The sequence below is a fragment of the Thamnophis sirtalis genome, unplaced genomic scaffold (genome assembly GCF_051295495.1).
Source record: "Thamnophis sirtalis isolate CommonGarterSnake01/CBP01778 unplaced genomic scaffold, rThaSir2_p1.2 scaffold_3, whole genome shotgun sequence".
In the NCBI taxonomy this organism is placed as follows: Eukaryota; Metazoa; Chordata; class Lepidosauria; order Squamata; family Natricidae; genus Thamnophis; species Thamnophis sirtalis.
Genome location: NW_028261383.1, coordinates 53,815,302 through 53,959,480, shown reverse-complemented (window position 1 = coordinate 53,959,480; position 144,179 = coordinate 53,815,302). Strand labels below are relative to the sequence as shown.

At 37.8% G+C, this 144,179-nt stretch overlaps 1 protein-coding gene and 1 long non-coding RNA gene across 2 annotated transcripts; both read right to left on the bottom strand.

Annotated features, from left to right (window-relative positions):
- Nucleotides 1–23,724: 23,724 nt before the first annotated feature.
- Nucleotides 23,725–25,680, bottom strand: LOC148047973 (endogenous retrovirus group 3 member 1 Env polyprotein-like). The gene has a single exon (XM_087708211.1). It carries the CDS (start codon nt 25,678–25,680, stop codon nt 23,725–23,727), a length of 1,956 nt encoding a protein of 651 aa, XP_087564337.1.
- A 36,251-nt stretch (nt 25,681–61,931) lies between these two features.
- On the bottom strand, nt 61,932–106,296 carry LOC148047972 (uncharacterized). Its single transcript, XR_015695771.1, has 3 exons — nt 106,191–106,296; nt 104,925–105,002; nt 61,932–62,011 (listed from the first exon to the last, which is right to left on the bottom strand). It is a non-coding gene; the product is annotated as an uncharacterized LOC148047972 (long non-coding RNA).
- Nucleotides 106,297–144,179: the final 37,883 nt, after the last annotated feature.

The following is a 144,179-nucleotide window of genomic DNA, read 5'->3' as shown; positions in this document are numbered from 1 at the left end:
ATAAAATCCCATCGTTTTCTTTTTTACATTTGTGAGAGCTTTATACAGCCTAATGGCAATCAATGTAAAGTTGGAATTAAAACTGTCAGTAATATGAACAAGCTTGAAATTTCCCCCTTGGAACTGTGAACTTCAGGTAAAAAGGGTATTTTGTTATTCAATCCTGCTTCTTCTTTAAATAAAGCATAACCTAAAATCGGGTTAATGTTCCGCCACTTGGTTTAATTGACAAAAGCATGTGCTTTGTAATTAAATAAAATGTTCACATTTACAATGTATTTAAAAAGAACATTATGATGAATGGGGTAGGATAAGGTTAAATTTAAAATGACTATTGACTGAAATAACTTAAAAGAGAATAGTATATGTATTTGAAGAGAATTGCTGCTAATATGAAAAAGAAAGAGATCGCTGAAGATTTGAAGAACTTTACGTAACCTGAAGAGGATATAACGGTAATTATTTCTGGACTCCTCACAAGGGAGGAGCCAGCAGTTTAATACCTAGGAGAAGAGATGTAAGGTCAAAACCCAACCCAATCTAACCCACTTGGAAATGTGTATTGGGCATCTGTGACACTTAGAAGCTTGTTATCCTTGGAACACAAGCACAATGATGAACATCCAGAATGCTTGTTGAAAAAGTCACAATGACTGACTCCTTTTCTTTAAATAGCACTTGCACTACATATAATGATGGGTGGGGGCAGTTTAACTGTATGGCCACCATCTTTATTTCTTTGATACCCAGAAATACTGACCAATGACAATGGTAGCCCCATTTTTTGACCCACAGATGTACTAAAGACTTTGCAACCAAACTTCAATGACAATATTTAAATGTCAATCCTTTAAACCAATTGGGGGGAAAAAAGAAACTGACAAATGTCACTATGTGAATTTCCTTGGTGACAGCAAATTTCAGCTGTTGAAAATAAGAGAGCGGTATCAAAACACAACATTTGGTGGAACAAGAATTCCCCAACCTGCACCAGAGATGTCTTCTCAACAAGTCTCCACCTCTTTCATTCCTGGCTTATTCCCTTTCAAGTTTACGAGATGGACAGCTTTGTCCTGGTATTCTGTTTTTACCTCAGGAAAGGGAAGAAAGGAGGAGCTGATCCTCCCATTCCTTTCTTCTGAAATGGATAAAAATGTCATTAAAAGAAAATTGGGGATTGTGGAGAATGACTCTCCAGGAAAAGATTCAACCTTTCTGCAGGGAAGATATTGCATTTTGGGAGCTCTATCTGGATTAGGGGTGTCAAATTGGTGGCCCATGGGCCAGGTGCATCACATGCAGGCCACACGCACCCCAGCTCCCCGAATTGCAAAACATCAGATGATGTCAATGTGACGCCACAAGTTTGACAGTATAACTTAGATAGTTATAATAGGACTTAGGTCTACTATTTCACCTTAAATGCTAATGTCTTTAGTAGGCCTGTCCTTTTATTTTTAATTTCAGATCTTAACACTCTGATTTGTTTTTTGTTTTTTAATATTAACATTTTCAAGTTGCCTTTTCACCTTTCATAATGCACAGGATGGCTTTAGACTGTAATTTTCACATTCACTAAAGATTTTGTAAGAGCTTTGAACTGATTCGTAGCACACATTTTAATCTATTGTATGTTGTAGTTTTAAAACTCCTATAATGATACTGTCCAGAATTTCTATTCTTTTTCAACCTCCCACTTCCAACTTCACATCAGTATACATTTGAGATATGAAATCTGCCTTTTTCTACCGTGATAAAAACCTCACCAACAGATCTTTGACTTTTTCAGACATTTTGGAGTGATTGATTAATACCAATCTATAAACTATTTAATTACTAAGCTCCAGCACACTTAAACCTTTCTGGCATATGCATCTGTTTAGAAAGATAATAAATGACTTGGGAGCAAAGATTTCGCCCTCATAGATCAAAATGTAGCAGTAGAGTTGTTCTGTACAGATCAATACACTGCTGCTTAGAAGTTAAAAAAAAGTACTGTGTGTTTGATAAAACTGAGCTGCCAGACCATGAAAAATATGCAGTGGTATTTACGAATATTTTTCTTCAGGAGAACTGCTATCACAAATGAGTCACAGTACTTATAATTACAAAGTTGTTATTTCCACACTTTTTGCCAAAAGGCCTATGTAATTTTACCAACATCTCCCAAGGCTTATTGAGGATGTCCTCTAAAGTGGATTTCATTCTAAATACATGGCAGTGTTGAAGGATTATAAGTTTTCATCCAATCGTCTGTAGTATCTATGCTCTAGGTAATTTATTCTGCAGTGAATTTGTTAATTATTGTGAACATCTTTTTATTTCAGTTGCAAACTATACACATTCACCTGAGAGTAAGTTTCACTGAACTGAGATCAGTGGTGGGTTTCAAAAATTTTTGGAACCTACTCTGTGGGTGTGGCCTCCTTTGTGGAAGTGGCTTGCCGGCCATGTGACCTGGTGGGAGTGGCTTGCCGCCCATGTGCGCTCTCTCTCTCTCTCTCTCTCTCTCTCTCTCTTTCCTTCCTTTTGTCTCTCTGTCCCTTTTTTCTTTTTTTCTTTCATCTCTCACTCTTTTTCTTTCTTTTTTCTTTTTTCTTTATTTCTTCCTTTTTTTCTCTTTCTCTCTCTCTCTCTGTGTCAGTCAGTCTGTCTGTGTGTGTGTATGTGTGTGTGTGTGTCTGTGTCTGTGTCTGTGTGTGTCTGTGTGTGTGGCAGTGGTGGGTTTCAAAATTTTTTGGAACCTCTTCTGTAGGTGTGGCCTGCTTTCCGGGTCCACTGGTGGAACCTCTTCTAACCGGTTCGGTAGATTTGACGAACCGGTTCTACCGAATAGGTGCGAACTGGTAGGAACCCACCTCTGACTGAGATACTATAGAAGTCCCTACAAAGCATATATTAACTGAAGGAGTTGTAGGTTAAGAATTTTCTGAGTTCAGCCCTATTCAGGTAGCTGTGGGACAGGAAAGTTTACCTTTATTTGAAAACTTTGATGTGTTCTGACTTGAATGGTCATCACCCAGTTAGTCTTTTGCTACAAATGCCATGTCAAAAGAAATGAGGGATTTTTCACATCAGCTTGGTCAATTCTCCAAACATAAAACAAAAGGAAAAAAGGAAAATGGAAAATGTAGAGTCCTAAAAAAGCAAGAACTCCTTGTCAAGGCATGGAAGACAGAACACAGATTTGATCTAACCCATCCATCTCAGATGAAGAGAGAAATAGTTATAGAGCTGTAAAGCAGGGGTGGGTTTCAACTGGTACTGACCGGTATGGCTGTACCGGATGGTGAAATTTAGCATGCCTTCCCGTACCCGTTGGTCAGGAGGCCCTGTACCAGAAAGCTCCCTCCCCTCCTTCACTCTTTTACTCACCTGGCCTATCCGTACCATGCTGCCGAAAAGTTCTCAGAAGAAGAAAGAACTGGTGAGTAGGGGGAAAGATGTTGGGGAAGAAGGAAGAGGCAGAGGGGCTGCTAGAAGAGTGTGTGCGTGGACACAGGCTGTGGGTTTTAAAAAGTGTCTGAGTGAATCCAGGAAGAGGGAAGAAGCAGAGAGGCTGGAAGATACTATGGGAACACATGCTTCCAGCCCCTCTGCCTCTTCCCTCTTCCTGGATTCATTCAGACGTTTTGAAAACTCACAGCCTGTGCACAGCACACACTCTTCCAGCCCCTCTGCCTCTTCCCTCTTCCTGGATTCACTTGGGCCTTTTTAAAACTCACAGCCTGTGCACATGCACCCTCTTCCAATCCCTCTGCCTCTTCCCTATTCCCTCTTCACTCAGATGTTTTGAAAATTCACAGTCTGTGCACACACACACACAGACTTCCACTCTTTTAAAATCATCTGAGTGAATCCAGGAAGAGGGAAGAGGCAGAGGGCTGGAAGTGTGTGTGCTGTGTACAGGCTGTGGGTTTTAAAAATGTCTTGTGTGTGCACAGGCTGTGAGTTTTTAAAACTTCGAGGGAATCCAGAAAGAAGGAAAAGGCAGAGAGGCTGGTAGTGTGTGTGTAAGGTGGTCAGTAATGTTGAAGACTGGCAAGGACAGCCATATTTCCTCTGTTAGTAGCTGTTTTATTGTTTTGTGTACTTATTTTATCCTTATTTAAGTAGCAAGTGCACAAAATAATAAATTTCCTTTTTTATATCTTCTTTTTTGTAGGTCATTCTTTGGGGCAAAGAATTCAGTGACATCGACTTGGCTCCCACTCCCACCCAGTGACATGACTGCCACGCTACTCCCACCCGGTCACATAACTGCCAAACCACTCCCACTCAGTCACATGACTGCCAAGCTACTCCCCAGTCACATGACTGCCAAGCCACTCCCACCTGGTCACATGACCACCAAGCCACTCCCACAAAACAGGCCACACCTACAGAATAGGTTCTAAAGATTTTTGAAACCCACCACTGCTGTAAAGCCAAAGCTTTGGGAATGATGTGAAATGATGACTGAAAGACTGCTGTTGTCGAGAGCATGCTTTTTTGTTTCTGTTTTCTTTAAGCCTATTTAAAATGAGAATTGTTTCCTTCACATTGTTGAGATGCTCTGATTTGATTTGTTTTAATTTGAAAGAGGCTTTCCTCTACTTTTATTCCAGTTCTTCCTCAGTTTCTTGATGGCCATGGATAAAGAACTGCATTAAGGAGCTAAGCACGAACTTCAAAAGAGGAAAGGAATCTGACAATCAATTCTATTAACTATCTAAACTTTAATTCTAAGTAGAAATGGGAATTTGACGAAAGTCTTTCGAGTCACATTACCACTTAAGCAATAACATTTAGACTTGTATACAGCTTCACAGGGCTTTACAGCCCTCTCTAAGCAGTTTACAGAGTCAGCATATTACCCCAACAATCTAAAGGATGGCATTTTACCCACCTTGGAAGAATGGATGGCTGAGTCAACCTTGAGCCAGTCAGGATTGAACTCCTGGCAATCAACAGAGTTATCCTGAAATACTGCATTCTAACCACTATGCCACCATGGCTCTTAAACAACATAAAAAATAGCTGTTCTCCCAGAACCTTTTGAAATTTCATAGGTTACCCTCCCTGGCTAAATTTCAAAAGGGAACATAAGGGTGGTGAGTAGGTTGAATCTATGCTAAATTATTTGTACCTGTCCTTCCCTCCTACATCTCGGTTTCTTCCGCCAATCCCACCTCCATTGTCTTAGGACTAGAATCCATTTACCCCACTTCTACACTATACCACATTTACCTCAAAACAATCACACTTCTGTTATAAATCTCCTAGTTCCCCAATCCAGCCCAGAACGGATCAAGATTAGAGCCAGGTCAGATGGCTGGAAGTCCTAATCAGATGAAAGAAATCTAATGCAGAAATCACAAACCCAAGATTAGCCCAGATGCTGAAGAATTATGCAGCTGCACATTTTGAATTAATACAAAAAAGTCTGTTTCTGCATATTGCACTCCTGACCCTAATCATCTATTTGAAGATTTATTTGCTTAGAAAATTTGAAAATGATCCTTTCATTTTTATTTCTGTTTTTTAATTTAAAAATATTCAGTGTGCTTTATGCAATTTTTTTTAAACCTTGTGATTTTTTTAAAAAAATGAAAAAAATGGTATGTGGATTAATAAATAAGTAGCTTATACTTTACTGGCTTAGATGACATAAATAATAGTAAATATATGATAAACAGCTGGGTAGCTTTCAGAAATGACCTTGTCAGATTCATATCACAGACAAGAGTTCCAGCAAACAATTAAAATGTCATTCTCAAACACATTTCTTCTGTGAAGATTGAAGCTACTGATATATACTTTCAAAAATCAGATGCTGTTGCTTTAAATTTGGCATGACAGTAGATATGATGTTAATTTGACTTATAATTTCAGTTGTCAAATATGGTTACACGGAAGGAAAATAAAGTGTAGAAATCTCTCATAAAACTTGATTTGATTTCAAGGTCACATTGAATCTATTTCCCCCTTATATTCCTTCCTGTTCCAGCAATCTTTTTTACATAGAAAGGCAAAATAGAGAAACTTTCAGAGAAGAATCATCAACTGTAACCTAATATTCTATACTATATCATTTGGTGGCATTTTCCAGTATTTGTTAAAAAAAGAACTCTAAATAAATTATATGATGTTTCTGTTGACTTAAAGTCAGTCTTTGACACAATCCCCAGGGATTTTTTTTATAGATGTCTAGTTCTGCTGATTCAAAGGTTATATTAAAATACACATTTATAAATATAATACACAGAGAGATTTGAATAGGTCTAATCCAAGAGAAAAGGTGCTTACAGAGAATGCAATTTTCCCATTATTTAATCTATATATAAAATCAAAGGTTAAAAGCCTTATTGACTTTTGATACTTAGTAAAGTAATGAATATTTAAAACATGTTATTTTTCAGAGCACCATCATTTTTCTGATGACTGTACAGTATATATACTGAAAATCTAATTTTGGGTTGATGGGTATCCATTTCAGCTATAGGCAAGTTCACCATATAATCATGTACCTAAGCAAAATATTTCAAAATGTTCATGGCAAGCTACTACCATAAAGTAACAAACTGCCATTCATAGGGTAAATACATAAGAAAAGGAATAAGATGACAACAGATGAAAAGGCATCCCTACCCCTCTTTAAAGTTGGATTTTAATTGTTAGATCATTTAAATTGTAGTCAAATAATTAATAGAGTGGTTCAAAACTGTATCCATTATTTTAAGCAATAATTTCTTGTATGCATTTTAATAAGCTCTAAGATGTCTTAAAAAGATGAATCATGCACCTACCTCCTCCTCACTTACTACTTCATTTCCCGTTGGCCATTAATTCACATCATTCTTTTCCCCTGTCATCAAATCAACATGTTCTTTTATTTTTGCTTCTGATGTGTGTTAATGGCATTGAAAGTGGAATGAGGTTATAGCTGATAAAATGGCATTCAAGAACCTCAATTTTCAGAAAACAGCTTAGTGCATGAAACCCCATTGATGCTGTTCTTGTGCATAATTACAAAGATAGGCATTTGGTTTCCCACCACAATATGTTTTTGCTCGTACTACATTCTTCCCATCCCTTTGTATTTCAGGTTAGCCAACAGAGACATGGATATGCCAAGCCATCATTTTGTCAGTGCAGGTGTTGATTGCTGCTTTTGCAAAAGGCAGTTGTCAGCCACCCAGCAAGCCAGAGCATCTGCTTCTGGTTTAGCTCCCTGCAGGGCATGAAGTTAATGGTCTTCATAAAGAAGTACAAATGATTTCCCTCTTCCTTTACCCTGCCCTAATCTCAGGATGTCTGCGTGCACGTCGTAAATGGCTTCCCAGTCTTCAGAGTCATAAAACTAGATATCTTCCTAATTCTTAAGCATTTGTATTTCTTATGTTGCTCTCTTTTACTTCATTTAGGCATGCGATGCTAACAAATCGACAAATCTTTATGAAAACATTATGGTACTGCATAAGAAAGAAAAATGCTGGTTCTGGATACAAACATCTACTCTGGATTTTTCCCCCCACATTAATTATTTGAAAGGCAGATTTTCAGTGAATAATGCAACTTGTAGCAACTTCATAAGATTCATTGTCTCTTTTTGGTTCATATTGATATGTCATTGTTCATGTTCATCGGCATCCTTCAGTCTCAAAAGGCTACAGCCGGGATGGCAAACCTATGGCATGAGGCAGGCGCGCACTGGCAAGCTGAGTTCAGCCTTTTTTTTAAGCCATTTTTCGCTCTCCTCAGGCTCCAGAGGCTTTATAGGAGCCTGGGGAGGGCGAAAACAGCTTCCCCCAACTCCCCTCCCCCCGGAGGACCTCCGGAGGCTTCAAGAACTTCCCTGAAGCCTCCGGAGCGCAAAAAAACCCCATTCTGTTCCCTGCCCAGCCCCCAGATTTCGCTGGTTCCGGGACGGCCTCTTTGCCTCAGCCTTCCCAGCAAGTGTCTCTTCGAATTGGAGAAGGCCATCCTGTGTCTTTAGCCTCCACGCTGAACAAAAGCGAGCGATTGTGGATGCACCTCGGTACACCCACGTTACACCTATCCTCCGTGAGCTGCACTGGTTACCGATTGGTCTCCGGATACGCTTCAAGGTGCTAGTTGTCACTTCATGGTATTGGACCTGGGTACTTGAGAGACCGCCTGCTGCCAATTACCTCCCAAAGACCCATTAGATCACACAGAACAGGCCTCCTCTGGGTTCCGTCTACCAGCCAATGTCATCTGGCTACTACCTGGGGGAGGGCCTTCTCTGTGGCGGCTCCGGCCCTTTGGAACGAACTCCCCGCAGAGATTCAGACCCTCACCTCTCTCCAGGCCTTCTGAAAAGCCATTAAAACCTGGCTGTGTCGGCAGGCCTGGGGTCGATGAGTTCCCTTCCCCTCTCGAATCGTGTGGCTGTTGGTTGTTTTTAAATGCCCTGTATTTCTGTAGTTTTTGTGTTTTTCCCTTCCCCTCCTTGGGTTTGTGCGCCGCCCTGATTCCCGCAGGGAATAGGGTAGCATATAAATAAAATGAAACTCAAACTCAAACTCAATTAGAGGTCAAGGTTTCCCAGCTGTTAATGTCCATTCCCAAGGCCTTTAAATCCCTCTTGCAGATGTCCTTGTATCACAGCTTTGGTACATTATTAACATGTGTTCATGTAAATAATTAGAATAAAGCATAATTTGGCCTATTTTCCCCCAATATTTTTTTTTTGCAGCTGAGACTACGATTCTCAAAATTGTTTAGATACCAAATAAAACAAAGCTGATTCAAAAGGCATGTCTTACGATGACTCAGATTTAACTTTAAGTGCGCTGAGAAGTTAGGCTTTCTTGTTACGTTGCAATTTCTATTAAAATCCTAATTTTGAGATCCCAAATATCTTTTGCAGTTTTAGTGATATTCATGACCAGATCTGAAATATGACCTGGAAAATTGTTTCCATTTGGTGCATACCTGCTTTTCAAATGCACACTAAAAGGTGCATGTCTGTGTCTGTGCAAGAGTTCCTTATTCATGGCTGGCTTTAATCAAAGGAAACAGGTATATGCAGATATCTTTTGAAGCTTCTGATTCAAGTGGAATGCAGTGTCAGGCCCAAGCCCAAAGATGACACAGTAAAACCCAATGAAGCCCAATCCTTGCTTGCACCAATCGACAGAATCTTGCCAAACTAGATTTATCACTTTCTAACCTACTAGATGTAACTGAAAAATTCTAGGATGTGGCTACCCTGAATCTCTTGTCCTTTCCTCCATCCAGCTCAAGACTCCATCCAGCTCAGGACTCTTAATCTGGGCCTTTCTCTGAGAAACTCTCTTTCCTGCTTCAGCAGGGAGTTAGACTACAAGATCTCCAAGGTCTCTTCCAACTCTGTTATTCTGAAAGCTCTGTGATGCTAAAACTCCCTTCCACTACTTCTTCACATGCACATTTCAGCCAACGTGAATATATCTATTACACCTTGACATTCTTTTTCATGAAGACAAGGGATGTCTCAAAAAATCTGATGACATTTAAATGATGTCAGGCAGAGCTGTATTTATCTAAGGTAATAACATGAACTGAAGGAAGCTGATGAAAAGCCGAATGTAATAAATATACAAATACATTTTCTAACTTGAGTTCCCCATTTCATGATGAATACACAACTCAATATGCTTTGTCACACAAGGAACTGTTACAAATAAAATGCATGTATAATGACAACAACATTCTAGCCTAATTATTGCCTCTCCTTTGTGCTAGACAGATCAATTTGTTCAACAACATCAACTTCATTTAATATGACTTTGAAGGAACCAGTCTCTTTAAAATAATTAAACTACAATAGATTAACATTTGTTTGTTTGTTTGTTTATCCATCCTAAAGCTGCTTTTTTCAAGAAGCAATTGGACTTTCTGTAAAGTTGCCTCTTGAAAAAAGTACCTGGATGATTGAGAATCTCCATAGACATTATTTATTATTTATTTATTTATTTATTTATTTATTGCATTTAAAGAGGTTTTTTTTAAAAAAAAAACTACAATTCTATGTATTAGAGAAATACAAGCCTAGTATCCAAATATTTTTTGAGGGGAATATGAAAAATTCCAAAAATTTCTAAGGACCGGTTTACAATAAGAGCTATAGATTAGTTGTAATAGCTGGGGTTTATCAGCAATTGCATCTGAATGCTAGATTCTAGAGAAGGGTTCAAATATATGATTAGATACTACAAGAAATGAGACATTCGATAAATGAACTTTTGATATGTTTAATATAGCTTTTTAGAGACTTTTAATAAGAACAGTTTATAGTGGTTTTATCTCTTTCAGCTGAGAGGAAATAAGTAGAAAATGCATTTGCTTCACCTTCCGTGATGATCCAACCATAAAATTATAAGACAAGCAACTTGTACAGCAAGCCTTTTTAAATGATAGGTAGGTTAATAAATTGAAGCTGCATCAGTATATGTTTGCTTGCTCTGTCCCCCACATCCTTCCCTTGCACAAGTATTTATTAATATTTTAATAACTTAATATCATTATAAAGCAGAATAAAATACTTAATGAATCAAAGCACATGGCTTACACGATTAGAGGCTGCCACTTAATTAGGCTGTTAGGAGAGTAATTCAATTATAATCTAGTAGTTAAGATGTTTCCAAGATGTTACTCTACAAAAAGGACCTTCTGAAAAAAGTCCACCATCAAAGAAGTCAAATCACAAAACACTAGTATTGGGAAGACTATTGTCATGTTTTTCTCTATGCTCTGATGCTCCATCCTGAGCATTACATCAGTTCTCCTAATATAGGTGTCAGTAAGGAGTCACAGTGCAATTTAAGTCTGTAAAATTTTTAGAAAGTTGACATTCACAAGTACAGTATAGATAGTCTTTGACTTACAACACAATTGAGTCCAAAAATTCTATTGCTAAATGAGATGTTTGTTAAGTGAACTTTAAACTTCATTTAAGCATTGACCAGCAATCATTCTCCAAGTTTTAGGTGGGAATTTTTCCAAATTTCAAAATTTATCTATTGAGCATAGGAATTCTATTCATTTACTAAATGGACCAAAGAAACCAGAGAAATTATAATACAATAATAGACAATCAGAGATGCTGAACATTGAATGAAAAATGAAACTCCATATGTGAATAGAAACAAAAGTTGCAAAAAATACATTGTGTGACTGTTAGCCAATGAACAGTTTCAGATAGAGATTGCTGGTTGGTTGAAGTGGTAATCGGGTAGATATCATTTTACTACACAAGCCAGTAACATTCCATCTATTTGGCCAACATGGTTGACTAAGATCAGTTTATTTAATAACAAGTTACTAGATCCAGGCCAATTTTCAGACTATCCTTAGATGGCACCAAAATGTTATTGTTGTCTGTGTCTTTACTGCCATCCAGTGATTGTCTATATTTTTGCAACCTAGATCTGACTGCTCCTTACTAAAATCCTCTTTGTGTTCCAAGTTACATTTTACATTTTTCAACAGCTTACCAAATTGTTGTGGCATCAATATTTATTTAAAATTGTTTAAATCATTGGCTGAAGAGAAATAAATATTTATCTAAATTATAAAACAGAGTTGCCTTTATTGGATAGAGAAGATGGCAACCTGGTATTCCTCCTTGACTTGATTTCTGGAATTAGAAGATTGGTTTATGAAATTCGTATGAAATTTGTACATATTATTTTCTCCCCTTTTAGACCTACCATAGGCCAGAACATGATGAGAAATGTTGTGTTTTTCTATTCCAAAGAATTAATTTCCAAAATAAAAATAAACTCCCTGCATTCCCTATATTATTTAGAAGAAATATATACAATATAATCAGAGGTGGGTTGCTCCCGGTTCAGCCCAGATCGGACAAACCGGTAGTGGCGATGGGAGGAGGCTCCACCCACCTGCCTGGACACTTCTGTGCATGCACAGAAGCATCATGTGCACACACGGAGGAGCAAACCAGTAGTAAAAAATTGAAACCCACCACTGAATATAATGCAATATTTCATAAAAAGTAGTACTTTTTAACATCTTAAACCAGCAGGTGAATTAAGTGAAGTTTAATGCCTTATAGGATACTACATGTATATTATAACTTTATTAATGTAACTAAATTAATGGGGTGCCTTTTAAAATCAGCACAAACATGAAAATTTTATCATGTAGTACTTGAAGCTTTAGACAACCTCATCCCTTTTTAAAACGGTGCGTTTCTAAATGAAAGAAAATGTCCAACTCTGAAGGCAAGAAAAATAGCAGTGGCTTTGGTATAATTCTGGATTACATGACTTCACACAGCTTGGAAAGATTGCAATTCATTTCTTTTGGGGGAAATGGTGCTTAATATTTTTGTATTATAAAAAGAAAATCCAATGCTAGTTGACAAATGCAATTGAAGATTTTAGCGATAAGTAAGGATTTTTAGGAAAGACTAAAAATCCCTTTTCTTTCTCTCAAGCTTCGCAAATGCAATATCCAAGTTCTTCTGATATCTAGAGTTTGTTTGAAAAGTAAAATGGGGGAAAGTGTCTGTGGTTTCAGAACCAACCACAATCAATTCAAATTGATGGTCGCACAATTTATACATTTTTTTTTTCCGCTTGGCTCCCCTACTCCCACTCTCTGGCTTGAGATTTGCTTAAATTATGGTCCTCGGGCTGGTTTCTTAGGCTATTAATTTTCATGTATGAAACTCTTCACATCGATGGATTGTTTCAGTGAATTAACTGATGAAAAATGCATCTTGTGAGAGACTGAAGGCAACAGTCTTGCATGCGGTGTATTCTGCAATTGTGTTCAAATGCATCAAGTTATTCATTGAGGCACACAATAACCTGAAAGGAGGAAGATAACAGAGAATCTGGACTGGAAACTGCATCATATAATTTAAAATGAGCTATGAGCAGCCATGAGTTCTACCATTAATATCAAGAAAGTAAGGTGCCATATTTATAGTTTAAGTCACATGTGTCAAACTTAACTACAGTAGAACCTCTGGTCACAACCATAATTCGTTCCATAACTTTGGTCGCAAACCAATTTGGTCATGACCCGAACCTAATTTTGGAAATTTGGCACTTACAGACAAAATGGCATGGAAGGGGAAATCGGCAAAAAAAAAATGAATTTTTTGGTCGGAACCCAAACTAGAGGTGCAACTAGAGGTTCGTGACCAGAGGTTCTACTGTACATACACACAAGAATTGACTACTATTCATGATCCCTGTCTGATTTAAAAGACTACTTGCCTGCTGGAGAATGCACCTAGAGCAATACATCATTCTGTTAGTGTTATGCCTTTGTAGTAAATTCTTGGATTATTTTGCTTCATGTCACAGCTCATGGATATTGTTGTCAAACGTCTCCAAATTACTGCATTTGCAAGGAGGGATATACTTCTTACTAAGAAGCAGAGGTAGAAGACTGATTGTAAAGGAAACTTTATATTACTGCATAGCTATTCTGAGTACTTAATAAGGGATCCTAGACTATGCTGCTTCTGGATTAAGGCCATGTAAATTTTATGATTTCACCAAAATGTGGCAGCATATTGACCGAATCTTGGTAGCTCTATTTTTGATCATTTGAGGTGGAAAGGTGAGGGACAATTAAGAGAAGGAAAGAGTGTCAAGAGTGTTTTCCAGAGGCTTTTTCACCTAAGCCTGGAGTTTTTCTTCATAGCCGCAATCATATCCTTGTAGGTCCTATTGTGTGTTGTATTGTATCCTGTGGCTGTAGAATAAAGTTAGGGGTAGTGTGAGTTGGAATTCCTCAAGCCACTAAATGTCTCTTAGAGAAGATATCTGCTATTTATTATACAATCTGAGTTCCTGACTCAAGGGAGAAAGAAAAAAAGATAGGAAGGAGTGCCAGGACTTTTCCTTTAAGAGAAAAAGATATGTGCCTTTCAGTCAGTGATACATTCTGTACTCAAACCTAATGTGCTATTGAGCATGTCAGCAAATACATCTGTATTATACATTTCAATTAGATCAAAAACTGTGGATTAGGAATGCTCTGGATTAAGAATTGCAATCATAACGCATATGGTGGCTGTCTATATTTAGAAAGAAGTTCAGGATTTAGCCATCCAGCTGCTGATTTTTTTTTATCACAGGATTAAGGCAGATAAGATAGGATGCATGAGAAACAACATACTGCCCTTCTAATTCTATATGTAAATGTTGACAATTGAATTGTCAAAGCATTTCTCTGGTGAATTTCTCAAACTTTTACCTGAAATAGGGGAAAGGGACAAGGAAGGAGTCAAAACACTTAGCATCTGTAGAAGGGTAATTTTACAGTACAAAACTCAGCTACAAGCATTAAGCTTATTGGATTTTTTTTTTACCCTAACAAGAATCAGTGGTAAAAAGAAAATTACTTGATTAGGCAGCCACATCTGTTCATAGATGCTTGAAGCTGCAGTTTCAGCACATGCATTTGGAAAAAAGTGGGAGTGTATAAGATCTGCTCCATGCATGGAGCAAAGATACCATGACTTGGGGAGTCAACTCCAGAAAAAGTCACAGAATGACTGGACTGAAATTCAGCCGATCTGAATGGTTCCAGAGTTCAGCCAAGGTGAATCTGGAGGCATTTATGGGGAAAATAGGACAATGCTGATGATCTTCCCCCAACTTCCCCCTCATCCATGTAGCCTATGAGTCCATCTTTTTTCCAAAATTTCCACTCTCTCTTTCCCTTCCTTAACTGAGCACCACCATTGCCAAAAATGGCATATCCCACCATACATCTCTCTTCATATTTCAGGCTTTCTTTTCCTTTACTGCCCATTAGTAGCAGGTCGCTACCATCCCCATTACTGTCCAGATCCATTTTGTATATTCTTATCACCCCAGAATACTTTTGCCTGTGTGATGGAATATAGTAAGCTAGATTCTCATGAGGGAGGGGATGCATTTTAGAGCAGGGGTATCAAATTCAAGGCCTGTAGGCCGAACTGGTCCATAGGGTACTTAGATATGGCCTGTGGTGCTGCTCTGGAAACAGTGAAAACCGGCCCATTGGTGCCTCTGCCAGTGAAAACAGAAGTCGGGAGGGCCAAGCACAATCATTCCAGGCTCCTTTTTCACTGGCAGAGGGCTGCAGGAGGCCGAAAATAGAGCCTTGACAACTGACATCGAACTGGCCACACACCCCAGCCACACCCCATGCCTCCCATGGTCAAACACAACCCTGTTGTGGCCCTCCATGAAATCAAGTTTGACATCCCAGTTCTAGAGGAATAAGGGAAAACTCAGTCTAGATACTTTGTGCGGGAGAAAGATGATAAAAACAGCAACTCCTTGATAATGCTTAGATTATACAGTAGATACAAATAATTTAAGTGTTTAGTCTGGCAAAATTTTGTCTATAGGTATGAAAGCTTTAAAAAATAATGTGTCACTCCTGGTTTTGGGGCCTGATAGTCTGGGATATATGAAGCATCTCTTTTAGTTTAGGCACATATCCTTCAGAACTGCCCATTCTGTACATAAGAGTATATCACATTTCCTCATATCTGCCTCCTTTTAATTACCATTGATATTATGCCTTCTGACTATACAAATGGTTGGCCATACGACCTTTGATTAATGTATTAAAGTCTTGCTTTGGTCAAGACTGAGTAAACTTTGCCATTATTTCTTTTTTGTTAACATTTCATGAGAACACCAGCATTTTGCTTATGTTGTCACTCCTCAGTATGTTCCATGTACTGTTTACTTTGGATGTCAACTATGGTGAAGGTCATACAGTACAAGATATGATCAGAAAACTGATTCTCAAACTAAAGGAAATCCTCGAGTTAGGACAGTTCATTTAGCGACACTTTGAAGTTACAATGGCACTGAAAAAAGTGACTTATGACCGCTTTTCACATTTATGAACGTTGCAACATCTCCATAGTCGCGTGATCAAAATCCATCCATTTGGCAAATGACTCATGTTCATAACAGTTGTGGTTTCCTAGGTTCACAGGATTACCTTTTATGAACTTTTGACCAGCAAAGTCCATGGGGAAGTTGCAGATTCACAATAACCACGTTACTAACTTAACAACTGCAGTGATTCACTTAATAAATGTGGCAAGAAAGGTTGTATATTGGGGCAAAACTCGTTTTACAAACATCTCACTTAGCATCAGAAATGTTGGACTCAATTGTTGTCATAAGACAAGGATTACTTGAATAGTTAAGTAGTACTTCAGCTGTCTAAGGCGTTTTTAAAGAAAAAACAAGATTGTACAATATGACGTACAATGTATTTTACAAGAAGGTCTTTCTTTCTCTGTTATAGGTCAGCCTTTTTCAACATTCATCATCTAGGAGCAACATTGAAATAATTGTTAAGTCACAGGGAAGCCCAGCAAAAACAAAACAAAACAGAAAACTATGGAAACTTCACAATATTCTTTACCTCTAACTACCACAATCCATGTTTTATAACATTTCAAAGAACAGCAAAAGAGTTTTGAGTCAGTCAGTATCAAAACTTTAATAAAGTGATAGGCCAGTAGGTGAAATATAGATGTTCATAAAATTGTCCACAAGTGCAAGTGCTAGCATTAAATTAAAATAAAGTTTTGGTTTTTTAAATTTTATTTTATTTTATTTTCAACCACAATTTCTCAAATGGGGTAATGTAGGCAGTCCTTCAGAACCAGAGAATCTCCCCCTTCTACTTGCCTGATTAGATTTGAACTTGAGTGAGATCATTTTTTTCTGAATGAGAAAGGAGATGATACTAGAAGATTTCAATTGAACACCTTGGACATTGGCATATGGTGAAGTGACGGCTAATATTTTTGGTGCTGAGTGCCGAAAGCACATGCATGTGTGTGCGCACAACCATAATACAATGTGCGCAACCCCCTGCATGTGCTCCAACTCCCATCCATGCATGCATGCCCCCCAAGCATGCATGTGCAACCTCTGTGTGCGCCCTACCCCTTGCACATGCAGATGTGCTCCCTACATGTGCGTCCCATCCCACTCATGCATGGCACAGACCCAAAAATCAGTTTGCCAGCTTGGGTGACAGCTTGCGTGCCTGCAGAGAGGGCTCTGCGTGCTACCTGTGGCATGCATGACATATTTTCACCATCATGGTTATAGTATTTTTCAGTGGTCTGTTTTGACTTTGAGCCTATCAAGTATTTGCAGATTTAACTTTTCCATTGCTTATGTTAAGAAGACCAAATATAGTTCATGAATTGGATCCAGAATTCCAGAGTTTTCTACCACGTCCAAAATACCTCTCTGGACTTCAACTATGAAGCTTTCTTTACTTATGTAATAATGCTAGTATTATTTCTCTATTGATATTAGATACTTTGAGTACCATCCAATGGTGGAAAGAGAACACTGAAATACCATAATTACATAACCATATAAGTAGTAAATAAATGAAACAGCAAACAAATAAATAAAAATGTCCCCTGGTCATTTGAAACAAAACAAGCGGTGCCTATTATAGTTTTCGTTTTATGTTGCTTTCATTTTAATTTGCTTCCTTCAGTGAATGGGAGTGACTCAGTGGGAAGAACAGAATGCAGCATATTGGATAGGCTTGAGAAGTGACACAATTTAGCAAGAGATAATTGCTTCCAAATTCACAGAGACATGGCTTGGAAAACCCACTGAAGTGGTACCTTCTCAAAGAAAAGTTATTTTGCATATTCTCTCTTCCCCTCTGGAAGGTAAGTATTAAAATTACGGCCACTCTATTCTGTAAAACACAAGACTACATAGAAACAGTAAATAAGATCTCTTCGTTCATACTTGTATATACACTTCATGGCACATTTGCATTGCAAACTGTTACCAAGCTGTGAAATTGAAATGCAATCACTTCATTGTGGAGGAGGAACTCAAATTTGTTCTCCTTGCAACTTATTCTGTTTTAATTAAGGACAATTACATATACAGTTTGTAAAGATGGACTTGGCCTCCATCCTAAGCATACTTAATAGAGTGCATTCAAAACAATGGTATTAACTTGTGCATGGATTTAAACACAGTGTCTTTAACTTCATACAGTTAATTAAGATGTATATGCAAGAGGTGATAATTAAAAGGCTGCAACTCATTGGCAGAGTATATTTTGGCCTGAAGAAATTCACATATTTGTTCTAAGAATCCTCTGGTACAAATTCTGAAATTCTTGTCATGCTATTCTCCCTGGATTTAGGGAAAAATACTAAATTATCTAGTTCTGTAGAACCAATAGATTAGGAAAATTGGGTCATAGCTGAGAGATTTGGCACATGCTTGGCATGTAGATTGTCCCAATTTCAATTCTAAGTGAGACTGTGAAAGGCCACTATCTAAAAACCTGAAAAACTGCTGCTGACATGGCAAGATGAAATGAAGTCGTATATATTAAAAAGATGTATTAAAAAATCAAAGCATAAGGATATGGCTTGGGTTTTAACACATTTTTATAAAATTATTTTGTATTATTATATATAGGGAAACAAAAATACAGTATGACCCAAATGTATTAATTTGTACAGCTGTTCATCTCAGCAAGTCATTCTCGGGAGCAAATAGTATTAAAAGTAAAAATAAATAAAAAATATTTTTACTGACAAATATATTAGATTCATGTCCATCCTGGTTGGCTAAGGTCTTTTTGGGATATGAGATATACCGTATTTTGGCACCTTATCCCCCTCAAAAAGAAGGTGAAAATCTGGATGCATCTTATACACAGAATGCAGAATTTTTGACTTCCGAAACTCTTTTCCCCTTCCCAAAAATGAATGTTCATAGCCTTTAGGAAGTCTGCAAAGTGCTCCTGGGGACTGGGGCGGGCAAAAATGAGTGGAAAGTGGCCCATGTTTTGCTCGTTTTTGTCCCCCTAGCCCCCAGGAGCACTCTACAAGTCTCCTAAAGGCTTTACATGCCCTTTTTGAGCATAAAAAGGGCCCCATTTCCATGAAAAATGGGCCATTTTTTGCTCATTTTTGCTCTCCCAGCTCCCAGGAGCACTTTGCAGGCCTCTCAGACTCACTGCATTCTCCGTTTCCCCCCAAAATGAGGTGTGTAGAGGGTTTGGGGGGTCTGCAGAGTGCAAAAACTTTTTTTAATTTACCTCTTCAAAATCTTGGTGCGCCTTATACTCTGGAAAATACAGCAGTTTCAGGTGATGGTGAATTCTTCCTTGAATTAGAGGATTTTTTTCCCCTCCTCTTCTTAAAGGGGCAGCAGCTTGCCCTGTCTTCAAGAAGCCATTGCTAGACCCAACTATTTTGGACTCTTTTCCTTTAGTCTCCAATTTTCCTTTTTCACCACCACCTGTCCATTTTATCATGCTTTATAAGATCAAACTCTTCCCAGATAACCATGAAACTCTTCCCAGATAACCAGTCCTTAAGGTCACCATTGGCCCCACCTCAAGGCTAGAGTCCAACATAGAGTGAACCAAGAGACTTTATCTACCAGATGCCTAGCATACTTTTCACAGTAACCCTGTAAATGGACCCTAGTATTTCTCTGTCTAAGGAGACTGTGGGTCACCTAAAGTTATCTGTGGCTACAATTAGGGTATAAAAATAATTACATTTTGCTGCCTTTAGCACCCTAGGTAGGTTGTAACAGTGGCTCTAATCCATCTTTGGTTAGGTTCACTCCTTGTCATCCACCAGTGATGCTCTATGTCTCTTCACTCACTTCATTAGAGCCGAGGTGGTGCAGTGGTTAGGGTGCAGTACTGCAGGCCACTTTAGCTGACTGTTATCTGCAGTTCAGCGGTTCTAATCTCACCGGCTCAAGGTTGACTCAGCCTTCCATCCTTCTGAGGTGGGTGAAATGAGGACCCAGACTGTGGGGGCGATATGCTGACTCTGTAAACCGCTTAGAGAGGGCTGAAAGCCCTATGAAGTGGTATATACGTCTAACTGCTATTGCTATTGCTATTGCTATTGATCTCCCTAAAAATTAAAGAGTAAAGGGTCCCTGTGATTTTAACTCCACTAGTGGTACTCATTTCCATTTCAAGGCCATTGACCAATACTATACAAAGATGTTTCTCTGGTCATGTGCCCAACAGGACATCACAGAACACTGTTACCTTCCCATTGAAGTTGTACATATTTATCTATTGGCATTTGTATGCTTTTGACCTGTTGGGGCTAGGGCGAGTATGGGAGCTCACTCTGCTATATGATACTTGGGTCTCAAACATGAGCTATTGGCTTTCCAGCTGACAAGCCCAGGGTCTTAACTGCTGAGCCATTGCACTGCCCTCATATCCCTAAGCTTCTCTGTAAATGGTAAGACTGTGGTGTCTATAAGCATGGAGAGACCATACAGATTTGACCATCACACCACATCAGCCATTCCAGTCTCATTCCAGGCAGCCACTATAACTTTGATTGGACCATGCTCCAGAAGAACCTCAAGCTCCCTCTGGCTCCTATTGGATCCATTACGTTGCCTGGGATGGACTGATATAATCCATCCACTGCAGGGAGTGATCTGACAATGACAAGAGACTATATTTTCCATAAATCAACAATACATTGCACTAAAGACCACATCCATGGTTTCATGGTGATTTCAGATCCTCCCCTCAGAGAAGGCAAGTCTATAAGCCTTGGAAATTCTGCCATCATCTCAGCTACAGAGTTGAGGGGTTCAGGTGGTACCTCTTTTTTTTTCTTGCAACTTTGCAGGAAAGGATCAAACTGTTTCTCTGTTGACTTTGTTGTCATTATGCCAAACACTTAAGTCCAACAAAACCTTATTCAGGGCCAATTGTAATTTTACTCTGCTGCAGAATGAATAAAGCGACAGTATTAGAGAACCCAGTCAGGACCATGTCATTAGTTTTACAATCCTTGTAAAAGGTCTGGTTCTCCTGCTTGTATAAGCAGCCCTTATCGGCGACCTTATTTTTCTCATCAAAGCTGAACTGGAGTCTGCAGTCACAACCTGAAAAGCTTGTTGCATGACCTGGCATATACTTCAGCAAGAACAAGCTTGTAGCATCGATGGAAGGAAAAGTCAAAGGACTAGAGCAGCAAATACCTATTTTTCACTACTGAGAGAGGGCGAAGATTTAACGTGGTGCTACAGGAACAGTTCACAGAGGAAGCAATTTTCCAAGATGAAGACAGTGACAGGCAAAAAGTGCAGAGGACAAAAGTGGTATCGTAAGCAAGAGATATAGAGAAGATACGTTGTCCACTGGAGATATTTTACACACTGAAGCTCATAAAACATTTTGAAGCCCTCACAGATGGAATGATTGCTGAACCTTAAGGGAAAGAAAAAAACACATAATAGGGCTTAATTGTACCTGAGAGACCGCCTCCTGCCAATTACCTCCCATAGAGCGATCAGATTGCACAGACTAGGCCTCCTCTGGATTCCATCTGCCAGCCAATGTCAGCTGGTGACTTCCCGGGGGGAGAGCCTTCTCTGTTGCAGCTCCAGCCCTCTGGAATGAGCTCCCCATGGAGATCCGGACCCTTACTACTCTCCCAGCCTTCCGCAAAGCCACTAAGATCTGGCTGCTCCGGCAGGCTGGGGGGCTGTTGAAATAGCCAGCCCCACGGTAACTATGAATGTTGTGCATTTTAAATTGTTGTTTGTCTATTTGTCTATTTATCCCCTTCCCTTGTTTATTGTAAACCGCCCGGAGTCCTTCGGGAGTGGGCGGCATACAAGACCAATAAAATACAAATACAAATAATACAAATAATTTACTGTATTTTTCGAAGTATAAGATGCACCTTTTCCCCTCAAAAAAGAGGCTGAAACTCTGGGTGCATCTTATACACTGAATGCAGCATTTTTTTTGCCTCCTGAAACTCCTCCCCCTTCACCAAAATGGCCGTGCATAGCTTTTAGAAGGCTTTCAGAGAGCTCCTGGGGGCTGGGGAGGGCAGAAATGAGTGAAAATGGCCTTTTTTGCCCCAGCCCCCAGCAGCATGCCTTTTTTGCTATTGTTTTTACTCACTGTTTTCCTGTCCATCATGTAGTCATTAATTTGTTGCTTCTTTGTTGATTTAGGTAGAGTCTACAAACTTGAATTTGACCTGTTGTATTTCTTGTTCTTCCCCATTGCTTTGGTGTCCATGCATTGTAACTGAAGCCTTTAGAATGTTTTAGGGACTTGATGTTTAGATTTAGAATACCTCTCACAGAGAACGTTCTTATTAAATAAAATAAGATGTGTAGCTAGGCTATTTGTAAAAACAAGCAAAACAAATAAAAATATAAATTGCTCAGCAAGGCAAAGGCTACTCTACCAACTCAACTGGTCAGCCTGTCATCTTCTATGGCACCTAAGCAGCCTGCAGCTCTTTTATGAGTGGTATTAAGTACTATATATGAGAAAGGAACTATGTTACAGGTAGTCCTTGCTTAACAACTAGTCTCTTAGCAGCCATTCAAAGTTAAAGCAGACCCACCAAAAGCTATTTATGATCTGGTTCTGGAGTTCTAATGGCTGGTCACATGACTGTAAGTGGTCACCTGACTTTATTTTGGGCACTTGGCAACTAGCTAACGTCTATGGATGATTGTAGTGTTTTGGAATCACATGAGCAATAGCAATAGCAATAGCAGTAGACTTATATACCGCTTCATAGGGCTTTCAGCCCTCTCTAAGCGGTTTACAGAGAGTCAGCATATTGCCCCCAACAATCTGGGTCCTCATTTTATCCACCTCGGAAGGATGGAAGGCTGAGTCAACCCTGAGCCGGTGAGATTTGAACCGCTGAACTGCTGATCTAGCAGTAGCCTGCAGTGCTGCATTTAACCACTGCGCCACCTCGGCTCTCGGAGCAACATTTACCACATTTTTTTTGTCACTTTCTAACCTTTTCAGTTGGTTTCCAGCAAAAAAAATATCCACAGAAATACATTGATTTCCTTAACGCCTATCACAATTCCTTAATGACCACCACAAAAACAGTTGTAAAATTGAGTCTGGTCATATGGATGCTTAGATTTATAACCATCATGACTTATGATGGAAATTCTGGGTTCTATTGAAGTTGTGAGGAGATTACCCTGCTAAGGAAAGCAGGATCTCTTCATACGGCGGGCCAAATCACGATTCCAATCCTAGACAGTTTTTCCCAATGAGACACGGTAAGGCAACGTCTGGATGAAATGGCTACTCTGTCTTTCCAGAGTGCTATATTTATTAGAAAAGTCAGTTTACATTGCCATACATCAAGAAAATAACAAATGACACAAAGGAATTCACAATCCTCTACTTATCTTATCAAAGAAGTTTACAATATACCCTTAATCAACATCTTGTCAAAGGGAGGGTAGAAAAGAGTGATAGAAGGTTTACAATAGAAGATTTACAATTGAATAGTAAGTGGTATAGCTGGAGAATGTTTGAAAGGAAGATAGAGGCTATATATCACAGCAGGGAGTAACTGGGAGTTATAATTCAACATAGACAGTTTGGAAGTAACTGGTCCTTGTTACATGGCTGCATTTTTATGAGTTAGGTCACAAAGGTGTATGTTTGGAATAAGGTTTCTTCATCTCTGTGCTGATAATGGAAGGTAAACATTCGAGATGAATTACCAACACCTTTTTATCTGCATCTTTCCCAAGAAATACCTTTAGGCTCTGGCAAATGTCCACTAAAGATGTTTTGATGTCTTTTGATTCTTTAGCTAATCTACCAGCCTTATTATAAAGGTACAATCTGGGATTCCCACATCTCCCCTTTTTTTTATTTTTTTAAAAAGAGGGATCAATTTGCCATGGGGAGCTTTTTTCTTATGAATTCCCCATTCATCGGATATCCAGGAATTATTAATTCTGATGTGTTGGCAGCCACTAGTAGAGCATGCTTCTGGACCGTAGCCTCAACTATGCTTTGTATAGTGGAACGTAACAAGGGTATTATGCAAGGCAACATGATTAGTCCCAATAATATCATTCCAATGAAAAATATTCCTTGTTTCCAATTGTTAAATATACCTCCAAGCCATCCATCAGTGTCCAACATGCCTTTCCAAGTTTGTACTGGCACATGCGCAGTTTGTATCATTGTTCGAGTAATTTTTTCTATTACAATTCCAGAATCATCAATCTGTATACAACAATTGCTAAGATTAAATTTTCCACAAACTCCGCCTTCGGCTGCAAGCAAATAGTCTAAGGCTAAACGATTTTGCATAATATAAGTTCTTGACAATACACTTTCTTTTGCAAGTTTGGTTAACGCCAATGCAGTTTCATTTGTAATTATTTCTAATACAGCTTGTAATCTAATAATTCTATTAATCATATATATGGGGGTTCTATAACCCCATGAACCATCTTGTGCCCACGTGGCGGGATCATAATATGCAATAATTCTCTCGGGGGGCCATTCGTCATCCTTCCAATTTCCTATCTTTATCCCTTTAGAGAGATTTACTGAACGTTTACGTCTTCCAAGAGTATCATATACAGGGACCCCCAATTTTTGTTTTTTCTCTATAGGAATTAGGAAGAATGAGGGTTGAATCGCCCCCAAGATGCATGACCCATACCACCCCGCGGGTAACATATTATAGGCAAAGTTACCACATATCCAGTATAACCCATCAGGTGAATTCCACACAATAGTATCATTTTCAGGATCTGAAAGTCCTTGCAATTTAGTCACTTTCAGCAATGAGTTTTCAGGTTGGGTCATATTAATTTGTGAAACCCAAGTATTATTTTCCCATTCATTAGAACATTTTAGAAATCCCATAGGTTTGTTTCTTTTGATCCGATTGTTTTTATTTCTGGTATAACATATATGACCTATTATATGGGAAGTAACTTGCCAGGTTTCATTGAAGTTATTATTAAAGGTAAAATTCCCTTGCCATAGTGCTATCTCCGTATAATTTGCTTCCTGAACGTGCCACGGCCAACGGTCTCCCATAGTAGTACCTCCACATACAAAACAATTTTTTAACATAAGTTCTGTGGCAACTTCCTGGGCCAAATTAATAAACATATTTTTTGCTCGTGGAGGTGTAGGTAGATCATTAAGTTTAGCAATTTCCTGTTCATAACTCCAGAAAAACTTTACAGGTTGATTAGTTAATCTTGTTGCTTCAGTCTTTATAATAATATATCCATAAGGATCCTTTCCTGTTTTATCTATACCAATACCATAATGATAATATCGGGTACCCAAGGTACCTGCTATCTGTGCGGAAAGGCAGAGTGGGGTACAGTGATGGGATCGACAATTAGTAGTGGTTGGAGTAACAGAAAGATTGAAATTATTAGGTCCATAACCACTTGTATACCAATACACACTTGGTTGGGTATAGCCTCCATACGATGAAATCGTTGAGCGAGTAAATAAATATCTACGATTTTTGATATATGATTGTTCCCATGACTGTCCTCCACAGAGTACCCCTGCGGATCCCCCTCCTTGCCCTTTTTCAATTGCTAAACATGTATCAAAACAAACAGTAATAGGTGCTATCCCCCTTGAAACATTATGGGCTATGTACCCTAATAATCTTTGTGCTGTATGAAATTCATGTTTTAAACCAGATCCTCCTTTATAGCCATAAACATAGATACTACTTGTTACAGGTCCTACCGCCTTTGGTTCATAACATTGTATCCCATTTGGTGTATAGCACTGATTGTATTGTGTATTGTTATGTGTGCATGGTGGTATTATAGTTCCATTACATTCAGGCTTCATAGTATAATATATTAAGGTCATAGAAATTCTTGTACCTTGTTTGGTTTTTTGTAAACAGGCTGTGCAAATGTCCTCTTTTATCTCTCTTTTTTGTAAATGACTATGTAAACCTCTTCCCCTCTCTTGTTGATAACTCAATAATGCTAAAAACCATTCACTAACTGGGGGAAATTTTATACTTGCCCTTGAAGTTACTTCTGTTTTTATTATTTTATTAGGTAACCCTTTTTGATATTGTATACATTGATACCAACCTATAGAATTTTCTGTGATGATTATTCTAATTTGTGATAAACAACCATTCTCTTTCGGGTGGGAATTACCTCTCACATACCTGGAAGCCTTTTTGTATTTTGCAGGCAAAAATCGCCATGTAATCAAGCATGGTGCTTCTGGATTTTTCAAATGACAAGTTAAAGTAACTTGTGTATTGGCTTCTCCATATGTATTGTGAGGGTAAATACACATTCCTTGAGAATTGCAGTTTTCCCTAGCAGAATACGGAATCATTGCTCTTTTTGAGCGGTTGTGTAGGAAAGGAATCTCTTGGATATCCCCTATTATTCCCTTCTTAGTTTTACGTTCGTATTTACATGCTCCCCAAACTATTAAGAGTAAAATGCCCATCCCCAATACCATACCCAAAAGGTGCAATATAAAATGCTTAAAAGACATAGGAGTAACCCAGAAATCCCAAAAACCCATTTCTTGTCCAGGCAAAGGTTCTCTGATAAATGGGCATCGGGGTTGTCGCACCCTTGGGACATAGGGATGGCCAATGACTTGTTCCGGGCGGATCTTCATCTTAGGTATCAAAAGAGGGGTCAAGAGATCCTTGGTGATAATGGTTATAAGAAGGATTGTCAATAGCTTGTTGCACCGGTGGTGTGATACGAAGTTCAGTGTGAGATGGATTGGTGTAGGAAAAATATTCCTCAAGATATTGTTCAATTATCACAATGTCACACGGAATCTTGCAGTGGGTGCAAAGCACACAGTAAATGCAGTGAGCGCAACAGCAGGCCTCGCAGGGACAGAGGCAAAACCAGCACATAGAGTGCAATAGCAGGTTAGTCGTCTGTCGTTTGGAACAGAAGAGACAGGCTTGCTTCTGGATTCTTTGTGTTATCCGTTCCTACCGCTTTCTCATGGAACGGTCGCACGCATCTTCCAGGAACCCACAAAACCTTGTCTGGAAGTTGCACGGCAGCGTAACCTCGTCCCCAGGTCACGAGCTCCACTGGTCCTTTCCACTGAGGGTCTGGTAATTGCCTGTAATAAACAAGAGGGCGGGGAGAGACTACACTATTGCTATTCTGAAAATGCCTCTCTGCCGCTGTGGAGGCTATAGGCGAGCCTGTAAGATTTAAAAAATTCTGAGTGTACAAAGCTTTACTCAGACGGTTTTGAATTTCAGGCAGCCCTATCTTAAAGGTATCTTTTTGCTTCTCAAGCATCATTTTTAAGGTTAAATTTGCTCTTTCTACTATTCCTTGTCCTTGGGAATTGTATGGAATGCCAAACTTATGAATAATCTTCCACTGATCGCAAAAGGTAGCGAAAGCAGAACTGCTATACGCAGGTCCGTTGTCTGTCTTAATTTCCAAGGGATTTCCTAGGACTGAAAAGGAACGTATACAATGGTTAATCACCTGCTTCGCTGTCTCCCCTCTCTGTGGAGTTGCAAAAATAAAACCTGAAAAGGTATCCACTGTGACGTGAATATATTTCCAGGGTGCGAAGGGAGGGTATTGTGTAACGTCCATTTGCCATATCTCACATCGTTTAATTCCTCGGGGGTTTACCCCCATGGGAATCGCTGTTCCCTGCTTGCTGCAGGTTGAGCATTGCTGGATAATCGCCACAGCTTCTGTTTTTGAAATTCCAAACATCTTCATCAAGGCTTTTGCATTTTGATGAAAATATTCATGGCTTTCCCATGGGGTTGCAAATCCAACAAAACTTTCCCTAGCAGCTTTATCTGCATAATCATTCCCTTCTGTTAATATCCCAGGAAATGGTTGATGACTCCTGATATGAGCCACAAAATATTGAAATTTTCTGTCTACTATTAATTGCTGTAACTGTAAAAACATATCTAATAATTGCTTATCTAATGCTGGTGAAAGATAGGCATCAAACAAATTATTAATTACTTGATAAACATACAAAGAGTCCACAATTAAATTAATTTCTTGGTCTTTAAGCTTCTCAAAGGCCAAAATGGAAGCAGCTAATTCAGAACGTTGTGCTGAACTCTGGGGGGCAGTGTGATAAGTTATCCACTGTCCTGAGATCTGATACACACAAGCTCCCCTATTTTTTGTTCCATCAGCAAAAACTGTAACTGCTCCTTTAATAGGTAATTTACTTTGTAGCGAAGCCAATTGCAGGTGTTGTTGATTCAGCAACAAAAACCTGTAATCTGTGGGAAGGTGGTATTTAATTGTCCCTAAATAGTCACTTAAGGCCAATTGAAGTGCATCTGATATTTGAAAATACTTCTCCCACCATGGTAATGGGAATGGGACATAAATAATTTCTGGATCCATCCCCACCACAGCTCGAGCTCTCTCTCTTAACTTTATAATTATCTGGGATAACAATAAAGGTTTTGTTGAAACCGTCCTTCCTTGGGTGTTTGATAAATGTATCCATTCTATGATAAAAACCCTTTGTTGTTGTGTTTGCAATAAACATCCTGTGGGCAAGTTCTTAGTATTGAAAATAGCTGCTGAAAGAGGAGCGTGTGAAATCATCCTATCTACCCACTTCTTTGCTAAGGCCCTTTCAATGACCTGAATACACTGTTTTTCTCTCTCCCCTATTGTTAGTATTGAAGCAGGCTCTTTCCTCCCTGCCAGTAATGCAAATAAAGGTTGTAACTGACTTGTGGTTAAACCCATGTAAGAACGTGCCCAATTAATTGAACCCAAGTATTGTTGTAATTGCACCAAACTACATTTATCCATTTCAGGCAATTTTGGAATTACTGGTGAGGCATAAGTTGTCATTATCTTGTGTCCTAAGTACAAATACGGTGGCATTGTTTGAATTTTTTCTGAAGCAATTTTAAAACCTTTATAATTAAGTTCTTGCATAATTTCTGTTACCACTTCTGAGTGTGTATCTTGTGCATTCTTCTCTGTTGCCAATAAGATATCATCCATGTAGTGGTAGAATAAAGTACCCCTATATTTGGCTCTAAAATGTTTTAAAATTTTATTTATATAATATTGACAAAGAGTTGGGCTATTCAGCATTCCCTGAGGTAAAACTCTCCACTGATATCTTATTGTAGGTTCACTGTAATTTAAAACAGGAATAGTGAAAGCGAATAATATTCTGTCCTTTTTATGCAGAGGGATAGAGAAGAAAGCATCTTTTAAATCAATAACTGTTAATTCATAATTCTGAGGAATTATGTTAGGATTGGGTAAACCACATTGCAGAGGTCCCATGGGAGTTATCACTTCATTTATCTTTCTTAAATCCTGAAGCATCCTCCACCTTCCTGATTTCTTCTTTATTAAAAATACAGGAGTATTATAAGGGCTATTTGATAATTCTATCTTTTTATCTAATAACAACTGTTGAACAATTTCTTTTAAGGCTTCTAATTTAACAATAGGAAGTGGCCATTGATTAATCCAAATGGGTGTGCTATTCTTTAATGTAAGCTTCATTAAGGGATCCATTTACAAGCAATTAGAGGTCTTTGGATTTCTTTGTTAGTTTATCCCTTTCTGGGACACACACTCATCCAGAAAAAACACTCTGCTTTTCTAACACTTCTCAGGTCCCTCCCCTTCTCTACTCTGCACTCTCTCAATTAATCTGGAAACAATAGCACACACACGTACCTTTAAACAACCTTGCAATTTGCTGTTTCTTTAAAAAAGAAACCCAAGTACCTTCATACCAACTTCTACCACCAATACACATCTGCACTGCAACTGAAACGCCCGTGCAAATTGATTTCACATTCAAAAATCCCTTTTTTCTTCAAGCCCAGCAACTATCACCACCGTTTCAAAAATTCATTAGCATACACACTCCCCCCGCTACTCCTGTTCCCTTCCAAAGAACAGCTTAGGGGGAAGAGAAAAGGGGGGGAAAAACTCACACAGACGATCACTTACACAGGCACGTAGCACAAAACAGCACCTTTCAGACTTTGTCACTTTAAATCTTTAAATCTCTTTCCCTTGAAAAGCTGATGAGTCTTCCTCCAAGCAGCCGGGGAAACTCAAAAAGCAGTTTAAATCCTATCTGCTCTTTCACAGCTTCAAACCCAAATGAACTTATTTATTTAGTCAGCTGGCCAAACATATCACCATCAATCCAATTCAATTTTACACATTATTAAAAGCACCTGAAAGTTTTTTAACAGACATCACATCAAGGCAATCAAGTCCAATTACCTAGGTCTTCCCATTCAGTCAGGCTTTACCTCGTAAAAACCAACTATTAACAGCTTTTCAACACATCCCTTTTCCTTCCTACTAAGCAGCCATTACCATCATTTCCAACATTCATAAAAAAATAAAGAAAATCCCAACTCCTCTCCAGGTGTGAGAAAAAAATTATCCACATGCACCTCATGAAACGAAACTTTTAAGCCTGGGGAATGTATTGCCACTTTAAATCCTCATGGCTCTTTCCCTAAAGAATTTGAGGCTCGTGCTCCAAGCAGGGGGAGGGAAAAACAAACAAACTCAGAGAACAGTTTAAATCCTAACTGCGTTTCCTCCCCCCACAGAAAAGGCTTTGTTGGGGGTAGAAAGCTCCCAGAAAATCAGTTAAACACACGGCAGAAGCAAGGATAAAACTTTTAAAACATTTACTGGCTATTACCTTGAGGGTGTACAAAAACTTAGGCACACATTTACACAAAAATAAGGAAAAAATAAGAATAAGAAGTGAAAGAGGCAAAACTCTCAGGTTTCCACATCCTACATTCCCAGTACAATTTATTAAATTAGGGAAGGTACACATTCATGCATGCACAAAAACATTTTTCTCCATTCCAATTCAAATCCCATAAATCAATTACTCTATGAAACATCTGTGAAAAAAATTTAGGTACTCAGGATGAGAAAAAACTTAAGAAAGACATCGTAAGAGGGACATCGTGGGGGGTAATAGAAGAGAGGCAGACGAGATCATTGAATATAAAAAGGAAGATAAGAAGCAGCCTGTTGTGAGAAGCAGAATGCCCCCAGGCTATTCCTCCCCCCTTTCCTGACAGTGAGTCAGGTTAGGAAGCAGGCAGAAACTTTCTCTAAAGAGAAATGCTCTGATGCTGAGGAGTTTTACGGACTAGGACTACGGGGGACAAAGAAATGCATATAAGGAGAAAGGAAGCCTCGAATTCAAAGTGTGAATTTAATAAAGAGGTTTCCAAATATGGCAGGGGGGTGCACGCAAGCAATCAACAGTCTCTAGATCTCTTTAGTTACTACAATCACGCCTAATCCTTAAGGGAAAAAATCCTTAAGTTAACAATCAACTTAAACAAATTAGCTCAAGTTTTTAATGGGCAGGAAATTTTAGACAGAAAATTATCCTGCTTTTTCCATACATGGAGGCAATCTCATTCCAATGTTAAGGTTGCCCCAAATTGGGAAAGCAAATCCCTTCCCCAAAGATTAACATGCAATTTTAAAACAACCGGGCGGATACGTGCCTTATTTGCTGAACCTGGAATTGAGACCTCTAACCACTCTGCACTGGACTGGGCCAACTGGACCCCACCTACTCCTTTAACAGCAGCGGTTGATTGTAAGGGCCAAGAAGAGGGCCATTGAGCAGAGCTTATCACTGAAACGTCAGCGCCCGTGTCTAAGATACCAGAAAAGGGAATGCCATTAAGAATTATGGTCAAAAAAGGTTTTTGAGCTTTTACTCCTGTGGTAAAGTAATTTTCATGTGTAGTAATCAATTCTCCCAAAGGCACCTTTTCACAATGCCTCAGAGGATTATATCCATAGGGATTAACTTCTAAAGAGACAGGGATAACAATAGCAGCATTTTCCCCCCCCTTTACTGTGAGCGGGCTGTCACAGATGCAAGCCAAAGCTAGAGAAGAGATATCTGTACTTTCTAACAGGAAGGGTGAGGCTAGGATCTTACGGGATATAAGGTCCCTATGGGGGTACATAATTAAGGGGGTTGCTGGTGGAAAATGGGCTGCTGACATATTTAATGGCAGAAAATATACTAATCCAGGAGTAAACATTTCAACTGTTTCTGAAGCTTGAATTATTACTGATTGCACAATTGCATCTTTTTCTGCAAAATCCACTGGTTTTCTTGGGGAGGTAATGATAGCAATGGGTTCAGGTTTATCAGATGGTAGTGAAACTATGGATTTATGATTTTTTGAAATGAATTCTGGACAGTTTACGTTAAAAGTGGCTCCTTTGATTAGCGGGCTGGAGTCACGCCCGCTGTTTAGTTTCCCGAATACTGTTGTCTATTTTCACTTTCTTTCTGACTGTTTTTCCCCCTACACTCCCTTCCCCAATGGCCATTTTTCCCACATTTGGGACAAGGGGTCTTAGGTCTGGCCCCCTCATATTTAATGGGTGTTCCTGCCCCCCCCCCTGGGGCCCTGCACTGATTTTTAAAATGACCTGGCTTTCCACAATTAAAACAATTTCCCATCCTTGGTCCTCTAGATTTTTGATTATTTTGACTTATTACAAACGCATCGGCCATCAATTGTGCCTGATACGTAGCAGACCCTACCACTGAGGCTTTGCGTAAATAGTCTACCAGCCTCTTTGTTGAATCCCCTCTTAACGGCTCTAAAACCCTTTTACAGTCTTCATTAGCATTTTCAAATGCTAGCTTCATCATCAGTTCCTTTCTGGCTACAGCATTATCAATTTCTCTATTTATTACAGTCTGCAATCTCTCTACAAAGGTACTATATGGCTCTCCATTTTCCTGTCTGATAGAAATAAAATTAGAAGTGCTTGCAGATTTCATGTCATCTAGATGACCAAAGGCAAAAACTGCAGCTCTTCCGGTCACTTTTAAAGAATCCCTAGGGATGGCCATTTGTTGAGCCTGTGTTTTAAAATTGCCTGATCCCTGCAGTTGTGCGACAGGAAAATTGGCATTGGTGCCGTGTAACACCATGCATTGTTCTCGGAAAATGGATTTCCAAAGCATGGCTTGCGTCATGCTAAGGACTGCCTTTGCCATCGAATACCATTCTATAGGTAACATAACATAGTTATCAGCTACATTTGCAAATAAACCTTGAACATATGGAGACAATAAGCCGTAAGTTGTTATGGCTGATTTTAGATCTTTTAAAACACTAGGTGGCAAGGGAGTGTGCACAGGATTTCGTCCTGTAAAATCAACGGGGAAAGCAGCTAACAATTTTAAGTCCTCTAATGTCACATTGTCACCACTTCTTGCTTTCTCCATTCCTGTGGTGAGAGGTCCATATGGACACTGATCATTTAAAACTGAGTAAATTTGAGATTTCTCTTCCTGAGGAGCTTGCTGTATAATTTCCTCTTTTATTTTTTCTATAATCTCTGTTGTAATCTCCTGCTTTACCTTCTCTACAATCTCTGCTGTTCCTTTTTCATATTTTTGAGGGATATTAGACCCTTCTTCTGGAGGAGTGTGCTGCAAAATTTCCTTTTTGATTTCTCTTTCTACTCTCCCTCCAGCTTTTATTGTTACATCCTCATATTTGGGAGGGGCGGTTGGTGTTAAAGTTGTTGATTCACCCGCCTGCTTTTTTGAAAAAGTAACTGTGTCTCCGTGATGGAGACAGAGGGCAGTTAAAACTTTTTTCCAATTTATTAATATAATTGGGAGTGCCCTGGGCTCCTCGTGCAAATAGGAGCCTATTTCCGCCCATATGTCTATATTAAGAGACCCAAAAGTTGGATAGCACGGGCAGTTCTGCCAAATGTATCTCATTAATTCCTGAATTCCTGTTTTGGTAGGAAATTCACTTCTCTCTTTTAATATAATTTCATGAGCCATAACAATCTGTCTAAGCTCCTTAAGGTGAGCCTTCTGCTCTTTAGACCAACCTGTCCCCCTAAAGCGGGCCGTCTGCCCTGTAGACAAATTTCCTCCCATACTCACGGATTTGCGCTGAGTGAGCGTTGGAAGTTGTTAGGCACGCCAGAGACTGGAAGTCCCTTTTCTGCGTCACACCTCGACGGATGCTTCGTTGTGAAAGTAGATCACGTCGGAGGTCACCAAATGAGGAGATTACCCTGCTAAGGAAAGCAGGATCTCTTCATACGGCGGGCCAAATCACGATTCCAATCCTAGACAGTTTTTCCCAATGAGACACGGTAAGGCAACGTCTGGATGAAATGGCTACTCTGTCTTTCCAGAGTGCTATATTTATTAGAAAAGTCAGTTTACATTGCCATACATCAAGAAAATAACAAATGACACAAAGGAATTCACAATCCTCTACTTATCTTATCAAAGAAGTTTACAATATACCCTTAATCAACATCTTGTCAAAGGGAGGGTAGAAAAGAGTGATAGAAGGTTTACAATAGAAGATTTACAATTGAATAGTAAGTGGTATAGCTGGAGAATGTTTGAAAGGAAGATAGAGGCTATATATCACAGCAGGGAGTAACTGGGAGTTATAATTCAACATAGACAGTTTGGAAGTAACTGGTCCTTGTTACATGGCTGCATTTTTATGAGTTAGGTCACAAAGGTGTATGTTTGGAATAAGGTTTCTTCATCTCTGTGCTGATAATGGAAGGTAAACATTCGAGATGAATTACCAACACCTTTTTATCTGCATCTTTCCCAAGAAATACCTTTAGGCTCTGGCAAATGTCCACTAAAGATGTTTTGATGTCTTTTGATTCTTTAGCTAATCTACCAGCCTTATTATAAAGGTACAATCTGGGATTCCCACAAAGTTGTAGGATGAGGACTACCTCATCCTACAACCTACCTACCTACCTGGAAGGGGGGAAACAGCATTAATTATTTCTTTGTTTATTTCTAAAATTTTACACTGCCCATCTCACCTGGGTGACTCTGAGCATTACTTATATGTGTAGCTGTTGCAAAAAAAAAATCAGAAAGTAGTTCTTTAAGCATTTTTTCCTTTTTCTTTTCAAGATCTATACTGTCATCCATTTTTCCAGCTTTCCTATTTTTCTTTTTAGTTCTTTTCCTCTTTGTTGTCAATTTTAACTTTCTAAAAATAAAATTCTTTATTAAAATGATTTATGAAGTGGCAGTTTTAAGGTCTTTTTTATTAATTATAAGGATTCATCCCAATATTATTTAGGGAAAGAAAGTGCGTTTTTTCTTTTTGCATCAAAGCAAACTTCATGAAGGGACAGAGAAAGAGATTTACAGCTATGCTCGTTTCACAAATCTATTGCATCGGATGAATTCCAGACTGACCTAGGGAAGTGGGCTTGGGATAGCTTGCTTCGTGATGATTCACCAATGAACTGATGACATATCATTAGACTCTGAGTAATTAACTTTATTAATGGGTCACAACACTAAGTACCCTGTAATAAAACCATATAAGTGTCTTTGGAACTGTATGATAAGATCATCTGTCAATTGATTGACTAAATAATAACAGGGTGCAAGTCTTATGTGACATTCAGCACTTACAGATTTAGAGTATCTTGTGCTAACTGAGATCATGTTGCTTGGAAAGTTATCATTAGTCCAAGCCAATAAGTACATTGTGTTCATTTCCTGTTTTGGGGGATTTTTTTTATAACAGAGCCAGATTTTGTTTGGTGTAAATCATTGTCTCTTTCTTGCCAAGGTTGCAAGATAGTTGTCCGACACCAACTGAGAAGTTGGCTCTGTGCAATTTCAGTACTTTGAACAGCTTCCTTAAAATAAATAAAAAAGCAACTGCACAGCATGAGGATTCAAATCATGGAATCTAAAGGACATTATTAAAAGCATTTTGCACTTGAAGTTCCAGGTGTTTATAATTTGACTTCAGAAAGCTACCTTGAAAAAGATCTTCTGTTTTAGTAATTACTACCTTGCTGTTCAGACTGTAAAGGTTTAAGCTTTGCTTAACAGAATTAATTTTGCTATGTTGCTCAAGAAAAACAAAATTTACCATGAGACTTGGTGAAAGCTATTTTTCTCCCTCCTTCCCATTGTTTCTCTTCATTTGTTTGGAAGTGACTTTTTAAAATGTGTTTCAAAACACTGATGATGCAAATGAAGATAGATATAGAGATAGATAGATAGATAGATAGATAGATAGATAGATAGATAGATAGATAGATAGATAGAGATAGAGATAGAGATAGAGATAGAGATAGAGATAGAGATAGAGATAGAGATAGAGATAGAGATAGAGATAGAGATAGAGATAGAGATAGAGATAGATATAGATCTATCTACCTCTACCTCTACCTCTACCTCTACCTCTACCTCTACCTCTACCTCTACCTCTACCTCTACATCCATCCATCCATCCATCCATCCATCCATCTATCTATCTATCTATCTATCTATCTATCTATCTATCTATCTATTTACAAGTTGTAAATAGGTGGCGCAGTGGTTAAATGCAGCACTGCAGGCTACTGTTAGATCAGCAGGTCAGCGGTTCAAATCTCACCGGCTCAGGGTTGACTCAGCCTTCCATCCTTCCGAGGTGGGTAAAATGAGGACCCAGATTGTTGGGGGCAATATGCTGACTCTCTGTAAACCGCTTAGAGAGGCCTGAAAGGCCTATGAAGTGGTATATAAGTCTACTGCTATTGCTATTGCTATAAAAAGTTACTTACACAAAGTAGAATGAAATCTGTGGGACAGAAAGAGTTACTCAACAGCCTTAATACAAAAATAAAATTTCCAAAAAGTAAGTTTTTCAATCCAAGAGAACAAATAACTTTAAAAAGCTAAAGAAATAAATCAAGCACGAAATTATTTAATCTGCATTAGCTTAATTCAGGTAATGCCTAGGAAATATTTTAAAAATATAAATTTGATGATTTTTTTTTTAGAATGACTCCTTAATTGTTACTTTATTGGAATTTGAATTTGCAAATTGTATGGACACAGCCACCATGGTCTGTAAATGATAGTAATAGTTTAGTAAAACAATTGGATTAGTAGGAGTGATCACTGCTCTAACCTCTGAGATTCTCTTTATACTATGGTGGTTCTGTTTATTCTATGATCATTGCCCATTAAGTTGCTCACTGTCTTTCAAGCTTTCCTTAGTTTTTCTGCTTGTTGTTTTTTGTTGTTATTCTCAAAAATCCATTATTGTATCCATACTTGAGCCACTGTGGTGCATCGTATTTTCCCCATTAGTGATTTTCGTTACGTAATATTATGTCACCCAAATTATTTTTATATTTTCTACAGCAGTGTTGCGAACCTTTTCTAAAGCAAGTGCTAAAGGGGAGCATGCTTGCGTGTGCGGAAACTGGAAGGGCAGCCCATGTGCATGCTGGGAAGATGATCTTCCAGTTTCCGGCACACACATGCGCACTGGCCAGCTAGTCTTTGTGCATGCATGCATGCCAGAAACTGGAAGACCATGTGGCTGGTGCACATGTATGCGCTGGAAACAGGAAGATCATCTTCCTGGTGCGTGCATGCACCCAGGGGGGCTATTCTTCCAGTTTCCAGTGCTCCCACATGCATGAATACCAACTGGCCAGCGCTCCAGAACCCAGCAGAGCAACAGGAGACAGTTCACATGCCTGGAGCTGTGTGCCACTTCTGTTACGCGTGCCACAGGTTCACAACTCTAGAGCCTACACCAGCTCTAAAATGATGTAAATTTAAAAGTTCTTATATTTAAAAGAGGAATTGCAAGTGAATATGATCAGGCTTAAAAAGCTATCTGGGTCTTTCATCTTATTAATTTCTGCATTTCCGGCTGCTATTAAAGGTACAAGAACAAGACAAAGATTTTCTCCTTATTTGAGTGATCAATAAGCAGTGTGTACATCTTCTATCTCCTCTGGGAAACTCACATACCATGACTGAGTAAACAGAAATATGTTAATAGTTAGGACTAAACTTTTCCACAGAGGATAGTTTCCTAAAGCTTTTAAGAACAGTAACTTTGTCTGCATCATGATTACTGCCTGATTATCATGATTATTGCCTGGAGACAGAAACATATGAAGAATAGTTGCAGGAATTGGGTATGGTCAGTCTACAGAATAGGAGGACTAGGGGTGGCATGATAGCAATACTCCAGTATTTTTGGAGCTGCCACAAAGAAGATGGGGCCAACTTATTTTCCAAAACACCGGATGGCAGGACAAGAAACAATGGATAGAAATTAATCAATGAGAGAAGCAACTTGGAATTAAAGAGAAACTTCCCAACAGTGAGGACAATTAACCAGTGGAACAGTTTGCCTTTAGAAGTTGTAGGAGCTTCATCACTGGAGTTTTTAAGAAAAGACTGGACCTAACTGAAATGGCATGCTTGAGCAGGGGGTTGGACCAGAAGACCTCCAAGGTCTCTTTCAGATCTGTTCTGATAGATTGACTCCTGAGAAAAGAGCTTTTTCAGTCCAGGAAGTATAGTAGGGCATCAGAAATATGGGCTGTCTTTGATTTCTAATCTCATGCAAAGACAGAAACTATTCACCATGGTGAATATAGAGGTCTAGAAGGGATAATATAATCCTATTCTCTTAGATCTCTGTATTTTTGAAAGCAGGTTCTTTTTCTGAATTGTAACTGAGGCAGTAATAGAGGGGAATCCAACAGTTTCTATGTGTCCAGTCTGAAATGATGTTGCCTGAAGCAATTACTGAACAAATTCCTGTTCATCCCTGTGTGAATTGGTTATTCACACTTGCCTTGTCTTTATGCTTTTATCAAGCATAAGGCTTTACATGAAGGCTCAGAGAGGCCTCTGAAGGCTTGGACTAAAGTGTAGTCAATATGTCTATAAAACATACAAGTCTAACTCTTTTTTCCTCCAATCCTAAGAAGGCTATGGAAATAATTACAAATAATAATACAGATAGTCCTCAACTTACAGCAGTTCATTTAGTGACCGTTCAAAGCAGTGGTGGGATTCAGCCAGTTCGCACCACTTCAGGAGAACTGGTTGTTAACTTTTTGAGCAGTTAGGTGAACTGGTTTTTGGAAGAAATCATTAGGGCAGAGAACCGGTTGTTAAATTATTTGAATCCCACCACTGGTTCAAAGTGACAAAGGCACTGAAAAAGTGACTTATGACCATTTCCCACAGTTTGCAGTATCCACATGATCTCATGTGATCAAATTTCACATGGTTGCCAACTGTTTCATGCTTATGACTGTTGCAGCATCCCTGGGTCACGGATCACCTTTTGCAAAGCTTCTGACAAGCAAAGTCAATGGGGAAGCCAGATTCACTTAACAACTACATTACTAATGTATCGGTGGCAGTGATTCACTTCACAAACGTGGCAAGAAGTGTCATAAAATGGGGCAAAATTCACTTAACAAATGACTCACTTAACAACAGCAATTTTGGGATCAGTTATGGTCGTAAGTCGAGGTCTACCTGTATTTGTAGACAATTTTGGAATCATTAGGATAAGCAATCTGACACTTAGTGCAGATGAGAAAGTTACTGTGGATATGAAATGTATTGATCTCTGTGAAGGTGTAAAACCTCAGAGAATTTAGTATTTATTTCTTAATTGCATACTTTACCCAAAGAATGCTTTTCTGGGCTCAGTGCCCTGTATGGAAGGGTAAATGTCATTTATTAGCAAGATTGTTTAGTTTCAAAGGATTCCACATAGGCATCGTAGTATGGAGACAGTGAATTTTGCTAAAGCCATTCATTGTTTGAATGTAGGTTACTTTGATCTAATGAAAATTATTCAGAGGATTTAGAAACACAGAATACATCTATACTAGTTAACTTGATTTCCAATGTGTGCTTAAGGTTCAGTGTAGACTATAAGTCCTAAATGTCTTGGTATCAAAGAAATGGGCCTTGATATAATGCTAGTTCTTTTTAAATGAATGAGGGTGGCTCTTGTTTTACAAGTGGGAAATTCTTTTCTTCTGATTTAGTTGATTGTACTTTATATTTTATTATATTGTATTTTATGATATCTGGTGTTCCATATTTCCTTGCCATAAACCAGTGGCAGCCAGCAAATTGGAAAAGCATAGTAAAATGTGAAATTGTTTTATGTCTGGGCAAGGATAAGCTCTACAGTATATTACATTATAAGATAGTATAGTAGTTTATAAGATAATAAAGTATATTATATTATAAGTATATTATAAGAGCTGTGGTGGCCCATTGGTTAGAATGCAGTATTGCATGCTAATTCTGCCAACTGCCAGCAGTTCAATTCTCACTGGTTTAAGATTAATTTAGCTTTCCATCCTTCCAAGGTCAGTAAAATGAGGACCCAAATTTTTGAGGGCAATATGCTGACTCCATAAACCACTTAGAGAGGGCTGTAAACACTATAAGCGGTATATAAGTTTAAGTGCTATTACAGTAAAATAAGGAACTAGTCACATCATCATAATGCTGACTTTTTTCTTTTTTATTCTTTAAAGGATAAGTGATCTGTTACCTCTAATGACTGACTAAACAAAGCACCTAATTATTTTTTAAGAAACTCTTTTGCTTCTTTTAAGATTCAACTGTTCCCTTTCTAACATTTAAATGAGAAAACTTAATACTATTAATCCACAAATGCAATGATTAAATTAATGATTTGCTAAGTGATTTTTACATTAATATCGCTTATATTTCCTACAAGAGATCTATAACTTTTATATACTTATTTCATTTACTGACATTTGTTCTGAATAAGGCTACATTTTTAATTAAAATATTCCAGTTTTTTTGACCTATTTTTTTATTCAACAAACCTGAAATCATAGGAAAAAGCACTATTTCTATTTGTTTAATTACTGTGTGTGTAAGCTATAGAAATACTTTCTGTAAATGAATATATTAGAACATTCTTGTTTACGTTTCATCATCACAAACCATTATAGGCTTCAGAGCTTATTAGTCCTATAAATGTCATTTTGTTATTAACGATACAGGTAAAATAATTTTACACATGGTTCAGTTATTATTTTGGCAATGAAATATTGCATTATCTGTGTATTTTGAAATACTCATTTACAAATAGAACATTTTAATTATTGCACAGTCAGTCCCCGAATACTAAAACAAATAATACATTTTAGTTCTTCCCAACTGTGTTCTGTAATAAAACTGCTAGTGTTTCCCTTAGAAAGTCAGCTGAAGGCCAATTTTTTCATTTCTTGAAACATTGATTATATATTCAACATTTAAAAATTCATTTAAAAATAATTACTGTAGTTAAAATGTGAATATACTATATGGACAGATAAAAGCGCACAAGAAAACCTAAGAACATCTTGAAAATAGTCTGTACAAACACCCAGAAATAATTGATGAAGAAATTCACTGTTCTGAATCAGGGGAATTTTTATCGGAGTTTTTTTGGTACTGCTAAGTAATCACTGTTTGAAAGGATTTTGCATACTTAACTTTATAGAGCTTTAAAGCTAATTGCGTCTCAACTGATCGGGTTTTCCTATCCTTTTTTCACATTTATTAGGCAAATGTTTCCCAAAAAGATTTCAATAGATGGATTGGAACAAGGATCACAGCAAGGTTTTGTAGCCTACATGACATAAAGATGTTCAAGATTAAATTATTAAAATGCTACTTTCTCTGGGTGGCATTTCTCTTGAAGAAGGACAAAGCTTAAGCAGGCAGTGGGGATAAGCCCCACAAATATAAGCCTATTCACATACAGTAGGTAGCCAAGAAATGAATATAAATCTACAAGCTTGATTGATTTCTTATAATTGCAGAGTTTAGAAGTGAGAGGCTAACCTCATGCTCACTGCAGGATTTACTAGATCAGGAGTGTCAAACTCATGTCGTTACGGCGGCATCACATGACTTTTTCCCTTTGGTAAACCGGGTGTGGGCATGGCCAGTGTGTGACGCATCTTGCCCATGGGCATTGAATTCGACAGTCCTGTACTAGACCATCCTTGATGACCATCCAGGCTCTGCTTGAAAATCTCCAGCAAATCAGATCTCACCACTTTTGTGGCAGACAGTTCTACTGGCTGATAGCTTCCTCCTTATTCCTGGACCTATTTCCTGGTAGATTTAACCCACTGGTTCTGGCTCAGTCTTCTGGATTAGTCCCCTAATCATCTTTGTTGGACTTCTCTGTACTCTTTCTATTCTACAATTTTATTTTCTTTATTTTCATACAAGTAACCACATGTATGCCATTACATAACCAACACTATTTTGTATTATTCTATATTATGTCAATTCGTCTTACCATCAACCCCCGAAGACTATCATTTGCTCTTCTGCTCTCCATACACCATATTTATACCCTATCCATCGCGTTCTTGCCTCTTCTCCCTCTCTCCTCCTCCCTAACTCCTTTCTTCCCTTTGTCATTCTTCTCTTCTCTACTTCTCCTTCCTCTCTCCTCTTTCCACTCCTTCTTTCTCTCTTTCTCTTTCCCCCCTCTACCCTCTCTCCTAATCCCTCTCTTCCTCCTCTTGTGTCTCTTCTCTCTTCCACTGTCTTCATCTCATTTGCATGGTGTATTTCTGCCTCTGAGCAGACTCCATTTAATGTTCATGGTGTTAGTAATTTCATTTCAATAAACATCTTTCATAGTAATAATTTTAACATATATATATATTTTAAGTATACTTATATAGCAATTATATTTTTATCCCCTCACAAGCTTTTTTTTTTGGCCGAAGTGGGGCCTGGTTACAATTTCCAGCTATTCTCATCATAATATTGTATAGTTATGCATCATTACATGCCCCACGTTTTTAGTTCTCTCTTTATAATCTCAGCAATTTTCCATTACAAATATATTTCCCCCTCCATTTTCCCCATACCTTTATTTAGCTTACATTTAATTATTTTTTAGTTACAATCCTTGCTATTCAATGCTTATTACAGTTCCATTAATCTGCTATATAACATGGCAGACAATATGCACCTCACTTATATTCATCTTCTTAAAGATTCTATATGTATCCATATTCCAAATATTCTAACTTATATTTAATTATCTTTTCATTATCATCCTTGTTATTTGTCAAGTCCTCAGACTTATGACTGGAGTCAGGCAGAACAAGGTGGGACTTCCTTGATTGGTTCAAGTGTGCCTGTCGGCAGGCACGAAAATTGCAGCCCTCGGATTGGCTGCCCGCCTGACAGCTGTCATATAAATAGCTGTCAAGCAGCCCCTGTTGTTGCTTCTTGTTTCCAGTGTTGATTCATTAATAAAGAGTTTAACCGCAGCACAGCATTTGTCTTACCTCAGCTTTAGCTAGCAAAGCATTGGCGATGAGGATAGTGGGATTCTCGAACACATGTTTGTTCGCTGAATACAGCCCTGACCATGAGTCATGGGACGCTTTCCTAGAGCGTTTTGAATATTTTCTTCAGGCGCAGGATTTGGCAGCTCTCTCTCCTGACAGAAAAAGAGGATTTTTTTTTCTGCTCATGTGGACCTGAAATGTTCGTGACCGCCCGGGTGTTAGTCGCGCCCACCCCAGTTCATGCTGTCAATTGGAAAGTCCTTTTAAACAAATTGAAGGGGCACTATGCCCCCGTGCCATCCCAATTTGCCCGCCGTCACGCATTTCACCAGTGCGTGCAGCGCAAAGACCAATCCATAAATCACTACATTGCTTCCCTCCAGGCATCGGCGGAATTGTGAATTTCTCCATAATTTCTAACTTCCGAATTCTATTTAATTTTAATTTTAGTGACTCATGCATATTTTTATAATCTCACATATTTCTTCAAATTCCCAACTTTTCATACTGTCCAGTTTAAAATTTATAGTTTTTGCCCCCTTTTATAATAAATCTCAGTCATATAATTATAATTTAAGTTCCACAGTTTCTTCTTCTTTTCCAACTCTAATCCAAATCCAATAGTCCAGTTCAGCTAAAAAGAAAAAAAGAAGAAGACATTCTTCTTTTCTTCCACAATTGTCCAGGTGCAAAATCAAAACCTTCTTAAATGGTGAAGTTTCACTTTCTTTTTTCTTCAGCTACCATGTTTCCCTGAAAATAAGACAGAGTCTTATTTTCTTTTGTCCCACAAAATATGGCCTTGGGGAGGGCTTATTATTTTCTGGGGCAGGTGAGAAGCGAGGCGCCTTTTTTACCTTTCCAGCTCCATCGCATTCCTCGCCATTGTGTTCAGGGAAGCCACTGGTTAAAAAAATCCCGTCTCGTGAGTTCAATCAAAGTTCTTGAAGTCGCAAGAAGGGTTTTTTTACCAGGGAATTCCCTTGACACATTGGCAAGGAATGTGATGGACCTGAAAAGGTAAGATCCGCACCTCATGGCCCAACACGGTCCACCTCCCCCCAATGGTAAAGGCAACCTGCCTGGTTCCCTTCCCTGCCATCCCTTTAGTGAGGGGGTGGAGCAAGGCACACTTCTTACCTTTCCAGGTCTATTGCGTTCCTTGCCCTTTCGTCCAGTGAATCCCCTTGTAAAAAATACCTCATGAGTTCAACTTGTGAGGTTTTTTTTACAAGAGGCGTCAATGGGCAAAAGGGCGAAGAATGCAACGGAGCTGTCAGTCTTTAGTAGCGCTGGGACGTGCATCTCGCTTTCCCCCCCAACCTGCCACCCCTCACTAAAGGGACAGCGGTGACGGGAACCAGGCAGGCTGCCTTACCATTGGGGTGGGTGGTGTTTTTTTGTGCAAGAAGGAACAGGCGGGAAGGGGTGATCACATTGTTTTTGAGGCAGGCTCTTTTTGCCCAGGAGGGAAGGGTGGGTGCGGGGTGGAAGCACTTTGCTTCACCTGCCTCTGTTTTTGTGGCGAGCCCTCTTTTTGCCCCGCAAGCTGTACTGGTAGGTAGTACAGTGGTAATGGCAGGGACTGGTTGCGCATGTGCTTAAATAGTTGGGGGCGGGCTTATTTTTGGGGTCAGGCTTATTATGGTGCATGCTCTGAAAAGCCCAATTGGGCTTATTAGCAGCGCATGTCTTATTTTCGGGGAAACATGGTAGTGTTTTCTTCCCTCCGGCAAATAACTTCCTTCCTCTATTCTTTCAACTCGATGATTTTCAAAGGTACAGCTTGGTAGTTTTAAATCCAAAAAAGATAAGATTGCAGACAGGAGAGAGACAACACTTCTTCTTGATTTTTTCTCTTGTTATTTTCCACCTCTAGTTATTTAGGGTTGCTTAAGATGTGTAAATTAGAGCAAAGCAAGTCTCCTTAGTATCGGTATTTGAGCCTCCATTCCCCGCTCCTTCTTTTCCGTGAAGTTCCCAATTGTCAAGTATCTCTTTTTAAAAACAGTCTTTTCAAATTCAGATTCAAAGCTTTGTATTTCAATGCGTTAGCCAATTCTCATTTCTGTCTCCAAGTTATTTAAACTAAAGAGTTCTCTTTGGGCTTAACGATTTAAATCACAATTTTTTTTCCTTTTCTTTCTGCCAAATTCCCAATCTATCTGTTAGTATTATTTTCTACTCTCAAGGTTCTTTCCTGTTTCCAAATTCTGATTTGTATCAGTTGGTTATTTAAATCTTCTCACCAGATCTCAACACTCCTTCCAATTACTGCTCCTGCTCAATACTTAATCCAGATGCCTCTGCTTTGTTGCAGCCATTTTACAATGCCGCCTCCCCCACTACCGATTCAGAGAGCTAATCTCTGACCTGTAAAGAACCAGTTACGTTCCTCTCGGTCTATTGAGATGCAGCTCCTTCTTCACTTTCCCTCCAGGAAAGTTCTGATCCAAAGATCCCCAGCCATGGTTTGTCAGCCAGAATTTACATGAAGCTCTTTGGAGACCATGGATTTTCTGACTGTCTCGCTGAGGCACGTCTGGAACGATCTTCTCTGTACTCTTTCTAGAATCTCCACATCTTTTTTTACATTGTAGCAACTAAAACTGGATGCAGTATTACAAGTGTGGCCTTACTAAGACATTATAAAGGGGTATTAACACGTCACATGATCTTGATTCTACCCTTCAGTTTTTGCAGCCTAGAAAGTGTTTGCTTTTTTTGGCAGTGGCAGCACACTGATAACTCATATTTAAATTATTGCCCACTAGGACTCCAAGATCCCTCTCACAGTTACTACTATTGAGCGAGATACCACCTGTGTACCTGTGCATTTTGTTTTTGTGCCTAAATGTAGATCTTTACTTTTTCCCTCATTGAATTTCATTGTGTTAGATAGTGCCCTATGTTCAAGTCTGTCAAGATCCTTCTGTATCTTCTGGAATGTTGGCTATTCCTGGTAGCTTGGTGTTGTTTGCAAATTTGATGAGTTCTCCATCTATCCTCTCATCTAAATCATTGATGAAGAATACTGGATCTAAAACAAAGCCTTGGGGTACCCCACTGCATACTTCCCTCCATGTAGATGCAGTTCCATTGAGGACTACTCATTGAATGCAGTTGTTGAAGGCCAAGTGAGGTCAAGATACATTATATTCCTCAGAATTACTTGCTTTGTAGTACTTTCCACCCCTACCTAGTCACATTTCTCTTTCAGGATTTTATATCAAAGGACCAATCTACTTCCACTCAGAATACATCAAAATTAACTCTTTTGTCATCCAGCATGCAGTTCTTCTTGCTCTGAAGACCATGAATTCTACAATAATGCAATCACTTTCCCTCAAGGTGTTGGTGACACTTCCTTCTTCAATCAATTCCTCTCTGTTGGTGAGAATTAAATACATTCTTTTTGAAAAATTCTACCATCTGAGAAATAAAATTGTCAGCCTAAGAAGAGTTGATCAGATTTTTGACTCTGGACAGTTAGATTTCTAGCAGATGTCAAGATACTTTAAATAATATGTTTCCCTATTACTTGGCTTTTTGAACAATTGGTCATCTGTTATAAAGGGGCTTCATGTCTATCATCAGGCTGGCCAGGTGACCTATAATAAATGATTTCCTAATGATGGAAGAGCTGCATTATCATTACCATGTACTAAAGACAAAGGAGCAAATGCATAAAATTACAGGGAAAATAATGTATTAAATGACCCTCTGAAAGTACTTGGCAAAATTCTATTTGAGGGCTATGCAAGTGATGACATTGTGGCAAAATTTGGGAAATGCTTTATATAGCTTTATTGTAGGCAGAAGATTAAGATTTCTTCCCCCTTCAGCAGGTCATTCAGGAAGAAATACTATTTTTTGTTGAGTTAGACAATAAAAAGGAAAAAAATAGATTTGAACCATGGATTGCTTTGCATGAATATGAAATTGATGGTTAGTATCTGAATGGAGTAAGAGTGGTATGTGACGTAAGTGAGCCATATGTGGGAATATGGTAAATGGAATGCTTAGCAAATGATTCAACTACAGGGCCCTTGTTACTCTCTGAGATTGGTTGTTTTCTTTCAGATGTTCTATTATGAAATTATTAACATCATAAGTGCTAATGAAGAGTGGGGTTTGCTTTTATTTTATATAGTGGCTTGCCCTGTCAGTGTTGGTGGGAGTGCTCTTGGTAGTTCTTTGATTGGGTTGTTCTTTACCCTTAGCTTGTTTGTCTGAGTTAGTTGTTCCTTGTTTGGCGTTATTGTTTGATACTTGATTGTTGTCCCTTAATTGTTTAAGGGTGCCTAAATAAATGTGTAAAAAATATGAGTGATCCTAGAGGTGACTTAGTTGTGGAGGTGAATCCATGCCCACTTTTGTCTGTAAATGAGCAATGTTGCTGGCTAATTTCCAATGATATTTAGGATATATGATGTAATTATGCATGTATCAGAGAATTAATGGATTCATATAAATAGTGAAAAACTAGAGCAAAGAGAGAAATTTGGGTAATTTAAATGGGGAGGTATTCTGACCCCCCTCCGTATGGTGAGTTATGCTGAAACAAGATTACTGCTAGACAATTTATTCACAGTAAATTAACACACCAACAAGACTTTGGTAGCAACCCAGACTTCCCAGATAAGAAATACACACCAGAGCTTCTCCAGCTTTAGTATAATAGTTGAATCCTCTAAACAGCCTCCTCCCAAAGTCTCTTCTTATATACTCTCTTGGGAGGAGCCTAATCACAACCACCTAGGTCCAATTATCTCCTTTGTCTCTGTAATTGCTGCCAGTGCTTATCCGCCCATCTCTGCCAGGCATCCGGGACTAATACCCTCTGCACCTCATCACTTCTCAAGGGCCTGACGTCTTCACCACTGCTCCAGGGCCTGACATCAAGGACACACTCCCTTTGGCTTTCACTGCTGCTCCATGCCTCAGGCGCCTTCTAGTGGCTAACCAGCCTCTCTGGTCCCTGCTCAGAGTCTGAACTCTGTCCAGGGTCCTCCACATCTTCCAAAGCTGACTCATAGGGTCTCTCGCTATTGGAGTCTGTTTGCAGCTGCAACGGCTCCTGCTGGGCCACAACAGGAAGCTATTTGTAAAAAATGTTAGGATGTATACATTCTGGTAGAAAGATCAAGTAGTTCCCATCTTACTCTTTCTCTTCCTTCTTTAACACTTTATAATCCTTATATCCATAAATAATTTATTCAGTATTTTCTTATTTCAACAAGAAGTCTACATAAGGTTTCCAGTTTTTAAAAAAAGGCTTTATTGTTTTTTTCCTTAACTAAGCTTTTATTCATTAATCATTATTATTCAACATTAATCAACATTAATCAACATTAATCAACACACACACACACACACACCAACACACCAACACACACACACACACACGGTTTGGTCTCTGTCTTTAAAAATATTCCTTCTTATTGTTCATTAAACAAATGGTATTTAAACTAGAAGAATTAGAAAGTTGATAGTGCTAATCAAGTTACTAATTAGTGTTATTTTAGACATAGCATAAATAGCTGCTGATTCTTTTGGTATAAGAGAATTTTTTTGGCCATATTCTAACATTTTTTGGCCTTCTAGTTGCATTTAGTAATCTTGACTGTACAAGTGATAGGAAAAGATGGGACAGATTTGTCCACTATAGAGTTTATAGAGTTTATAGAGTTTATTGGGATTTATAGGCCGCCCTTTTCCCTGAGGGGACTCAGGGCGGCTTACAACCACAAAGGAGGGGGGTGCAGTGTCAAAACAAAACAGAATGTGAACAAAGAAAAAATAGTAAAAACACAACTTTCGTTCAGCAATCAAACACTCGGGCGGGTAAATTGGGAACCTATCCCCAGGCCTGCTGGGAGAGCCAGATCTTGAGGGCTGCGCGGAAGGTCTGGATAGTGGTGAGGGTACGGATCTCAACGGGGAGATCGTTCCACAGGGTCGGAGCTGCAACAGAAAAGGCTCTCCTCCGTGTGGTCGCCAGTCGGCATTGACTGGCAGATGGGATTCGGAGGAGGCCCAGTCTGTGCGATCTAATTGGTCGATTTAGGGAGGTGATCGGCAGAAGGCGGTCTCTCAAGTACCCAGATCCACTACCATGGAGTGCTTTAAAGATGGTCATCAGTACCCTGAAACGCACCCGGAGACCAACAGGTAGCCAGTGCAGCTCGCGGAGGACGGGTGTAACATGGGCGAACCGCGGTGCGCCCACTATCACTCGCGCGGCTGCATTCTGGACTAGCTGTAGCCGCCGGATGCACTTCAAGGGCAACCCCATGTAGAGCCCATTGCAGTATTCCAGCCTAGAGATCACAAGGGCTCGAGTGACTGTTGTGAGAGCCTCCCGGTCTAGGTAGGGCCGCAACTGGCGGACCAGGCGAACCTGGGCAAATGCCCCCCTGGTCACAGCTGACAGCTGGTGGTCAAAAGTCAGCTGTGGGTCCAGGAGGACTCCTAAGTTGCGGACCCTATCTGAGGGGTATAAAATTTGACCCCCCAGCCTAAGCGTTGTTATATTAGCCAAATTATTGGGAGGGAAGCACAACAGCCACTCGGTCTTGTCCGGGTTGAGTACCAGTTTGTTAGCGCTCATCCAGTTCTTAACGGCCTCTAGACCCTGGTTCATCAGGTCCACCGCTTCATTGAGTTGGCACGGGGCGGACAGATACAGTTGCGTATCGTCCGCATATTGATGGTATTTTATCCCGTGCCTCCGAATGATCTCGCCCAGCGGTTTCATGTATATGTTAAATAGTAGGGGGGATAAGACCGAACCCTGCGGCACCCCACATGTTAGGGGCCTCAGGGACGATCTCTGCCCCCCGACCAACACCGACTGCGACCTGTCCGAGAGGTAGGAGGAGAACCACCGTAAAACAGTGCCTCCCACTCCCACCTCCCGCAGTCGTCGCAGAAGGATACCATGGTCGATGGTATCGAAAGCCGCTGAGAGGTCAAGGAGAACCAGGATGGACGCATAGCCTCCATCTCTGGCCCTCCAGAGATCATCGGTCAATGCGACCAAAGCGGTTTCTGTGCTGTAACCAGGTCTGAAGCCAGACTGGAAGGGGTCAAGATAACTAGCTTCCTCCAAGGCCCGTTGAAGCTGGAAGGCCACCACCTTCTCAACAACCTTCCCAATAAAGGGGAGGTTGGAGACAGGACGAAAGTTGTTTAAAATGGCTGGATCCAAGGATGGTTTCTTCAGGAGGGGTCTCACCACCGCCGTTTTAAGTATGGCGGGGAAGTGCCCCTCCCGAAGGGAGGCGGTCACGACCGCCTGGATCCAGCCATGTGTCACCTCCCTGCTGTTGGCAACCAGCCAGGAGGGACACGGGTCCAGAATACAAGTGGAGGCACTTACAGCTCGAATGGCCTTGTCCACATCCCCAGAGGCAACATCCTGGAACTCAACCCAGAGATGGTGTGGCAAATGGTCCTCCTGTGTCTCGGCTGGATCTACTGCGGTGGAGTCCAAGTCCGATCGAAACCGAGCTACTTTGTCCGCCAAGAATTGAGCATAGTCCTCAGCCCTACCCTGCAAGGGGTCTCCCGCATCCCTCCTATTGAGGAGGGAGCGTGTTATCCTAAACAGGGCGGCTGGGCGTGACTCGGCGGACGCAACCAAGGCAGAGATGTATGATCTTTTAGCAGTTCTTAGTGCTCGGACATAGTCCTTGGTGCAGGTAGTTAAAAGTGCTCGGTTCGCCTCGGACTTATCGGACCTCCACAGGTGCTCTAGGCATCTCCTCCGGCGTTTCTTCTCCCGGAGCTCCTCGGTAAACCAAGGAGGCCTCCGGGATCCACTGACCCGGAGGGGCCGTAGTGGCGCAATCCGGTCAAGAGACTCCGACGCCGCCGAATACCAGGCGGCAGCCAGAGTCTCCGCCGAACTGTGGGCGAGAGTATCAGGAATGACCCCAAGCTCCGTCTGGAACCTCAACGGGTCCATAAGTCGCCTGGGGCGGAACCACCTGGTCGGTTCCTCCTCCCTACGGTGGGGGTTTGGCCTCCGGAAGTCAAGCCTCAGTAGGCAGTGGTCTGACCACGACAGGGGTATGATCTCATTACCCCTCAGACCAAGATCACACATCCACTGCTCCGAGAGGAATACGAGGTCGAGCATGTGACCCACTGCATGGGTTGGGCCCCGAATTACTTGGGTCAAGCCCATGGCTGTCATGGAAGCCATGAACTCCTGCGCCCCATCAGAGCGTTCACCGAGCGATGGCAAATTGAAGTCCCCCAGAACTATAAGCCTGGGGAACTCAACTGCCAGCTCGGCTACTGACTCGAGGAGCGAGGGGAGGGATGCTGCAACGCAGTTGGGAGGCAGGTACGTTAGCAGCAAACCCACTTGACCCTTGAGGTCCAACTTTATCAGCAACTCACACCCGACAAGCTCCGGAGCAGGGACCCTACGAGGTAACAGAGACTCCCGGATTACAATAGCCACACCGCCACCCCTTCTCTGGGCTCTCGGCTGATGAAGCACCTGAAATCCCTCTGGGCACATCTCTACAAGGGGGACTCCTCCTTCTGTGCCCAGCCAGGTTTCAGTAATACATGCCAGGTCTGCCCTCTCGTCAACAATTAAGTCCCGGACGAGGGAAGCTTTGTGAACACTAACATTTCAACTAATGTTTGGGGTTGGAGAAGCATCTTGATGTAACATAGATAGCTAAGAAAGCCATCAAATAGATCATAGAAAAACCATTCTGGCATTCTCATTTGATGTACAAATAACAAGGCTCAAATTATCTTAATTTGGACATATTATGCAAAGATCTGGTTTAAGTCTATAATACTGGGAAAGACAGAAGAAAAGAAAAACAGAGACTTGTCTGCAGCAAGGTGGATAGATTCAATTACAGTGAAGATAAGTGCACCATAGTAAGACCTAAAGGATCTGATTAAGGGCAGGAAAATCTATCTGTGGGATCAGTAACAATCAATAGCAATTTGATGACATATAATAAATCAACCCAGACCAATGTCAAAAACAAACAAAAATCACATAAATAAATACCAAACAAATGTCTACTCCCAGTCAGCTGGAGATAAAAGTGTGTTGTAATAAAACAGTTTTAGCTTCTTTCTGGAACTGCAGCAAGATTGGGGCTGCAGTTACTTCTGGAGTTAAGACTATTCCACTGGGTATGGTCCATTAAGTGAATCACTTCTCGGAATTCCCATCTCATGCCTTTTTTTTAACTTACTCTTTTTCTCATTGAATTGAAAGAATACATTCTCCTCACACTATTAATTGCTTAATGTGTGTATTGGCTTACAAACTTCTAATTATAACTATTGAAAACCAAATGATAATTTAGTTATCATTTGCTATATGCTGTTAACTCAAATCTTATTTCATAAATTGTATCGATTAGATATTAATTATAGCTTGCTTTTTGGATTACCTGAACACATACACCTGTTTAATAACCTCTAATGTTTAGTTCCCACAGAAATGGTGCCATGGGAGGCCCTGGTTCATTGTATGTATATGTCAGCCGGAACAGACAAGTAAGTCAAATGCAGTGGGAAAGTGTATTTAAGAAGTATGTTTGTGGTGAAACAAATGGAGATAATCTAAGAATAAATGGGTGGTGGATTGGGGATTGAATTCAAAAATGAGTGACCACTATGAAATAAAGATTGTGAATGATTTGGTCATACATTTGGTGGCACAGTAGTTAAAGTGCAGTATTGCAGGCTAACTTTGTCCGCAGCCTGGACAAATATATCTTATCTGATATATTTAATTTCTTTCCCTAAAAGGAAATAGTACAGTTAATAATATTATGTATATTAGGAAAGAGGGTGAGGCAAAGATGCATATTGTCCTCATACTTCTTTGATTAACATCTAAATATAGTATAATGGCAAGATTGGAAGAGCTGACACCCGAAGTAAAAATGTAAGTCACACTTTAGATGCACAAAAGGCCCTATTAGAGAAGAATAAATATGACTTAAAATATTTCATTATTTATTTGGTATGTTGTTGGTTAGTTTATTAATCAGACTTTTTATGATTCTTCATTCAGAAAGGCATTTATGTATTATAAAAAGACAAAAATGTTATAAATCTGGATAATGATAGTATTAAGAAGAGAAAGGTCATGGTAAGATAGTATTTTTTCCTGTTGGGGTCAAGAATGGCTAAACGATGCAGTGAGCTGGAGATCTAACATTAGGAGGAAATAAATTCTATTAGGGAAAATAAACTCAAATTCAGATAAGATCACATAGGAGAAGAATATTTCACTGACAGCAAAGAGCAAAATAAAGCATACATTTTCCAGTGGTAATGTGTGCCTTTGAAAGATTGGCATTGAGAAAGAGCGAAAGAAAACAATAGATACTTTCAAATTATGGGAGATGGTTTCTAAACCAATCCAATCAATCAATCCTGGGGCAGAATAAAAACTGACTGTTCCCTTGAGGCCATGAACAGCAAACAGAAGCATGTATTTTGGACAGGTAGCAAACTAGAAAAAAATATTATGTTGGGGAAGATTGAAAGCAATAAAAGAAAGACAATCATCTTCTCACCTGGCTTGATGGCATAAAACATGGGTTGGTTACACATTAAAAAGTAATGTTGATGGATCACAAAATTAATTTAGCATGGCACTGCATTTGCTTAATGAAATCGTTATCCCATTCATTCCTTTTGACATTTTTATTTAATTTGCTATACTGCTGAAATCTCTCAGTGGTTTACTACAACCACCTTTTAAAAGAAAATCATTAAATTAGTTAAAATGACATTTTACACCTAAAACCAAATAAATAAAATTGATGATTAGGACAACAGTTAGAAATCTGTAGGAAAAGAGCCATTTTAAGGGGCTCTTAATAAGCTAATAAAATAGCAGGCCCTTCACGTGCACCAGTGAGCTGGGGCAACACCTGCTCAACCATGAGTTGAGTAAAAAAGCAGGTGGATGCAAACCTTCTCAGAGATATTTGTAACTATGGAAGTTCATGCAAGATTTTCACTTTTTTCTCCTTGAAATGAACTGTTTCCAATGGCCCAGAGAGGTTTTTTTTTTTTTAAAAAAATAACCATTTGACATAGGAAATTGAGTCCATTGAAGATTTCAGAAGTGGTTTGCCCATCTAAGATGCTGAGCTTGTCGATCAGAAAGGTCAGCAGTTCAGCGGTTCAAATCCCTAGGGCCATGTAATGGAGTGAGCTCCCGTTATTTGTCCCGGTTTCTGCCAATCTAGCAGTTCAAAAGCAGGTAAAAAATGCAAGTAGAAAAATAGGAACCACCTTTGGTGGGAAGGTAACAACAGCATTCCGTGTGCATTTGGCATTTATCATGCTGGCCACATGACTATGGAGATGTCTTCAGACAGCAATGGCTTTTCGGCTTTGAAATGGAGATGAGCACCACCTCCTAGAATTGGGAATAACTAGACCATATGTTTTTGTTATTTCTGCCATTTATTCATTTTTTTCACTTGAAAAAAAATTTAAATTGTGCAGTTTAAGAATTAAGCTCAAACAATCATTTAAAATTGATCACAAAGTTGTTTCTTAACATATAGGGATTCCCCTTCCTCTCATTATCTTCATTTCTATTAAAGGCACTATTTTATTTGAAAAACTTGAACCAGCTGCCTAGTTTTTATTTATTGCATTTTTTTAATCCAAAGCATTTGATCTAAAGAAATTAACAAATACTCAATGAAATCTTTGTGCTGAACTTTTTAATGAAAGGTCTTTAAATGAACCAACATTCATTCTGACTCTATGCAGTGAATAACTATAGAAATATTCTCTTTTTAACTTCTCCCTGCACATAGATAATTAAGATTGCATTTCATTTTTCCAGACAGAATAGGATAGGATGTAGATGTGGAATGAAGCTATAACAAATCCAAGAAAATTCTGAAAAGGAGCAGTTATTTGAGCAGTCTTCCTTGTATTGGTCCCATCAAAACATTTGGAGCCATTCAAGGTGGTTAAATGGTTCCAGGGTTAGAAACAGCCTAGGACAGCCTGTCAAACTTGCAGCCCACAGGCTGGGTGCATCAAGCACAAGTCACGCCCACCCCTGGTTTAGCAAAGGGGAGAAAAGACACAATATGTCAAGTGATGAACATGTGACGCCACAAGTTTGACACCCCTGGCCTAAGACATGACAATGCAAAGCCACAGATGTCAAACCTTTTAGTCACAGATAATTTACCAGCTTTTAGTACCCTTGGACATACAGGAAGGAGAAAAAGCCATTCTGGACACACAGAGAAGGGAGAAGCACACACAGAGAGATGTCTTGGACCTTATCACTTGAAGCTGTTGACTTTCTGCTGTAATTACATTTTTTGCAGTGTTTTTAACTTAATATAGCATAAACTGCCTTCAAGCCTTACAATCCAAGTAATTGAAAGTTGACAAAAGCCGATTTTTCTCCCCCGAGGAATACTTCTTTGCTGTTAGATATTTTACTTCAGAAAGGAGTAATTGATTTAGTGAAGAATAAAAGATCTGCTAGGGAGTCAGTGCTTTCAGCTCCCTGCTGACCTTGTATCAGTAATGCTACTAATGTTGGATATCAAATGCAGGAACAGGACCCCACAGTCCAAGGGGCCTCCTAGACAGGTCCCTATTCACAGACTTGGCTATGACATGGAGTAGGCGAGAAAGGAGGAGAATATTACTAGCGACATAAAAAAAATAGGGGAGAGGCACAGAGCAACCAGTTAGTTAAGGCTGAGTACCAAAGCACAGGTACTACTCTGACCTAGGCTTCCCAGGAGCATGAAGTAAACTCCTGGCTCCTTGTATTAATTGACTCTGAATTCTGCCCATTCCCAAACAGCAAAGTCTTTCAAGGGAGGATTTGCAGTCACAGACCTTATCTGACATGGAGAGCTGCCAGGAGGATATCTGCCAAACTTGGCACGAAGTCTCGGAGAGTCACAGGCCAATTACGCGAACTAATTGTCTCCTGCAACTCCACTCCCCTTTCACTCCTCTTTTATTTCTTCTGGGAAGGGCCATTCATCATCCACCTCTGGCCTTACTCCCAAGTCGACCCCTGTTCTTTAGTTTCATGTGGCAACTCTGCGCATGTGCACACTGGGAACAGGCTCCAGCTGTTCGTCTGTCTGCCTCACTGCTGTCTGACTCTGAAGGCAGCTGACAGCTGGCATACAGCTCTGGCCCCCTTTCTCCCTCCAACACAGAGCACTCACGAGAGCCTTCCCCAGACTCCAGAACTGGCCCATGTTCCTCCCCAACCTCATCACTGTCCAAATCTGCTGCCAGCTCCGCTGGCTGCTGGTGGGCCACAACAGGTCCAAAACAGATCAGAAAAAGAAAGATGAACCACACCAGCATCATTCCTTCATGTTTCTCTTCTAGTCCTGCTTGGGTCTTTTGAGGTTACTTAAACTTGAAGTTAATTGGTTTCCCACAATGGGGGAGTGAGGAGAAACTACCTTGTAGGTGGCATCTAAATAGCATTTTTTTTCTCTGACCTCATTAACCTCAGGCTTGTTTTGTACTTTTCTCAGCCCCTCTTGAACCTGAAGGAACCCATTTATCACCCCAGATGGTAAACAAATGAAACCATCCCAGTGATAGACTGATCCTTTTGGGTGAGGAGGAAATTACATTTGCTGAATGTGATCATTCATCTGTTGTTGTTTTAAAAACCTTTAGTTTTGGATGATGGAGGGAAGAAAACAGACTGTGACCAAGGGGCTGCTGGTAGTTCCAACAAAATGGTTTTAAAGTAGCAGGGCATGGTAGGAAGTTACTCTTTTGGCAGCAATAATGTGCACTGTCCACTGAGCTCAAGATGTTGCTGAATGTAGCTATGTCCTGCTGCTTCACGATTCACCTAGTGTCTTCTGTCAGCAGTCAAGATAACCTTCCACACTCCAATAGAGAGTACAGTTAGATGGGAGGTCACCAATTCTGAAAGTGTTGCACTTTAATTACCCCCCATTATATACAGCTTGAAAAATTGAACCAAGGAGTTCATCATGGCTACACGCAGCCTTAAAATTTAGGGTTGTTTTGAATAACTCTGTCTCACAGTACATAAATTCTAAGGTGACCCATGAGCGTTCTCTGGAATTTACTTTATGTTCACTTATTGTCACTTAGCAGGCTGAACAACAAAAAAAGGATAGCTCTTTTAGGAGTCCTGGTAATTTATACTTATGGCAAACACAAATGCCTCATTACTTCTAGTCAAGGTCTATTTCCTCTTTATAGCAGTAACCACTGGAAATCATTGGTTTTAATTTCTAAATAAGAATGGAGAGGACCCTTTGCTCTCATATTTACATAAATGTGGTGGGATAATTCATCTTGCATACAGAAATGGGGATGCCATTTAGAAAATTGCTCTCTCCTTGGATACCAAAGGTACTTAGAGTGAACTCATATTACTATGACCCTCCTTTTTGACAGTAATTCTTTACAAACATGAATATAAGCAGAAGGAAAGCAGCCAACCCCAAAAGCAGGAATGCCGTACGTTAAAGAGATGGGATGCTTTGAACCAATTCTTACAGTAGATCCAAGTTGACCATTCCAGATGAATTGTACTGCCACAATACTCTGCCCTCATCCTTAATGGCACTCCTGTAATTTTGACTTGAAATATTTCAAAGGTATCCATATTATTGTTTCTGATATTTTTTTAAAAACTATTTATAATATTAAGTGTAAAGCTATTTTATTCTTTCTCTCATGCACATGTACATATAGAGTAGAGTAGAGTAGAGTAGAGTAGAGTAGAGTAGAGTAGAGTAGAGTAGAGTAGAGTAGAGTAGAATAGAATAGAATAGAATAAATTCTTTATTGGCCATGTGTGATTGGACACACAAGGATTTTGTCTTGGTTCATATGCTCTCAGTGTACATAAAAGAAAAGATACATTCATCAAGAATCATAAGGTACCACACTTAATGATAGTCACAGGATACACATATGCAATCAAATCATATTAGAAACAATCAATATAAATTATAATGATACAAGTGCAAGTTACAGTCATAAGTGGGAGGAGATGGGTGATAGGAACGATGAAAAAATTAATAGTAGTGCAGACTTAGTAAATAGTTTGAAAGTATTGAGGAAATTATTTGTTTAGCAGAGTGATGGCATTTGGGAAAAAACTGTTCTTGTGTCTAGTTGTTCTGGTGTGCAGTGCCCCATAGCAACCTTTTGAGGGTAGGAGTCAAAACAATTTATGTACTGTTTATATACATATACATAGACACAAACACAATAAACATGTATATGTTTAAGTAGATACATATATTCTCTCTTTTTGTTTTAATCCTGTCTTGACTATTTCTTTTAGGCCTTAGCCCGCCTGCCTTTTATCCCTCTCCATACTCTCTATCCCACAATCTTTGATAGATGGAATATTGAGTGGAAGTCAGTTCCTGTATTTACTTCTCCCTCCACATTTCTCTGTTGTTTGAAGGCTACAACTGCAGCTAAGTACTTAGTTTCCTTGACAAAGAGTGACTATGGTCAGAGTCTTTACTGAGAGGGTCTTTGGTACTCTCTGAGCTTAGTTGTTTTCTTGAAGGTGTTCATTACCCAAACTAGGTAACATCATCAGTGCTAGACGAATGAATATTTCCCCTTAAGTCTTTATGTAGCAGCAGATTGAGGTTTTGTTTAGCAATCTACTTACGAAAGACCAGGACTCGAGACCACAAAGGTGCGAGAGAAACAGCTTTAATGATGCATCGAGTTCAGCGTGTTCACAGACCAAAATCTGAACTGCCTGAGCTCTGCCCAGGATGCTACTTTTATGCCGTGTTCCACACTGTGCATTCTCAAGGCGTTTCCAATTCCCAACTAGTTACAAAAAAAAATGTTGAACAAATAGACAAAACTAGCAGGTGAGATCAAAGGGAGGGGTGCATGAGTGAGCATTAGAAAAAGAATGCTGGTGTGTGTGTGTGTGTGTGTGTGTGTGCGCGCGCACATAGAAGAACACTGTCCAGGTTTCAAGGAAGGGGAGAAAACCAGCTCTGGAGCACTAAGATTCCCCACACGAGACAAACATGACATTTCAAAAAGGAGAAGTTCATTTTGGAATGTTACAAACAGAGAAGTACATAGGAAAAATACAAAAAGAGAAGTTCTTATAATGTCTTAAGCTATTGGCTGTTTCACCTCTGTTCTATCTTACACCCACGCCTGGCTTCCTGTGCCCCTCCTTTACTCCTCCGTAATATTTGTAAGACTTATGAGGAAGTTAGGAGTCAAAGTGGACTAGAGTGATATGTCAAGCTAATATAAATTTATAAGGTCCATTCTATTAAGACCACCTAACCTGGCCAGCCACTGGTGGGTTTACCTGTGCACCCCCTCCTGCCTCATTTACTTTTCCAGGCATGGTGATCCTTCCTGTTTTTGCTACTGAGTTGTAGGGTTGCTGGAACCAATTTCAAACCACCAACATGAACAGGATTAAGATACTTCATTAATTGCTTCTACTTGGCCTGTTCTAATTCTCAGATTTCCTTCAGATCTGGTCAGCCTCCCTCCCTCCCTCCCTTCTTTTATTCTCCTTTTCCTTTCTTTTCCCTGTAACATTTCCGCTTCAGAAAAACCATCTTTAAAAGGCTTTCATTTATGCCAGTAAAGAAAGTGCAGGCCACAAATAAGGTAAAGGGACAATTTTTTGCCATGTTCTTCCTATTGCAGCTGTCTGAAAAAGATGCAGCTAATTTAAAAGAATTGCAGATAGGTGTTATTTGTTCAGGGCTTCATGCTCCAAAGAATCTTTTGAAAACTGAATCTCAAGTGCTGCACAGACTATCTAACAGAAGAAAGCTAATCAACAGAAAAATTCCCAACTAGTTACAAAAAAAAATGTTGAACAAATAGACAAAACTAGCAGGTGAGATCAAAGGGAGGGGTGCATGAGTGAGCATTAGAAAAAGAATGCTGGTGTGTGTGTGTGTGTGTGTGTGTGTGCGCGCGCACATAGAAGAACACTGTCCAGGTTTCAAGGAAGGGGAGAAAACCAGCTCTGGAGCACTAAGATTCCCCACTTGAGCAAGAAGAAAGGTTCATTTCAAAGGAGCAGGTTGGCCATGGCTGAGTTCCTAATAGAACGCTATCAACCTAAAAGTTCTCCCAGCATCACCAGAGATGGTATTCAGCCAGTTCTGACTGGTTCTGGTGAACCAGTAGCGGACATTTTGAGTAGTTTGGAGAACCAGCAAATACCACCTCTGGCTGGCTCTGCCCCATCTATTTGCTGTCTTCCGAGTCCCAGCTGATCACCTGGGTCTTCTTGTTGCCCTGCACAGGAGAACAGAGCTGGAAAGCAGATTAGTGGGGTGAGGAGGGAATGGAGATTTTACAGTATCCTTGCCCTGGAATGGAGAGGGAATGGGGATTTTGCAGTATCCTTCCCCTGCCATGCCCACCAAGCCACGCACACCAAGCCACACAACCGATAGTAAAAAAATTTGAATCCCACCACTCACCAAGCAAAAAACCATAACCCTATGGAACTACTGTTGAAGATAAGCTTTTTTCCTTCCTCTGATTTTGGGTCACTTTAATCTAATAACATTTGCCCCTTATTTTGTGCCCACCACTAGCTCCTCCTTAATGTATTATCCTTCTCTCATAAAGTCACAGTTCATCTGTGGCAAATGCTGCCAGATCTTAGGAGAAATAAACCCTGAAGTTCTTTCACCTTCAGCTGAGGATATCTCTGCTCCATTAATACAGTAAAAGCTCTGAGACCAGTTTTAAAGAACAAAATCTACCTCTAGCTTCATTTAAACAAAGATGGTTCCCAAACCTACCAAGAATATGATGCCTAGAGAAACCTGCTGGCTTGTTTTTGTTCTTTTATAAATGCCATGAATTTTTCAAATCCCAATATATAAAAGACACAATAAAGAGATACATATTGGACCTGCTTTTTAATTTCTTTAGCAATTTGTAAATTATTGTATAATTATTACTGGAATTCTGTTTTTGATTATTGCTTCCTTTTATTTATGCATTTTAAAAATTATCTGAACTCCGATTACTTCATTTTAGGAAGGATTTTAGCCATTTTATACATATCATACATGGCAATGTTTTGAACTTAGTTCTTATGGTTCCTCACATCGGCTCTTAAAGCACCATTAAGAGTTATAAATGTGAATTAGCTTCACACTTCCTTCTTTCTTTTTTTTTCTTTCCATAACAGATGAGTAAGGGAAGTCTGGTTCAGTTACTCAAAATACTTCTCCCATCACAATCAAATTAAACAAATTTAATCAAGATAGCTTTCTTTCCATTTGTACATGAAAATATTATATGAGTTCAACAATCCTGAATTTCTTTCCCTCCTTTTCTGTCCATTATACTGATAGATAATACCTCATTATATTGACTTCTATAGCAAAATGAAAGAGTTAGACTGGGCTTTTATATATTAGGTATGTCACTCAATATGGAAAATAGGAGAGAAAGTAAAAAATCAGACGATAAAAGTTTGCAGTCTGTAGTGAGGTGACAGAATTAATCAGACAAAACCCAATTTTAAAAAGTCCAAAGTTCCCCTGTTATTAATAATAGTTCACATTAATTTTTCATTGGGAGGCTTATCAAATCATTGCTTTTCACAACAACTCAGTCATAAAAATTGAGCTACAGAAACTAAATATAATGTGGTTCAATAGAATGACGTATGAAGAGAGAGAAAAAGGAGAAGCTGAACAGAAAGAAATTTTACAAGATAAATGAAACAATACAATACAATACAATACAATACAATACAATACAATACAATACAATAGCAGAGTTAGAAGGTACCTTGGAGGTCTTCTAGTCCAACCCCTTGCCTAGGCAGGAAACCCTATACCATCTCAGACAAATGGTTCTCCAACATCTTCTTAAAGACTTCCAGTGTTGGGGCAGAACAAACACAACAAACACTGCAGAGTTCAAGAGAAAAAAATCAGGCAACTGTCCATTTACTTGCAAGTGATCATATCCTGTGAAATACGATGGGATATACTAAGTTTGAAATATTTTCATGTTCTTAAACTAATGTTTTTTTAGCTTCCATTTTCCCATCGCTACACCTGGCAATGTAATTATTTCGCATAGAAATCAAATAAGCAAAGGAATTGGAATGTATGAAATTATTGGGAACATATTGTATGTATTTTATTTGAGAGAAATTTCATCTTAATTTCCCCTTTGCCGGCTCCTTATAAAGCAGGGGTGTCAAACTCACGGCATCACAGCAGCATCACATCACATATTGGGATGCATCTGGCCTGCGGGCTGAGAATTTGACAGCCCTGTTATAAAGGCTCTGTCCTGATGGGGAAGTTCAAATATATTCAAAATAACATTCCTTTCTCAGAGAGTCAAGGACATCTTGCCTTGTACCTGGAGGGGTATGACTGGGAGGCATCTCCAGTTGGGACAGTGCCTCATTGGGCCCATTGATGGACAGGTTGGTGCTTGATAGGGACATGGGTTTTCATTTGGGTGGGGAAAACCTGGAGATTTGGGTTTTCCCATATGTGCCAATATGACACTTCTAATAAAATGGAACTTTGAGGAACTTCAAGCCTTGGAGTCTTCTTTTATTGGGAATGTTACTTGGAACCCTGACAATCTATTTAGACTTCAAAATATCTAAACATTTGAAAAGAATGTTATTGAAAATATTTTATGTGTCTTTTTCTTGATTTTCTTAAATAAGTCAGCCAGCAAATTCCCACAATTCCATGTTAATGTATTCAGCTATTAGGGCAGGGGTTGGGCTTAAGTTATTGAATGCTAAGAGCTGAGAAATAATGTCTGAACATTGCCTTCTTGCCAGTTGGAGCATTAAACTCAGTTTTCTGTAGCCTGATTCTAGGCACAATTTTAGCCACTGGATGCTTCAAAGTGGAATATTATAACAGTATATGTTTGTATTGATTAATTATTTCAACTGAAAGTGGGATTTAATTTCTAAAAAGGGTAATAGAATTTTAGGGACAAAAAGCCTTCTAGTTGAAGATGTTTTAAATATTTTAGGTAGGATACAAACAAGGTGACAAAAAGAAATTCATCAAGCAGATACAACAAAAATGACTTCAACTTTCTTTTAGTGTACAGATATTAACAATACAACCACTTCTTCCTAAATTTAAAGAGATAACACCAACTATAAAATATCTTAAAATACTCTTAGATTACATACTAAACACCAATATTCATTAAAAAATTTCCTCTTAACTTCATGTTAAACACAGTAAGATATCAGATGTAAACAACCTTTTTTTAAATAAAAAAAACTACAGTATTTCTCTAGTCAAGTCCAATTACTAAATTATGTTTTCTACCATTATTTTATCTAAAAAAAAACCCTTATCAACCTAAATGGAGCATGATTAATTTGTGGACTAAATACAATTCTTTTACACAATTCTGTTAGAAATAGATACTTTGTGTTTATTATTTATCGAAAAAATGATTACAAGCTATTACAAAAGCTTTACAGGTAGTGAGACCATTTCTTTCCCAAAATAGCATATTAGCTACAGGGATCTCTTTGAGCCTGAATATGCTGCGACAACAGTCCAGAGTTATGTGAGTAGCGTTTTGAAGTATGTGCTTTCTAGCTGCAGTGGTTTTCTTGCTCTTCAAACAACGAACTGAGGATGGTTATACAAGAGCTGCAATGCAGTAGTAGGTGCAGCATCAGCTGGCAATGTTTCCATATGTTGGCATTTTAGTAATTTGACTCTAAGATTTTCTTTTCAATCATTCTATCTACCTATTTATCAATCAAACAGAAGCTAATATGGTTTACACATCCTCTATAACAGCCACAGTGGTGCACTGGTTAAGCACAATACTGCGGGCTACTTCTGCTAACTGCTGGTTGCCAGCAGTTTGGCAGTTCAAATCTCACCAGGCTCAAGTTTGACTCATCCTTACATCATTCTAAGGTGGGTAAAATGAGGACCCAAATTGTTTGGGGCAATATAATGACTCTGTAAACTGCTTAGAGAGGGCTGTAAAGCACTGTAAGGCAGTATATAAGTGTAAGTGCTGCGGCTATTGTTCTTCCCTCAGATGATAGAGAGACTTGTTCCATTACAATACCTACTTGAATATTAGCGAATCAGCACACACTCTGTTTTCTTATATATTCCACATCAAGTATTCTGTAGTCTTAATTTGTGGTGATTCTTTTAAAAGAGTCACCTTTTCCTATTTATTTTTTTTGCTACAATGTTGACTTCACTTGCTGTCACTAACCTTTCAACTCATGCCAGTGAATGAATGGGATACTGGATTATTTTCCTTCTTGGTTCCTCAACAGTATTCTTGAAACCTTGCAAGAAATTTTCTTGATGGCACTTGTTTATGGCAGGAGGATAAGTCAACACTTGTGCATTGGTTTTTTTGAAAGGATTTATCTAGTCTCTGACCCAATGCTTCTTAATTTACCCAACCTAGGTTCCCTGGAAAGAAAACATGGAATCAGGTTTTATGGACTTAACTTCATTCATCCACAAGAGCACTTAACTTGTTCTTAATTTTGCTGGAGTTGTTGTTTCTGTTGTTGTTGTTGTTGTTGTTGTTATTATTATTATTATTAGTAGTAGTAGTAGTAGTAGTAGTAGTAGTAGTAGTAGTAGTAGTAGAAGAAGAAGAATATACTTTATTCATTAAACATGAAACTCAGCCAACTGAACATTCAAAAATGCATTACAAATACCAGTGACTGGTGCTAATGGTTGATATGGTTTGCTGCCAGTGTCTGAGGTATCAACCAAGTATCTTCTTCAAATATAAGATGTTCTGAGTAGCACAGTTTTTTGCAGTTCCGCTGATGTTATTGCAGGAAGCTGCAATTTGTTGGTGTATCTTGTAAAATTCTTGTACATGGTCCCAAGTGCCCCGATGACAATGGGTATCTGTATTACTTGCTTCATCCAGAGCCGTGTAGTTTTGATGTCCAGGTCGTTATATTTCATTATTTTTTCAAGTTCTTTTTCTTCAACTCTGGCATCTCCAGGGACAGCGATATCAATAAACTGTACACTTCGGCCCTCTACAACCATGATATCTGGCATATTGTGCTCCAAATGACGATCTGTTTGTATTTGAAAGTCCCACAAGATCTTCACCTTCTCATTTTTGATAACCTTTTCCACTTTATGTTTCTATGACTTTCTGGATACAGGTAAATCATATTTTTTACATAATGACCAGTGGATTAATTTAGCAACTCGGTCATGTCTAGCTTTGTAATCGTTTGTACAATTTTGTTGCATTCACATATTAAATATGAAACAGTTTCGACTTTGTTATTGCAAAGTCAGCAGTTTGGGTTGTCAGTGGATTTTTGTATCTTTGCATTCATGGCATTAGTTTGTAGTGCTTTTTCTTGAGCAGCCAGTATTAAATCTTCTGTTTCTTTCTTGATAGTTCCCATCTTAAGCCATGTCCATGTCAAGTTGTCATCACATTTTCCTTCAATGTTTTTCAAGTGCTGTCCATGCAAAGCTTTGGTTTTCCATCTATTTAATCTGTCATCCAGCTGTTTTTCCTTATATTCTGCCTTTGTTTCCGTTATTTTTATGCTGTTCTCCGTTTTCACAGCCTGCAGCAATTTTTCTGTACTTTGGTTCACATAATCATTCAAACTTCATTTTTCTTCTTCTACAGTTTGATGAATTTGCAATAGCTCCCTGCCCCCTATTTTTCTTGGCAGGTACAACCTGTCGATATCACTTCGTGGATGTAAAGCATGGTACATATTCAAAAGTTTGCATGTTTTCCAGTCCAAGTTTTCCAGTTCAGCCAGAGTCCAGTCGATGATTCCAGCTGAGTAGCGTATCACTGGAACTGCCCATGTATTAATGGCTTTAATTATGTTTCCAGCATTCAGTTTTGATTTTAATATTTTGCGGACCCTCCTGATGTATTCCTTTTGTGTTGACTCTTTGACTTTTTCATTCAAGATGTTATCTGCTTCCAATATGCCTAGGTACTTGTAACCATCATTCTTTGCTAATCCTTTCACTATATTTCCATTTCCCAGTTCTATTCCTTCTGTTTTTTCCATTTTTCCTCATCGCATGGATAATATAGCACATTTTTCAAGCCCAAAGTTCATTTTGATGTCACTGCTGAATAGTTGAACTGTGTTAAGTATTGAATTAAGTTCAGTGGGGCTTTTCGCATACATTTTTAAGTCACCCATGAATAGTAGATGGTTTATCTTGCCATGTTGGCTTGAGATTTAGTATCCCAGTTTTGTGTTTCATAGGAGTATTGTCAGTGGAATTAATGCAATGTTGAACAGTAGTGGTGAAAGTGAATCCCCTTGGAAGATTCCTCGTCTGATGTTGACATCACCAATGTTCTCCACATTTGTTGTTAGAACTGTTTTCCATTTTTGCATATTTGCTTTCAAAAATTTACAGATATTTTTGCTGACTCCAAAGTTTTCCAGACAAGTGTTAATCCAGCTGTGGGGTAATGGGTCAAATGCCTTCTTGTAATCAATCCATGCTATATTTAAATTTGTTTTTCTTCTTTTTGCATTTTTAGTACCATTTTGTCTATGAGCAGCTGATCTTTTGTTCTTCTTGATTTTTTATAATTTCCTTTTTGTTCTACTGAATACAAACTGTTTTCCATCAGATGATTGAATACTGAATTTGCCAGTATCCTTGTAAAAAATTTGAACGTTGTTGGCAGACAAGTAATTGGGCGATAGTTGCTTGGTTCTGTGGCTTTTTCTGGATCTTTCATTATCAAGTATGTTCAGCCAGCTGTTAACCATTCTTTGCTTGTTGCATTTTGAAGCATTTGATCAAATTGAGTGGCCATGCAATGATTGAGGCTTGTCAGGTGTTTTAGCCAGTATCCATGCAGTTCATCCAGGCCAGGTGCTTGACCTTCTTTGCTTGATTATTATTATGTGGTTAATCTTTGGTGAGATTCACAGCCTTTGGGGCTGGTTGATAGCTCAACAGCTCGAGTCCTAACCAAGGACCTAGAAACTGTTAAGGTAACATCGGAGGATATAAGCTGTTCCAAGTAGGGTGGTTTTTTGTAGAATCAGAATGTTCAAGTCTGATAAATTTAAAATTTCCAAATAGTGAGGTAGTCCTTTAGGTATTGCTCCAAGGGCTCCAATTACAATTGGGACAACACACGATTTCTTTTTCCATAGTCACTCAACTTCAATTTGCAAATCCTGGTACTTTGTGGGTTTTTTCTTGCTGTTTATCTTCAATTCGTGCATCTCCAGGTATTGCAATGTCAATGAACCATACTTTTTTATTTTCAACTATTGTTATGTCAGGTGTGTTGTGGGCCAAGTGCCTGTCAGTCTGAATTCTGAAGTCCCACAAGATCTCATTCTCTAAAACCTTCTGAACCTGATATTCCTAGTGGTTTTTGCTGTACTCAAATCCAAACTTTTGGCACAATTTCCAGTGAATGATCTTAGCAACACGGTCATGGCATGGTAGGTAGTCAGTTTGTGAAATTTTGCTGCACCCACTGATCAAGTTGTCGACTGTCTCGTCTTTCTCATTACAGAGGTGACATTTGCTGTTGGTGGTAACATGTTGAATTTTTGCCTACATTCAGTTTGTGGCTAAGGCTTGTTCTTGAGTTGCCAAAATAAAGCCTTCTGTTTCTTTTTTCAGTGCTCCTGATCTTAACCAGTTCCAAGTTAGCTTTTGGTCAGCTTTGCCTTCAATATTTTTCAAGTATTGGCTATGCATAGCTTTATTTTTCCAATTTTCAGCTCGCTTCTCATTATTATTTATCATTATATTATCTATTATTATTTTATCTAGTATTATTATTATTATATCCATTATTATTATTTTTATTATTGTTGTATTCGCAGCATAGTATTTGATTTTCTGATGTTTTTTATGATAATATGTCTCCTATGCTCTCGCTCTCTCAAGGAATTACAATAATTTTATCATCTGCAATGTTGAATACAGCCATGGAAATTGTAAATGTTATTCTGTCATGGTTTTCACAGTACATTTTCTGTTATAGTTCTCAGTACTCTCAAATTAACAAAGCTGCAAAGTCAGAAAGGGAATTATAGTGTCCCATGAGGATTAAATTCTGAAGCATCAGTGGCTCTTTGCTGTTCCCTTTCAAAGGAGAGAGAAGTCTACTGCTTATAATGCATGCTTTGTATTACAGCACTTCCTTCATCACACTAAGGAGAATCTATCATTATACATAGTACTGCAGACCTGAAAATACATTAGGGTTTGCAATGTACTTAGTTGCTCACACCTTGTAAGTCTGTAATAAATTCCTACACTAAAATACTGTGTTTCTACAAATCAGCTGTTTTACTGCAATAGATTTTCACATTCTGTCATTTCAGAAAAGTTCTATAGCATTTTCTGCAGCTGATACTCTATACAATGTGTCAATTAGAAAAATACCAGCTGAGAATGGTGCAAATATATGTTTTCTATCTGATTTGTCAGGGGATTTTACAGGACGTCTTTAAAATGTCAGAGACAAACTGTCATGTAAATTAGAGGGCTCTCATCTATTACGGACTTTTTAAATCATGTCAGGAAGACAAAATCTGCTCCAAAATACCTTTCAAGAAAGCAGTTACTGTCTAGAAGGTAGGGCTCAAGCAATACTTAGTCTTGTATATAAAATACTCCACCATAAAATGTTAGATTCATTCTTATTTAAGCCAGGGAGCCTTTGTATTCAGTGTACTATTACCAACTGAGACAAAACGATTCTACATTAAAACTGTCAGAAAAAGCCAAAATACATTGTTATTTGTCCACAAATATCTATGACACTTGAATGTGTAGAAAATTGCTACCATGAACTGAGAATTAGCAAAGAGAAATAACTGAAAAACATTTCTGATGTTAAGTCAAGTAAGTTTATTACAGTCAAAGACCAGTGACATTTCTGATGTGTGACTGCAACAATATAATACAATATATTCTGATTATGCTGAGAAGTAAATACATCTCCATCTAGCTTGCCTTGTCTTATCTCAGTTACTATCTGAGCAAACTGCATTTGGAGAGGTGGGTAAATTCAACCAGAAGCAAGAGTGTATAATAAGTACAGAAACATTAATCAATGCAAATTTCTATAACTAAACCAGGCATAGACTTGTATAATATAAAGGAAAGGACTCTATGTAGTACAGTATTGAGATAAAATAAAATCAAAATCAGTGATCAGGACCTTGGACAGTTCATTAGTTTCTAACCCTCAGCTAAGAGGCTCTACTTCAGCAGCTTTCACAGCCTATTTAAAAATTTGCACATTGAGGACTGAATCCCCACTGACAAGTTACAGGTTTTATTTAATAGTTACTAACATGTGAGGATGCTGCCTGTTATATTGAAAAATAGTTCTCAGAAGCCACCCAGTCTAATAAATCTCTATATTTCAGTCTTGCAAAATTTATAAAAACAATAAAGACTAAATAGACTATATATACTACACACAATAAAGACTACTCACTATTCTATCCTTACTGGAAGTTTAAACATGAAACGACCCAGTTCATATTAATATTACTCTGCACAAACATGAACAAGTATTTAGAAAAGATCACATTGCAATTGCTGAAATACAAATACTGACTTTTTTTTATCCTTAATCTTTTTTTCCCCACTGAGGTAATTTTTCTCACTATTGTTATTGTATAGTGCAGAAAAATGTCCATGCAACAAAATCTTATAAAGGTTGAAAGAAAGCACAGAGATGCACATACATTTTTTTGTTCTAAACATATAATGTAACAAAGTTGTTACAACACTGCCAGAGAATTATTATTGTGACTAACTATGCAAAATTCAATGAAAAATTATATTTAATGTGCATTTTTAAAAAGTAAACAGTGGCCCATAACTTATTATTGAATAAATATCTTTTTTGAGGAAAATGAACTATGTAACTTCGTCAGCTCAGCATTTTCCCTTAATAACAATATAAAACTATGGACAAGTATAGCATACTTGTGGACAGTTTTTATATAAAAAATTAATCAAGAGAATTATTATAGTGCAATTTGGACACTAGTTACAATAAATTGTGAATGGCATGGCTCATAATGGAAGAATAACCTATTTCCTAGCTAATTTTGAGGTAAATATTGTGGTGTATTCACAATAAAAATATTCCTGATAAATAAGTACAAGATCACAATTCTTAAACTTAATATGTTCTTTCCTTTTATTTCTTTAAAAAACACAAATTAGTTACAGTAATAACGGTATCATTCTTTTTCCTTTTCTTTACAATGATTCTTTAAAAAATATTTTCTTTATGAACAGTTTTCTCAGCTTATTTTTATTTTATTTTATTTTATTTAATACCAGGTAGTCAACCTGCTCCCTACCGCCCACTAGTGGGCATTCCAGCTTTCATGGTGGGTGGTAGGGGTTTGCTGTAACTCTGCTTTATAAATTTTATAAAGTAAAGTTACTTCCCTATTTTATAAATCACCATTACTGTGGAACCGGTGGGCGGTTAGAAAATTTTACTACTAACAGAGATACAAAAGTGGGCAGTAGGTATAAAAAGGTTGACTACCCCTGATATAGATGATTTATAAAGCTCTAAGTAGCAACTCTGAATGCCTTAAAGAAAGCACACACAAACAATATGGAATTACCACAACACAATCTCATTCAAATAATTTCTCTTCAACCAATGTTCTGGCCCAATGTCCAGGACAAAACTAGGCCTTATGGAAGGTAACAAAATTAAGGCCATCTAATTGTCAGAAATTCTGCTAGATGACATAGATTCATAGAGGGGCCTAAAGTATACCTGCTGTGCCATATCTCATGGGATGAGCAGAGATAATCAGAGAAAAGCAATCCTACAAATAACACAGCCTTTTCTTGTAAAGGAATTTGTAAGATTTCAACACTCTGAACTACACATATGTTACTTATACCTGATCACCCAAATATCTCTTGCACATGCTCTTTTTAATCATCACCATGCTTTCTTAATGTTGACTTTCATAGGAAGTTATCATGTGAATAGGATGGACAACATTTGCAATAGGCTGAGGAGAATATTTAAAAGAAACTCATCCTCTGAATTATAACTTTGCTAGAGAAAGAAAGGAAGAGCAATGTATTTTCCCCTTCTTTTTGGTTCTTTTTTCTCCCTTCCATTTTCTTCTATTAGAAAACATTCACAGTAGTTCCAGGATTACCATACTTCCTCCACCCACATCAGAGACTTTTTCTTTTAATATGCATTTTTCAATGCAAATGTCTTTCAATCCATCTAAGATATGAATCTGGATTGCCCAAATGCTGAAACCTCAGCTCAGAAATATCTAGTGTGGCTCAAAGGAGACATATAAATTAACCATTTTCCCCTTTCAAAGGAAGTTCTTTATCTCCACTCTTGAAAGGGGAATCGGCTCTAGTGAAATGTTAGTACTCATCTCGTTATTTTGGGAAATACATTCAAGAAGAAATTAAGCCTATTCCTATCCATGAAAAAAACATTTCCTTATTATATGACTTCATTATATTTTTCCAAGATATAGTTAACAGAATAAAATAAAAAGACAACCAAATAATGTGTCCTTTTTTGTACAATATGAGATGCTAATGAGTTGTAATAAAGAAGGTCTGATTACAAAAGATTTTTAAAAATTATCTTTGTTGAGCAGGGAGCAGTATACAATAGTATGCAGAAAATTATTAAAGTACTAAAAATGTTTAGCTGGGTATGGAAAGTTTCATTAAAAGTTACATTTTCTCAGTTCCATTGGAATTTAATAAGCAATAATGTATTCATCATCATAGAATTTAATTTTGTAGGTTATGAAAGAAATAATTAAAACATATCAAGCTATTTTATATTTTATCTGTCTTCCAAAGTATCATTCATAATCCTTTGGAGGAAGGTTTCTTTAGTGCATATTAGCAATCATAAATCTAGAATGCAGAGTATGAAAACTGATTAGAAACAACAACCTATAGTCAACTTTCAGAAAACATCCATCCATCCATCCATCCATCAATATCAAGTGTGTAATCAGAATCTTCAGAAAATGAGAAATCTACTAAGATCACAATCCCTAGCAATCATCCATGGAGGTGGAAGGTAATACAATTGCATTTCAAAATGAATTTTCACTCAATCAGTTGGCTAATAAACCCCATATTGCTGTTCAGACTTTTAAAGAATCTCATTAACTTTATTTCCCTGGATTCTGAAACCTTTTGGGGCCCATTCTACTCTACCTGTTCCAGAATTGCAAAGGTAAATTCCAAAAGTTGCCAGAAACAGATATTGTTTATTGCTAATCTTACACTACTATTCCTGTATTGATTCAAATGATAGATGCATTTATTAAAATAGCAGACATTTTTTAAACTGATCCAAACTGAAACTGGTGTCAAATCCATTTAAGGATAATCAATTCCATAATTATACTGAAACCACTAAATTACACATGTGTGCACTTGAAAGATATAACTGAGCAAGATATATTATAAATAAAATATCTAAAGTAGTTTCTTTAGATATGGATATATGAATGTCGTTAAACCTCACCCTTTGGGAAGAGGCAAATACTGTCAAAATGAATATTATTCCCAGATTAATTTATATTTTGAGAGGAATTCCTGTTCATATCTCTAGAAAATATTTTCAGAAAATAAATTATTTCATGAGGTTTTTCAATTCAAAAATATTGTATTAAGTATGCAGATATCAATAAATGAGAGACAATTTTGGTTGGCACCGAGGTACAGTGGTTAGGGTGCAGTACTGCAGGCCACTTCAGCTGACTGTTATCTGCAGTTCAGCGGTTCTAATCTCACTGGCTCAAGTTGACTCAGCCTTCCATCCTTCCGAGGTGGGGGAAATGAGGACCCAGACTGTGGGGGCGATATGCTGACTCTGTAAACCGCTTAGAGAGGGCTGAAAGCCCTATGAAGTGGTATATAAGTCTAACTGCTATTGCTATTGCTATTGGTTTTCTGAATCTGGAGTTCAATCATCAAAATTTACTATTGTTACGCATCAAGTTATGGAAGTCAATCACTGGCATTAAGTTTCCAATTTGGGCAACTTTGGAATATACTTATATACATCCTTAGTTGGGTTATGGACAGTATTATGATGTAAATACAATAGTACTCTAGTACCTCTTAAAACAATTATATCAGTTAGAAAGCTACAGAATGTCTAATAAAAGATTTTATTTCCCCATAGAGCTCAATTAACTCTATGGGGAAATCCAGCATAAAAACTGGGGAAAATGTTGATATGGATAAAAGCAGGGATATTGACTTTGAACCAATTGATAGATAATGATGACACATATTTAACAAACACCATGCTGAGAGCTGAGATACACTCAGTGGCAAGAACATTTGTTAACAACATTTGGACCAGCAGCATTTTTAACTTCTGAGACACACAAAATGCTAGAACAACTTGGTGAATCTTTTGAAACTAAAACTATATATCTTCCTTGGATGCAACCATTTGCTATCCTAACTCATAGAAATCCCATCAATCTCTTGAGGAAGGCATAATGACAATACAGATGCATTCATCTCAAAGCAAGGGAATTAAACAAAAGATAATGTGTCAGTTTTGCATCAGCAATCTCTTGCAAAAGCAGGAGTCAGAAGTATCCTAAACATTTCATCTATCGGGCATTGCATAAACTCTTAAGAACATTTGAGTAACTTTATTAATCTGATATTCTTATAATTCAGTCACCAATCATATTGATGTAAAACAATGTAGCTACAAATCAGTACAGATATTGCTCTTATCAATTGTCCTCAAGAAGAATTCAACATAATAAAAAGCTAGGAAATTCTGGTTATTATTACTTGAAATAAATTCCACTCCCTTTTATGAATTTTTAATAACAATATAGCTATTTTAAATGTTTTCTTGTTTTGTTTTGTCCTTTTTAACAAGAGAATGTTAAAAAAATCTGTAAAAAAGTTTTTATAGAGAATTGACTATGTATAAAACATTATTTAATCAATAGGACTTGGAATGTGCTCACCCTCTTATAATGAGACAAATGGAAATATGCAGTCTCTTGGGGTTTTAATAGCAATAGTAATAGCACTTCACCTTATATACCGATTCATAGTGCTTTTATAGTCCTCTCTAAGTGGTTTACAGAGTCAGTGTATTGCCCCCAACAACCTGGGTCCTCATTTCACCCACCTTGAAAGGATGGAAGACTGAGTCAACCTTGAGCCTGGTGAGACTCGATCCACCAAATTGCAGGTAGTAGGCAGTCAGCAGAAATAGCCAGTAGTGGCATTCTAACCACTATGCCACCATGACTCATTTAAAGATGATAATCAACACTTTCAGATGTTGGAAGTGCTCGAAGATAACTATATAGCCAGTGCAGCATTAACCTTTAAAAACAAAACAAAACAAATGCATTTGACAATAATTTAAAATTATCCAGTTAGAGTTTAAAATTAGTTTTTTTCTTTATGGTTCTACATATATTATTCATTTATAAGAGTTATATGCTGCCCTTGGTCAGATGTGTTTACTTTTCCTTTAAATCTGTTAGGTATGAATTATATGAGAAAATAATGTAAGCCTCAAACTTGCATTGAACTAAAAAAATGTGATTCAAATTCGTGAAGTAGAATGTCTTTCTCTTGAATTTACTCAGATAGTTTTCAAAATTGGCAATCCATTCAGATTTCATGTTCTTTGAGTAAATATTGTAAATGCCATTTCAGCCACAGAAATATTAGCAATCATCTTATATTTCTTCATTGTTCTGCGAAAAACAAGGACAAGGTGTTTCCTAACAAGAATCAATTCCATCTGCAATCCATTTACTCTAAGCTGAAATGCTTTGATTTAAAGTTACTTGGTTCTTTGGCTCCAATGACAGAGGCAGCTGATCAGATTCAATTTACAGTCACTACTTTATAAATGCATATGGGATAAATTACCAATAGTGCTTGAGACTGGAGTATTCATTTATGTGAATACATTTTGAAATTATCTATAGATCACACTGAAAATAGCATTTTGCAGAATGGTACCAATCAGTTTTTGGCTCACTGTGGAAGTCAGCTGGTGGTTTAGTAAAAATATAATGAGACAATAGAAATGTCAGAACATGATTAACACTGTAATATTCTTTTAATGCATTTCATAAGCACTGACATCAGCACCTAATTGCAATATCATTTAGATAAATACAATTGTTCAAGTACATTTAAAGAATGAAGTCTGTGTTCTATAAATGAAGAACTAGGTCACCAGCTCTGCACTGAGGTATTTTAAAGCTCCAGTGTGAAGTCCATGTTATTTGCTGAAGCTTTTAATTATTGCACAAAAAAAGCCAAACTCTCGGTGTTAAGTAATGCTGACAGGAAATCCCTGTACAGTATCTGGATTTTTATTTTTATTTCAGGGGGAAAAATAGCTGTTATTTCAAATTAGGAAATTTATCTATGGAAAGGAATATGTGGAAAAATGGATGGATAATTAAATGCAGAGAAGAGCAACAAGGATGATTAGGGGACTGGAGGCTAAAACATATGAAGAACGGTTGCAGAAATTGAGTATGTCTAGTTTAATGAAAAGAAGAACTAGGGGAGACATGACAGCAATGTTCCAATATTCCAGAGGTTGCTACAAAGAAGAGGGAGTCAAGCACCTGAAGATAGGACAAGAAGCAATGGGTGGAAACTAATGAAGGAGAGAAGCAACTTAGAACTGAGGGGAAATTTCCTGACATAGAACAATTAATCAGTGGAAGAACCTGCCTTGTGAATGCCCCAACACTGGAAGTCTTTAAAAGAAGATGTTGTATAGCCATTTGTCTGAAATGGTATAGGGTTTCCTGCCTAGGCAGGGGGTTGAACTAGAAGACCTTCAAGGTCCCTTCCAATTCTGTTATTGTATTGTATTGTATGTAATGCTGATTATGTTTTTAAAAAACCTCAAGGTGCTTATCTTTGGTTATTGGAAAACCTGGAACAGCTAATCAAGTGAAATTTAAACTGATTGACACTTTAGCTCATGCATCTTCAGGACTAATATAATGAAATTTAGAAGGAATCTTTGACTGAAAATAAAATATTGAACATAGAACATAATTTATATTCGGGGGGGAGAGCAGCTTTAATTGAGTGGTTAGAGCTACCATATTGATTTTTTAAAATAATCCCCCCCTCCTAGGGAACTAGAGTTATGCTTATTTTAAGATTCTGTGGAATAATAAATGCAATAAGAACCATTTAATTCAGGGATAGTCTCAAGCCCACAATCCAAATATCAAGGAAAATGTTGTGCCCAAGCACCTTGTATTCTTGTGTATGTCACTCAAATCTTTTTCATCGATTCTTCCTGCTTAGCCTGAATTGCTCTTTTTCCTGTTAATGACTGTACCCATTTATTTCACAGTCATTGATAGCCAAAATCTTAAGAGCCAAACCAGTTTTTTATATAAACCTTTATATGCCACTTTGAAAAGGAAAGAACCTACATGTTGCGCCAGTTATTCCCCAAACGTGCATGAAAATTAGTGAAGACATTACCTTCAATAACTCATTCAGTACAATCTGGCTTAATAAAAGAATGCCAAGCCTTTAATAACTTGGGGATATTTTAGTAGTGTATACTGTTAGATGCAGAAAAAGCCTTTGATGTGGTGCAAATTTGAAAAAACTTATAATTTTTTTAAAAAAATGATGTCCAGTAAATTTTTGGAATAAATATATATTATTCTAACCTTTCAGGTTTAAGTAATCATTAATGGATCTTAATTTCTGAATTTAATCAACAAAACGCCTCTAAATTTGGACTTGAAGGAGGTGTTTTTTATGCACACATTTGTACCTCAGACAATGGCACACATAAGCATTGCAAAGGATATGCCTGTTTTAATGTTTCAAGAGAAGTATTTTCTTGCAGGCACGCACTTTGTAAATGTCTCGTTCAAATGCTTTGCAATGTCCTAAATTCAGCCATTAGACACATAGATGTTCAAAAAATAGTAACTTCTATTCCCAAACAAGCATGACAAGGAATGAGTCAAGATGTTTTGAATGGTTTGCTGCATCCAAGCACAGCAGATGGTAGCTGCCTTTTAGATAAATGTCTTCTGGCCAAAAGAATCAATAATACACTTTTCCCAGGAGGAGGAAACATAATTCAATTTGTGGACTAACATCTAATTATTTTTAGATACTAATGATTATGATATTGTTCATGAGTATGGATTTGTTGAACTGATCGCTGTCTAATGGAAGCAAATTGATGATCACAATTCATAGAAATATAAATGACAGCAGAAGAGCTATAGAGACTTTATAAATTTACCAATTTATCTATTTATTTATTAAAGCATTTTATATTGTTGCCCATCTATAAAACGAAACTATTGTGCATGCTTAACATATACAAATATTGGAAATTATCAAAGAGAAATTGGGGAAGAAATTGTTTTAAAGAGTTAAGTCTAAAAGAGTGATATTAGTTCTAAGGATTAATATAACACTTCCTGTTTTGAATAATAACCGACAAGTATAATCCTGGAGTTATGACCATAATGTAGCCTCTCCATTATGACCATGAATCGTAACAATCATAAGACAATTTTACAACATTTTTGTGGCAATTGTTAAGCAAACATGGCCATGGTTGTCAATGCTGTGGTTATGTAGTGAATGCTGTAGTCATTAAGGAAACCCATTGTTCGTTAGGGTGAAGTTTTGCAGAAAACGAGTAAGTGCAGGTTTTTAGCAAAACCATTTAAAACATAGTCACATAACCATGGGATACTTCGAATGGCCATAAATGTGCCCATGTTATTGAGCACAGGATCAACGTAGTGTAACATATAGCAATTATGTGGCACCTGTACTGAAAGATCTATTCTACAGGCAAATTGTTTAGTGAACACAATTTAAGATATTGGTTTCTTTTTATGTCCCTTGGTATCTAATGTCCTACAACATTAGGCAATCACCTCTTGCTATGGACCTGTTTCACCATTAAGATCAGATCCTTCTGCTCCCACTACAATAGCAATAGCAGTTAGACTTATATACCGCTTCATAGGGCTTTCAGCTCTCTCTAAGCGGTTTACAGAGTCAGCATATCGCCCCCACAGTCTGGGTCCTCATTTCACCTACCCCGGAAGGATGAAAGGCTGAGTCAACTTGAGCCAGTGAGATTAGAACCGCTGAACTGCAGATAACAGTCAGCTGTAGTGGCCTGCAGTACTGTACCCTAACTACTGCGCCACCTTGGCTCAATGGTCATAGAGAACAATACATTGGCTGTAGAATGCCTTCCCACTGGAATTGTACTTATTTCCAGGTGTCTCAACAGTAAGAAAATCTGTAAAGTAGCATTTCTTTCACCAGGCTTGTACCCATTAGGACCTATTTATTATTACTTTTAATTTGTTTTTTTAACTTTTATATTCTTGATTTTGTTAAGCAACCATCATAAAATATTCTTTTCTACTCAGAACTAAGTCCTGGTGAGTTAATTGATCCAGTTTGTGAAGTGCTAAGGTATAATGGCAGTGGTGGGATTCAATTTTTTTTTTACTACTGGTTCTATGGCTTGGTGGGCATGGCATGGCTTGGTGGGCATGGCTTGATGTGCATGGCAGGGGAAGGATATTGTAAAATCTCCATTCCCTCCCCACTCCCAGGGAAGGTTACTGCAAAATCCCCATTTCTTGCTGATCAGCTGGGACTCAGGAGGCAGAGAATAGATGGGGGCAGGGCCAGTCAGATATTTTACCAGTTCTCCAAACTACTCAAAATTTCTGCTACCGGTTCTCCAGAAGTGGTCAGAACCTGCTGAATACCACCTCTGTATAATAGGAATGCAAAGATCAGCCCCTGTTCTTGTATTGGTGCAGTCTTTACAGCTATTTTTGCTCACTTTATTTTGCTTATGCTTCTTTACTCCTGAGTATGATTGCCAATCCTATGTATACAACTGAGACAAAGTCCAATAAATAGTTTCTTGACAGTAAGAATGTTTGAATTCAACAGTATATATCTGGGTATTGATATATTGCGCTGAAATTTCCCATGTTAAATGGAACTTTTTTATTTCAAGCATTCTCTTGTCCTGTAGAATAAGAATCTATAAGCGTCATCTTCTTCAAATGTCAGTCACAGTTTTATTTATTTTTTATTCATTCAGTGATATTGAATGAAAAGATGAATGAATAAAAAAGGGGGATGGTAAACTAAATTTCCTTGGATTTTCTTGCACTCATTTTGATTACTGAAGTTTATTAAAGATTGGATCTTCCTAAAGCATAATAACCATGCCAAAACTTTATTGAGAAATGGAGTATAAAACTCTGTCTGCAGGGCTATTTCCAGCACATCATGAGCTCAACAATTATAGCTCAGGCTTCTGTATTCGTGCCTACAGTTATTTTGTGCACCCTACCTAAAGAACAACTATTAATAAAGACAGCATCAAGAAGCAGAAAGAGATTCTGTCAATATGGTTCTAGTGAAAAACAATTGAAAGTCCTTCATACTGTGTTGGAGATGATCAGGAATATTATTTATTGCAAGAAGTATCTCTTGTATTGGAAATGTTACCGATGAAGCTCTTTTGTTTCTTAAGCCTTAAAAATGAAACCCATGAGTGTTAGTACTACCATCTGCTATTCCAGGTGCATCCCTGCTTTACAAGAGATGAAAGGATGCAAGCTGAAATCCCACTGCTTAACATGGCATCCTTCCAGAAGCCCTGGATCCTATTTTCTTGCTTGACACAGAATAACAATTCTAGAACATATGTTTCTTGTATATCCCACTGAAAGTCTATTGCAAAGAATATAGGTCTACGCATGTGTTCTCAGCAAGCAGGCTAAAGGGATTGACACTGAGTAGGCAACTGACAGAGACTGTCATAAACAACATTTCCCAAAACAGAAGCTTCATTTTCTTTAAAAATGCGGGAATGCTACAACAGTTCAGTGTTTTGATTTCTCCCCTAATTCCCTAGTGTTTGTTGCTGATGTTTTATGAATGGGCTCCTGGAATAGAATAAATAACACAGTGCCTTGAAACAATACGTGATAAATAACTAAAATAATCAAATGGAATATGATTGGAAGGAGGGCAGAGGTATAGTAAATGATACACTAGGCAATGAGCATTTGGGCCTGGAAAGCCTCCTGCACCAACCCGCAAGCAAAAAATGGGAAGGGTGGTGCGGGGCGCATGCACGGGGGGGACTGTGAGGGAGTCACATGCACATGCATGGGATTACATGCACATGCGCAGGGGTGGTGCACAGACAGGGGGCATATGTATGCATGAGGCACACAGGGGGTGCACAGATTGCATTAGGGGTGCAAACAGGTAGGCACATTGTCGCACGTGCACATGTTTTCTGTACACAGAGACAAAAAGATTACCCATCACTGGTATAGGGTTTCCTGCATGAGCAGGGAAATGGACTAGAAAACCTCCAAGGTCCCTTCCAACTCTGTTAAAGGTTGAGGAATTTGGAAATATTTGAGGAATTTAGAAGTTAATTTATGGTTTCACAAAGAATCATCTTTTATTCATGCCCATATCCTCAATTATCTTAACACCTACACTCATTCATATATTCATACACTCCTTCACAGATTCTCTAGAGTCTGAGGAGGAAGAAGTTTATGCATATGGCAGAACCCACAAGCATGAGGAAGCTATTCCATTGAACACAAATAAAAGTTCCTTTCGGACCTGTTCATTGGGTAGAATTATAAGGGAGTCTGGATTACAAGCTGTTTGGTGAACAATTTAATTTCATTTAATTTCATTTTTTTATATGCTGCCCCTCTCACTCAAATTATAAGGTGCCCTTGTGGCTTACAGACAGTAAAAGAATAAATATAAAAAAGGTAACATTTTAAAAACTACATAGAAAACTGGATCCAAGGAGAAAAACTGTATGGGGATGAGCTTATTCACAAATTATTATTTTGCAAATTATTCTTCACTCAGAATACAGAATAACAATGTTGTAAGGGACCTTGGACACAGTGGAGAGCCAAGGTGGCACAGTGGTTAAATGCAGCACTGCAGGCTACTTCAGCTGACTGCAGTTCTGCAGTTCGGCTGTTCAAATCTCACCGGCTCAGGGTTGACTCAGCCTTCCATCCTTCCGAGGTGGGTAAAATGAGGACCCAGATTGTTGTTGGGGGCAATATGCTGACCCTGTAAACCGCTTAGAGAGGGCTGAAAGCCCTATGAAGCGGTATATAAGTCTAACTGCTATTGCTATTGCTATTGCTATTGCTATTGGAGGTCTTCCAGTCCAACCTCCTACTCAAGAGGTCCTATACCATTCCAGCTGTCCAATCTCTTGAAACCTCCAGTGGTGGAGCACTTCTGAAGGAAAGTTGTCCCACTGATTAATTGTTCTTGTAGTCAGGTAATTTCTCTTTAGTTCTAGTCTGAATCTCTCTTTGATAAGTTTCCATCTGTTATTTCTTATTCTGCTTTCAGGTGCTTTGGAGAATAGGTTGATCTCCTTGTTTCTTTTTTTATCTTAACTAGATTTTCCTTAGTTTCATTTCTGAAAAACTTTCTCCTGCTAAAGCTGCTGAGTCAGGCATAGAAAACAATGTTGAGTGCAATGGTTAAGTTTTGAAAAGTGCTTTGGAACTATTTGTTCCAAATATACTGTTTATTTCTTCCAGGAACACATCCAACAAAGCTTCAATTTCTTCTGCAAATTTATTTCTATTCACAACTAATTTATTTGTATTTGTAAGTTATCTTGCTAATTTTTTGCAAAAGCTCCTTCACTTTCTGCTTAATGTTATATATTCATTCACATTACCAGTGGCATTATTAACATTACATTATTAAATTATTAATTTAGGTATTAAAACTAGAGCTGCATTTACGATGTTGCAGACAAAAATGAAATATAGCTATGTTCATTTTGTATTCCTGTTTACTTTCATAAAAAAAGTTTAGTTTTGACAATTTGTTACTTCTGTTCATCAAAATTAACTTTCATGTAAAAAAAATCATTTGCAAATTTTTGTATTTTCTTCTTTGTTTCTAAAAATGCATCAACTATTCAGTCTTTCATTATCATGTTTCTGAAACTTCAAATTGTATAGCTTATGCTTTCAAGTTTAGCTTTCCATCTGGTCTCACATAGGAGATTATACGATATTGTGATGTAAGAATCTCCCAGTATTTCACTGAAGTAGCAAAATGTGCATACATCTCTTGCAGAACATACACAAAACATTTAGTGCAATCCATAAAGCAGCTGTAGCAACTGCCCCAATTTTAACCATACAAACAAAATGAAACAATTAAAAATACATCTGTGTAACAGCCTCCCTCCTTCAAAGAATAGCATCTTACTGTCCATTTATTTCCATCGTTCTTATGCCAATTATCTCTCCATGAAAGGGCATGTTATTTTAACCTTTGTCAAAAGGTTTCTGAAAGGTCTGAGATAATGTATAGCACTAACTAAATCCTCTCTCTCCCCACACACCTCTCCTCTCCTCTCCTTCTCCATTCTTTCAGTAATACCAACCAAGCTCGTGGCATCCAATCTTGCTCATTGGTCCCTGCTGTCCTGACCTCATGCATTTGGACTTTTCAAGGAAAGAAGTGGCAACATAGAAACATCTCAGAGCTTGCTCATAGCAATCACATCCAGAAAGCACACACAGGTAAGTTGTTCAGTAGGATTCATTAACTTCTCTTTATATATAATATAACATATGAAGTAAGTATACAATACCAAAAGCAGGTTTTCCAACGTGGTAGTAAATACAAGCAAAATAGGCAGAGGAGAGAAGAGTTTCAATTTTTAGTTCAGAGCAGCAAACTAAGTTTTGAGCTCAGCACAGACTCAGAGCTTTAGTACAGAACAGTTGAACTAAACCACACCCTTGCTGTCTCCTTGTTGCTCACACAGCAAATACTGTTTCAATTTCCAAACAGCCCTCATTGGCTGACTTAGTTGCTATGCCTATTCATTGGCTGACCTTGATACCATGTCTCTGTCAAGTCATGAACTCTCATGCACTGACAAAACATAGAAAACTGGCAGCAGAAAAAGGCCTAGTGGTCCATCAAGTCTGCCCTCGGAGGGTTTTTTTTCTCTTTTTAATTCATGTATTTATTATTTTTAAATAATATTTTGTTTAGTTTTATTTTAAATTTTTTGTCAGATGATTGGCATGTGTTTGACTCAAGCATGATGGCATGTCAACTAGGGCCATGCAAGTGGTGTGGTATTAGTTTAGCCGTGGCATCAGATGAGGGGCTACACAGGAACCAATGTGTAGGAAGGAAAGGTTTTGTTACTAGGGTACCGTAATGATGGTGGACAGCTTTCTGGGATCCAAATTCCAGCTATTATGAATCCCATCAGTCAATACAGATTTAAACGTCACATGATGTGAGGATTGTTCCTTACTCTGTTCATCCACAGATTTTCCTTCATGAGTAGATTATGCAGATGGCAGATTTTGAAATATTTTACTTCAACTATTGAAGAGTTAGCAGAGCTATCTTTAATGGGTTCCAAAAGACAGTTAGACAGACACAAGCAGCCAACTCAAAGTTTACCCAGCTTGTATTTCTTATTTCATGCTGGTTAATCCATGTGGACAATTAAAATGAGCTGAAATAATAAGCTGCTATTAGATATCATGATTCTTTCCCACAAGCTGAAAGAGATTAAGTAGCATTGAACAAATAGGATGAACATTACAGTGCTTAATAAAATAGTATTTTGTTATATAGCAAAGTTTTCAACAATTTTTGATGTTTTGCAGGATCTTAAGACTTGGATCTTCTTGCAGGCCCTTGTCTAATGTGCCTTGTGGGCTGTGTTTATTTGTTGGCTAGTTGCACCATTGTAATCTTTATTTTAACTTATTTTTTCTTATCTCATTGTATTTTATTCTTTTATGTTATAAGATGCCCAGAATTATGCTAGAATTGGGAGGTATCTAAATTAAATAGATGAGAATGAGATGATGATAGATTCTGCACTTTTTAAATCTCCCTGAAACTGCAGCATGTATAGTTGCTATACCAAATGATATGAAGGACGAGTGGCAAGAGAGATTCACAAAATAAACTAGAAAATATCCTATTTTCTGGGATCTATCAAATAGCAACTTTGAATTCAGCACTTTAATATCCATCTTCACAGATTAAAAGAAAATCCCAAGAGTTGCCTCGAGCTTTGGAATGGACAGCATATAAATTTAATAAATACATTTGAAATTTATGTACAAAAACATCATTTTTTTCATGAAATCAGAATGCATTATTTTAATTAATGTGTTTTTGTACATAAATTTCCATATCATCAAGGGATACCACAAATGTGTATTTTGCATTATAGGGAAAAATTGTCATATGCACCACCAGTGAGATGTTTTCCTTACAAAAACCTGTGTCCACAAATGAAAACATCATGCAGCACCATACTATATAATACAATACAATAGCAGAGTTGGAAGGGACCTTGGAGATCTTCTAGTCCAACCCCCTGCCTAGGTAGGAAACCCTATACTATTTGGACAGATTGAAAATGAGGAGGAAGAGGAATAATTGCTGCACTGGCTTACATTTCCCCAAAGCTACTCATTATTAACTTCTAGGAAGATATTCAACCACATATAAATAGTGATTATTAATAAAACTTAGTATACTTTAACTGGGATTTGATAGTCAAATTGGTAAAATTATAATTCACTGCTTAGCCTTAGACAATGCCTAAACATATTGTAGTGGAAAGTAGATCATTTCTATGGCAAATTCTAATGATAGAAACAACATTGCCCTACAATTTAATTTCCTGCCCTGTAGCACAGTTCTGGGCATTGCATTAATTGGACCAGATGAACTATATTTTACACACTCATTTGGTTTTTGAAATTTACCTGTCAATTTCTTTTGTTTTAGATAGTAATGATCAAGCGGATAAGTTATTTCATATCCTGCTGCCCTCTCCTGCTGTTCTTTTAATTGAATTTTATAGTCCTGGTTTTGGGTGTTGGGATTTAGATGTAGTGACTGAACTGTGGTCTTTATTGTGTTGTTTTCTTTTAACTTAGAATATGCCTTTGGGTCTGAAAGGCAAAGGAAAAATAACTATAAATAATAGATGATTCTTTTCCTTTGTGGTTCTTTGAAGTCATACTAAAACATTTGAATTATTACTTAACAAAATACATTGAAAGCCACACATAGGAACTGATTTCCTGTGGAGAAATCTCTAGGTATTTGGTCCCCCAAATGACATTAAAATGTACCCTACTTATAAAATGAAATATGAAGCTATAAATGAATTTTAGAAAAAGTTAAATAGCAATAAAGTTATAGATCATGCCGCTACTCAGTAATTAAAAATTAGTATCTTATAATCTAAAGTTCCTGAAGTTTTAGTCAAAGGGACTTTCTATTGTTTCTAAAGCATCTAATTTCCAAGTTTGTTGGTTTTTAAAAATATTTTTCATATGTCTTCCTCCTAAATATTAGATACCATATATATTTTAATGTAATTGTCTGAAACAATAATGAAAATTCTGGGAGAGGCATGATTAACTGAAAGTGACAATGGCAAACATCAAAGAACTGGTAAGTAAACAGGTTCTTTGCAGTATATCCAGATAAGGAGAGTACAGGAGATGACCCACATAATTTCCAGATAGCTGCTCCTTGCAAAGAGACTACAGGTAAAAAGTATTCTATGGGTTTGAGTGCTGGCAGATGAAGGGATAAACTACTTTGGTTATAATTGTGATGGAGCCTTTTAAAGGACGCTTAAGTTTACAAGATACTATGGAACAGGAACAAGTTTTACTGGACATGACTAGAATAGAATAGAATGGAATGGAATGGAATAGAATAAAATTCTTTATTGGCCAAGTGTGATTGGACATACAAAGAATTTGTCTTTGATGCATATGCTATCAGTGTACATAAAAGATACAGACAAGATACATTCGTCAAGAATCATAACATACAGCACTTAATGAAAGTCATAGGGTGCAAATAAGCAATCAGGAAACAATATCAATATAAATGGTAAGGATACAAGCAACAAAGTTACAGTCCTGCAGTCATACATGGGAGAAGATGGGTGATAGGAATGATGAGATAACTAATAGTAATAGTAATGAGCTTTAGTGAATGGTTTGACAGTGGTGATGGAATTATTTGTTTAGCAGAGTAATGGTGTTCAGGAAACTGTTCTTGTGTCTAGTTGTCTTGGTGTGCAGTGCTCTATAGTGTCATTTTGAGGGTAGGAGTTGAAACAATTTATGTCCAGGATGCGAGGGGTCTGTAAATATTTTCATGGCCCTCTTTTTGACTCGTGCAGTGTACAGGTCCTCAATGGAAGGCAGATTGGCAGTAATTGTTTTTTCTGCAGTTCTGATTATCCTCTGAAGCCTGTGTCTGTCTTGTTGAGTTGCAGAACCAAACCAGACAGTTATAGAAGTGGAGATGACAGACTCAATAATTCCTCTGTAGAACTGTATCTGCAGCACCTTGAGCAGTTTGAGCTTCCTGAGTTGGTGCAGAAAGTTTATTCTTTGTTGTGCTTTTTTGATGACGTTCTTGATGTTAGGTGTCCATTTTAGGTCTTGAGATATGACAGAACCTAGAAATTTGAAGGTCTCTACTGTTGATACTGTGTGGCCTAGTATTGTAAGAGGTGGTAGTATGGTAGGGTTTCTCCTAAAGTCTGCCACCATTTCTACGTTTTTGAGTGTGTTCAGTTCCAGATTGTTCTGGTCGCACCACGAGGCTAGTTGTCCAATTTCCTGTCTGTATGTGGTTTCATCGTTGTCTTGAATGAGACCAATCACTGTTGTATCATCTGCAAAAATCAGTAGTTTAACAGATGGATCATTTGAAATACAGTCATTGGTATAGAGAAGAGAAGTGGAGAGAGCATACAGCTCTGGGGGGATCCTGTGCTAATTGTACAGGTATCTGATGTGATTTTGCCTAGCTTCACGTGCTGCTTCCTGTCTGTTAAGAAGTTTGTGATCTACTTACAAGTGTGTTCAGATACCGCTAGCTGATTTAGTTTAGTTAGAAGAATGTCCAGTATGATGGTACAGAATGCTGAACTAAAGTCTACAAATAGGACCCTTGTGTAGAACTTTGGAGATTCAAGATGTTGTAGGTTGCAGTGCAGAGCCATATTAACAGCATCATCTGTCAATCTATTTGCTCGGTATGCAAATTGCAGTGGGACTAACAGCAGATAGGTGATGGTTTTCAAGTGGGACATCACTAGCCTTTCAAAAGTTTTCATAACTACAGAGGTTAGAGCAACTGGTATGTAGTCATTCAGTTCCTTGATGGAGGGCTTCTTCAGCACTGGGATAATAGTGGAGAGTTTGAAGCAAGAAGGAACATGGCACATCTCTAGTGATTTTTTGAAGATTCAGGTGAAGATGGGGGCCAATTGGTCAGCACTTTTAAGCAAGAAGGAGTTATCTTTTCTGGGCCTGGTGTTTTTCCTGGCTTCTGTCTGTAAATTAGATCTTGCACTTCCTTTTCTGTGATCACCAGGGGTTGTGAACCCAATGGGATGGGGTCAGTTGTAGGAAGTTTGGCTATGGTTGGTGTGTCTGGGAAGAGGGTTGTGGACATAGGTGGCTGTAGTTTCCTTTCAAACCTGCAGTAAAACACTTTCATGTCATCTACCAGTTGTGTATTTCCTTCAGCCTGGGAAGGAGATTTGCCATAACCAGTGATATTTTTAAGAGTTTTCTACATATTTGATAACTGATTCCTTAGCTTTTCAGAGTAGCTTCTTTTTGCTGCTCTGGTCTCCCTTGTTAATACGTTTCTTGACTGATTATACAGCATTCTATCACCTTTTCTGTAGGCTTCCTCTTTGGAATGACGTAGCTGCTTAAGTTTAGCTCTGAACCAGTGGTGGGTTTCAAAAATTTTTCAAACCTACTCTGTGGGGGTGGCCTCCTTTGTGGGAGTGGCTTGTTGGCCATGTGACCTGGTGGGAGTGGCTTGCCAGCCATGTGTTCTCTCTCTCTCTCTCTCTCTCTCTCTTTCCTTCATTTTGTCTCTGTCCCTTTTTTTTTCTTTCATCTCTCACTCCTTTTCTTTCTTTTTTCTTTGTTTTATTTATTTATTTCTTCCTGTCTTCCTTTCTTCCTTTCTTTCTCTTTCTCTCTGTGTCAGTCTCTCTGTGTGTGTCTGTGTGTGTCTGTGTCTGTGTGTGTGTCTGTGTGTGTGTGTGTCTGTGTGTGTGTGTGTCTGTGTGTCAGTGGTGGGTTTCAAGAAATTTTGGGACCTCTTCTGTAGGTGTGGCCTGCTTTCCGGGTCCACTGGTGGAACCTCTTCTAACCGGGTCGGTAGATTTGACGAACCGGTTCTGCCGAACTGGTGCGAACTGGTAGGAACCCACCTCTGCTCTGAACCAAGGTTTATTGCTACTCTATATTTGAAAGTTCCTGGTCGGTACACATTTGATATTACAGTATCTGTGAGTTCATCCAGGTCTGCAGAGGTTTCTTCAAAAATATTCCAGTCAGTGCAGTCAAAGCAAGCCTGTAGCTTTAACTTTGTCTCCTCAGTCCAAGTCCTCACTGATTTAATTGTTGGTTTTGTGGCTTTAAGTCTTTGTCTGTAAGTAGGTACAAGGTGAATAAGGCAATGATCAGAGTGGCCCACAGCTGCTTGTGGTAAGGACCGAAACACATCTTTTAGTGTTGTATAGCAATGGTCTAAAGTATTCTTGCTTCTGGTGGGACAATTGACATGCTGAAAATATTTTGGAAGCTCTTTCCTTAAGTTACTTTTGTTGAAATCACCTATAATAATGGCCAGTGAATCTGGGTATTTGGCTTCAGCCTCCATAATCTGATCAACTAGAGTTCATAATGCCTTGTTTACACAAGCTTGTGGAGGCACATGCACAGAAATTAGGAGAAATGAGAAAACTCTCCTGGAGAATAAAAAGGTTTGCAGTTGATAAGTAAAGACTCTAAGTTTTCATGACAGAATTTATGCCTTATAGTTATATCCTGAGACCAATTATTGTTGATAGATATACATAAGTTCCCTTCTTTTTACCTGATGATTTTGCAATCCTGTCTGCTCGAAGTATCTGAAACCCTTATGAGACTAAGACTCATAAGTAAATAGATTTAAAAATTATAAGTAACTTTATTAGTTTATAACCACTACTACTTACATCTTGGAAGAACAAAGTTGTCAAAAGATGTACTGTTGACATCACTGTTGCCCAGGGGACACCCAGTTGGTTCTTTACAAGGGCCTGTGAAGTTGCCCACTGAAGTGATACTCATTTATCTACTCATGGTTGCCACTTTTGAACTGATGGATCAGCTGGAGCATGAGACGAGAGCTCACCTTGCCCCATGGCATCTTTATAACCTTTAAGCCACCACCCTTCTTCTACTTTACAATTGATTCAAGCCAATGAACATATATACACACTCTAAGAAAACTGTATAATGGGGCAAAGAAGAACTGAAAAGGAATAACAATATTTGAATGAATATTCATAGGTTTTTTTAATCCTCCTTTCTTTTTTCCTCATACAATTCTATTTTCTCCACAATAGCAATCTTGTGAGGTGAATTGGGCTGAGAAAGAGTGACTGGCCCAGAGCCATCAGCCCATTTTTCATGCCTAAGGTGTGACTAGAACTCATGGTCTCCTGGTTTCTAGGCCAGCACCTTCACTTTTTACACCAAACTGACTATTAAGTATTAAGTAACTGACTATTAAGTATTAAGAATGTTAAAAGTGAAATGAAGGAAAATAAAGCTGGCTTGTTTCATCTTAGTAAAAATAAGACATTTACCGTATTTGCACATTTCTGGCAAACATTTATGGACTTTTTGCTGACACCAAGATTGAAGAGTTGATAAGGAATGAGACAGGAGATGAAGAGATATTGCTGTAATCTTACAGGGAATGAAGTGTTACTAAATTTGTCTATACTTCTTGTAATGAATGTTGGAATATATGTGTGTGTGTGTGTGTGTGTGTATGTATATGTATATGTGTATGTGTATGTGTATGTGTATGTGTATGTGTATGTGTATGTGTATGTGTATGTGTATGTGTATGTGTATGTGTATGTATATGTATATGTATACATACATACATATACATTTACATACATACATACATACATACATTCTTTTTTCTTTTCTTGCCCTTTTTATTTTATTGTTTTTTTCTTTAAGTTTAGTTTGTATTAGATTTTGCTACTAAAATCAAAATCCTTAGTAAAAAATATGCACAAATACACAATAAGTATTATTGATCCAACATGCAGTTGTGGTAACATGCAAATATTGTTTGTTCCCTCAGACCTAGCATGAAATGCTCTGCGGATCCACCAAGATGGTGATCTTTTTGCTGCATATTGCTACAGTATGAAAGAGATTTCCTAATGCTAACATTAAAAATGTTTAATTTCCAATAATCACTAATGATTCTTCCTGAATTGATACTATATAATAAAAATCTAGATTCTTACCATCCTGCACAATCACTAAGATGGACTGATGCTGAAGGGGGCAGTATCCACAAGCAGCAATTTTATTGAGAGGCAGATGAAGTACATCAAACATTTTGCCTAAGCTGTCGAGAAGGGCAATCAAGGCACCACCTCCCACCAATTAACCCCTTGAAATTATAAATAGAATACAGTAGAAGAGAACATAATAGAATAACAGAGTTGGAAGGGACCTTGGAGGTCTTCTAATCCAACCCCCCTGCATAGACAGGAAACCCTACACCACTTCAGACAAATGGTTATTTAATCTCTTCTTTCAAACATCCAGTGTTGGGCATTCACAACTTCTTGAGGCAAGTTATTCCACTGATTAATTGTTCCAACTGTCAGAAAATTTCTCCTTAGTTCTAAGTTGCTTCTCTCCTTGATTAGTTTTCACCCACTGCTTCTTGTCCTACCCTCAGGTGCTTTGGAGAATAGTTTGACTCCCTCTTCTTTGTGGAAGTCCCTGAGATATTGGAACACTGCTATAAAGTCACCCCTGGTTCTTGTTTTCATCAAACTAGACATTCCAGCAATCTTTGATTGACAATATTTGTAGTCAATAGCTTGTCAGTTAAAGATTTACAAACTTCATGTTTGAAATTTAGGTCACAGCAGAATGAATTGGTAGTGCACAGGGGGAAAAAGTGCCATTGATTAAGGTGGAAGCCATTGATTAAGGTGGGTAGTCAATAGAAATATTTGAAAGGACATTATACAGTAGCTAATCTATTTTTATGCCATTTGTTTTCAAATTCATCCTGAACTGGAAACAGTAGCTTTTTAGGTTTACATAATGCATATGGTTAGAAGGCATGCTCTTGGCAGTCGGCCAGGATGACAGAATACTGTACTGTAATGACTTAGTAATGGGAAAAGAAAAGCTGAGTGGATCATTTAGACAAAGATATGAAGATATCCAAACCAGTGAAACATGAACAATTCATTTTTATTGTCTCCACTTTTATAGCTCCCCTGAACCCTCCTTTTTATAAAACACATCCACTGATATTGCTACTGATCAGTTACGAATGTAGCTGCTAACTCAATAACAGGAGCTTATTTCCAGCTGGGTGGAAATGTGGTTTAAGGCTGAAAGACAGTATTTTATTCCTATTATAGTTATATAGCATTCTCCTTTTCAAGCTCCCGCAGCTTATATATGCAATACCTAGCCGGATCACCTATTCAAGACTGGGAAATTTAGATTCGGCATCTGAACAATTTTAAGAATACTGGGCAAGATATAAATGGATATTAATAGTGTGTGACTCGCATTGAGCTAAATTGTGGTTGTGTCCCATTAGATATACTCAACTAGCCCTAACTATTATTGTCTATTTGCTTTCCTGTGCTATTGTCCAAAAACTCGTCTCTTTTACATTAATTGCTACACGTACTCTAATTTTGAGGATCAGTGCTCATTCAGAGTTTTCAATATAAAATTGCATTACTCAATTGCTCTATCTAAAACGTTACCATAGCTGGAACAGCTACCATAATCCTCAACATATAATGACAATTGGGGCCAGAACTACATTGCTAAGCGAGGCAACTGTTACATGAATTGTGCCCAATGTTATGACCTTGTTTGTTAGGGTGGTTAAGTGAATCACTGCAATCATTAAGTGACTTGTCAGAAGCCAATTGGGAAGGTTGCAGAAAACAATCATTTGATCCCATAAATTCTCCCAATAGCTAGGGACACAAATGTTGCTCTTATAAAAGCTGGAATGCTGCAATAGATGTAAAATGTGAGGATCAGTCATAGATCACTTTTTCAGTGCCATCATAATTTTGAATAATGACTAAATGAGTAAATTGAAAACTATCTGTATATATTTCTTAGGACAGATTTGAAGCATAATGATATCTAAGGGATCTTTCAGACACTATCAATGTGCCCTTCAAAGTATCAGTGTTATTTCCAAAGTTATGCAGATATAGTTAGAAATAAAAGTCTGTAGAGATTCTCAGTCATCCAGGTCACGGTTATCCCAAAGGTGCTTTAAAGTCCAGTTGCCTCCTGAAAAAGCACCTTTGGGAGAAACTAGAAATAAGTATAGATGCAAATCATCATGGACAAAGTAAGTAGATAACGTACTGACTACAAGTAGTTTTATTCTATTCTTATTTATTTAAAGAAATTTCAAGAGATTTGGTTTGCAATGAATCATTACTAGTATCAACAAAATATATTTTATGTAGTTTTATTTTTGATTGATATAAGAAAGCTCTCTCGACTGAATCTAGGAACTGGTTAAGAAGGAATTACATATACGTAGCTGTTCTCCTCTGGGCTGAATTTTTCATCACTTCAGTTTTTAAGGGATAGATTAGATTTAATTTAGATTTAGATTAGCTGTTGATGTCTGTGCAGATGCTGATGCTCTTTAGAATTAATGAGTCACTGGTCACCTTGGATTCCTTCATCTTGCCAGTTCCAGATGCTGCGCCAGACTTCTGTAATACATTTTGTTAGCAATAAGTTTGTACATACTTTCAACATTCTCTGGTGAGATGAATACTAGTGTATTACAAGCATCCCAGAGCACTCAATTAAATACTTGTAATACTAATCTGAACAAGAATACTAGGCATTTTTATATCGAGTAGTGCATGAAGCAGTTTGATATTAAAGGCACAAGCCCAGAAATGAGGAAATAGAATTTTAATCTCTCCTTAAATGTGAAGCCAACTAGGTGAATTTGAGCCAGTCACTCCTTCTCAGCCACAAGGAAAAAACCAACAGCAAACCACTTCCAAAATTGTTGCCAGGAAAACTGCGTGGATTTGTCTAGTCAGTCACCAGGAGAGACATCTGATTTGAAGACCGGGGGAGGGGGGAGGAAAAAACATTCCAGTAGAAGATAGAAGTTGGTAAGAATGAGATAAACATTGATTAGTCACTAAAAGGTGAGGTGGATGAGCTGTGTGGAAATTTAATAAATACTTAAATAGGTATATTATTTAAGATGTGAGATTGAAGTTTTTAGGTAATTCAATTCTACACATTTTGAATTCTGGATGAAAAAGATTTGATATATTCATTCTGTACATAAAAATCAAGTGTGTTTTTTACACTTACTGTATTTTTCAGAATATAAGACACAACTTCCCCCCCCCCCAAAAAGAAGATGAAAATCTTGGTGTGTCTTATACACTGAATACAGCATTTTTGGCCTCCTGAAACCCCATCCCTTTGCAAAAATAGATATGCAGAGGGTTTGGGAGGTTTGCAAAGTGCTCCCAGGGGCTAGGAAGGGCACAATCGGGCAAAAAACTGGGCTGTTTTTGCACATTCTTGCCCCTCTCCAGCCTCTAGGAGTACTCTACAAGCCTCCCAAAGCTCTGCATGCCCTTTTCTCCTTTTTTTTTGCAAAAAAAAGTGGGGGCATGCAGAGGTTTTGGGATGCCTGCAGAGTGCAAAAAAATTTTTTTATCTACCTCTTTAAAATCATGGTGTGTCTTATACTCTGGTGCATCTTATAGTCTGAAAAATATGGTATATAAGAAAGCATTACAACTTCTCAATTCGAAGTTTTAACCAGATGTAATTATATTATAATTATCATATATTGTCTGTATTTTTTAGAAAGCAATAACTAAGTGGCAGAAGGGATTAGGTATACAAAATATTTCTAAGAACCAATGAAAAGGTGAGTGAAGTTGGAAGAAAAGCCAAAATGAGGAAAAACTCCTCCTGCCCCTGCCCCTTGGTGCAAGTATAATAACCATTTAAATTTGTTTCAATCAGAGTTCCATTATTGCATTTTGCTTCCCTTCCCATTCTCCTTACAGTCTCCAATTTTCCTCTCAATCCCATGATAACTGACCTACTTGGAATATGTATTTCAGCTCTTAGCTGAAGGATGACTTGTATGTAAAAGCTCTTCGGTGGGATAATGTAATCAAGATGCCCATGGCCGATGTCCCATCTCCCCAAATAGAATAGAATAGAATAGAATAGAATAGAATAGAATAACAGAGATGGAAGGGACCTTGGAGGTCTTCTAGTCCAACCCCCTGCTTAGGCAGGAAACCTTACACCACTTCAGGCAAATGGTTATCCAACATCTTCTTAAAAACCTCCAGTGTTGGAGCATTCACAATTTCTGGAGGCAAGTTGTTCCACTGATTAATTGTTCCAACTGTCCGAAAATTTCTCCTTAGTTCTAAGTTGCTTCTTTCCTTGATTAGTTTCCACCCATTGTTTCTTGTCCTACCCTCAGGTGCTTTGGAGAATAGCTTGATTCCCTCTTCTTTGTGGCAGCCCCTGAGATATTGGAACACTGCTATCTGTCTCCCCTAGTCCTTCTTCTCATTAAACTAGACACACCCAGTTCCTGCGACCATTCTTTATGTTTTAGCCTCCAGTCCCCTAATCATCTTTGTTGCTCTTCTCTGCCCTTTTTCTAAAGTCTCAGCCTATTTTTTATATTGTGGCGACCAAAACTGGATGCAGTATTCCAAGTGTGGCCTTACCAAGGAATTATAAAGTGGTATTAACACTTCACGTGATCTTGATTCTATCCCTCTGTTTATGCAGTCCAGAACTGTGTTGACTTTTTTGGCAGTAATGGAATGAATACATACTGAGAATCCTTAACAAAACTATCAGAGAAAAAAGAGACAATTATATCAATCCCAACATATAATGAATTAGATCTATTAATTTTTTATACTCTTATTTTCACGAGGACTTAATGGATTTAGTAGATTTTTTTTTTTAAAAAAGGCAGGATTTCCAGTGAGGAGTCATGGTGAACTTCTCATGCTCTCAGATCTATCCCCAGACACTCACTTATTGTCTCTCCCTCCCCCATCCCCATAGCAATTCTTCCTGGGATTTCTGCACCTTGCCAAAGTGTGTGACTTATGAGCAAGCAGCAAAGATGCTGAAATCACCAGCAAGGTTTAGTCATAGCTGGGCACACTCAGGAGAGAGTATTTATGTTCCCATAGGAACAATTGGTCTCTTGCCAAAAGCAACTCCAGCATCTGGATTGCCTATTATGACCACTTGGAATCTAGTTATGTATTATCTTGTCTTATTGACTAACCATGACCTAGTCCTAGTCCCTCCTTTGATCTGGTATCATATGCCTTTGGCTTGATTTTGGACTGCTCAATTTGGAAGTTTGCCTTGCTCAGCTAAATCTTATCTATTAATTAGCATATTAATGTTGCAAGCCATCCAGAGTCACCTCACAACACGTTGGGTGGCAAATAAATTAAAGAAATAAATTCTAAATCGCTTTTTCTTGCTACCTGGCTGTTGGAATTTGCTGAATCAAATCTCCCCCATAAACACTCTGTGTGCCTAGGAACTGTGTTTGACTTCTGAAGGAGTCCTAAAAAAAGCCAGGAAGCAAAATAACTTTATGTTCCTAAAGGAGGAAAAATGACATTGCTGCAGAGATCACTAGCCAAATGGCAAACTCTGGCCAACAAAGTCTCTCTGCAAAAAGGAAAGATTATGAGATCATTCACTTGCACTCCAGATAGTTGCCCCTTCTGAGTGGTTGTAGAAACTGATTTTTTTGCAGTTGGCTTCTGAGTTCAGGGGCAGGGAATCAAAGGATTTCAATCAAGCTTACAGCTGTTTTAAAAAAAGCCTATATGAAGATTTTGCAGGAGCCTCGTTTCTTAAACACTTTCAGACTGTAATGCTGACTGTAACTTTTGAGTGCCACTTGAGACAAAAGGCACAAGAAGCCAAAAGAAAGCCTCTTCCTCTCCCCAGTTTCAGGCACTTTCATTTTTGAATTATAATATCAAGGCAGTCACCAGTAAAACAGCAAATGAATGATGGGAGAGGATCACTAGAACAACCTCCAGTGAGAGGAAATGCACCAGATTTGCTCCAGAAAATGTTTGAGCAACTGGGCAGTAATGTGGCTGAATCATGGATGTTTCTGGCACGATAAAGTCAAAGTTAATAGGGATTTTCAAAATCATTATGTTAGATGCACCATTTTAAGAAAATGGAACAGATACAAGCCCAGGCTATGACTGAAAATACTTTTGTAGATATCAGCACAATAATATATGTAATATATATAAAACTGTTAGAATCTTAAAGAGAATTTTTTTTATTAAAAAAGGGCATACTGTTGGTATTTGTCACCAGAGAAATTGTATAGAATGTATAAAAATGTGTCAAATTCATTTTGGAAATGTGAGTAACAAGAAGGGACATTTTATCAAGTTTGGTGGAGATGTAAAAGAGAAAATTCTGATTCAAATACATACACTTGTTCAGAGGATTTTGAAGATTAAAAGACAACTGAGTGTAGAGGTTTTTCTTTTGGGATTGATGAACTGTTGAAATACTCTAGAGTATTCAAGAGTAGCTCCTATAAAATACATGATAATGGTCCAATTGTAGTCCAAATGTGGAGTAAGCCCCTTCTGAACAATTCATTTCATTTCAAGAGTCTTGTGCCCATGACACCAGTTCAATACTCAGCCGACTATAACAGTTTGTCACATGACTTGGTTCATCAGCAATCAACAAGGACTTGGTTTAAATGATGCCTGCTATCAGCCGGCATCAGTTGATGTTGAGAAGGGTCACTGATAAAGCAATGAGTATCTTATATTTGATATCAAAGCTTTATTCACTGCAGTGAATAAGTTAGCCTAAATGCAACAACAAGTCATCTCTTTGGCATACCCTTTCATTTGCTTGAAGTCAAATGGGCATTCAGGTATCATCTCTTATTTGTCAAATTGTGTGGCATACTTTCATTATTCACTTTCTCTAAAACGAATGAAGAAAAATATTTCAGGTTTCAGCTTTGACACATTCTGTGAGTTATCCTCATTCTTCCAGAAAAGGTCTCCATCTGACCTCACCACGTTTGATAATTTTTGCTCCATCTCCAACGAATCAGCTATGGGGAATCATGGAGGAAACAGATTATCTAGCTTCTTTCTAAATGGAATTCAAGGCTGGTCATAAAACAAAAATGGCACTGGTTAGTCTGGTGGATTGCCTTCATTGGGACTTGGATAGCAGTACTGCATTTGTATTGGTTCCATTAGGCTTCTTCATACCTTTTGGAACCATTATCCATGGTATTCATCTGCAAGAGTTGGTAATTGTGGGCATGGGTTACTTTAGTTTTTTGCCCACCTGAATAAGAATCCAATAGATGGTGATGTAGAATCCATATAGGGCACACTGTTCAACATCTAAATGAAACTGGATAGGTTCTGTCATTCAGGATGAAATACTGATGACATGATGACTGTTTTATGCATCATGATCTAGGGTCCATCTGGAGGAACCCTAGCAGTAGAAGTCCTGAATCAGTCCTGGAGGCTGCCTGGAATAGGCAGATGTGGAAGTTTGATAATTTTAAAAATACTGTTGTAGGATGTAAGCTGTTCTGAGCAAAGCTGTCTTTATAGTTAATTGATGGTGATTTTTGTCAATGCAGAGTGTGTTCAAGTGATGCTCCAGTTGTTTTGGGATTGCACCAAGGCACTTTTTACTATTGGCACTACCTTTGCTTTCTTTTGTCACAGTCATTCTATTTCTATTTGCAGGTCTTTGCATTTTGTTATCTTCTCCATGTTTTTTCTCTTCTATTCTGCTGTACTACCACATCCACTATATAGATTTTTTTCTTTCTTATTGAGAATCATTAAATCTGGGGTGTTATCATTATTGTTGTTCACTGTACAATTAGCCACATGTTCAGACTGGATTTGGCATTTTTGACCACCTATCAAGTCCTTTCCAAGGACCAAGTATAGGAAGATGTGGATGTTTGATGATATTAAATGTGGGTGTTTGATGGTGTTAAATTTATTATTTGGGTTCATTGCACAGTCAATGATGTATAATTATGGTTGAACAACAGCAGTGAAAGATTATTATGTTATAGATCAATTTAGAAAACTCCTGTCCTCTACAATGGACTCATGGAAGGGATTGTTCTGTAAGTAGTTTAATCTATTTGATTTTTAAAAAAAAATTAAGCAGGCAAAAAAAAATTATTAATAAAATTTATCTTGCCACATTTAACTCTCCAAAATGAATGCTACAACTTGAATACACTCATATATTTATAAGCAGTCCAAATTAAAATGCGTTTTAAACTTGATTTCTCTAGCTTTGGGAAATTAGCACAGAATGTTTGAGATTAAGACATAGTTTGAGATCTCTTAAGTTTGTTAACTCTGGTGATCTAAATCTCATATTTTGAGATGAGAAGTTAAAGTGTTTCACAGGAATTAAAGTATTTAATGGAAGTTAAATTACACAACACTAATGGCAGTTGTCACAGATATTGCAAGGATGCATTGGCTGCAGCCAGCCAAATAAACAAACAGACAGACAGACAAGCAAGTAAGACTATTGAGGAATCTTTTGCTGTTTTAAATATTATTAGTTTTTCCCAACCACTTCCCACCATCTCTTTAGAAACATATACAAAGGAACTATTACTGATTGGCCTAAAAGCAAGAAATGGAGACATTTAATTCTTACTTCACTCACTCTCCCCAGGTTAAGAGAAGTTTCAGAAGAACTTTTCAGCAGGAAAATAACATGGAGAAAAAGACTCTGCTATCGTGTTATAGAGTAGTCCTGGTGTGAGGGGGTTAATGTAGAAATAATAAGTGCCATTGGAATTGAATATATTTTAGAACTGTGTGAAGTTTGGCTTTATGTCTGAAAAGCCTGCTCGAATATATATAAGGTTCTGCCCTTAGTTTTATTTATTTTATATGCCACTCATGTACCCTGCAGAAATGTGGTTGGCAATCAAGCAGAGAAATAAAAAGATCTAAGGTTAGGAAACAACAGTGATAAAACTATAAGCAACATTAAAGATCAATCTGATCTTAAAGATCAACGTTTATCTCATTCTTGTCTTGTGTAAAGCCTAAGAATGCTAATTTTAATAACATTAATCAACATACAATGAAAAGAAACACAAGAGACAAGATTATGCAAATAACAAGGTCTTTAGAAAGCAATTTAAATAAGAAGACTATAGGTGAGGGCTAATATTAACTTATTCCATAAAAACCGTAAATATTTTGGAAATTATACACTACTGAGCATCCCAAAGGTGCTTTTTTCAGGAGGCAATTGGACTTTCTTGTTTTTTCTTTTGAAAATGCTTCACTTTTAATCCAAGAAGCTTCTTCAACTCTGACAGGATAGTAAGAAATCCATCCCCACTATCCTGTCATAGCTGAAGAAGCTTCTTGGATGAGAAGTGAAACATCTTCAAAAGGAAAAAAAAAAAGGAGAGTCCAGTTGCCTCCTGAAAAAAAATATCTTTGGGACAATCATGACCTGGATGACTGAGAATCTCTACAGACTACACTACTGAGCATATGTCAGTCAGAGTTACAACTAGATTTCATCAGGATTAGAGTGTACAACAAAGGGAAAAAAAACTTCTTCTAAATTCCTAAACTCAATCTATTCAGAAAATGTTAAACAGTAGGGAAATAGCTGTGAAAATGCTGTGAGGATGACGGATTAAAGATTCTTCTATCATTTGAGATGGATGTTTGAGATCTCCCGAGGTTTTCATCGGAGCCCCATATGAAATTATTTTGTCATTTTTTCCTGCTTAGATATGGAATTCATTTCAGATTAATTCACAATCAGAAATGAAAGCTATTTTCTATTTTGATCATATCCTGGCTGAAGTTCTGTGATTTTTAAAAAAAAACACCATTGATCTGGATTATAGTTTTTAATGGATTAAAAAACCATAAAGCACGCCATACTAGACGGAAGTCCCGAACCCTATTAGATGATGGTTATTTTTACTAATTTCATTGCTATACTTTCTTGGCTTTTTATGATATCTTGCTATTTAATATAGCTGTATTATTGCTGTTGGTAGCCTTTGAGCACTATTTACAAATACAAAAAAATATGTTGGTCTATTTATTCTAAAATTTGATTCTTTTCCTTGTTCTTAGATTGTAGAGTTTATTTCCTTTGCAGAAAGCTTTATAAATTGTAATAGTCTTTTCCCCTTAGTACAAAATAAGATATTAGAAGTAAAAACATCACAAGGAAAGATAGCACTGCAATGCACTATTGCATTGAAAGTGGTGGTCTTAAACTAAAACCAGCCAAAACAAATAAACAAACAAACACAACAAAAAGAGTAAGATAAATCATGGTGGGCAAAGACAAACCCAACTCCAATCACTAGGAAAACTCAAAGTGACAGGCTCACTTAACTTCCAGATCCAGGGTGGCACAGTTGTTAGAATACAGAATGGCAGGTTATTTCCGCTGACTGCCGAGGTGCCTCCGTTTGGAAGTTCGAATCTCACCAGGCTCAAGGTTGATTCAGCCTTCCATCCTTCCGAGGTGGGTAAAATGAGGACCCAGATTGTTGGGGGCAATATGCTGACTCTGTAAACTGTTTAGAGAGGGCTTTGGAGCACTGTGAAGTGGTATATGTCTAAATGCCATTGCTATTGCTAGATCCCATGCACAAGGGAACCATGGCATTTCAAGGACTAGCTAAATATTATATAGCATGATGCGGTATAGTGTTGCTCCTGCTCTTCAGCTACTCATGGATTTCAAATCAATGCTGCAACTGTGGTAGGGAAGAGCTGACCATGTGATCCTCTTGTTTCCTTTCTTTCTTTTGCCCTCAATTGCCGCAGCCTGGAAAGTACAGAACAGAATAACAGAATTGGAAGGGACTTTGGAGGTCTTCTAGTCCAACTCCCAGCTTAGACAGGAAACCCTACACCACTTCAGATGGTTATCCAATTGCCTTTGAAACACTTCCAGTGTTGGAGCATTCACAACTTCTGGAGGCAAGTTGTTCCACTGATGAATTGCCCTGTCAGGAAATTTCTCCTTAGTTCTAAGTTGCTTTTCTCCTTCATTAATTTCAACCCATTGCTTCTTTTCCTTCCTTCAGGTGCTTTGGAGAATAGCTTGACTCCCTTTTCTTTGTGGCAGCCCCGGAGATATTGGAACACTGCTATCATGTCTCCTCCCCGCAGTTCTTCTTTTGATTAAACTAGACATACCCAATTCCTGCAACCATTCTTCATATATTTTAGCCTCTAGTCCCCTAATCATCTTTGTTTCTCTTCTCTGCACTCTTTCTAGAGTCTCCATATCTTTTTTACATCTTGGTGACCAAAACTGGATTCAGTATTCCAAGTGTGGCATTATAAAGTGGTATTAACATTTCACGTGTTGTTGAGTAGCTCAGTATCAGGCTCCCTTATGGCCACAGGTCCTCTCTTGGGCCAAGAAACAATTTTATAACCCAAGTCTACTTAATCTAATCTACTTAAAATAATTCCTAAAGGAAAAAAGTCATTTGTTGAAAATGTAAGGGGAACAGCTGAACTGTTTACTTTTTTCCTTCTGTTCAGTCATGCTCAATTCACAGAGATTTATTTATTTATTTATTTATTTATTTAATTAATTAATTATTAGACTTATATACCACTTCATAGGGCTTTCATCCCTCTCTAAGCGGTTTACAAAAAATTTTCAGCAAATTGAGTCAGCAACTTCAGCAACAATCCGGGTCCTCATTTCACCCACCTCGGAAGGATGGAAGGCTGAGTCAACCTTGAGCCGGTGAGATTAGAACCGCTGAACTGCAGATCACAGTCAGCTAAAGTGTCCTGCAGTACTGCACCCTAACCACTGCGCCACCTCGGCTCTTACCTAGATTACCTAGATGTTTCTCTGCAGTTTTCTTGGTAAGGTTTCCCAGAAGTACTTTGCCACTGTCTTCTTCCTAGAGAAAGTGATTGGCCAAAAGACACCCAACTGGCTTGATGGCTAAAGTGGGACCAGGATCACTTCCTAGAAAACAGACAGTCTTCTGGTTACTAGTCTGATCCCTTAACTAGTCTGATGGCTCTCTAACATTCGAAAGATGCATTTATGTTCTAAAAGAAAAACTGTGTGGCCCATTTAAAGCAGTCAAGCAAATAGGAAAAGGTGGGAAAGTGCATGATTTTTAGCCCCAAAATGATGAATGAAGAAACTAAAGAAGTGGCAATTTGAGAAAGCTGTAAACAAGTGCAGCAAACAGATATGTAATTGATCTGTCTGTAAGCTAATAGAAAGATAAGAATCAGGACTCCATATATATCACAACAAAATAAAATAAAAACAAAGTCCCTGGAGTGAATTGTACTTCCTCAATAGTCCCATCATGAAATAATGTTATTTTAAAAATTATTTGCTAGAGTCAGGATAGAAATGAAACCATCATTATTTTACACTACATTACACTATTTTTTTTTCTTCCCTCTGATGACTTTTCTAGGGTCAGTAGATGTGTTTCATGGCTATACGTAAATTTAGCTTTTTTAATCCAACATATTATAACTAGAATTCCTATATATATATTTCTTTTAATGAACCTTTAATCTCTTTATTTGGGGTACAGTTGAGGTGACTGAATGGAGTATCTACTGGCCAGATGCCCTTCCTGACAACTATGCGGAGTTCACAGCAGATATTTTCTCTTTGCGTCCTGATAGAGAAACATCTGCCCCTGCCTAGGATTTAATTCTCAACCTGGAGGGTGAATGTCTTCACCTCTAGGCCACCACGCTGCCTAGATTACAATAGAAAAACCAAGTGTCAAAAAAGATGAGGTCCGTTTCCTGAAATGAATAGAGAAGTACTTGCATGTATCAGAATTATTTTCAAAGGCTACCGGAATTCCCATATGACTTGGCAAATTACTTGAACAAAACTGGTAATAAAATGTGACACCTTTGGGATGAAAGTTTTATCACAGAGTAAAATTTCATCAAATGCACAAATAGGTGGCTTCTAGTGTCAGCTTTTCCTTCACTTAAGCTTGGTCAGATTAAAGGCATTCACAGTTCTGAAGGCTTTAAAAACCACGAGAGAAAAGGCAACTAATGGAATTTTTCCCAAGCAGACCCCTGAGAAGAACCCGTCCCTATGATAATCATGTCAGGAAACTACGGTTAGCAGCATTCCACTCCCCAGTGTTCATTTAAATTTGAAATGCCATCTTCGTTTTATATTTTGTGTCAACAGGGAAATGATTTGAGAAATGTCTCTAAAAGTTGTGGATGGCTGCTATAATTTCTTGAGAGTCTGAGTAAACTGAACTTCCACCCCTCTTACTGTGAAAGCTATTTTCACAAATCCCAGTATACAGCCTGACACATGCTACTTGATGACGAATTTATGTATGTCTATCAGCTCTGGAGTGCAAAATAAAAAATGGAATGGTAGCTCAGTAGATCCCAGCAAAGAGATACAAAAAATGGTTTAATAGTACTTCAGAGATTTGCAGCATAGGTAGTGTAGCCCTAAATCAGTGATGGGATCCAGCCGGTTCATACCTGTTAAATTACACCACCATCACCACCGCATTATCAAAGTGGATCCTGGGGGCTGCGCTGCAATGGAGAAATGGGCAATGGAGTGGCCAGCTTGAGGGAAGGAGAAGGCCACTTTCTTTCTTTCTTCTTCCTGCTCCTCCTCCTTCCCTCATACTGGCCATTCCATTTCCTGTTTCTCCATTCAAGTGCAGCACCCAGGATCCACTTTAATAGCGGAAGGAGGGAGGTAATTTAAGAAATGGTTTGCCCAGGGTCAGGTTGGCTATCATGGAAGGCTTGTCCTGCATGTGCAGCAGAGATGGAGCCGAGGTGGCGCAGTGGTTAGGGTGCAGTACTGCAGGCCACTTCAGCTGACTGTTATCTGCAGTTCAGCGGTTCTAATCTCACCGGCTCAAGGTTGTCTCAGCCTTCCATCCTTCTGAGGTGGATGAAATGAGGACCCAGACTGTGGGGGCGATATGCTGACTCTGTAAACCGCTTAGAGAGGGCTTTCAGCCCTATGAAGCGGTATATAAGTCTAACTGCTATTGCTATTGCTATGGAGGATGGGGATGGACCATACCTCCCATGACAGCCAACCTGACCCTGGGTGAACCGGTTGTTAAATTATTTGAATCTCACCACTGCCCTAAAGTCATATAATGAATAACAGATTACTCTCAACCAGTTAATCCATAGCAATATGGAGAATATACTTAATGAACTTTATTAGCCAGTAATAGGAACTTTTCCCTTTGTCTGTCTTTACATGGCTATGACATAACAATCTCAAAATTAAACAAATATGTGATGTTTAACCTTCTCCATTCCTTCCTGTGAGAAAAAAACAATAGAAGAAGGCAGCTCTAGCTAGTTTTTTATAGTAATATCCATGACCCAAAGCCATACCTTATTTTGAGAGGTGATGCCGTTCCCTGGAGAAAAGGAGGTAGCTGTAGAACCTTTAAGATCCTGGTTTGCAGAATCCTATTATAGGATTATAACAAGAGAACAGATCTTTTTGTACTGTTTTCATAGCTATGTAAATTATCTCTTTTATATAGAGACAATACTATAAAACATATTTCCTTAATATTAGTAGCTAATCTTGGACAAATGATTCCCCACAAAGTCATTATTCTCTACTTAAAGTCATTTAATTAGTATGTCCTTCACACAATAGATCTGTAAATTTTGTGCCAGTTATTGAAATCTGACTTTTTCCAATGAGGTCATGCTCTTACTTAGTCTTTTATGATTCAGGACCTAGCAATCAGCAGTTTAATACAAATTAACAGCTCACTTTTTAATAGATCGTCATTCCAATTCCCCCATGTTGATAATTGCAATAATTAATTCCCAGGGCTTTTCATATACATTTGATCAGAAACTTGGCATTTCCATTAGCATGGCAAAGAAAGAAGTTCACAGAGCAGACATGGCTCATTTGAAATATTACCATCAGGGTTGGTAATGGCTCAGGGTTGACTCAGCCTTCCATCCTTCCGAGGTGGGTAAAATGAGGACCCAGATTGTTGGGGGCAATATGCTGACTCTCTGTAAACCGCTTAGAGAGGCCTGAAGGCCTATGAAGCGGTATATAAGTCTACTGCTATTGCTACCATCAATAAAAACCTCATGGTTTCTCATGAAATATGATAAAAATTGAATATTAAGAATTTAATATCTAGCTAGATATGTTTTTAAGAGATAGGTAATACATGCAAACTAAGTGCCATTTTTTAAAAAATCTTCAGGTCCTTAAACTAGCAAGAAAATAATTTCCAGCCCTCTCTTACATTCATGTATTTACTTAACATGGATAAAGTACAACTTTTATTTCATATGAGCAATACAAGCGAAATTGCTAATGATAAAGAGGATGAACTTGACTTCCCTTGATTTGTTGTGTTCTTATTAAATCAGAGTACAAACGTGCCTAAAAAAATAATCTGTCCACCTGGTACCCTGCTACATGGAGGAGAGGAGAGGAGAGGAGGGAAGAGGAGAAGAGGAGAGGAGGGGAGGGGTGGGGAGAGGAGAAGAACTCTCTTAAAAATACTTTTGTGCAGATGTATAGAATTGTAGGAAGGGAAGGGAAAAGAAGGGAAGGGAAAGAAAGGAAATCAAAAGAGACAGTTGGTAGCCTCACCCACTTTGGTAAGCCCCACTTACATGGAAGGTGAGTCCCAATAACTGAAGCATGTTGCCTTTTTAACACATCCTTTTGTGCTAATCTAACTATGGAAGAAGCATCTGTTATTTCATCCCTGATTGTAGGAAGAGCAAGCAGCTGAGTCAGAGCAGCAGTGAATGGTAGCTTAGTTTCTCTCTCTCTCCCTCCCTCTCTCCCTCTCTCTCTCTCTCTCTCTCCCTCCCTCCCTCTCCCCCCCTCTCTCTGTAATTATAGAAATTATTTATAAAGTTCAGAGTCTTCTCAACTCAGATGTCTTATAATTATAATTAAAAAGAAAAATGGGGAAAAAATAGAAAGAAATAGAATTAGAAATCATGAGCGACCTGAAGACAAACATATAAACCAAAAGAACCAACACAGGCTTAACCATCATTCTGCCTCAAAGCCTGGGAGAATAGCCAAGACTTTAATAGCTTCTTCAACACTGTCAACGTAGAAGCCTTCTAGATGTCTATACAGCTTTTGAGTGTAGCAATTCTATGTCATGAGCTTATGATCCAATGATACAATTTAGTTGCATTGAATATGTTTACGTATGAGAAGGAGGGAATAAGAGCATTCACAAAATCTTGTTTCATTGCTGTTCTGGACGGTCCAGTGATTTTGGATCCCCCAAAGCAGGATATGATTAAAAAAAGAGGCCATTCTACATTTTTAACAAGTGCCTGTTAAAAACAACTGTTTTTATTTAGGGTCTATTGTATAGCTGTGAGAAATTCTGGTTCAAAGTTTGGTCAGTCATTAAATTCAAGGCACATCAGGTTCAGTGGTGGGTTGCTAACCGGTTTACTACCGGTTCACTCGTGTGAGCAGTCACACCTGCGCACAATGCTTATGCACAGAAGCTTCTGCTCATGTGCAGAAGTGTCTGGACAGGTGGGCGGACCCTCCTGCCACTGCCACTGCCACTGCCACTACCGGTTTGGTTAAACTGGGCCTAACCGGGAACAACCCACTTCTGATCAGGTTATTTCATTATAACCCATTGCTATAAGAATATGATGAGATCTAGATATGAAAATGTCATAAAGCAGCAATGTCTCTTTGTTTCTACAATTTTATATTTAAGAAAACTCAAAACATATACAAATACATCTATCTCTGTGTGTGTATACACACACAAACTCACACACACAGAACTATTTTCTTTTATAGTAAATAATATTACAAAAAACACAGAAAGGTAATAAGAAACAGAAAGCAAAATAAATTGAAAGTATCAGATAAGATCAAGAATAGCAAAAATAGCTAGACTACATTACAGCAACACTATTTATTATACAGTAGCTCTCATTACCATTTTTCCTTTTAAAAAAATAATCCTTTTTTGATCCATCCTGTATTTTGTTCTGTTGTTTAAATTTATATCTCCCTTGCTAAACACCTCATAGCATCAACCCAGTCATGATTTTCTCCCCCTTCCTCGTGACCCGTACATTCTTCCATATATTTGTTTTGCAATTTGATTCTTTCCCACTCTGTAAACCAAACCATTTCAATATATTTCAATTGTCACTCACTTTTGTACTCAATTTATGTTGATTTGGCACCCAATCATTCTTTCTCTCATGTCTATTTGTTCCACTACACACATTTCATGTAGCCTACTATTGTGTTTCTCCTCATGTAACCAATTCTCATTTCCTGATAACATGTGGGCAAAAGCACATTGACACATAGCTATTTTTTCTTATTCAACAAACATTTATTTCTCGCAACACATCCCGTACTGCTTATAACCACCACTTACCCAATTAATACAACAATTAAAAGCACAAACACAAAAGGAATGATTATAAATAACTACAGAGCCAACAAGCAAATGCATAATAAAAGTTCAAGCCGTGCAATATTGAATAAACAAAGCAAATAAGCCGACAGCTTAGCAAGAAATGAGAGAGAAAGAGAATAAAGGTTGACACAGAAATAATCACATGTATAATTTAGTAAGGACAAAAATGTCTTGCGGCTTTATGTTTCATTCTTCTTTCAATCCCTTCCCCAACTTTCAGCCAGAAGAAAATTTAGGGCCAGGGTCTGACTAAAAGCTTGACAAATGAATGACTAAATACAAGGGAGATAGTCATGTTGTTTTAAGGCCATTGAATGTTATTTTTGTCTGTACTTTTTTTAATCTTGGCTTGGGGCTTTTTCAAAAAAATAATTTTGAATTTTGAGTTGGAAAAAAAAATTCCTTTTTCTTAGATTGGAGCCTGGCAAATCACTCACAGGTCAAAAGTGACCTTCAGCCCCACAAGTCATACATTCCTGAAACAAAGAGAGCAATATTGTTGTGTTGATTTGGTGCTGGATGTTGCCAGCTAAGGGATTACATAGTCATTAACCAGCTGCATAGTCTTTCCCAGAGAGCTCATCACAAGAGGGAAGACTGAACAAGTGTTTCAACTGCTGTGCCCTGATTTCCTACTAAGCCACTGGGTTGTTGATGGCAGACTTATTAAACATGGACTTCATGAAACAATCTGTCACCTCTATGATAGTGAGAATCACACACTCAACAGTGAGCCGAAAAGTGAAACCACATCTACAGATAGACTTCTTCTGCCCTGATGAAATTCTTGTCATAGCAGTTGTTGACATTTCATAAAACTCCTCAGTGCCTCCAAAGGCGCAGCTGGAGACTTCTCATCTTATTAGATAGTGGTTGAATGGCACAATAATTAAGCAAGTACACAGGCTTGGATGGCATTCATTATTAAAGCTTTGACATTTTTAGTTCAGTCCCACAGTGAACTTTCAGAGTCAGTTTTTGTTGGGTGACTATACCGAGGTGGGTTTCATTATAACTAACTTAAGATAAAATGCATATTTGCACATTTGTTTAGAGCATTTACCATTTTACAGACAATCCAACAGCGTTTTTCAGGCACAACAAAGTTCATGGAATAGACAGAAATTAGGCTTCTCAGGTAGTAAATATAGGAAAGCATCTGATGAGAAAATAGAGCTAAGAGACAGGTGTCTATTGCTTTACCATAACAAGTAAAGTAATACCATTTACTATTATTGTCACTACTACTATTCCTGCTGCTGCTGCTGCTGCTACTACTACTTATGTAGTCAGTCCAAACTGGGTTCATTGCACATTATAAAGGTTATTAATATATTATCCTTATTCTTGAAGTTGTCTAAATAATTAGATAAGCAGAAAGTAATGAAAGATTCAGCAGACTTTAGGGGCAAATTGTTTAAATGATGCCTATTATAGTAATGGACAGAAAAATGGATGTTAGAGTAGAGTAGAGTAGAGTAGAATAGAATAGAATAGAATAGAATAGAATAGAATAGAATAGAATGAGTTAGAAGGGACCTTGGAGGTCTTCTAATCCAACCACCTGCTTAGGCAGGACACCCACCACTTCACACAAATGATTATCCAATTTCCTCTTAAAAGCTTCCAGTGCTGGAGCATTTACAACTTCTGGAGGCAAGTTGTTCCACTGATCACAGTAATTATTCTAGCTGTCAGGAAATTTCTACTTAGTTCTAAGTTGTTTCTCTCCTTGATTTGTTTCCACCCCTTGCTTCTTGTTGTGCCTTCAGGTGCTTTTGAGAATAGTTTGACTCCCTCTTCTTTGTGGCAACCCCTGAGATATCGGAACACTGCTATCATGTCACCTCTAGTCCTTCTTTTCATCAGACTGAACATATCCAGTTCCTGCAACCATTCTTCATTTGTTTTAGCCTCCAGTTCCCTAATTATCTTTGTTGCTCTTCTCTGCACTTTTTCTAGAATCACAACATCTTTTTTACATTGTGGCAACCAAAACTATTAGCCAACAGAAAACATGTTAATGGTAAAGGCATTTGTTATGACTAAGATGAATATAACAGGAGTTTACTAGAGCATAAAGTTTTTAAGTTTGGAAAAATACATATTTCTCTTCTTCTGCATTACCTTTAAAATTAGTGAAAATATTCCATCCCCAGTAATATTCTGTGATTTTAGCAATTATTGTTAAGCATAAAGTATTATAGAGTACTTTTAATACATATTATTTTGCATTCTGTGTGTACAGCAGAGAGCTGACCTATCAGCTTATTTTTAAAATACATTTGGACTTTCAATAATATAACTATGATTATCTTTTAGAATTTTTTTAAATGACATTTAACAATAATATTCTGGTGCTGGAAAGTATCTGCTTGATTTGATTCCTTACCTGCCAGTAATAGATATTTCTGGCTTTTAATAAAAGTCAGTGAACCAATTTGGTGCATTTATCCTGGCAGGCACCATGAGTCAACACCTACTCATAGGGGAGGGGAAGGGAGGGAAGGAAAGGGAAAGGGAGGGGAGGAAAGGCATTTATCATTCAACATTAACATACATAATTAAAATGTATTTCAATCAATTGAATCAGCTGGAGAAGGGGAAAGAAATCATCATAAAATTAAAGGATAAATCAGATATATCAATTGATAAGAGATGTAGTATTTTGCATCATTCTAAGACAAAAGGTATATTTTGGCTGATGCAGATCAAAATTAATATTGTCCAGACATATTTAAGCTGTACAAGATGAATAATAGGTGTAATGGTGGGGAAATTTACACCTGCATGTTAAAAAGAGTGTAGGTGTTTCTCAACAGGAAACCAAACCAATGAGGCTACATCCACTTATGTGTACATTTTAATCTTATCTGGGAAAAAATCCTCACTTTCCATTCCATTGTAAATCCCCAAAAAAGCAAAATTTGGGGACTACACTTAGTCGACTTACAATAGTTCATTTAGTGACTGTTCAAAGTTACAACATCACTGAAAAAAGTGACTTACATTCATTTTTCATATGACCATTGCAGTATCCCCATGGTCATATGATCCAAATTCAGATACTTGGCAACTGATCCATATTTATGATGGTTGCAGTGTCCTGAGTCATATTATCATCTTTTGCAACTTTCTAACAAGCAAAGTCAATGGGGAAGCCAGATTAACTTAACAACCATGCTACTAACTTAACAACTGCAGTGATTCACTTAATAGTCATGGCAAGAAAGGTCGTAAAATGGGGAAAAGCTCACTTAACAAGTGTCTCACTTAGCTAACATAAATTTTGGGTTCAATTGTGGTCATAAGTTGAGCTTAATAAGTATCTTTGGGACTTTGAGTTCACAATGAGAGTATTCTCAAAAATGCAGACCACGGGCAGCTTTACCTATTCATAAAGTAGTTGCTATGCTAAGAATAGCCAGATTTAAAATTCTCAAATATCAGAAAACACCATGCTGAAGCTTCTCCCCATCTTTTTTCTAGTTCCTTGGACCTCGTTTGCTCAGCTCAGCTTTGTTATTTGTATGGACAGACGATGATACCTCTGAACAAAGTACTGTGGTGCTGGCATTCATGATTCCAGAGAATACTTTATTTCTTCTGAGAAATGACAATACTTCTTCAGAGACATATTCAAAATAAGTATCCATGGGGAATGAAACACTGATGAGTGTTAAGGATGATAAAAAATTCTATGAGCTATGGCAACCTGGAAGAGATAGTAGAACTTCCAGCTCATAACCAGTCATAAGGACAACATTTTATATATAAAATGAACAAAGTTAATGAGCATGGATTCTATGCCACAAGATTCTGTTATTTCATCTGCAGCAGAGAAATAGCTCTGAAAATTATGACTACTGGTATTAATTTTCAAGGAAATCCAAGCAAATGAGCCATTATCTCAATTCCATAGTCAGAAGTCACTCATCCTATCTCCCTCTTGTGCCTAATATTCCATAATATTACAAAGATGACAATTTAATGCTTTAGAAATGTAGACTAATTATAAACAATCTCATTCCTTGGCTCCAAGTCCTAATGGTTTGGAAAGCTCTTTATTGCTTTATAGAAGAAAATATTCATTTTGCATGAATAAAACAATGTCACAAAAGAAAAGTCGTTATGATGATTAGCCCAAAATTATCTTTTTCTCCCTCCCAACCCTTTCTCTCTCCAAATAGACACACACAGACACACACACACACACACACACACAGACACACACGGTTCCACAGTAATGGTGATTTATAAAGTAGGGAAGTAACTTTACTTTATAAAATTTATAAAGCAGAGTTACAGCAAACCCCCACTGCCCACCATGAAAGCTGGAACGCCCACTAGTGGGCGGTAGGGACCAAGTTGACTACCACTGTTTTAACCAATGACTCTTTCATGATTAAGACAAATGCTTATAGTTTCCATTTGGGTTTGAGTTATGCACATATGGCTTCTTCCTATTTTTTTTCCAAAGTGATACATTTCTCTGGCTTGCATCCATGCCAACAAGAAGAGGTCAATATGCCTCATAGAATAAGTAAGAATAAATTTGTAATCCATTTTATTTAACTGCTTGGTTATTTAGTCTAGTTGTCACAAAAAGACTAAAAGTAGTTTATAAATGCAAACATGAAAGTTGCTGTGTTAGATATAGTCCACCACGCTATATTTAAATTCCAGACTAATGTAAGACAGTCACTAGCTGACAAAGCTGCTGTTCTTCTTTCTTGATAATCCAATGAACTGCCAGTCCAATAATATTGTATATCCAAGGACATTGCCAAGTGTTTTTTAAGAGGAGGGTAGGTATTTTGTAAGATCAATCTTTATTCACATCAGTGATGGGATTCAAAATGTTTCACTACTGTAAAAATTCTATGGGTTCTGTGGGTATGGCTTTGTGGGCATGGCAGGGGAAGGACACTACAAAATCCCCATTCCCTCCCTAGCCCACTAGCCTGCTTTCCAGCTCCATTCTCCTGTTCAGGACAACAAAAGAAGATAAGCTGGGAGGCAGCAGGAGTGGGACCAGACTATTTGCCAGTACTCCGAACTTCTCAAAATTTCCGTTACTGGTTCTTCAGAACCTGTCAGAACTTGCTGAATACCACCTCTGATTCACATTCCTCATAAAAGTCAATTCTTTAAATTACATTCAGACCAATAGATGACAATTCCAAATCTTGTGTTTTGATCAGAGGTGGGTTCCTACAAGTTCGCACCTATTCGGTAGAACCAGTTCATCAAATCTACCGAAGTGGTTAGAAGAGGTTCCACCAGTGGACCTGGAAAGCAGGCCACACCTACAGAAGAGGTTCCAAATTTTTTGAAACCCACCACTTGTCCTTGGATATGATTATTCTACACTATCATGCTCATATTTATAAAACTCAGTGCCTCTGTGAAAGGTAAGGATGACTACTGCATTTGTGGTGCAATCAGAACATTGCCTGTGTTGAAGTTGTTTTAATGCAAACCAAAGATGCCTTTTAAAAAACAAGTTTACATCATATTCTTATGCATGCCAGTGCTGTGTGTGAGGTAATTTAAGGTGGTTCTGACAAGTGTCGTCGGCATCTTCATATCCGGTCACATGGGTGGCAAGCCACTCCCATCTGGTCACATGGGCGTCAAGCCACTCCCACAAAGGAGGCCACACCCACAGTGTAGGTTCCAACAATTTTTGAAACCCACCACTGGTTTTGATTTACCTTGACTGTGTTTTCAGTTTGATATAGATTGTTAGCTCAGTAGCATCACCAATTGACTACATACATAGGTATGTGAGAGCAGTTAGTCAAACAACTTTGTAGAATGTTTTACAGTACAGTACTTACAACTTACAACATTCAATTCTTTTTCTGTCTCATCCATTGTATATGTAGGGAGTTGAAGCTGTTTATTTTTATTTTTTTAAACTTCAATCTGCACAGATGATTGATGGGTAGTTGGAGTTGTGCAGTTGTTATGGTCTCTCTAGTGGCTGTGTTGAAGCTGCTGTATTAGGAAACAAATGTACAACATCTAAGCATAAAAGCTCGGTTGGGTTATATCAGTTCAAAAAGAGGCACGATAGTAGCCACTTTAAATGGGTTTCAAAATAGATGATTGATGTTAAATCTGCCCATATAAGTTTTTTTTTAGAACAAGTTTGCTGTTAGTTTTTCAAATTTATTTTATTCTTGTTTGTTTAAAGAAAGCCAGAGCTTTGGAATTCAATGTTTGGCTATACTATACTTTGCTCACCTAAAATAATGCAGAGAAAATAAAACTAAAATGCATAACCTTGTAAATGCTTATAAAATATTTATTTGAGGAGCATGTTACACATCTGCAAATATGCCTAAAAGCTGTGTCTCATAAATATTCAATTCTTGCAAATGAAGGTTGTTTTATCAGGAAAAAAATGGGACAGAAACTTCTTATAGTTTGGTAGCATGGAATATCCTTTATTTTCAGTCTCTAAAGGTTGCATATTCATTTTGCTGCAATGCTTGAGATGACCTTTTTTTCATACCTAATTCAACAGGGTGGAAGAGACACACCCATATCTTCTTCTTCTGCACTTCTCATGTTTACATTTGGAAAGTCTGACTATTTCCCTGGTGACAAGAAAGATTTTAGGCAGTTTTACTTTTCCATTATATTCCTTTCTGATATTACATTCTGTCTCTAAGAGACCCAAAACTGCTTTTCAAATTACAATTACTGAATCAGGCATCAACAATAACAAAGAAATCAAAGAGAACTAGAACTCTTGAAGCAATTCCACATCCTGACTGTTTAACTTTTTATCATCTGTTTGGTATTTTCTATCAGGAAATGAAAAGATTGTTCCTTCTTTCATATCCTCCAGAGATTGTTAGCTCTTTATATGCATGAATTAATGTATGGCACATTTGCCAACTACAGCATTTCAGCCCATCTATTATACAACATGTTTTACATGGGCAATAGCTCATAAGAGACATCAAACTGCCAAAAAGAGGGCAGAATAAATGAAGAAACACTTCATTTTGAAAGACCCATTATTGGTAAATCTGCACAACATCTCATTTCTTGATGAATGCAGACTCTGGGTTTTTTTGGTGGGGGGGAGCTATTTTGTATTCACATGATAAAACACTACAAGGGACTACATGGATCATTTGAAGGGACATTTAGGAAGTGATCAAATGTCCATAAGAAATCATTGCGGAAAGTATCGATCATGTCCTTGGTGTGCCCCCCCCCCCAATACTTCTGCTGGATATTTATTGAGTGAAGTGGCCTTCTAAAAACAGAAGTCCTCGAAGCGACATAGACAGAGGTGGTATTCAGCAGGTTCTGACCTGTTCTGGAAAACCAGTAGCGGAAATTTTGAGTAGTTTGGAGAACCGGTAAATTCCACCTCTGACTCGCCCCACTCCCATTTATTCTCTGCCTTCCACATCCCTGCTGGTTGGGAGGAAATGGGGATTTTGCAGTAACCTTCCCCTGGAGTGGAGTGGGAATGAAGATTTTACAGTATCCTTCCTCTGCCACGCCCACCAAGCCACTTCTACAGAACCAGTAGTAAAAAAAATTGAATCCCAACACTGGATATAACACTTCACTCCGAGAACGTACTATTTGCTCAAATTTGAAAACACATTCCCCCAAATGTTACAAGAAAAGAGCCTTTATAATCTGATTCCAAAGTGGAATCTTATGCTCCAGTGGCTGATAAGTTTTTAATTTCCTTAAAGTGAGTTCAACTTTCAAAAAGATCCACTCAGCATGCTTGGCTAAAGCATGCCTGTGCTTCTGTGTTGCGATTAATAAAAATGTTTTTGAATATAGAACATTTTGTCTCTAACATTGGAGGGCACATTCGACCCTGTTCATTTTTGTAAAGGCCTGTTTCGTAGGAATTGATTAGGTGTCCTTTCGTAAGTCAAAATCAGAAACAATTCGTATATTGATATGTTGGGCAGAACTGAACATAAATGGTCAGTAGGAAGTGAATTTGGATGATTGTTTATAAAGACAAACTATTTTAAGCTACAGACTTCATGTTTCCTAGTCATCAGTAGTTTCTAACAAATTAACAAAATTGGTGGGATTTTCATGTCCTTATCCATTACTTCTTTCATTATCTTAGCTACACTATGAAAACTTTTGCTTACTCTTGAATTATTTTTTACAAAGATAGTGAAGACAATATCACAGTATTCATTCTGTAGTGCCAAGACTGCAGTTACTGAATGGTTGAGAGAGGAATCATCCAAAGAATCCATGCATTGCTCCTTCCTTCTCAAACCCATATTTATCCTTTGCACCTTCTTTCTCTCTAAATTTCCAGTGTTATTGGCTATTATATCCTAAACAATCAGGCATTTACAGGTCCTTAAGCATCTCTGTTGTGGGGATTGAGGTGGTGTGGTTGTCACTTGGAGTGCTGAACTAGATTGTCCTTGGCCTTACCCAACAAAATTTTCACATGTTATCATACTGCATAGTAAAATTGTTGCCCATTCTAGTAGGACAATTGGTTTGTGACTTTTGGGCTTTCACTTCTAAGTCTGCAAGAGGAGTGGTCAAGAGGCGAATCTCAAATATGACAATATTATTGACTTTACTTCCATTCATGTAACAAAGAAGTCCCAGTGGGTGGGCAGCATGTCAATATCACCTCCAGCTTGGTGAATCATTAAAGGTTTTTTCCCTGCTTATGTGCATTTTTCCCATCCGTGGTCATAGTAGTAAGACTTGAAAATGAGCTGGTCCATGCATTGCAAATATTGTGAGATATTTGTTCTAACATTGCTTGATTTGTTCTGAGAGCCAGTTTGGTCTAGTTATTAAGACACCAAACTAGAAACCAGGAGACTGAGAATTCTAATCCTACCTTAGGCACGAAAGCCTAAGTCACCCACTTTCTCAGCCAAACTCACCTCTCTCTGTTGTTATTATTATAGGGAAAAAAGGTGGAGGAATGAACAATAGATATATTGTCAGCCTTGAGTTTTTTATAAAAATAATAAAGGCAGGATAAAACTAAAGTAAGTAAATAAATAAATAAACATAATGTGAGTATGATATTATTCTTTTCTTAAGAGCTTGTTTGTACAGAAATGTTATCATTGTATAATTATTTTAAAAATATTGCTTCAAGAAATTTACCCATGTGAATGGAGTGCCAAATATTTAGAACATGTATTATAAATCATTGGGTTTCCCGTGGAGTACTGTCATATTGATAACTTTAATGTTCTGTGGTCTCTGATCTAAAATCAGTAAAGAGGAGATTGTTTTGTCCAAACATATATATTGAACAATTCTTCAAGGATGTGCCTGGTGCTTCTCTGGAGAAATTTGCTACCAAATAACAAATATATGACATGCAAATGCTTTATTTGGAAACTAAAGTTTAACTGTTCATTAGCCATACATTCTACAGTCTTACTGTGAGGGTTCTTATTTCAAAATATAACTGGATGCTTTCATAATGCTTCTGAATTATTTCTGATTTAACTTTCCACAATTGACTTTCAAGTCCACAATTAGATGGTGATCATATTTAGTTGATACTGGCTGAATAATGTGCAGGAATAATGCTAATTTTTTCAATAGCATCAAATATAATAAATATACTAAACCCAAACCTGGTAGAATTAAGGAGCTGTTATAATGAAATCTCACAGGTTTAAAAAGTTTTAAACACTTTCTTACATGTTAATATGTATCTACTACAGCTCTTTTGTTGTACCTTTCTTAAGAGAAAAAAGAATATTATAAACAAATTTACATCTAAGATAGTTACATCTAAGCCAAGGGACAAAACATTTTACAAAAGACAAAAAATGTACCCAATTGGCCCCAATTTGCCCTGCTCCCTCTGTGGCACAGGTGTCAAACTCAAGGTCCAGGGCCAGATCTGGCCCATGGGGTAGTTAGACCTGGTCCATGGGGCCAACCTGGAAACAGCGAAGGACCAGCTATCAGCAAAAACGGGTTCCTAGCTCCGTTTTCAGCTACCACGGCCTCCTGCAACTCTCTCCCAAGCTCCATTTTCATTTGCAGGGGGTTGCAGGAGGCTGTGGCAGCCGAAAATGGAGCTTGGGAGCCTGTTTGTGCTAGCAAACTCACTTAACAATTGTCTCACTTAGCAACAGAAATTTTGCACTCAATTGTGGTTGTAAGTTGAGGACTAGCTACATTTCCAAAAAGAAAAACAGGTGAGCTATTTATTGCAAAGATTTATTGAAATATTTGTCCTGTTAAACATTTAGTTCTCAGCTTTATTTAACAAACACAAGTTGCAAATATATACGATTTTTTTGTAAGATGACAAAGAATGATACATAAAAAACCCACTGTTTTCTTCCTCGATCCACTCATTTTATTGCATCAAAAATAGTAGAATAAAAATATGACACAGGATCTGGTGGTTGGTTGTTGATTTCTTCTAAATAATTCAATAATTGCATTTATCTGATTAATTTACAAATCAGTTAAAACAATATGCAATCAAAAACATGCATACAATAATGAAGATTTGGCAAGCACCCAATGGTTTTCTTGCACATTAAAACACAGATTAGCGCCTTAATAGAAAGTCAACTGTAACAATTAATTATCTGACACTCATATCAAGACAATTTGGATTTCCCCTACTGTGCCAACTGTTTTGTTATTATCATCTCTGCACTTCTTTTTAGAAAAATAGATGTAAACAAGTGTATAAAAATACTTTTAAGTAATAGCAGAATTGAATGGTGAGATGACTTCGCCACTTTGGTTTTCAGTTCATTAATTGTTGTATTATCTCACTGTATTGCAGTGAAAATGGTATTACATTAAAATCTAGCGAAAGACAAAGATCAACCACAGCCACAACAATAATGAAGGCAGCACATAAACAAGGAATTAAAATGGCACCAGAACAACAACATGACATTCTTAAAAAAGAAAAATAGTAGAGTAGCACTTTTGAATATTTCCAATTTCTTTTTACACAGTGAGAATGAATAAAATATATAAAGTTAAAGGATATAGGGTCTCCTGCTTGAGCAGGAAGTTGGACTAGAAGACCTCCATGATACGTTCCAACCCTGTTATTCTGTTAAGAATTCATCAGCTGATAGTAGCACTATAAAGAAATACTGGCATGTACAATTGGATGAACATGAATTCCACAGGAACAATTTGCATTCCATTTCTCACGAACTGTGATAATATTTTTCAGTGGTGGTGTCATCAGTAGCCAACTGTTAAATGGCCATCTTTCATAAGGCTTGTATAGACCAACATTCTTATTGAGTATCAGAAAAGATGCTCCTGGAGGTAACCTCTACAGCAACTGCCCATTGTGATAAGCTATTATCACTCCAAGCAAAGTATCACTATATCCTAGCTGTGAAATATTCTCAGGTTTTGAATAAATTGTCTGATATATCCTGCAGAATAAAAAGAGCTAAAACTCTTTCATCTTGATTCAAACCTAAGGAAAAAGATCTTTCTTATTCTGTTATGGTTTCGATGTGGTTTTCAGCTCTGTTGGAGATAGTCTATAGAAAGAAAATGGTCCAAAATGTATCAAGAGATCAGTCTGGCAGTTAAAATAAATAACAATCATAACTAAGAAAAATGCAGCAACTTTGTTTTTTTTCCCAAATGAATGCACCAGCAGTCCTCATTTTAATAAAATAAAGGTTATTGCCATATGTAGAAAAAATTGATTTTATGTATGTATTATTTCCCTTTATCTTGAACTTCCTAGCACAATCAATTTTATTGAATGAGTATGAGTTTTAGCATGACATGAAAGGTGAAAGAAGGAAAGCATATTGGAAATGGAAATTTTGTTCATGTTATTTATGAATTTATAGAGCCCATCATGTTTTTGTTTGTAAGCTAACAGAAGAAATCTACAAGGAGTCCTCAACACAATTAGGACTTTGCTAAGCAAGGTAGATGTTAAGTGATTTGCACTCAGCTTTATAACCTTTTTTGGCCATGGTTGTTAAGTGAATTTTTGCAGTTCTTAAGTGAATCATTTAGTTGTTAAGCAAATGTTCCCCCACTGACTGCTTATTGGAAACCAGCTGGGAAGATTGCAAATGGTGATCATATGTCCTTCGGATTCCACAGCCATTGTAAATACATGCGAATACAAGCAAAGTGAGTGGGGAGAAGCTGGATTCACTCAATGACTGCAATTCATTTAACAACTGAAGTAATTCACTTCTGGCAAAAATGTTGTAAAATCAAGTGTGACTCACTTAACAATCACCTTGCTTAGCAATGGAAATTTTTGTGTCAATTGTAGTCATAAGTCAAAGACTAACAAAGACACACACACATACACACAAAGAGAGGGGGGGGAGAGAGAGTCCTTCATCTTTCTTTATGTGACATTATTATCTTTATTGTTTATTTATCAATCTCTTTCCAGCTCAGTAATAGTAATCTTCAGGTGGAATCCCAGCCATTTATAACTTTGTTTTTTAAAAAAACCAATCCTGAATCATAGCTATCTCTGTGGAATAGTCCATGATCAGGCTGCTATTAAGTCTTCTGTGATCTTTTTCCTATGTAGATGTTCATAGATACGTGAGACCCAATTAGAAACATTCATTGTTAATATCTATGGATATTCTCAGTCATCCAGGTCATGGTTGCCCAAAGGTAGTTTTTCAAGAGGCAACTGGACTTTCTGGTTTTTCTTTGAAGAAGTTTCGCTTCTCATCCAAGAGCTGAAGGAGCTTCTTAGATGAGAAGTGAAACATCTTGAAAGAAAAACAAAAAAAAAGTTCCAGTTGCTTCTTGAAAAAGCACTTTTGGGATTCATTGTTAGTATTTTTGCTTTGAGATGTTTGTTTTGCCACTATACACATTATTTTGCATTTCCTTTGTCATTCTCTTGTGTAGTCATAATATCAAAGAGAAATCCTCTTCCAATACTTCAGTCTACATGGGATTAGGTTTCATAAATTTTCTGCTATACATATATACTGTGCATATCCTGCAGAGTTTAATTAGTCAGATTTGTGTCCTTACTACATTTATCTCTTCTGCATCTTTTTTCAAACCAATTTAAATAATATGACAATTATTAGCTTAGAATAGAAATAATTGAATGCAAACTAACCGAAAGAGTTATGCACATTTCTATATCTTGCTTACACCTTCATAGAAATCAAGCAAAGCTGTAGGCGAATACATCTTTGAACTTCAATTAAGATTTCATATTGTTAAGAGGCTGGTCTGCTTAGCTTGTCAGCTTGGTTATCTGGAGGAAGGCATGCAAATTATGACTAATGGCTAAAATTCACTTCTTTGTCTCCGCTAACACTCTATGTGGAGTCATGCAGCAGCTGTTGTTGCTGTATAGAGTCTCTACACTTGACTCCGAGAGCCTAATAAACTGAGCAATTGCCTTTACCCACTGCAATTGTGTATTTAAATAGAAGCTATCACATCTGAGAGATGTTAAAATATAAATGGAAATGGATTAGTATATTTAGAATTACATGTCACTGCTATATTCTTCCTCTATGAGCAATAAAATAAAAATTTAGGTCAGGTTTCATAAAGTTACCATTCTTTGCTAGCAAATCTCAAAATATATTTGCTAATCAAAATATTGATCACAATAAATAATAAGGGAAATAATGGATGACAGGTTACTATGAAGAGATGGGTTAGATGTAGGTGACTGTAAGCCACGGACAGATTTTTTTTTCCCTGGCTTGGCTCAAAATATAATTAAATGGAGAATTTTAGGTCCTAAAATTGACTTCTGAAATGGAATTTAGGGACATCTAGGGTCTGAAGTGGGAGAACTTTGCTAGGATCCCTGAACAGAATACTATTACTACATTCCAACATCCAAGTTACATAGTTTTAGAATTAATTTTATGTCTATTATTTGCACTTGGATTTGATTCTTTAAGCGTTTGATGATTTGTGGGTAGATTATGGAAATAAGGAAGTTATGGTGTAACTTTAGAGAGAGGGGATAAAGTTCAAATGCATTTATAACTGCTCTAAAGGAGAACAAAAGTCATTTATTTATATTTTGTCTTTCTCTTTGTTTTCTGTTTTTCTCCTTTCTCTTTCATTTCTTCATTCTTTTTTCACCACCGTGCTTTAACTTTCCTTTATTTTCTTTTTCCTTTTAATGTTTGATTCTGTAAAAACTTCTTTTAATAAAAAATTAATCATAAAAAAGACCTTGATAGGAACATGTACTGCCATTTACACACAAACATAAAATAAATAAAAGATTTGCATACAACTTTGCAAGGGATAAGTAATTGGCATATATGCCAGCTCTAATAATTCAAAAAGTGCAATTCCTTTGAGTTAAGCTCAGCCTTACATTAGAAACTTCCATACACTTTTAGTAAATAGTTTGTCTCCACACCACAAAAACATTGTAAATTGTGGTTTCAGATGGATGTACATTACTTTTGTCTTTTCTAGGATTTTTTAAAACTTTAAACTAGTCTTGCCCACATTGCTGAAACTATTTATCTGCCATATATGCTCTAGTCTTCTTTGTAAGATGTCAAGCAAACCATCCTTGTCTGAGGATTTATGCAACTGGAATAAACTGTTCATACTCTCTTACAACTCCCTTCTTCAGTAAAGGTAAATATATCAATCTTTTCAATCTTTTGGCCATACAGAAGTCTTGTTCCATATTTGTTGACATAAAGCAGTTAGTCTCTTCTCATATGGTTAAACAGCTGAGTGAAATTTCATACACAGAACTTTTTTATTTGATGCATGGTTCATTGCTTTGTTTTATAGTGGATTGGATTCTTGAATTGATCTTATCTCTGCAAATGTTTCTGTTACTCCATAATCCTATTTGTAAATGGACTTCTGTCTCCATTACATCTTTCCCACTCTTCTGGAATTGCCCCACCTTATTTTCTTGTGATTTCTGTAATATTCTTAAAACATTTTCTTTTATTATTTTCCTCTGCTTATAAGAGGAAATTTGTTATTATGTGCGTATTCTTTTTACTTTGTTTCTCTTGCTTTCATAACTGCAAAGTTTGAAAGTAACTTGGATTTCCGCCCCCAAAAAAGTATTGTTTTCTGCTTCAATTGTTAAAGTGCTTCTTACCTGTACCCCAAAACTCCTCAGATTCTCTTTAAATTTGTTCCTTACATTGATCTTACATTTTTTCTGACCCATATAATGTTGTGTAGTGGACTATAGTAGGCAAGAACCAGACCAGCATTGTGCAACATAATTTATTGACTCAAAAATGAAATTGAGGAACTGCGGGTAAATGCCTGTGATTTATACTCTAGACCCACAGGGCCTTAACCAATCATAGAACTAAAAAAAGCCTGCCCAAATATAAATGTTCTAATTTTCCCTCCAAAACAGTTGGGGTCATCTAAAGGTTAGTTTCACTTTAGCATAGTTAACAGTTAGGGTCATCTAAAGGTTAGTTTCACTTTAGCATAGTTAACAGTTAGGGTCATCTAAAGGTTGGTTTCACTTTAGCACAGTTAACACAACTACATACATTCAATACATAACATATAGTATCTTAAATCTTTTAATTTTGATCTGTATAATTGAAAACATAATTCATAGTCTTAATATCTCAACTCTGGTCTGTATATGTGAACTATTCTTGTTCATCTAAATTTATTTATTTCTAAAATACATAGTATGCTTCAATTCCATTTTTATGACATCAAAGTATCCTTATACTTTGATACTTAGTATGCTTATAATATGTTCCATGTTTCAACTGTTCTTTGTCAACCAAAGAACTCTTCTTTAAGTATAGTTCCAAAAAAGATTACATTTCAGTTTGGTTGTATCATCATTTCCAATTTTACTTATGAAGATCTAATATTCTGAGGAATTAGAGAAGTGCTTTCTGAGCAGGAGTTCTCATTATCCAACGCTGAATGTTTTAGTGTCTACGCAACTTTCTTCACAACTATAAATAAGTGATTTATTATAATTGTCTTCTATATATGATTTCAGAGTTCCTAGGAAGGTGGCTTGCTCTCATTTATGGCTGTGAACTGTTCTTATACGGCTGAAGATTACCTTGACCTTTTGCTTCACTTCATTTTTCTCCATGAATTTTACAAAAAAGAGTGATACTACCAAGGCATCACATTATTTTCAGGGTCACTGGAACTATTAAGATTTCCAGCCACAACAAGGTGGTAATTCTCTGCCAGGGTTCTAGTCATAAAGATACAAGTAAAGGTTCCCCTCACACATATGTGCTAGTCGTTCCCGACTCTAGGGGGTGGTGTTCATCTCCATTTCAAGCTGAAAAGCCAGAGCTGTTCAAAGACGTCTCTGTGGTCATGTGCCTGGCATGACTAAATGCTGAAGGTGCATGGAACACTGTTATTTTCCCACCAAAGATGGTTCCTATTTTTCTACTTGCATTTTTTATGTACTTTCGAACTGCTATGTTGGCAGAAGCTGGGACAAGTAACGAGAGCTCATACTAGTTGTAGATATACTGGCAGACAAATTTCCTATGAGAATTGGCAGCATAAATATATGATAAACTAATAAATTAACAAATAATAAGCCAATTAAATAAACACAATTATCATTAGAAGTGTCCAGCTAGTACTCTAACTCACTGATCAATCCTGAGATGCTGATACAAAGGCTGTAGACCGATCATTTTAAAGCTAAACTCATGGGTCCTGGCTAGGATCAAAATTTGCTAGTCAAGTAGGCATATGCATATATTTGCAATTCCATGGAAGCAACTTTTTTTCAGTAGTACACAATGGATAAAGACAACTGGGCACTTGCTATCTTTCTCAAAATCAAATTCATTTTGCAACCAACTTTATGCCAATCCCAAATTCAAAACAAAAACTAACTTTTTACCATCAAATATGGCTAGAGCCCTAGGCTTCAGATTATAAAAATAGGAATTTTTCAAATACAGAATAAACATTACAAGAAGAAAAAAGAATTAAAAGAATTTTCTGCATGAAAATGCTTCAAATGAGATTTGACATAATATTAAAAACACCGAACAAAATGACACAGCAGCATGAGTTAAATATGGAAAGTCTTTCTCAGTAATATTGCTCATTGTTTTAAGTATTAGACAGACTGCTTTAATGTTCACATATTATTCTTAAGGAATGTATTTTCAATAACTGTTCCAATCATGTTAAATAAACAAACAAACAATCTGTTTCTTCAATTTATGGAATTTATCATCAACAGAATAAAATGAACACAATCATAAAGTAACAGCTTTAAATTTAGATTTCCTGGAAACAGCAAAAAAATAATTTTAACTTTTTCTACTTTCCATATCTAATTATTTTTCCATCACACCAAGTCATTTGGTTCAAGGAATTCAACTTATTGGGAGATATGGAAGACAGTTAATTTGTGGTTGTAGCCATCCATAAAATAACCTCCTATTTACTTGCATTTACTTTTTAAGAAAATCTTCACATCAATTTAAGATCAGTGAAAAGGCTTCTCTACGTTAGTGTAAAATGATTATATTGTTATTTTGAATATATATTGCTAGCCCTATTGTGGTAAAATTGGATAAATTTTGCACTGCTCTAATATATTCTATGTATTTTATGCTCTACGATATTTGCAGTGGAATGATTGAAGCCTCCTAAAAGAATGTGAAATAAATAAACAAACAAACAGTGCCATTTCTTGTTGCTGGTATAAGGTGTTCACTTTATGTACTGAATTCAGAGTAGCTATTATACATTAATCACATTTCTTTTATGCTACAATACTACAATATCTGCCTGTAACGTATGATTGAAGATGTGGAGAAATATTAATTCTAAAAAGAAATAGCATGCTTCTACAATCATCATCATCTGGTGGCATTATCTGCAAAAATAGACTTAACATTTTGTGGCATATTGAAGACTGTCTATTGATAATGATTGCATATCAATGTAAACAGAATATGCCAAATCCTGAGCCAATCAATTGAAAACAAAAATGTAAATGTTTACAGTTCTGTGAAATTATGCTTTACTGTTATTTTTCACTTGTCTTTGTAGTTACTTTCCCTGCTTGTAATGCTCAGAAGAACAAATTTCATTTTTAGTTTGACTGCACTGTATAAGGATAAGCAGCTGTGAGCCTCAAGGAATCTGGCTGCAGGCAGGGTTATTTTTACAAGTCCATGTCATTTCTTCTGAAATTTGTCATAAGATGATGCTTACAGAAGAAATCCTAAGCAAAAAGTATAAAGATACTATTGTCTCTACATAGTGTTACTCTTACACATATTGTATATTGTAGATATACATTATGTGTACAAGTAACACTGTGTAGAGGGAAGATATTTTGGAAGTTCTGGGTAGTGGTGGTATAGAGGATGGAGAATATATAATAATTACAAACGCCAGAATGAACTAATGAAAACTAACTCAACAGAATCTTTTCATGCTATGGAGATAATTATGTCAATGTTTCCTATGCCAACTTTTCCCTTTGAGGGCATTTTGCTGTGAGTGAGATGTAGAAAACATGTCTCCTTTTTTTCACTCACTGTAAGCCTTTGACAATCTTTATCCAAGCCTAGGAGCATCCAGATAATCCCACAGCAAGCATTGCCATTGTGGAGAATTTGGGGAGTTAATATCTGTAGTGTCCAGGTTGGAGGTGACTGGCTTACAGTGAGTGAAAAAATGAGACGTTTTCTACATCTCATTCACAGCAAAATGTCCTCAAAGCAGTGGTGAAATTCATTTTTTTTACTACCAGTTCTGTGGGCATGGCTTGGTGGATGTGGCAGGGGTAGGATACTACAAAATCTCTATTCCCACCCTACTCTGTGGCCAGCCAGAGGTGGTATTTTCTGGTTCTCCAAACTATTCAACATTTCTGCTACCAGTTCTCCAGAACCTGCCAGAATCTGTTATTAAATTGACTAGCCCTTATTAAGCTTGCTCATGAATTAATCTACTTCATTTTTTTAAAGCCATCCATGTTAATCCTGTTTTGTAATGGATTGCGCTAGTTAATTGTGCATTATATGAAGAAATTATTTGTAAGAAGTCTCCAAATAAATATGGAAGAACTTTTGATTTCATTTAAATTTAGCTCTTCATTTATATTGTTTGGGATCAAAATGCATGAAACACATTTAGTTTTCTTGCTAAGCTAAAACTTGTTCTGGTGTCTTTTTTGGCACAGAAAATAAGTTCTGGCTATAGACTCTGTGGTCCCTTTAACAGATCTGTCATTTATCTTCAAAGGCTATTTCCTTATGCTTGATCTCACCAGGTAGGGAAGAAGCAATAATATTTATCATCTTAAAAGGATTTTAACGAGCAGAGGTTAAAAGTATTTGGCCTGGGTAGAAGAGATTTCATTTATGAACTGCAGAAGACTCCCCTGTAAACCTTACAAAAATACCAGTGAGACTTACCAGGCATTGTAAGTCACTTTCCACAACAGTATTGCTTTAGAAATGTTGAATAACTACTTTACTCAGAATTGTTCTAAAACATGTTCTCCCAAAGAGCTTGGATTCCACAGACTTTCAAGAAACCACTTATTTCTATTTTCTTCTTGTTGTTAGTTGCAAAGTCGTGTCCGATCCACCGCGACCCCATAGACAACATTCCTCCAGGCCTCCCTGTCCTCTATCATCCTCTGCAGTCCATTTAAGCTCATGCCTACTCCTTCAATGATTCCATCCAGCTACCTCATTCTCTGTTGTCCCCTTCTTCTTTTGTCCTCAATCTTCCCCATCATTAGGCTCTTCTCTAGTGAGTCCTTCATTTTTATTAGGTGGCCAAAGTATTTAAGTTTCTTCTTCAGGATCTGGCCTTCTAAAGAGTAGTCAGGGTTGATCTCCTCTAAGACTGACCGGTTTGATCACCTTGCAGTCCAAGGGACTCGCAGGAGTCTTCTTCAGCACCATAGTTCAAAGGCCTCAATTCTTTGATGTTCAGCCTTTCTTATTGTCCAACTTTCAGAGCCATACATTGCAAGTGGAAAAAAAAACCACAGCCTTGACTATACACACTTTGTTGGTAGGGTGATATCTCTGCTTTTTAGTATGCTGTCCAGATTTGCCATAGCTTTCCTCTCCAGGAGCAAGCGTCTTTTAATCTCTTGGCTGCAGTCCCCATCTGCAGTGATCTTGGAGCCCAGGAAAATAAAAACGGTCACTACCTCCATTTCTTCTCCATCTATTTGCCCAGGAATTGAGAGAGCCAGATGCCATGATTATAGTTTTCTTAATGTTGAGTTTCAAGCGAACTTTTGCATTCCCCTTACCTGAATCAATAGGCTCTTTCATTTAGTAATTTCTACCTAGAAAACTAATTTTATTTGTAGTCCAGAACTGGTACAAAAAAAGTTACTGAAGCTTCTGAGTATCTGAATATATGGAACTCCATAGTAATTAATTAACGTGTTTCAGGCTACATATTAATCTATTAATGAAAGCTTCCAAAGTTGGAGTGCTACAAAAGATGCATGTACTGCAATGTAAGGCAGTATGTTCCTACTGTTAAATAAAACAAATAATACATGAAATATCTAACTGAATGAAATCTATACCTCTTACAGAGAAGCTCTGCTTTCTAAAGACACATTCTGTTTATGAATTATTCTGTCAACTTAAGGCACACAAAAGGTTTACTTGAATCAATACAATAATTCACCGTAACAGTAAATTAAAATTATACATGCCAAAATACAATATGTCATGATATTGTGACATCATTTGTGTGTTTCAAATATTGATGGAGCCAGGGTTTGTTTGTTTTTTTGTAAACCACCCAGAGTTGTTTGTTTTGTGAGATGGGCTGCTATATAAATTTGATAAATAAAGACATAAATCACAACAACAGATCTTCTAATCTATTTGGGCTCCCTGAGTGACAGCCAGTACTCAAATTTCCCAGGTTTTTTTTTCTGCCTTCAACTCTTTCCCCAGAATTCTTTCTACACCTTCAAAACTGCACAGGAACTCACAGGAACACTGTTTACTGAAAGGTGATATGTTTATTTATTTATTTATTTGATTGTTTGTTAAGATCATTTGCTGTCCATCCTGCTGTGGTTTTCAGCAATAAAATAATAATAATAATAATAATAATAATAATAATAATAATAATAATAATAATGATTACAAAAAGGCATTTGACTCACTGCCACATAGTTGGATCATAAAATGCTTAGAAACAACTGGCATTAGCAAAAATATTACATCCTTTACTGAAAAGGCAATGAAACAATGGAGAACTGAGTTGGCAGTAGGGAATGAGAGCTACGGAATGGTTAACATCAAGCGAGGAATTTTCCAGGGTGATTCACTTTCACCTCTTCTCTTCATCATCGCAATGATCCCACTATCAGTAATCTTAAAAAAAATGAAATTAGGCTACCAAACAGCCAAAGAAGCTGAAAAAATTTCGCATTTACTATATATGGATGATTTGAAACTCTATGGAAAGTCAGAAATAGAAATCCAATCATTGACAAATACAGTCCGAGTATTCAGCACCGATATTTCAATGCAGTTTGGCATGGAAAAATGTGCCACTGTATCCATAAAAAGGGGCAAAATCACTGCATGTGAGGGAATTGAAATGCCCAATGGCCAACTAATTAAATGCAAAGAAAATGAAGCCTACAAATACTTAGGCATTCTGCAGTTGGATAACATCAAGCATGGAGAAGTAAAAACTATTGTCAGACGAGAGTACACCAACAGAGTTAGGAAAATTTTGAAATCTAAATTGAATGGTGGAAATACAATCAAGGCCATAAATACCTGGGCAATACCAGTTATAAGATACACAGCTGGCATAGTTAACTGGACACAAACTGATTTGGACCTTTTGGACCGAAAAACCAGAAAACTAATGACAATGCACTACAGTTTACATCCACGTGGTGATAGTGATAGACTATATCTGCCCCCGAAAATCAGGTGGCAGAGGATTATTACAAGTGAAGCAAACAGTTGAAGAAGAAAAACATGCACTGGCTGATTATTTAAAAGAAAGTCAAGAACATCTATTAATCGAAATAAAGAACAAAAATATACTGAAGGCCCAACAGATGAAACAAGAATACAGAAAAGATGTGATAAAATGAAGAATGGAGAGTTGGCAGAACAAAGCACTGCATGGCCAATTTCTGGAAAAAATAAAAGATAAAGTGGACAGTGAACAAACTTGGTTATGGTTAACAACAGGTACATTAAAGAAAGAAACAGAGTCCGGGGCGGGACCTTGCTGATGGCGGCAGCTTAACGAGCTGCCCCCGGATTCCCGGCCGCGTTATCTGCCTAAATACCTGGTAGATAAACTCATTCTTCAGGCAAAAAAGAATGAGTGAGAGATCCAGCTGGCAAGAGCTTTTCTTTGAAGTTTGCAGCTATCCGCACAAATGCCATTAAGGCCAAAATCGAAAAATCCTCTGATGATGCCAAATGCAGACTTTGCAAAGAAGCTGATGAAACTGTTGATCACATACTCAGCTGCTGTAAAAAAATCACGCAGACTGATTATAAATTGCGGCACAATTCAGTAGCACAAATGATCCATTGGAATTTGTGCAAAAATTATAATATTAAAACAGCAACAAACTGGTGGGAACATCAGCCTGAAAAAGTCACCGAAAATCAGATGGTCAAGATCTTGTGGGATTTCCGTATACAAACCGACAAAATACTGGCGCATAATACACCAGACATCACACTGGTTGAGAAAAATAAGGTCACAATCATAGACATCGCAATACCAGGTGATAGCAGGGTCGCCGAGAAGGAACATGAAAAAATCGCAAGATACCAGGACTTAAAAATCGAAATTCAACGACTATGGCACAAACCAGCAGTGGTAATTCCAGTGGTAATTGGCACACTGGGTGCTATTCCAAAAGCACTGGAATTACATTTAAAACAGTTAAAAATTGACAAAATCACCATCAGTCAAATGCAAAAAGCCGCACTGCTTGGATCTGCACGCATATTACGAAAATACGTTACGACGTCCTAGGCCCCTGGGTGGGGCCCGACTAGTAACCAATGCCAAATCCGGCGAAACAACTGGCCGCTGTGATACAATTGTACAATAATAATAATAATAATAAATTCCTCAAGCGAGGAATTTTCCAGGGTGATTCACTTTCACCTCTTCTCTTCATCATCGCAATGATCCCACTATCAGTAATCTTAAAAAAAATGAAATTAGGCTACCAAACAGCCAAAGAAGCTGAAAAAATTTCGCATTTACTATATATGGATGATTTGAAACTCTATGGAAAGTCAGAAATAGAAATCCAATCATTGACAAATACAGTCCGAGTATTCAGCACCGATATTTCAATGCAGTTTGGCATGGAAAAATGCGCCACTGTATCCATAAAAAGGGGCAAAATCACTGCATCTGAGGGAATTGAAATGCCCAATGGCCAACTAATTAAATGCAAAGAAAATGAAGCCTACAAATACTTAGGCATTCTGCAGTTGGATAACATCAAGCATGGAGAAGTAAAAACTATTGTCAGGCGAGAGTACACCAACAGAGTTAGGAAAATTCTGAAATCTAAATTGAATGGTGGAAATACAATCAAGGCCATAAATACCTGGGCAATACCAGTTATAAGATACACAGCTGGCATAGTTAACTGGACACAAGCTGATTTGGACCTTTTGGACCGAAAAACCAGGAAACTAATGACAATGCACTACAGTTTACATCCACGTGGTGATACTGATAGACTGTATCTGCCCCGAAAATCAGGTGGCAGAGGATTATTACAAGTGAAGCAAACAGTTGAAGAAGAAAAACATGCACTGGCTGATTATTTAAAAGACACTCAAGAACATCTATTAATCGAAGTAAAGAACAAAAATCTACTGAAGGCCCAACAGACAAAACAAGAATACAGAAAAGATGTGATAAAATCAAGAATGGAGAGTTGGCAGAACAAAGCACTGCATGGTCAATTTCTGGAAAAAATAAAAGATAAAGTGGACAGTGAACAAACTTGGTTATGGTTAAAAACAGGTACATTAAAGAAAGAAACAGAGTCACTAATCCTGGCTGCGCAAGAACAAGCTATCCGCACAAATGCCATAAAGGCCAAAATCAAAAAATCCTCTGATGATGCCAAATGCAGACTTTGCAAAGAAGTTGATGAAACTGTTGATCACATACTCAGCTGCTGTAAAAAAATCACGCAGACTGATTATAAATTGCGGCACAATTCAGTAGCACAAATGATCCATTGGAATTTGTGCAAAAATTATAATATTAAAACAGCAACAAACTGGTGGGAACATCAGCCTGAAAAAGTCACCGAAAATCAGATGGTCAAGATCTTGTGGGATTTCCGTATACAAACTGACAAAATACTGGCGCATAATACACCAGACATCACACTGGTTGAGAAAAACAAGGTCACAATCATAGACATCGCAATACCAGGTGATAGCAGGGTCGCCGAGAAGGAACATGAAAAAATCGCAAGATACCAGGACTTAAAAATTGAAATTCAACGACTATGGCACAAACCAGCAGTGGTAATTCCAGTGGTAATTGGCACACTGGGTGCTATTCCAAAAGCATTGGAATTACATTTAAAACAGTTAAAAATTGACAAAATCACCATCAGTCAAATGCAAAAAGCCGCACTGCTTGGATCTGCACGCATATTACGAAAATATGTTACGACGTCCTAGGCCCCTGGGTGGGGCCCGACTAGTAACCAATGCCAAATCCGGTGAAACAACTGGCCGCTGTGATACAATTGCATAATAATAATAATAATAATAATAATAATAATAATAATAATAATAATAATAATAATAATAATAATAATAATAATAATAATAATAAATCCATTGGAATTTGTGCAAAAATTATAATATTAAAACAGCAACAAACTGGTGGGAACATCAGCCTGAAAAAGTCACCGAAAATCAGATGGTCAAGATCTTGTGGGATTTCCGTATACAAACCAACAAAATACTGGCGCATAATACACCAGACATCACACTGGTTGAGAAAAATAAGGTCACAATCATAGACATCGCAATACCAGGTGATAGCAGGGTCGCCGAGAAGGAACATGAAAAAATCGCAAGATACCAGGACTTAAAAATCGAAATTCAACGACTATGGCACAAACCAGCAGTGGTAATTCCAGTGGTAATTGGCACACTGGGTGCTATTCCAAAAGCACTGGAATTACATTTAAAACAGTTAAAAATTGACAAAATCACCATCAGTCAAATGCAAAAAGCCGCACTGCTTGGATCTGCACGCATATTACGAAAATACGTTACGACGTCCTAGGCCCCTGGGTGGGGCCCGACTAGTAACCAATGCCAAATCCGGCGAAACAACTGGCCGCTGTGATACAATTGTATAATAATAACAAATGTAAACATAACAATAACAAAGCAATAAAATATAAACATGGAAAGTACAACAATTAGAATTAAAAGATGGGCAGAGGGGCAGCAGATAGTTCATCTGAGAAGTGGGAATATGCTAACTTGTCATGGTTAATTTGTCAAGGTGCTCAACAGAGGGGGAGGGATATGAAATCACATATCTCCTATCACCCATTACAACACAGTCCTGTCAACAGTTCCAAATGTTTCCATACCTTTTCTATTCAGGCGACCCTGAGGATACAGATAAACTTCCAACTGGTCTCAACAACTCTCAGAAAGAATGGTAATGACCAGATGACTGCAAGGAATATAAATCCTTCCATTCCCCACCATTCAGTCATAATAAGCTTATTGGATGAGAAGCAAAAAGTGTTCAAGGAAAAACAAAGTCCAGTTGCCTTTTGAAAAAGCATCTTTGGGACAAACCTGGATGATTGAGAATCTCCATAGTCATCTTTACAGTACATAAGTTAAGTCTTCCTGACAAAGGAGACGACTAGCCAGTCCATCATAGAAATATACTGTAAGGAATTTGTATTTGTAATGCAAAGTTATGTATATGGCTTTAAATATAAATGTATGGATTGGAACAAAGATTCATCAGTGACATTTCCTGTAGGAGTCCCACTGAAATGAGTTGGAGGAGATGAAGAACAGAGACAATTGTACCTGCCTGTGAAGTCTGTGTGTCTACACAGTGTGTGTCTATGTTTGAGTGTAACTGTGTGTGTGTGTGCTAGAGAAAGACAAACTCACAGATTAGTCTCTTTCAATTCTTATTGAGAGAAATGTATGAAACCTGTCATTTGAATATGTTGCCAAAGAGACAGAAACATTATAACCAATATGCTAACATTTAAAAGCTTATCAAAGCACAATTTTAAATGGGAAAAAAATCTAAAGCAGTATCATTATAATTGAAGATAATGCCTCAGAGATACTTTAGGTATGCATTCTGTATGATAACCTTTTTTTCCAAAATAAACACAATGGTTGCCAACAACAAATAAAATGAAATGAAATACTTTTTCCATTGGAGAAAAAAGTTTGCAGAAGCAAGCAAGCATGAAATGAAATTCTGCTAACGAGTTTCCATTTAGGAGATAAATACATAATCAAATCATTTTTTTTACCTGATGCACAGAAGCAAGAAAATCAATTTATTCATCATAAGTGTTACTTTTGTGTATTGATATTCTCAGTGTGTCTAAAGCTGGCTATACTGAGTGAACCGTTCAATTTCAGTTATGTTTATATGCTAATGTTAGCCAAATTATTTTCTCAGAAGCAATCTCTTTTGCTTCTGTAGTACATTTTTTTTTTTTGGTAACTCAGTGCTTCCAAAACTTAAAAGGAGGAAGGAGAGGAAAAATAATGGTAATGCAGACTTTTTTGTACTTTTTGTTCTACTTGCAAATATATAGGAACAATGATGTTATAATTTCTCAGTGCCATCATTTCTTTTGCTAAATAATTAATGAGCACAAAATACAGAAATAAATAATAATTTTAAAATATTTTGTCAAAGAAACAGCCCGCAACCTACCAACAAGCAAAATATTTTATTCTAAATTAACCACTAGTAGTGTCCAATGAAGCTGCAGCAGTGGCTTCACAGGTAGTCCTTGACTTATGACTAAAATTGAGCCCAAAATTTCAGTTGCTAACTAAAACATTTGTTGAGTTTTGCTTCATTTAACAAACGTTCTTGCCACAGTTGTTAAGTGAATTACTGCAGTTGTTAAATGGTTGTTAATTGAATATGGCTTTCCCATTTTGACTTTGCTTGTTAGAAGGTCAGAAAAGATGGTGAGACTGGAACAATGCAGCTGCCAGAAATATGAGTCAGTTGCCAAGTCTATGAATTTTGACCACATGAATAAGGGGATACTGCAATGGTCATTAAGTGTGAAAAACAGTCACTTTTTTCAGTGCTGTTGTAACTTTGAACAGTCACTAAATAACTGTTGTACATGAAGGATTCCTTGTTTGTAACATACATAACTTTATATAATTTACATAATTTAAACAGTTCCAAATATACAGAGATGTTGTGACTCAGCAGAAGTTTGCTGTGAGTTGAGTCGGGATGCAGGAATAATGAGCAGCTGTTGCTCGTTAGTGTCATCTTCTGCAGATAAAAGATGGATGGTGCCATGCCTTAGTTGCAGAAGTTAACGTTCGTGGTTTGTCGTTCATCGGTCGTGGTTCGTTGTTCGTGAGAGGCACTTGGATAAGTGATTTGCTTTCTGTAAACTTGATTCAAAGGGACACTTGGATAAGTGATTTTGCTTCCTGAAAACCTGGTTTGCTCTAAGAGTTTTGTTTTTGCATTTTTCTGCGTAACCTTTTTGCCAGAGACTTTATCTATGTTTATTTTGGGCTCGCAGCCAGCTTGAGCCAGGACTGATAAAGATATTTCCTTTGAAGTTCTGTCTGACTGTCATTTGTGAATGAGCGAAGAAGGGGGATCAGAACACAGAGATATCAGCAGTTTTATAATGGAGTGTTCTACATAAAAGAGAAGCTAGGTCTGTTCCCTTGCAAAAATAACATGAAAGCCAAAAAGGCAGGTAAACACACCCCGATGATGGCTTTTCGCATGCTTATCAATTTCTAGTCTGCCAATTTTATCTGTCAATTATGCTGCTTGTTATCTCCAGAAATATTTCCTAGTTTGATCTATTTTCATTTATTGTTTTTGACTATGATGCAGAGGTGGGTTGCTCCCGGTTCAGCCCAAATCGAGCAAACTGGTAGTAACAATGGTGGGAGGCATGTGAAGAAGTGTAATGCATGCACATGAGAGCGAGAGAGCTAACCGGTATAAAAAATTCGGAAACCCACCACTGCTATGATGGATTTTTAAAGTGAACAATGTATTCAGTGTATTTCTCTTACAAATCTTGCCAAAATTCTTTCCAAAAGAATTTGTTTTAACTGTGAACTATTTCTCTAAGCAGCTACTGTAGTAAGGCTTTAATATATTTTTCTTGGTATTTCACTGTTATATAAGGATGCGGCTATATCTGCACAAAGGAAAGCATTAGAACATTACAGAGGAGTGAATTCCACAGTGAATTCTGCACAGTTCAGATACCACTTTAAATGCTTAGTTAAGAAAGATTCAAAGCAGAACAGGTACAAAGAAGAGAAGTGAATATAAACAGTTGTTAGAAGCAAAGTCTTTATAAGAAGAAATGGAGAGAATGATGTGAGTTCGGTTTTTAAAGAAGACTATCAACGAGAGATATGAGTATAGGTTTCAAGTATCTTACTTGAATAATACTTGAATAATTCAAGAATTATTAAGCAGAAGAAAGTTTAAATCTATTCTTTATATATTCAGTCATAGTGCATGTCACAGAATAATGGTTTTAAATTATGATCTTACAGGAAGGCAGCTTGAGCTAGAAAAGTTAAAAAAATGCATAGCAATTTACAAGATACCACTTATCGAAGAATCTGGTAAACTCCCCTTAATCTAAATTCTTCTGCTGAGCAGAGATTTGCATTTGCTAGTCTGTATGACTGTTTCAAGAATTTTACTTAAGCTACAGTATGGACTTTTTAAACAGTGTTGGACTGAGTATGGTTTACAAATTTTTAACATGGAATATTACTGGAGCAAATGTCACAAAGGTGCTTTTTCAAAAGGCAACTGGACTTTCTTTTCCTTGAAGATATCTTGATTCTCATCCAAGAAGCTTCTTCAGTTCTGACTGCAAACAGCATCAGCCTGAAACGAAGAAGCTTCATGAATGAGAAGTGAAACATTTTCAAAGAAAAAAGAAAATCCAGTTGCCTCTTGAAAAAGCACCTTTTTGACATCTATGCCTTCCATGACTGAGAATCTCCATAGATAAATGGAACAAACGTTCCTTGAAAGAGGGAAAAATCATTATTTGAAAATACTGAAAGTAACACATTATTTGTATATAATTGTTTTGTATATCAAAACAATTCCATCTCTGTTTTTGATAACTTCTGTAAGCATAGAAGTTAATGCATATGGGGTTAAAACTATAGTGCTGTTAAATTATGTCCCAAATGTTAATAAAGTGGTTTTGCAAACAATTTATGGAGTCACTAATAGATTTTTCTCAGGAAAGTTGGCATTTGATGGAGGATGTCTCTATCCAACGGGACAGGACTTCTGAGAAAAATATTAAAAATTACTCAGGTGAAGGTAAATTACCAAAAGTCTTCTTTGATCTGATGAACAATATAAGGTTGGTTGATATATGGAGACAGAAAAATGGCAGCTCAAGAAAGCACACTTATTTTTCAGGACGATCTAGAGCCTTTTCAATAATTGATATGACTTGAATTTTGTGAAACATGGCTAATAAATTTTCCAAGATTAGAGATTTTACTAAAGATATTTTCACGTCATAATTCTGGTAGTCTGCCTTGTAGAAGAAAATCTATTTCTTTCAGATGAAGTGTTGTTACAAAAAGAAGAAACTGTTGAGGAAGGTAAAAAGAAAAACATGAAGTGGGACATCACATGACTTCATCACTTAGCAAAAGCAATGGCCCTAATACAGGTTGTTATTGTTAAGCCATTATTGTGCAAATTTTACTGGTTATGAGCTGATATATATATGGCTATTCATAGACTAGATGATGGTGATGTTCATCCATCATATTCAAATAGGACCTTGACATCTGGGATGTCAAGACTTGTGTGTGAATTGGATTAAAGTGAGGGAGAGGTGCGCATAGTCAGCCTCACACTCTCTTCCAAGATTCCATCTTGCTCCAATAGCAGGACAAGAGTCGAGACAGTTGGAAATGAGCTGGGCGCAGTGGTTGACCAGAGTGTCTTTTGTGTCTTGCCGTGCTTTTAGCATACCACATCGCTTGTAGAGACCGCCTTCATGACTGCTGTCCTATTCTAGTAGATTTTTGTCTGCTCAATCTGCTGCAATCTGTCTTCACATGCTTGAGATAGACAAGTCCCTATTTCACTGAAGGTCAATGACCCAATGGCTACTCTCAACCTGGTTTGGCCAGCCTGTCGAAGCTGTTACCCAAGGTGTGGCCGCTGCGCATGCTACAGCTACTTGGAGCCACAGGTGAGAGCTGAGTGACAGGTGGGGACCAAAGGTGGACAAGCTGTCCCAAAAGCTGCCCTAAAAGGACACAACATGCCCCTACACCAGAGGTGCTACCCCTCCTTGAACCCCTCTACCTTGTCTATGTGTGCATTGACAAGGTGGCTGTTGTATATGCAGATGTTCCCTGTTGCCAGCTCTCTGATTGGCTGGTCGTTTGGCAGTTGCTTTGGGCTCGAGTATAAATACCCTGACAGTTGCAGGGACGTTTTGAATTGCTGTCATCTCGCAATAAACATCTTACTCTCTGATTCCATGGCTCCTGCGTCTATCCCTCACTCAAACACATATTCAAAACTGGCGACGAGGATGGGATTGAATGCGATTCCGCAGAGCCTGGAAAACAACAACGAACACTAAGCCACTCGCAATGCAACCAAGCAAACGTGAACGGAAAATACTTTGAAGACCTGTCAGAGCTGCAGCAGCAGTTGCCTCGCCTCAGGTTTCGCCTCCGATCACGCCAACCTGAGTAGATCCACAGGCGCGGACTCCATCAGTCACAGGGATGGGCAACCTACGCTTAACCTTGGCTGGAGCCGCCGCCTCTGCTCAGGGACGAGCTACGAATCGCGTCGGCTCAACCGCAGCTGAAGCTGCCTGTCTGCCTGCCTCTCTGCTGCGAAGATCTACCAGACACAACTCTAGAGACTGTCCGGTCTACTGTTTGCTGCTGTTACAAACGGTCTTGTTGCAATAAACAGATACTGTTGCCTAAGACGCCTGACTCTTCATACAGTTTTCTAAAGAAGCAGCTTCCAACAAGCCTGCTCTACAAACCCTGACACGCGTTCAGATTAATGCCAGAAGCTTAATACCTGCCTGTCAGAAGCCTGCTACCTGCATTCCTACAAAGCCGCAAGCCGCCGCTGCTGCCTGGAGCCTCCGCTGCTCCACCTGCATTACAAAGCTGCCTACCTCCAAGGCCACCTGCCTTACAAAGCTGCCTACCTCCCAAGGCCACCTGCCTTACAAAGCTGCCTGCCTCCCAGCTCCACCTTCTGCAAGGTTTACACGCTGACTCCACTGCTGACCAACAACCGGGAGAAGCAAGGCCTGGCACTGGATGGGAAGCTGAAGCACGAGGACACCAACCTGCCTCCAAAAAACCAAAGTTACCGACAGGCTTGGACTTTCTTTGCACACAAAGCAAATAACTGGGGGGGGGGGGGAAGGAGTGTTATGTATGCAAGTGTTAGAGGGGTGTTGAGTGTGCAGGTGGCTGGGGGGAAGGAGTGTTGTATATGCAGATGTTCCCTGTTGCCAGCTCTCTGATTGGCTGGTCGTTTGGCAGTTGCTTTGGGCTCGAGTATAAATACCCTGACAGTTGCAGGGACGTTTTGAATCGCTGTCATCTCGCAATAAACATCTTACTCTCTGATTCCATGGCTCCTGCGTCTATCCCTCACAACACATATTTAACAGTGGCATTTAAGAGAAAGGAGGGGGATGAGGTTAATCTCTGAAGACGTAAGCCAAAAATCTATTTTAGTTGGCTTTGATGTTGATTTAACTCAGATGTTACTAGCTGTCACTGAATGTGGGGTGGGCTTCGCTAGCCTTCATTACATGTTTATGGGAATAAGCATAAAGTTTTATTCATGAATGTTAAAAAAGCAGCCGCAAGCAACCTTCATGATGCAAAAAAGATCAAAGGCTCAAACTATCACACTGCAAATCTTGCCCTTCATTTTTGTGTTCCAGTGATTCACATTTTGTGACATAGCCCTTATGCTACTACACTCTCTGCTCCCCCCCCCTCCCAGTGCCCATAAATACCTATAATAACTCTACTGGAGTCCTGAATAGTCTCTTTTCTAATTAGCATGTCAGAATTAAAGAAGATGTGATTACAGACTATAATTAAATACACACAAGCACACAAGCACACACACACACACACACACACACATCTAAGCAAATAACCCATCAATTCCTATCGCAGCATGATATAAACCCAAATTTTAAAAACTAATTTTCACTTTTTTGCTTCAGTAAAGAAGATTCCTTGACTGGATGATGGCCATCTCACTTGGAAAACTGTGGGTAAAATATTTATGAATATATGATGGTATAACTGAATTTCAGCTTCTCAGATAAGTGGTGTTTTTTTTACAGTCTGCGCTGCCCAGGGTCACTTGTTGAGATAGAAATCAAACCAATAAATAAATGTTTTAAAAATATCTTCAGTTGGGAGGATGCATTTCAGATGGTTCCCAGCATGACTTTCTTTATTATTAACCTCAGAAGGCGAGAGTCAGTTTGGTTAGTAGTTAAGCATCAGGCTACAAACTAAGAAACCATGAGTTCTAGTCCCACCTTGGGCTGGGAGCCAACTGAGGGACCTAGGGACAGTTACTTTACTTCAGCCCTAGGAAAGAGAAGATAGTAAACCACTTCTGAAAAACCTTGGTAACAAAACTGCAAGGATTTATCCAGACAATCTGTGAGAATTGGACACAACTAGAAGAAAACCACCTCAGAAAACAACATAAATATGAAAAAGGTGAGGTAGCTTTATTTCACCATAACACACAGCATTGAATATATGCTATCAGGTTGGCATTGAGTCTTATTGACTATACACACACATACAGAGAGAGAGAGAGAGACGTACACACAGAAAGAGAGGGGGGAGGGAGGGAGGGAGGGAGAGAGAGAGAGAGAGATTAGTTTGGCTTTAATTCTATTTGAATTCTATTTATTGTGTTTTAAGAAAGTCTATTTTTTTAAAATATTTTTTATTTCCATTTTCATAACATACACTCACATGTATACTATACATAGCCTGTATCATATAGTATTAAATAATAATTACATCAGTTCCTCTTGTCAACAATGCCCAGAAAAATAAAAACCCATTATAGCTCTTCTGCTCTCCATACACCGCTTTCTTCTACCTCTCTCCAACTTTCTATCTTCCCTCCATCATCCTTTCCTCCTCTACTTCCCCTTCCTTTCTACTGCCCCTCTCTCTACATTCCACTCCTCCTTATCCTCCTCATCTTTCCCCCTTACCCTCTCTCCTATCCCTCTCTTCCCATCTTTCTTCTCCCTTCTGTTTCCCACTCCTCCTCTCAGTCTATTTTTAATGGTTTGGTTTTGTCTCATAGAATATCCCTTGATCAAAAATTGTTCATGTTAGTGTTCCATGATTATTTCAATTCTGCGCACTCTGATTCTCTATGCTTGAGTACATGTTGAGATAGAATTTGTAATTCACCAAATCTTCCATGCAGTTATGGTTAGAGCAGATTTTATTTTTTTCCATAGCAGGGTTGATTGAATCAAGTAATGCATAAGTCCAAACAACAGTCAGACTTTAATCTTCTGTAATCATCTTCTGTAGTTTTAAATATGCCTTTTAAATCAACAGCAGTAACGGAAGCATCTACAGTAAAATATCAACTCTGGAACTTTAGATTGTTCTTTCAGTCATTCATAGTTATTTGGCTCAACTTCCTTCTTTTTTTTAAGCAACGTGATTTCATGTTGCTTAAAACATGATTTACAAATCTCAGATCACATTAAGCCAAAACAAAATGAACTATATTAGTTCTTAACTGATGCATATGGAATCAGCCTTATAAGAAAACATTGCAGCTTAGTGATAGCAGAATTGTAAAAATGTTTATGGTCTGACATATTTAATGGCAGGACCATGAGCTGATGACATAAAAGGTATATTCATGCCAGAACCTTGATTGCTATGGTGTGAAAGCAAATGATTTTGCTAAATAGTTCAGTTTCCTATAACAGAACTTCCTATTATAAAGATGATGGTGTTAACAGCAATAGCAACAACACTTAGACATATATACCACTTCACAATGCTTTACAGCCCTCTCTAAGAGGTTTACAGAGTCAGCATATTTCCCCCAATAATCTCTGTCCTCGTTTTACCGACCTTGGAAGGATGGAAGACTGAGTCAACCTTGAGCCTGGTGAGATTCGAACTGCCAAATTGCAGGCAGCCGGCAGGCAGCAGAAGTAGCTTGCACTACTGTATACTAACAACTGCACCACCACAACTCAGTTAAGAAATACAGGTAATCCTGGAGTTATTCATTCGGTGACTATTTAAAGTTACAACAGCACTGGAAAAAGTGACTCATGACCATTTCCAACACTTTCGCAATGTTTGCAGCATCCCCGTGGTCGCATGATCAAAATCTGGGTGCTTGGCAACAGGCATCTATTGATGATAGTTGCACTGTCCTGGGGTCATGTGATCATCGTTTGTAATGTTCCCAGCCAGCTTCCGCCATGCAAAGTCAATAAGTGAAGCCAGATTTCTTTCATGATTCACTTAACAACTGCAGCAGTTTATTTAGTTGTGGCAAAAAAAGGTGGTAAAATGAGGCACAACTCACTTAACAACTGCCTTGCTTAGTCACAAAAAATTTGGGCTCAATTGTAGTCGTAAGCGGAGGGCCATCTGTATTGTTACTTTGTGCAGGATATAAAGTAGTGTGCTTGGTCACTTTGACCATTCCCCAATAAATCCTCTTCCTCACACCAAAGTTTCATATAAATAAATGATGTGCTCATAACTGTCATATTTGTACCAAAGCTGTGATTTCAAATTTACTTCTTACTTAACTTGCTGGAATAAAGTACTTAAGCTGCCAATAAGGCAATCAAAATCTCTCATTAGTATTTTATTGTTCTCCTTGCCTTTCTTAGCCCAAAGAGGAAGATAAACTGCAATTCTCAGCAGAGAGAGAATAATTGGGAGAAATATAAATAAATGGGCCATGCCTTTCCTTGGGGGACTCATTGATCAACTTATCAGGAATGATTCTCAGTCATCTCAGATGAACTGAAATTAATTAAAACAGACCACTGATGTGAAGCCCTTTGTTGGCCACTAAAACCCAGCTGAGATTTACAAGATGGAAACAGTTTAATGGAGGAATTGCATGAAAATGGTTCAAGGTTCAAGGTTAATTTTATTTATATGCCGCCCTATTCCCGGCGGGACTCAGGGTGGCGCACAAACCCAAGGAAGGGAAGGGAAACACAAAAACTACAACAAAAAGTACAGGGCATTTAAAACAACCAACAGCCACATGATTCGAGAGGGGAAGGGAACTCATCGACCCCAGGCCTGCCGACACAGCCAGGTTTTAACGGCTTTTTGGAAGGCCTGGAGAGAGGTGAGGGTCCGAATCTCTGCGGGGAGCTCATTCCAAAGGGCCGGAGCCACCACAGAAAAGGCCCTCCCCCGGGTAGTGGCCAGATGACATTGGTTATTAGGGCCTAATCTGTGTGATCTAATGGGTCTTTGGGAGGTAAAATGCATATTAGACGGACTTCATCAGGGTAATATGAGTAAACCATAGGCTGGCATTTTCTTTTGAATACATATAAACAAAGGAGCATTGTTTTTAGAGGTGGTATTCTGCTGGTTCAGACTGGTTCGCCCAAACCCGTAGTGGAAATAGCGAGTGGCTCGGCACACCCACTCCGGCTCTATGCTGTCCCATTTAGGCACTTTTTTTTTAGCCAAAGCACATGCGCAGAAGGCTGAGCGCATGCGCAGATGGAGCACGTGGGAGCAAAGCTAGCCTGTGCACGCACTCACATTTGTGAACCTGTAGAGAAGGTAAGTGAATACCACCCCTGACTGTTATTCAC

Coding starts and splice junctions, on each gene's coding strand:
- LOC148047973 (XM_087708211.1), bottom strand. CDS start 25,680: ATGAAGCCTGAATGTAATGGAACTATAATACCACCATGCACACATAAC.